We start from the raw sequence: 144,179 nt of genomic DNA on the forward strand, positions 1-144,179 counted from the left end.
TCTGAATACTTATGAAAATGTGATGTTTCCGTTTTTGTTTGTAATAAATTTGCAAAAATGTCTAAAAACCTGTTTTTGTCATTATGTGGTATTGAGTGTAGATTGATGAGGGAAAAAACGATTTAATCAATTTTAGCATAATGTAACAAAGTGTGGAAAAAGTCGAGGGGTCTGAATACTTTCCGAATGCACTGTACACACATAAATGTATGCATACATATTATCTTTCAATATTTTCTCTTCCTTTTAAAAACTGAGCCCCACAGGAAATGTAGTGTCATAAGGAATTGTATGAGAGACCAATATTAAAGATGGCCGCCCCACCACCGTTGTTATTGTTTTTGTTGCAGAGTTGAGGAGCTTCGCGCAGCATGCTAAGAAAATTGCAGTACATATTGTGCTCTTCTATCACACGTGCAATGATATCTGAGGGGGGGGGGAACTGTTTGTTGTTTACAGTAACTTCTTTGTTGTTGTAATATCGCAAAAGGACGTGGTTGTTTCACCATTAACGATTCCAGGTTTAAGTACATGATTATATTACATTTATTTCAACTTTTTTAATATTTTTTTTTACAGTATTGGTGTTCTTTGCTGAACTACAGTATTGCATTTTATGATACACTTTCGTTGTTTCCAGCTCTCTATGGTAAAACATGTTTCTGTCATTGTTTCAACTGTATGACTAAAGAACACATGGTTACTAATAAAAGTTTGTGAAAATCTCTATTTTATTTACATCTATACTACTGTAGTTGTTACAACGAAAGCAAATAACATTTTCTTACAATTTTTTATTTTATTTTATTTTTTAACCTTTTTTAACCTTTTATTTAACTAGGCAAGCCAGTTAATAAGAACGCATTTTTATTTCCAATGACGGCAATTTACTATGGACATGGCTAAGGACCTCCCCCTAAAGACCTCCCCAAATCTTATTTACTCAGAGTTATACAACATCACATATTCATCAGCCTCAATTATAACGTCCATTGAGTTATGAAATATGGAGTAAACAGTCACTGTAAGTGACATCAAATATAACAGACGTTGGATGGATATATAAATGCATATAAAACAAGTCACTTTCTAACATAGTTGAAGACCAGTGACGGGAAACATGGCCTCTGTAACGACCACAGCTATAAAGTCTCTTTCCAGTGCTACAGTCACACCTCCTTGAGATGATAGTGATGAAAATAGAATGTATTTTTTTCTGGAAATGACACTGACATGAGAATGAATCCGAGACGTGTTTTGCTGATAAAGCATTGAGTCGGGATAGTGTGGGGTGTTTCACACAGTAAAACGGATGATGCGATTTCAAAGGCAATTACTCATAGGATGAATCAATCCCGGTTCATGTAAGAATTAAATAGACCTGCCACAATGGACAGACAGGACACCAATTATGGCATTGTCTCCTTTTGGTATTTTTGTTACATAGAGGTAAAAAAAAGTACCTTATAATGCATCCACATTGTTCTGCTACGACCAATAATTTGCCATATTCAAATGACTGTAATCAGATTTTGTCACTGAGACTGCTATAAAGACATTATTCACTGTAACTTAAAGCTAGAATCTTTGGTTGTAGATGAACCCTCTACTGCACACATTTGTGACCGACCGCCTTGATTCAGGCTTCTGTAGCAACATTTGAAATTGTGTTTTTTACATTGGATAAAAGCAGACACAGAGTTATAAAATGGTATATCATTTGAGGAACAATGGGAAAGTAATTCTGCTTTGAAAGTTGATAAACTTGTAACGTCACTTTTGAGAAAATGGCCTTTGAATATTTTTGGTACCTGCTGGAGAGCTCTTCTTTGTCTACACCCATTCAGCATTGTTCACACCCTCTTAAACTTTAGCTGCCACCCAAACTCTGACCATTTTATTCGTCCTAGCAGAGCTGGTTAGGCTGTTTTCATGTTATCCAGAGTGCTGGTGACTGTAACTGTGCTGCTGGCAACAATTTAATTACTTTTTTTTGCCGACGTTTAATGACATTGGCCATATTCAACGGGTGTTGAGTGTTCGTAAATTCATCAGTTATTCTGAGCTCTGGCACACTCAGACGAGAGTGCTCTGAAATCGGAGTAGATGGCCAGACTGAATTTACGAACGCAGCCGAAATGATTACTTGCATAGTGGAGTCTTTTGTTAAGACATGTAGCTAGCTACCTAGCTAAACAATGAACCATAATCCCAACTCATGACGTTACTACCCTGCATGAATCTGGAGGTAACTAACCAACCAGGTTCAATGTTAAATAGCTAACATTAGGCTATAACTAGCCAAGAAAATGGCTTTGAGATACGTATAATAAGATCATACACATAACGTTAGCAAGCGAGCCAGCTACATTTTTGTTTTTTTCTTTGAAAACAATATTCCATCCTATTTTTTTTGTTGGAAGATAATGTTTCAATAATGTTAAAAAAAAAATACAACTTACATTTCCTCAGGAACTTAGTTCAACTGTCATACCCCATCACAACCCAAAATATAACCTTGTTTTATTTACTCTGATGTATGTAAACCATGTAAATGTAAACCACCATTGTATACAGTGCATTCGGAAAGCATTCAGACCCCTTCACTTTTGTTGTTCTGAAAAATATATTTTTTAAATCCTCATCAATCTTCACACAATACTCCATAATGACAGCAAAAACAGGTTTTTAGAAATATTTGCAAATGTATATATATATATATATATACAAAAACTGAAATATCACATTTACATAAGTATTCAGACCCTTTACTTAGTACTTTGTTGAAGCACCTTTGTCAGTGATTACAGCCTCGAGTCTTCTTGGGCATAACGCTACAAGCTTGGCACACCTGTATTTGGGGAGTTTCTCCCATTCTTTTCTGCAGATCCTCAAGCTCTGTCAGGTTGGACGGGGAGTGTAGCTATTTTCAGGTCTCTCCAGATATGTTTGATCGGGTTCAATTCCGGGCTCTGGCTGGGCCACTCAAGGACATTCAGAGACTCCGTTCATCTTTCCCTCAAGCCTGACTAGTCTCCCGGTCCCTGACGCTGAAAAGATCCCAACAGCATGATGTTGCCATCACCATGCTTCACCGTAGGGATGGTATTGACCAGGTGATTAGCTGTGCCAGGTTTCCTCCAGACGCTTGGCATTAATGCCATTCAGGTTCAATCGGACCAGAGAATCTTGTTTCTCATGATCTGTTTCTCATGGGTGGCTTTTGGCAAAATCCAAGCAGGCTGTCATGTGCCTTTTACTGAGGAGTGGCTTACGTCTGGCCACTCTAAATCAAATCAAATCAAATTTTATTGGTCACATACACATATTTAGCAGATGTTATTGCGGGTGTTGCGTACGTACATACCCCAACTACAAGCCATGGATTACAGGCAGCATCCGCACTGAGCTAAAGGCTAGAGCTGCCGCTTTGAAAGAGTGGGACTCTACACTGGAAGCTTAAAAGATATCCCGCTATGCCCTCCGACGAACCAGGCAAAGCGTCAATACAGGACTAAGATCGAGTCGTACCACACCGGTTCTGATGCTCGTCGGAGGTGGCAGGGCCTGCAAACCATTATAGACTACAAAGGGAAGCACAGCCGAGAGCTGCCCAGTGACATAAGCCTACCAGACAAGCTAAACTACTTCTATGCTCGCTTCGAGGCAAATAACACTGAAACATGCATGAGAGCACCAGCTGTACCGAAAGACTGTGTGATCACCCTCTCCGCAGTCGATGTGAGTAAGACCTTTAGACAGGTCAACATTCACAAGGCCGCAGGGCCAGACGGATTACCAGGACGTGTACTGCGAGCATGTGCTGACCAACTAGCAAGTGTCTTCACTGACATTTTCAACCTCTCCCTGTCCGAGTCTGTAATACCAACATGTTTTAAGCAGACCCCCATAGTGCCTGTGCCCAAGAACACTAAGGTAACCTGCCTAAATGACTACCGACCCGTAGCACTCACGTCTGTAGCCATGAAATGCTTTGAAAGGCTGGTCATGGCTCACATCAATACCATTATCCCCTAAAACCTAGACCCACTCTAATCTGCATACCGCCCCAACAGATCCACAGATGATGCAGTCTCTATTGCTCAACACTGCCTTTTCCCACCTGGACACAAGGAACACCTATGTGAGAATGCTATTCATTGACTACAGCTCAGCATTCAACACCATAGTGCCCTCAAAGCTCATCAATAAGCTAAGGCACCTGGGACTAAAAAGCTCCCTCTGCAACTGGATCCTGGACTTCCTGACGGGCTGCCCCCAGGTGGTAAGGGTAGGTAACAACACATCCACCACGCTGATCCACAACACGGGGGCCGCTCAGGGGTGCGTGCTCAGTCCCCTCCTGTACTCCCTGTTCACTCATGACTGCACGGTAGGGCACAACTCCAACACCGTCATTAAATTTGCTGATGACACAACAGTGGTTGTGCCGTGGGGGAGAACTTTGTGGGCTATACTTGGCCTTGTCTCAGGATGGTAAGTTGGTGGTTGGAGATATCCCTCTAGGGGTGTGGGGGCTGTGCTTTGGCAAAGTGGGTGGGGTTATATCTGTTTGGCCCTGTCCGGGGGTATCGTCGGACGGGGCCACAGTGTCTCCCGACCCCTCCTGTCTCAGTCTCCAGTATTTATGCTGCAGTAGTTTCTGTTGGGGGGCTAGGGTCAGTCTGTTATATCTGGAGTCTTTCTCCTGTCCTATCCAGTGTCCTGTGTGAATTTAAGTATGCTCTCTCTTTTTCGCTCTCTTTCTTTCTTTCTCTCTCTCGGAGGACCTGAGTCCTAGGACCATGCCTCAGGACTACCTGGCCTGATGACTTCTTGCTGTCCCCAGTCCACCTGGTCGTGCTGCTGCTCCAGTTTCAACTGTTCTGCCTGCGGCTATGGAACCCTGACCTGTTCACCGGACATGCTACCTGTCCCAGACCTGCTGTTTTCAACTCTCTAGAGACAGCAGGAGCGGTAGAGATACTCTCAATGATCGGCTATGAAAAGCCAACTGACATTTTCTCCTGAGGTGCTGACCAGTTGCACCCTCGACAACCACTGTGATTATTATTTGACCCTGCTGGTCATCTATGAACATTTGAACATCTTGGCCATGTTCTGTTATAATCTCCATCTGGCACAGCCAGAAGAGGGCTGGCCACTCCTCATAGCCTGGTTCCTCTCTAGGTTTCTTCCTAGGTTCTGGCCTTTCTAGGGAGTTTTTCTTAGCCACCGTGCTTCTACACCTGCATTGCTTGCTGTTTGGGGTTATATGTTGGATTTCTGTACAGCACTTTGTGACATCAGCTGTCAGACACCTGGCCATGTGATGCCAGGACAATAACCTCTCCCTCAATGTGATCAAGACAAAGGAGATGATTGTGGACTACAGGAAAAAGAGGACCGAGCATGCCCCCATTCTCATCGATGGGGCTGCAGTGGAGCCGGTTGAGAGCTTCAAGTTCCTTAGTGTCCACATCCTCAACAAACTAACATAGTCCAAGCGCACCAAGACAGTCGTGAAGCCTATTCCCTCTCAGGAGAATGAAAAGATTTGGCATGGGTCCTCAGATCTTCAAAAGGTTCTACAGCTGCACCATCGAGAGCATCCTGACTGGTTGCATCACTGCCTGGTATGGCAACTGCTCGGCCTCCGACCACAAGGCAGTACAGAGGGTAGTGCGAACGGCCCAGTACATCACTGGGGCCAAGCTTCCTGCCATCCAGGACCTCTATACCAGGCGGTGTCAGAGGAAGGCCCTAAAAATTGTCAAAGACTCCAGCCAACCTAGTCATAGACTGTTTTCTCTGCTACCACACGACAAGCGGTACCAGAGCGCCAAGTCTAGGTCCAAGAGGCTTCTAAACAGCTTCTACACCCAAGCCATACAACTCCTGAACATCTAGTCAAATGGCTACCCAGACTATTTGCATTGCCCCCCCCCCCCCCCCCTCTCCACACCACTGGCACTCTCTGTTGTCATCTATGCATAGTCACTTAAATTAATTAACTCTACCTACGTGTACATACTACCTCAACTAACCGGTGCCCCCGCTCATTGACTCTGTACCGGCACCCTGTATATATTGTTATTTTTTACTGCTGCTCTTTAATTACTTGTTACTTTTATCTCTTATTCTTATCCATATTTTTTGAAACTGCATTGTTGGTTAGGGGCTCGTAAGTAAGCGTGTGACTAATAAAATTTGATTTGATTTTAAGGGTACTATGGTGTTGAAGGCTGAGCCATAGTCAATGAACAGCATTCTTAAATAAGTATTCCTCTTGTCCAGATGGGATAGGGCAGTATGCAGTGCAATGGCAATTGCATCGTCTGTGGATCTATTGGGGCGGTAAGCAAATTGCGGTCTAGGGTGTCAGGTAAGGTAAAGGTGAAATGACCCTTAACTAGCCTCTCAAAGCACTTCATGATAACAGAAGTGAGTGCTACGGGGCGATAGTCATTTAGTTCAGTTACCTTTGCTTTCTTGGGTACAGGAACAATGGTGGACATCTTGAAGCAAGTGGAGACAGCAGACTGGGATAGGGAGAGATTGAATATGTCCGTTAACACTCCAGTTTGTCTGTGCATGCTCTGAGGATGCGGCTAGGGATGCCGTCTGGGCCGGCAGCCTAGCGAGTGTTAACACGCATAAATGACTTACTCACGTCGGCCAAGGAGAACAAGAGCCCACAGTCCTTGGGAGCCAGCCGCGTCGATGGCACTGTGTTATCCTCATAGCTTTTCCGGGAGCAAGACATTGGTGTCCGCGACGTGGCTGGTTTTCCCTTTGTAATCCATGATTGTCTGTAGACCCTGCCACATACGTCTCGTGTCTGAGCCATTGAATTGTGACACCACTTTGTCTCTGTACTGATGTTTTGCTTGTTTGATTGCCTTACGGAGGGAATAATTACACTGTTTGTATTCGGTCATATTCCCAGTGACCTTGCTATGGTTAAATGTGGTGGCTCGCGCTTTCAGTTTAGCGCGAATGCTGCTATCTATCCACAGTTTCTGGTTTGGGTAGGTTTTAATAGTCACAGTGGGAACAACAACCCCTATACACTTTCTGGTGAACTCAGTCACTGTGTCCGTTTATACATCAATGTTATTCTCCGAGGCTACCCGGAACATATCCCAGTCCGGCTGATTAAAACAATCTCGAAGCATGGATTCCGATTGGTCAGACCAGCGTTGAATAAACCTTAGCACGGGTACCTCATGTTTGAGTTTGCCTATAGGAAGGGAGGAGCAAAATAGAGTCATGATCTGATTTGCCGAAGGGAGGGCGGGGGAGGGCCTTGTAGGCATCCCGGAAGAGAGAATAGCAGTGGTCGAGGGTTTTCCCAGTGCGAGTACTACAGGCAATGTGTTGATAGAACTTCGGTAGTGTTTTCGTCAAATTTGCTTTGTTAAAATCCCCAGCTACTATAAATGCGGCCTCAGGATATATGGTTTCCAGTTTGCATAAAGTCCAGTGTAGATCTTTGAAGGCAGTCGTGGTATCTGCTTGAGGGGGAATATAGACGACTCTGACTATAACCAAAGAGAATTATGTTGGGAAGTAATAAGGTCCGCATTGGATTGTGAGGTATTCTAGGTCGGGTGAACAAAAGGACTTGAGTTTCTGTACGTTTTCACAATCACACCATGGGAGGTTAATCGTGACACATAAATCACCACGCTTCTTCTTCATTCCTGTCTGTGCGATGTACTGAGAACTGTGGTGGAAATTACAACATTATGTTATTCACATTATTTTTCTATGAGTACTTTCACACTCTGTCTGTTCTTCTGAGAGGAGTCTCTGAGGCTTAACGCTGACAGTTGATTTACGATGCCTTGGCGATAAAACCTGAAAACTGCATTCCATTATTAGTGTCTGTGTGAAATGTTGGCCAGGCAAATCCTCCCTCCAGTTTATTTCTCCCACATCGCAGATGAATACTGCACTTCATCATTTGTGGGAAGGACCTAGTGTCCTATGTTTTTTATTTAACCCTTATTTTACCAGGTAAGTTGACTGAGAACACATTCTCATTTACAGCAACAGCCTGGGGAATAGTTACAGGGGAGATGAGATGAATGAGCCAATTGTAAGCTGGGGATGATTAGGTGACCAGGACGGTATGATGGCCAGATTGCGAATTTTGCCAGGACGCGTGGGTTAACACCCCTACTCTTACAGTAAATGCCATGGGACCTTCGGTGACCACAGAGAGTCAGGACACCTGTTTAAGATCCCATCTGAAAGACAGCACCCTACACAGGACAATGTCCCCAATCACTGCCCTCGGGCATTGGGACATTTTCTTTTTTTGACCAGTGGTAAGGGTGCCTCTGACTGGCCCTCAAATACCACTTCCAGCAGCATCTGGTCTCCCATCCAGGGACAGACCAGGACCAGCCCTGCTTAGCCTCAGAAGCAAGCCAGCAGTGGGTATGCTGGCTTGCTACATTTGTTTTTATGTATAAACAAGTAGTAAATGACCTAGAGACAGACATTTGGCACCATGTAAATCTTGCTGTCTGTTGCGTGAGAGTACAATGTACCCTTGTAGAATTTTACATATCTGTTATTTGTCACGGAGACTCAGGAGGACTATAAAGAGTTGTAACCTAACCCTGCTTATTTGGGCTATTGACAATCACCCTTAGGTGACTGTTAATGCTCCATTATTGCAATAATTATTAATAAAGTTGGATGGTTTTGAGGAAATCTAAAAGTCTCTCCTTTGGTTAGAATAAATCAATGACAGAACCCAGCTGGCTGTATGGATGGTGACAGTATATTCCGGAGAGAGCCATAAAGGCCTGATTGGTGGAGTGCTGCAGAGATGGTTGTCCTTCTGGAAGGTTATCCCATCTCCACAGAGGAACTTTGGAGCTCTGTCAGAGTGACCATCGGGTTCACCAAGGCCCTTCTCCCCCGATTGCTCAGTTTGGCTGGGCAGCCAGCTCTAGGAAGAGTCTTGGTGGTTCCAAACTTTTTACATTGTGTTCAATGCTGCAGAAATGTTTTGGTACCTTTCCCCAGATCTGTGCCTCTACGGGCAATTCTTTCAACCTCATGACTTGGTTTTTGCTCTGACATGCACTGTCAAATGTGTGACCTTATATAGGTGTGTGCCTTTCCAAATCATGTCCAATCAATTGAATTTACCACAGGTGGACTCCAATCAAGTTGTAGAAACATCTCAAGGATAATTAATGGAAACAGCATGCATCTGAGCTCAATTTCAAGTCTCACAGCAAAGGGTCTGAATACTTATGTAAATAAGGTATTTCAGTTTTTTATTTGTAATAAATCTGCAAAAATGTCTCAACCTGTTTTCGTCTTTGTCATTATGGGGTATTGTGTGTAGATTGATGAGGAAAAATATATTTAATCAATTTTAGCTGTAACGTAACAAAATGTGGAAAAAGTGAAGGGGTCTGAATACTTTCAAATTTACTGTAACCTCAAAACATGGTTAAAACTATCATTTTTAAATCATGGATGGTCAGTCCTTGCATCCATAGCTCTGCCTATGAATTTGAGATTGGTTACATTTCTCCAGGCCCATCCCTCAGCTTTTTAGCGAAACAAAGGCAGGGTGACGCTTTGTTATTGTTTTAATTAAGGACTCAAGCTTTAATGCACACATAATACTGGGCAGTGGATGATTGTAGTATGATTATAGTATCAAGACCAAGGACCACTTTGTCAGAGCCGTCTCCACGGAAACTGAAGCCTCGGCAAACACAATTTTAAAGTATGGTCAGGGCAGAGACACATCTCTAACTTAAGGTTACACCACCACTAAATGATCACAAGCATTTTACATTCTCTAATGTAACCTTGAGAGAAGGGCTGAGAGAGATGGGAATCTGTAAATTAGTCCACGGTGACCGTGTGTGTGTGTGTTTGTGTGTGTATGTTTAGAGTAATTTACTTTAAAGGGTAGGAATCATGAGTTTTTACTCACCAAAGTAACTACACATTGTGGCAAAAGATTTAGTTGTAGTCATGATCTGATTACTTGTCATTTTTGTACAATTTCGGAATTATCTACAATGCACTATTGTCACCATCATTAAGAGAACCTACTCTACTACTGAGTTGCATGGTAGCTCACTAGCTAGCTCGAGCTGGCTAACGTTAGCCACTAGCCATGCTAGCATGTAATTACATCCCAGGCCTAGTTATGGCAGTGGTGAGTTACAATCCACCAATCACGAGGAAGTGAGATGTAAACAAGCTATCGTATTACCAATCAGCGAGCATTCTCCACACGTGGGGCATCCTGCACGTTCAGCTTCAACAGGCCTTCTTGCCTCGGGCTCACGAAAGGGGAAAATCATCCCTGTCTGCTCTAACTGTTTAGTACCTCATCTGATCTTAGTTCGATTTTCGTCCTATTTGTTTTGTTAACCTTTTGGGACTGTGCTGTTGTGTGGTTATTTCCACCTACCTGGAGCCTTCCTCCGATTGCCGGCTTGTTGACTGTTCCCCTTGTCTCCTGTGCCCTCTGCCGCCTCTGGAGTATTGCCCCTGGAATCTATCTACTTTGGATTACCCTCGATATATAGCTATTGGATTACCCGCCTCACTGACTCCTTGGGCCCGGTGAAATGGCCTCACCCTCTGGAGAGCCTCTCTCCCTGGCTCTCGCTTAGTAACTCGGATGGGCCCCCACCGTCAATCTGTTATTCTCTGCTCTCTTTTTGCTTTCGATCTGCTGGTGTTGTTTAAGTTGTGTTCTATGGGTTCCTGCCTGTGCTATTTGGTCTTTAGTTGTTAACAATGTTGGGCTCTATGCGGACTGTGGTGGTTGGTTAGCTAGGTTAGTTAGCTGGCTATGCTAGCTGGCAGGCAACATTAGCTGGCTGGCTAGCTTGCTGGCTAAGATAACTTCATATAACATTCGTTATGTATTTCCAAAACATGTGGTTCCATTTTTTGCTGCCTTAACTTTAAGGCTGCCCTGAAACACGAGTCACCAGATTTGATGAGGAACTTTTATTATGAAAAGGCCTCCGCTGCTGAAACATAAGTCACTTCCCCCCGCCCCCACTGACTGCTTCCTTCTCACTCTTGGTTGTTACAAGCAGTGTGGCAGTGAGTGTGAGAAAAAGCACTGTGCAGCACCACCATCATTACTCACCGAAGTAATTGATGCTCTGTATCATTCCATTTCTCCAAATGTCACATTTTTAAGGTAAGGGTTAAGGTTTGGGATAAGTTAAGGGTTAAGTTAAGGGTTAAGGTTTGGGATAAGTTAAGGGTTAAGTTAAGGGTTAAGTTAAGGGTTAAGGTTTGGGTTAAGGTTTGGGTTAAGGTTTGGGTTAAGGTAAGGGTTAAGGTTTGGGTTAAGTTAAGGGTTACGGTAAGGGTTAAGGTTTGGGATAAGTTAAGGGTTAAGGTAAGGGTTAAGGTTTGGGATAAGTTAAGGGTTAAGGTAAGGGTTAAGGTAAGGGTTAAGGTTTGGGATAGGCTTCAAATAAAAAACTAGAGTCCACGACTGTGATCAAACACACAACCTTCTGATCCAGAGTCATGAGATTACCCCTACCCACCACCCGTTTCCACAGCACCCTATGAAAATCCAAACTGAATTTATTTTAAGTGCTCACTATTGCCCCTAGTGGCTGGTATTGAAAGTATTTCCTGACGTCCTCAGGATATGGATAGACATCCAATTTCAACGTCAATCCTGAAGGACCTAGCTATTTATCTAACTAGCTAATGCTGTATGGTTCTGGCTGTGTGAAAAACTGATGGTGAATGTTTTGAAGCCAATAATACTTGCAAGCTACAGAATTGCTTCCACAATCACTGTCTTAGTTTTCATCATAGGGTCAGCAAGTTGGCTATGGATGTACCACCAGTCAAGAAGAGAAAAACAATATATTTTTTCAAAGGAAGGGCAAAGGACTGTAAGTAAGGTTCTCAACTGCCTGCACACCACCCCTGGCAAACTAGCTGGCAAATTTGAGAACTTTCAGCTTAGATGTCTTCAACTTAATCACAGTGATCATGGGTCATGAATGTGTTCCATGTTTTAAAAATGTGTGTTGGTGCTATCATGATCACAGCAGGAGAGTGACAGCCATGAACAGACAGACAAGCAGAGAGGGAGAGAGAGAGAGAGAGGCCACAAACCAACAGGTAAGTCAAAGTGCCTCTCCAAGCTCATAGAGTTCTTAGACTGGTGATCTGTCATATTGTGAATCAATCTGAATTATCATACATGATCTCTGATGAAATGATAGCATCTTAAGTCTAGAGGGTGTATTGCATGTGTTAACATCATTCAGGAGTGAGGCAGCCATGATGCTACCAACAAACAGACACAGGCAGAGAGAGACCGAGAGAGAGAGAGGCTACAAACCAACAGGTAAGATAGTGTACAAAATGGTGGTTTAATTGAATATATCCACATTAACAGTCACAGTGGTATTCAGTACAGTATGAATGGCCATGGCCCTGAGACTGATTGGACTGTACCAGAGTAAGTGCCCCTCTGCATTAGCCTTGTAAAATTGCCCATTTGTAAGTTAAGATTTGTCTATATCCTTTCCTCAAAAGTCACTAGAATTTAAACCGGCATGCCCCCGAACCCCCGTAGCGGAATGTGTCCCCCCCCCCCAATGTCAGAGTCGCTCCGACGTCTCTTTCTCTCCATCCCAGTGTCCCAGTGGAGAGCAGGGGGGGGGGGGGGGGGGTCGGGCTGCAATGTGATTTATAATCTTTGGCAGTAATACCAGTGAAGTGTTTTTTAGATGCAGTGCAGGGGGGGGGGGCATCATGAATTATAAACATGATGAAAGCCAACGCCTCCACTCCTCTATTCTTTCCTCCCCTCTCCTCTCTTCCATCCTCTGTGTCTCTCTCCTCTTAACCTTCTACCCACTCCTCCGTCTGTCCTCTATCTTGAACCCCCCTCCCCAAAGTAAAACATATTTTCACATGACCCCCCCCCCCTTGTACTCTAAAATAAATTAAACACCCTCATAGAATTAACTCAAAATAATGTTTCCAACCACAAATAATAACTGTAGCGACCCTGTGTTTATAAACGTGGATATCGACTTTTACACTTCAACATGCTTTTGTGGCACAGTGGATGCCACACAGGGCTGCTGGCCAGAAGGCTGAGGATTCACCGAAACCACAGACAAGCTCACTCTCCCTGCCTGTTTCATTACACTACGATCAGAGACGGCTGCAGACAATGATCAGCTGGGGGGAAATCAGATTTTCCACATTTTGATGCCAAATGTATAATTATATACAATATATGCAACAAATTTTCCACCAACAGGTTTCTGTGCCAATGCAACGCACACAAACAATAAACAAAGAATACCGACTTCGGGCACTTCAGTATCAAGGTTTCACTATGTCAATCTCGACAAACAGAAATACACTATATGCATTAAACGTATGTGGACACCCCTTCAAATTAGTGAATTTGGCTATTTCAGCCACACCCGTTGCTAACAGGTGTATAAAATCGAGAACACAGCCATGCGACCTCCATAGACAAACATTGTCAGTAGAATGGCCCATACTGAAGAGCTCAGTAACTTTCAAAGTGTCAGCATCATAGGATGCCACCTTTCCAACAAGTCAGTTCGTCAACTTTCTGCCCTGCTAGAGCTGCCGCGGTCAACTGCAAGTGCTGTTATTGTGAAGTGGTCAACGTCTGTCCTTGGTTGCAACACTCCTTACCAAGTTCCAAACTCCCTCTGGAAGCCACGTCAGCACAAAAACTGTTCTTCGGGAGCATCATGAAATTAATTTCTGTGGCTGAGCAGCCATGTGCAATGCTAAGCTCACCATGTGCAATGCCAAGCGTCGGCTGGAGTGGTGTAAAGCTCGCCGCCCTTGGACTCTGGAGCAGTGGAAACGCATTCTCTCGAGTGATGAATCACCCTTCACCATCTGGCAGTCCGACAGACGAATCTGGGTTTGGCGGATGCCAGGTGAACACTACCCCAATGCATAGTACCAACTGTAAAAATTGGTGAAGGAGGAATAATGGTCTGGGGCTGTTTTTCATGGTTCAGTCTAGTCCCCTTAGTTCCAGTGAAGATACATCTTAACGCTACAGCATACAATGATGTTCTAGACGATTCTGTGCTTCCAACTTTGTGGCAACAGTTTGGGGAAGGCCCTTTCCTGTTTCAGCATGACAATGCCCCCATGCACAAAGCGAGGTCCATACAGAAATGGTTTGTCGAGATCAGTGTGGAAGAACTTGACTGGCCTGCAGAGCCCTGACCTCAACCCCATCTAGCACCTTTGGGATGAATTGGAACGCTGACTGCACAGCCAGGCCTAATCGCCCAACATCAGTGCCCGACCTCACTAATACTGTTGTGGCTGAATGGAAGCAAGTCCCTGCAGCAATGTTCCAGCATCTAGTGGAAAGCCTTCCCAGAAGAGTGGAGGCTGTTTATAGCAGCAAAGGGGGGGACCAACTCCATATTAACGCCCATGATTTTGAAATGAGATGTTCAACGAGCAGGTGTCCACATACTATATATGTATAGCCTATATAAAGGAGGAGAAACTTAGGCCTAACCCCAGAGAGAGAGAGAGATATGCTGGTGGCATGCTGCGTCTGCTATTGTCACGTTCCTGACCTATTTCTGTTAGTTTGTTGTATGTGTTAGTTGGTCAGGACGTGAGTTTGGGTGGGCATTCTATGTTTTCTGTTTCTATGTTGGTTTAAGGGTTGCCTGGTATGGCTCTTAATTAGAGGCAGGTGTTTGGCGTTCCTCTAATTGAGAGTCATATTTAGGTAGGTTGTTTCACAGTGTTCGTTGTGGGTGGTTGTCTCCTGTGTCAGTGTTTGTCGCACCATACGGGACTGTTCGGTTTGTTTTTGTACATCGTCATTTTGTGTAGTCTATTTTCCCTGTTCGTGCGTTCTTCGTGTTTTATGTAAGTTCCATGTCCAGGTCTGTCTATTTCCGTTTTGTTATTTTGTTTATCATTCAAGTGTGTTTCGTGTTTTTCCCGTCTTGTTAATTAAAATTATGTATTCACAACCCGCTGCGCCTTGGTCGAATCACTACTCCTCCTTTTCGGTTGAAGAGGAGGAGGACTACCGTTGCAGCTATGCATATATAGACGTACAGAAGGAGGTTAATTCAACAACAAAAAATTATAAGAATATTTTGTATTAAGATAATCATTTGATTTTTTTAATTATAGAAGTAACTCTGGTAGGCCTGAAACAGTCTTCCCTCACCTCAAGTTCAACTTCCTTCATATCATAGGCCTGCAGTAGGTAAAGCTTAATAATCGTCACACCAAACCTTCACAAACGTTTCTAAACTTTATTAATATCAAAATTAAGTCAAGCCATTGTTTATAGGGAAGATAAGAGCAGAAGAGCAAATGTAAACTAGGGACAAAACACACTACCCTCCCCCGTGCCCCCCAAAAACCACACAACCCTCCCCAAAGCAAAAACAAAATGTTTGACAACCCTCCCCTATTTTGGACCACCTCTCCACCTCAGTACATTGCGATCTGACCCTTAGTTTCTAAGTTTGTGTGTGTGTGTATGCTAGTCAGTGTTTGGTCCATTAATCTTAGTTCTGGCTCTGGTATTTCAATAAAAATGGTAGATACTGTATATACAGTACCAGTCAAAAGTTAGGACACACCTACTCATTCCAGGGTTTTTCTTTATTTTGACCTTTTTCTACATTGTAGAATAATAGTGAAGACATCAAAACTATGAAATATTACATATGGAATCATGTAGTAACCAAAAAAGTGTTAAACATTACAGCTTTGCACACTCTTGGCATTCTCTCAAGCAGCTTAATGAGGTAGTCACCTGGAATGCATTTCAATTAAAAGGTGTGCCTTATTAAAAGCTCATTTGTGGAAGGTGAACGCATGATCTCCACATGTGTGGTTCCCACAGTGAAGCATGGAGGAGGAGGTGTAATGGTATGGGGATGGTGAAACTGTCAGTGATTTCTTTAGAATTCAAGGCACACTTAATCAGCTTGGCTACCACAGCATTCTGCAACGATACGCCATCCCATCTGGTTTGCGCTTAGTGGGGAAATTATTTGTTTTCAACAGGACAATGACCCAACACACCTCCAGGCTGTGTAAGGGCTATTTGACCAAGAAGGAGAGTGATGGAGTGCTGCATCAGATGACCTGGCCTCCGCAATCACCCGACCTCAACCCAACTGAGATGGTTTGGAATGAGTTGGACCGCAGAGTGAAGGAAAAGCAGCCAACATGTGCTCAGCATATGTGGGAACTCCTTCAAGACTGTTGGAAAAGCATTCTAGGTGAAGCTGGTTGAGAGAATGCCAAAAGTGTGCAAAACTGTCATCAAGGGAATGGGTGGCTACTTTGAAGAATCTAAAATCTCAAATCTATTTTGATTTGTTTAATACTTTTTTGGTCACTTCATGATTCCATGTGTGTTATTTCATAGTTTTTATGTCATCGCTATTATTCTACAATGTAGAAAATAGTAAAAAAATTAAGAAAAAACATTGAATGTGTAGGTGTGTCCAAACTTTTGACTGGTGCTGAATATATTTCTGTCAAAAATCCAACGTACCTGAAAGAATCCAAACTCCAATTCAACTGTAAGATACTTCTCCTATCACCGTTTTAAGCCCATCTGTTACAAAATGGATACCAGATGCCAGAAGCTTTAAAACACCCAAACAGAGTTGTGACGTGACCTTTCTTTACAAAGCCAACAAACTTCATCCTCCTGTTCTGTGGCCGAGCTGGGGGAGGTACGTGGGTTTATAAAGGCGTATTGATTGCTCAACTTCATTCTGTCTATTTCCACCTCAGGCTAAACAGGTATACAGAACCACTCAGAACATGTAGAGTGGTAGATACACCCAGTGGTAGCAGCATACGATAGCAGGGAAACCATGAAGGGATCTCATAGTGTATTTGTATTTGTATTTATTAAGGATTCCCATTTGCTCTTCCTGAGATCCAAACACATGAAGGCACTTACATCCCACATAAAACAAAAGATAAAACAGTACATCATATAACATTATCACACCACTACATATCTACAGTACCAAATGTATAATACCACCATACAACAATATTACAATGTACGTGTATGTACAGTGCTTGTGCTAGCATGTGTGTGCATATGTGTGTCTGTTCCTGTGTGTGTGTGTGTGTGTATCTCTTCACAGTACCCGCTGTTCCATAAGGTATATTTGTATCTGTTTTTAAGATCTGATTCTACTACTTGCTTCAGACACCTGATGTGGAATAGAGTTCCATGAAATCATGGCTCTATGTAGTGCTGTGCGCCTCCCATAGTCTGTTCTTGACTTGGGGATCTTGAAGAGACCTCTGGTGCCATGTCTTGTGGGGTATGTATGGGCATCTGAGCTGTGTGCTAGTATTTTAAACAGACAGCTTGGTGCATTCAGCATGTCAACACTTCTTACAAAAACAAGTAGTGATGAAGTCAATCTCTCCTCCACTTTGAGCCATAAGAGATGTACATGCAAATGATTAATGTTAGCTCTCTGTGTACATTTAAGGGCCAGACATGCTGCCCTGTTCTGAGATAATTGTAATTTTCCGAGGTTTCTCTTTGTGGCACCTGACCACACGGCTGAACAGCAGTCCAGGTGCGACAAAACTAGGGCCTGTAGGACCTGCTTGTTGATAACGTTGTTAAGAAGGCAGAGCAGCGCTTTATTATGGACAGACTTCTCCCCATCTTAGCTACTGTTGTATCAACATGTGTTGACTGTGACAGTTTACAATCCAGGGTTACTCCAAGCAGTTTAGTCACCTAAACTTGCTCAATTTCCACATTATTTATTACAAGATTTGGTTGAGGTTTAGGGTTTAATGAATTATTTGTCCCAAATACAATGTTTTTAGTTTTTGAAACTTATTCCTTGCCACCCATTCTGAAACTAACTGCAGCTCTTTGTTAAGTGTTGCAGTGATTTCACTCGCTGTAGTAGCTGACTTGTATAGTGTTGAGTCATCCGCACACTGTACATAGACACACTGGGCTTTCAGAAAGGGCTTTCTGGGCTTTCAGACACACCCCTTGACTTGTTTCCACACTTTGTTGTATTACATCCTGAATTTAAAATTGATTAAATAGATTTTTCCTCACTGGCATCCACACAATATCCGATAATGTCGAAGTGGAATTGTGTTTTTCAACATTTTTACAAATGAATTAAACATGAAAAGCTGAAATGTTTTGAGTCAATAAGTATTCAACCCCTTTGTTATGGCAAGCCTAAATAAGTTCAGGAGTAAACATTTGCTTAACAAGTCACATAATAAGTTGCATGGACTCACTCTGTTTAACATGATTTTTGAATGACTACCTCATCTCTGTTCCCCACACTTACAAGTATCTACAAAATAACGTCACTCAGACGAGCAGTGCATTTCTAACACAGATTCAACCACAAAGACCAGGGAGGTTTTCCAATGCCTCTCAAAAAAGAGCACCTATTGGTAGAGGGGTAAAAAAAAACAGACATTGAATACCCCTTTGAGCGTGGTAAAGTTATTAATTACACTTTGGATGGTGTATCAATACATCCAGTCTCTACAAAGATACAGGCATCCTTCCTAACTCAGTTGCTAGGGAGGGAGGAAACAGCTCAGGGATTTCACGATGAGGCCAATGGTGACTTTAAAACCGTTACAGAGTTTAATGGCTGTGATAGGAGAAAACGAAGGATGGATCAACAACAAGTGTGAAAGAAGGAAGCCTGTACAGAATAAAAAATATTCCAAAACATCCAACCTGTTTACAACAAGGCACTAAAGTAATACTGCAAAAAATGTGGCAAAGCAATTCACTTTTTGTCCTGAATACAAAGTGTTATGATTGGGGCAAATCCAATACAACACATTACTGAGTACCACTCTCCGTATATTTAGTAATACAGCCACCACAGTATAGTGATGGCTGTATTATGTTATGGGTATGCTTGTAATAGTTAAGGACTGGGGAGTTTTTCAGGTTAAAAAATAAACGGAATAGAGCTAAGCACAGGCAAAATCCTAGAGGAAAAACTGGTTCAGTCTGCTTTCCTCCAGACACTGGGAGATTAATTGACCTTTCAGCAGGACAATAACCAGAAACACAAGGCAAATTTACACTCGAGTTGCTTACCAAGAAGACAGCGAATGTTCCTGAGTGGCCGAGTTAGAGTTTTGACTTAAATCGGCTTGAAATACTGCACAATTCAGGTTATATGGTTATATAATCAGTGGGGTTTTTTATTTTACAAATGGTAGAATTTTTCGCCCACGTTGACATTACAGAGCACATGTTGTGTACATCGTTGACAAAAATGTTGAATGAAATCAATTTTATCCCACTTCGTAACACAACAAAATGTGAAACATTTCAAGGGGTGTGAATACTTTCTGAAGGCACTGAGTATACGAAACATTAGGAACACCTTTCTAAAATTGAGTAGCACCTACCAGTTTTGCCCTCAGAACAGCCTCAATTTGTCTGGCAAGGTGTCAAAAGTGTTCCACAGAGATGCTGACCCACGTTAACTCTAATGCTTCCCGCAGTTGTGTCAAGCTGGCTGGATGTCCTTGGGTGGTGGACCATTCTTAATACACACAGGAAACTGTTGAGCTTGAAAAACCCAGCAGCGTTGCAGCTCTTGACACAAACCGGTGAGCCTGGCACCTACTGCTCAAAGGTTCTTAAATGTTTTGTCTTGCCCGTTCACCCTCTGAATGGCACACATACACAATTCATGTCTCAATTGTTTCAAGGCCTAAACGTCCTTCTTTAACCTGTCGCCTCCCCTTCATCTACACTGATTGAAGTGGATTTATCCAGGCTGTATCACAACCGGCCGTGATTGGGAGTCCCACAGGGCGGTGCCCAATTGGCCCAGCGTCGCCCGGGCTTGGACGGTGTAGGCCGTCATTGTAAACAAGAATTTGTTCTTAACTGACTTGCCTAGTTAAATAAAGGTTAAATAAAAATAATAAAAAATTAAAAAGTGACATCAATAAGGGATCATAGCTTTCACCTGGTCAGTCCATGTCATGCAGTTCTTAAGGGTTTGTACACTCAGTGTACAGTACTGCTAGAATATTCCACAGCACCAGAGAGAGAGTAGCCAGTGAGAACACACACACACACACACACACACACACACACACATGTACTGCACGCACACGCATGGCAAGCTCACACACAAACTTGACATACGCACACACACACCTTCCGACACACACACATACCTGTTGCATAATTGTCACAGTTTCAGACCCTGAGAGGCCACCACAGGACCATTACCACATGTTTCTGATCCCTTGATTTCTAAAAGGAGAAAGAGGCTAATGTGCCTCTCTGAATTTTTCATTCTGCTCACTCCTCTTTCTGTAACTACTGATAACTAAAGCATAACTCCAGAGGGCTTGCAGAATGGGACGCTTTTTTAGTTCTTTATTTTTATGAAAAATGTCCTCTCGTTTTCTCCTCTGATATTTTCCTAGTGAACCGTGAGGTGAGAAGACAGCTTGTTCGTGACGCTTTATTTGGATCGTCCATCTGTAGATGCAATACGGACTATTAGTAACATTTACTAACCCTAACCCTAACCCTTACCCTAACCTTTAACCATTATTCTAAACATAACCCTAACCTTAGCAAGCAGTTGCTTATCAACAGATAGTTTGTTGATAGTATGACCATCAGTAGAGTATTTCCAGATGGACTATCTGGACTATCCAAATAAAGTGTGACCGCTCTTTCCTGAGATGGCTACAAGAGTACCAACTCTACGTTATGATCAAAATCAAATCAATTGTTATTTGTCTCCTGCTTCGCAAATAACTGGTGTAGACTAACAGTGAAACGCTTACTTATCGGCCCTTCCCAACAATGCAAAGAGAAAAAAAGACAACGAATAGAAAAACGTTAACACGAGGAATAAATACACAATGAGTAACGATAACTTGGCTATATACATGGGGTACCGGCACCGTGTCGATGTGCAAGGGTACGAGGCAATTGAGGTCGATATGTAATGTACATAGATAGGGATAAAGTAACTAGGCAACAGGATAGACAATAAACAGTAGCAGCAGTGTATGTGATGAGTCAAAATTGTCAAAGGCGCTGCATGGTCAATATGTTGTCTGATTTGCCTGTGCAGCATTTATGATGATACGGCCTCCGCAGAAATCAAGGCATTCGTACGTCTAGCACTTCGACCAACCAGCGCAAAGCTGTTGTGAAGGAAGTTGTCAAGGAAGTGAGTTTGTGTTGATACAGGACATCCCGCCCTCATCTACCGTCAACCAATGATGTCAATGTGGAGCTATACGTTGCCATCCACATCTTACCACATTTGAGAGCCACACATCGATGCCGTACAGAGCTCGATTTGGCCTCTGAGTGCATCCATAGGCTCCGTATTAACGTCACACCCTCCATACGAATCCTCCGACCACATTTTCAGATCAAGGATAAATTGGTTAGTGCAAAAGGATCAATGCAGATAGTCCGGGTAGATATTGAATAATGATACAGCTTCTACCCCCCCACGCCATAATACTGCTAAATGGTTAGTTAAATAGTTCATCAACAGCATTATATTCAACATAATCACCATGGGTGCCATGGAATTTGTGTTGTGAGGGAAAACACATGCTAGGCCTATATATACAGTGCAAAAATGAAAAAATATATATGTCAAAAATCTAATTCAATATCAATATGAATTTTTCATAATTCAACAAGGGTATTTTTTATTTTATTGTCCTTGAGACCTTCTGACTTGCTGTTGGGCTGTCTCCTGGTGAAATAGTTTGGTTAATGCTGCCGCCTAACGGTCAAATAGTATCATCACACATCGACCCATTTAATGCTGAGGACCAATGAAAATGCAGTGAGTGCGTATCCTGTACGTTTTCTTAGCGCGGGAAAGAATGATGTCGACAACTACATACGTAAACTACAGGGGAAAGGCGAGACACACACCCCACGAAAGCCAGTTTTGAGACGTCGTTTTCGCATAGTTTATCATTTTATGTGGCTAATATCCTTCGAAGTGGTATGGATATAGAACGGAGTACTGAAATATGTGGGAACGTCCCGGATGTAACATTGTCAACACCAAAGAGGAAGGACTTCTCTACAGCTAAGGGGGCTCATAAAAGGTACGAAAATAGTGTTCCACAAAGTCACAAGTCTTGCTAACTGGACAGAGTAATAGCTACCTCTATAGCGCGGGGTGACACTATTGTAATTGCTCCACATTCAAGGTACTTTTCTTTCATGGTGTCGTAGTTAGCGTCTATTCAGTTGTTAGCTGAAAGGTTGTTGTGATACTTCATCTTTGCCGCTAGGTGGCGGTAGTGTAACGTTACTGAATGTTGCGCTTGCCTCAGCAAAAATGTTACACGTTTGAAAACTACAACGTACCCCCCCCCCCCCCCCCGACAAGGCAGGCAGATTACTTTTAAGATGCTATGATCAAGGACACCTAGAGTAATAAACCAATATATTGAATGGTGCCAACTTTGCCATAAACTAACTGCACTTCCATCAAGGTACAAACTGGCAGAGAGTACTAGTTGCATTTTCATTAATCAATTAAGTTTGTGGCAAAGCAAATTCCATAGTGTGGCACCATTTCAATATCTAGGTTGAATAATCTAGGTTTATTTCACATGTATCATACCATTCCCTCTTGAACACAACTTGATATAACTTCGTGTCAGGATCTTGAACGTAATCTACCTACCTGGTCTTTAGGCCTAGATCCCTGATAACCTGGCCAGACTCTTATACACACTGAGATGTGGCATGTGATACTATTCCATCTAGGTTATAGATCAGTGATTTCATTGAATAGGATATCAGGAAATATTATACTTGTTTTCTTTTCCCCCCCTTAGGACCCCATACACGGGATACAAAGTCCATTCCAGCTTCAAATCACCTGTAAGTCTTCTGGTGTAGAATTGCTTTTGCATATCACACAGACACGCGCGCACACACACACACCACAACATGTTTTGGCATCATCCTAGTCCTTGTCTTTCCCCAGGTCCAGACCTCCAGTACTGGCCCCGCCAAGCCTGAAGACGAGATAGAGGAACTGAAGAAGACACGGGCGAAGTTAGACTCAGAGATTACCCTGTTGGAGAAAGAGTGCGTACAATGGGGAATAGAGTTGAATAGTAGAGGAGTTTAAATGTCATTCGTTAAGATGTCCTTCACTATGGTTTTTCTACTGAATGGAATGAATCTTTTACTTGTTGATTAGGTTGTGTGTGTTATCTGATCGTGTTGTCCAATATTTGTAATCGCATTAACACTTTCTTTCCATGCTGTTATTAATTCACAAACAATACATTGGCGGTATAGATGAAACCATGTGTGTTGAGAGACTAACCAATGTGTGTGGATTTCTACAGTGGGATCAGAGTTGATGAGTTGGAGCAGCACATTGACTTGCTACATGAGTACAACGACATCAAAGACGTCGGACAGTCACTCGTAGGCAGGATAGGTGAGGCCTACACACACACACGGGTGTACACACACACACACACACACAGGTGTACACAGTATACAAAAACACACAGAGATTTTCACATTCACTAAATACTCTGCCACAATCTAATCAGCTTTGGTGGTAGTAAAATATTTTTCTTCCATTCAGTAGAATAGCCATAGTGAAGGACATCTCACGGACTGACCGTAATATAATTTAAACTCTTCTACTTTAGTTATTCAAATAACTTCAACTCTATTCTACTTTTCTGAAAGTTCCATTGGTTACATTAAGTCAGGCAAGCACAGATGGTGTTGGAAATGATTTCAAATTGTTTTTTGAATCCAGGTGTGTGTGTGTGTTGCAGCTGCCCTGAGAGGAGTGACCACACAAGACCTATATGGCCAATTTGGCCTTGAGCTGGATGACTGAGGGAGAGAGAGTGGGTGCCCATCCTATGCTCTGCCCCCTCCAGAACAAGGGGGGCTAAGTTGCATTCTTCAACAGTCTTTTCTTTGGTGGGTGTTTGGCGCGGTATGGCCTAATCTACATAGGTATAACCATGTGTGTAGGCAGCACACCATACACAATTGCCCTCTGGGCCAACTACAAAAGTGGAAATATTCAGAACAGTACAGAGTCTGTAGACTTTGTTGTTGTACATCGTTCTCTTTTACTAAACACCCCCCCCCTCTCCTTCATTGCACTTTTATAAGAAGGTAATGCATTTATTTCCATTAAGTATAGTATTGGTGCATACTCTGCTTCAGAAGTGCAAGGGAAAACTGACTTTCAAACTAACGTCTGCTCTATTTCCAAATGTAGTGCTGGCAAGTTTATTAGTAAAACAAATGTTTTACCTCAAATGTATTATTTGCTAATTAAGTTCTGGCAAGGTCCACTAAAATACAACTATTTGTGCAGTATATTTTGTTTTTGACTGCAAATGATGTCTTGAATGCATGTTCAGAGATAAAGTGAATTGTCCCGGAGGGTTTGTTGGACTTGTTTGTTGGAGGAGAAAGTTCTGTTGAAGATCACTGAGGAGAATGATTGTCACTGATTGATAAAATAAGAGGTGCCTTGTCATAATCTGTGGAAGCCACTGATGATGTTTTGTCTTGAGCTGATAGTGGCTGTAAGAAATGCTGCCGCATTGCCCAGATGATCCAATGATTAGTGTGGTAGGCTTTGTGTGTGTTTTATCTCCTCTTTTGCATGAGTCAATGAGCATACCCAATGGGCGTAAGCTAGTTGTTTCAACTTAATTTTTCAGCGTATTGTGTCGTGGAGTCAACGTGGAAAGTACATTGGATTTGCAAAAAGTCATCAATGTAAACTTGTTTTAAGGGGGAAATTTCAGCCACAATTGTCATCACGGTAAACAATTTTCAACATAGACAAACCTTGTATAAAATATATTCAATTTGCACCTTTGAAACAACATCAGATCGTCAACGTTCGATCCACTATCGGAAAAGACGAAAGGCAAGGCAGCACCTACTGGAGAATTGATCTATCTACAACTATCCATTTGGTCTCTCCTTTGTCAAGACAATCCATCCACCTGGCAGGTGTGGCATATCAAGAAGCTGATTAACAGCATGATTGTTACACAGGTGCACCTTGTGCTGTGGACAATAAAAGGCCACTCTAAAATGTGCCGATTTGTCACACACAACAATGCCATACATTTGGAGAATTTGGCAGTAAGGATGAATGCCGGTTTCAATTGTACCGGGCAGATGACAGACCGCGTGTATGGCGTCATGTGGGTGAGTGGCTTGGTGAGGTTATGGTATGGGTAGGCATAAACTACGGGCAATGAACACATCTCCAAATAAACTAAAAATACAAGTTAAAGAATAGGATTAAGCCAGTGGGTCAGATTAAACTATCCAAGCCTTAGATACATGTCCTTTAAATGTTGATTGTTGGTTGAGTTGTCAACCTAACACAATTCTATATGACTTTTGTAAATAGCCTATCTTACAAACTGATGTCAAAGTTTTTATTCAACCTTACAATGAGTAACCCATCCATGGTCACGTTTTGAGGTTGCTGTGACTGTAAACGTCTTATGTAATCATAGAAAGTGTGTGTGTTCAAGATAGCGCGCAACGGTTCCTGGTCTGTGGAGATCTCCACGACATAACTATCTGTGCAGAACCTCGAACAGCATTGCCCACTTGCGCTATGTACTTTTAATGTAATCTCAACTACAATACTGATCTTTTGGTTGTGCTATTGAGTTGAAGCACAGTGATAACATATTAAGTTGTTGTATAAATACAACATATCTTACATTGTGTTCCCATTTTCAACTTTATTGGGCTTACTTGGGGTGGGTGAATAAAGGTTGCAATTCCATTAATCGACGTCTCAACCAAAACTGACTCGGATTTCCATGTTGAAATGATGTGGTGTGCCCCAGTGGTTAGTTTCCTCTGACTCTAAAGCCTACTGTCTTGGCCAACTTTTTATTCACACTTCCTGCTTTAGAAATAGCCTGCAAAATAGCAAGCAACCGCAAGGCACCCTCATTAAATAATAATGTTATCGTAATAGCTAAATATAGCTTCTTCTTTTTTTAAAGGGCTTTCTGTAAATCATCAAGTATTATCCTGTGATAATTTTCGCAGCCTAAAAACAAAACTGACTATACTGCCATAGAAGAATGTGGTTATGGTGTGAAACGAATGCCTTATTGAACCCTGCACCTACCTCGGTCCATACCCGAGCATCCGAACAGTACCAGTGCTGCGCTCTAGTGGAGGCCTGTGTTTATTATGGGCAGAATAGAACTACCGTTATGCGCAGGTCTGGTACAGTGAGAGGCTCCCACAGTATGACTGTATACGGTGATCTCCCCTACCCTACGATTTGAAGCTGTGAGGGTTTTACGTGCGTCTCATAGACCCGCATCAGGCCTATGTCACTACCGGGTGGAAACGGCCGTGCACCCACTCGTTTGCAGGGCCGCATTTCCTTGACAGAATTTCTGCGGCAAGCTCCACCTCTATCGGAGTCAATTATAAACGATGGGCGCGGTGATTGGTCGTAGGTCATGTCACTCATCGTTTACACATAACAGGGTATACGAAGGGGGCGGGCTCAACTAAGAAAATTATAGTCATTTGAATTACAGTAGCGAGAGAGCTCATGGCTACAATGAAGCTGAAAAAAATGATACTGGCGATATGAATTAGCTCATGATTTAGATGGGGGCAAAGTCGAACCAAGGAGGCAGGCGAATTTGATATAATTCTACAGGAGGAAGGGCAGTTCGCTGAAACCCTGGTGTGTGTGTTGTGTGTGCCAACGCACAAGTAAAAGCCAGAGAGCGGTGGAAGGCTTTGCTAAGCCGATCAAGGCGGAATTGTAGACTACAAAACGGGTTCCACGTCCGGTGTAATACGCACATTATTGTGATTGTGGGGGACGTGAAACAAGGTATGTCAAAGAACACTCACAACACTTGTCATTTCTATTTCCCGCAATGGTCTGGTTTCCGGCTCCATGATTATTTAGTAGCCTAGTGAGGTCCGAATAGCTTAGGCTTCACCAACTGTCCTTTAACAACCTTGCCAGTGTATTGAAGCCTGTGTTTGAATGGACCAGGTTCGAACCTGTTGGAGGATTCTATTCCGTTATGTAGAATACCCTAATATTATATCTTGTCGGTGCCAAGAGGGCGTGTGGCCGAAAATCGGGCAGCGTTGACACACTAAATTGAGAGGCTACAGAATAGCCACCACCACTCCATTCTAGTGTGTATTTCGTTGCGCACTACAGCGACGCATGCAACCTTGCTGATGTTGCTATCGTGTTATCATAAATCAATCGACACTATGGACGTTCGATCGAATGTACACGATTGAAACCTTTTAGAGATGTAACGGTTCTGATTATACGTGGTCGGGTCGCGCACATGGTATAGTTGCTGGTGTTGGTCGAGTCTTTTTTTATTTCCCATCAGCAGTGAGGCTGCCTCTCTCTCCCTACTACCGCAGTACTGCTGCTGTGATGCTATTGTACGCGCGTTAAATTTCCGGGATGTAGGCTATAGCTATAGACCATCTATAGATGCGCAGGTTGCCAAACATTCTCATTTTCCAAGCCCCTGCGTATGTTGTGATGTTGGATGACGATTTATAGCCTAAATAGTCATATTATTTAATCGCAGCAATGTTTAATCCTCTTCTGTGGGCCATAGCCTAGGCTACATTATAAATGTATGTAGCCCTATTGCCATGCTGGCCAGATGGTGTAATATCCGCTGATGATGAGCACTTTGACGCATGCGATAATTTGTTATCATGATCATGCTCCCGCCTCATAACAACATATTAGAAATAAGAATCACGTGTTCTTGTTGACACCGATGCATATAAAGCGTCAGATAAAGGTTCCTATCTCATTAACAAAAGGCACTGGCCATATCAGGTAGCATTGAGAGGGACCAACGTCAACAAATTATTGTTACCCCCGGTGTCCTCTGCCCTCTGGCTCTGTACTGGTTCTGATCTGTATGTACCAACAGTAAATAATACATTTTTATGTCATCTGTGAGCCCAAACATGTGCTGTAATTGGACAGATAAAATTGTAACAAACAACATTTCTCTCGTGTAGCCTACTGCATAGCCTACTGCATACTGATATGACAGCCAATTTTATAATTCTTTGATACCAACATATGTCATAGGCAGAGACACCTTTGGCTTTGTTTTTACATCAATATGGCGCTGGCCTGGTACCCGGCCTGGAGAGCCCTTGTGGTCAGGACATTCCCAAACTGGACCTTGCAAAAACAAATCAAAAATCACATTTTATTTGTCACATGCGCCGAATACAACAGGTGAAGTGCTTACTTACGAGCCCATTCCCAACAGTGCAGAGTTAAAAAGTAAGACAAATATTTAAATACAAAGGGAAATAGTAACACAATCAAAACAATAACAAGGCTGTATACAAGGAGTACCAGTACTGAGTCAATGTGCAGGGGTACGAGGTAATTGAGGTAATATTGAGGTACATGTAAGTACGGATAAAAGTGACTAGGCAACCAGGATATAGAGTTAACAGAGTAGCAGCAGCGTGTGTGAAAGTGTGTCTATGTGTGAGTGTGTGTGGTGTCAATATGCATGTGTGTGTGTGTGTGTGTGTGTGTGTGTGTGTGTGTGTGTGAGAGAGTATGTAGTGTGTGTGTGTTGGAGTGTAGTATGCGTGAGTGTGTGCGTAGAGTCTAGTGAGTGTGCAAAGAGCGAGTGCAAGAGAGTCCGTGCAAAACAATTTAAGATAATAAAAGAATAGAGGGGGTCAATGTAAATAGTCCGGTTAGCCATTTGTTCAGCAGTCTTATGGCTTGGGGGTAGAAGCTGTTCAGGTGCTTTTTAGTCACAGACTTGGTGTTCTGGTATCGCTTGCCGTGCGAGAGCAGAGAGAACAGTCTATGATTTGGGTGGCTGGAGTCTCAGACAATTTTTAGGGCCTTCCTCTGACACTGCCTGGTACAGAGGTCCTGAATGGCAGGGAGTTCTGCCCCAGTGAAGTACTGGGCTGTACGCACTAATCTCTGTAGCACCTTGCGGTCGGATGCTAAGCAGTTGCCATAATAAGCGGGGATGCAGACAGTCAAGTTGCTCTCAATGGTGCAGCTGTAGAACCTTTTGAGGATCTGAGGGCCCGTGTCAAATCTTTTCAGCCTCCTGAGGGTGAAGAGGCGTTGTCGTGCCCTCTTTTTTTCTTTTTTTTCTTTAAATGTAACCTTTATTTAACTAGGCAAGTCAGTTAAGAACAAATTCTTATTTACAATGACGCTGGGCCAATTCACGACTGTGTTGGTGTGTTTCGACCATGATAGGTCCTTAGTGGTGTGGACACAGAGGAACTTGAAGCTCTCGACCCGCTCTAATACATATCGCAAAGGACACCTTGCTTTTTGAAAGGCTGTGAGGAAAAACATGTTATGAAGCATTCTTAGAGATGTTACAAAGCATGAACTAGACCTTTACTTGCATTTGCTTGTAATTTAGCATAGAGCCTATCCATAAAGGCATGTAGTGTAGTTCTAAATCTGGAAGTTCTAAATAGATAGGAAGACATTTATAAAGGGGAAAAGGGATGTGGAATACAGAGAACATCTATAGAGATTTAGAACAGAGAACGTTTGAGGCCCCTCTATTCTGATCGAGAAAAGCCAACCAGACCCAGCTGTGAATGCTGCCCAGGAAAAGCTTGGAGGCAGCGAATGTCAACGGCCGTGTTTTTAGTCGCCTTCCTTATCTAGATCGTCCTACCTGACGACACTCACCTAATGCCAAAGGCAAGAGTGTAGGCAGGGTCTAGGCTTATGCTCGGTTATATTTGACACATCACTAATTCAGTAGACGCTCCTGTCCACAGAGACTTACAAAAAAAGGGCTTTCAGCTAAGGAAGGCGAGACTACCACAACCACACACCACAAGTTCATTGAAAGTGCAACCTCTGTGCTAGAATAAAATGAAGTATAAGTAAATGAAAGTAAAGGTCTAGTTTATGCTTTGTAACATTTATATTAATGATTTATAACGTATTGTTTGTCCCTCGCAGCCTTTCATAAAAATCAAGGTGTCCTTTGCAACATGATAGGCAAATGCCCTCTCGTCACATCGCCGACTGACTGTACAGTCACTTGTGTTCAGAACATGGGACCATTGATTTAAGCCCTTAGAAAATATTCTTGAAAATTGATAGAATGGGTTGACATTGTGACTTGTGTTTCCTACTCTCCAGGATGATGCGCCTGGCCTGCTGCACTGTCCTGCTCTTTGTGTTCCGTCTCCTGGTGGGCCTGCCCTGGTTCCAAGTCCTCCCCTCCATCCTCATCTTCTACCTGGGCTCTGGAGGTTGGAAGTTCATATACATTTTTGCCAAGACCATCGGCAGAGACGTACAGTGAGTGGGAGTATAGTGTGGGCTGTGGTGTGTGAGTGTACCTGTCTGCAAGTAAATGGGTTTGTTTTTCAAGTCACTCAGAAGCATGTTTTATGGAAACATTTGAGTCAGTCCTGCTCGGGTTTAAGACCTTTCAAACAACAGATCATTTGACCATGGCTAAATAGTTGTGTAATTGTCTCCAACAAAAAAAGCAGCATATTCCTGTAAGACAAGCTAACGTGTGCGACAGGGGGGGGGAGTGTCGAGGACTCCTGAGGTTTCTCTGTGTTGTGACTTCACAGCTAGCTCGACAAGACCATTGGCAGACACCTGGAGTGAGTAGGGGGTTAGGGGTGTGTGTTACGTTCCCCAGCAAGAAAAACCAAAATTGACGCTCAAAACGTAAGGCGAACTAACAAAGAGTCACTGACAACAAGCAAAACTAAACAGTTGGGGTTTATAAGAGGGGTTCTGAGAGACACTCATCTGGGTGTCCACGGAAAGCTGACTAGCAACAGCAACTGGGACCTAAAAGAAACACACCACGAGCGGCCCACTAAATTTGCCCAAGATCAAGCAAACAAAATTAAAACCAAACATAAAGACAGGAAGCAAAGCAAAAAGTGGAGCGAAACGAAAACAGGAAGTCATTGCTCCTTATTATAAACAAGTTTACAGCTTTGCAGAACAGCTTTTTTTTTTTAACAACAAATATGACTAGGACTCGGAGTGCAAAATGTCTCCTACAAGAAAATGATCATGTTCCTGTAAGACGAGCTAAAGTGTGTGACAGAGCGAAGAGTTGAGGAGTTAATCAGGTCAGGTATGGAGGAATATTTCAGAGAGAACAGAGACGTAGCGCAGACAAACGAGAGAGACAGGTGCTAAGGTTTCTCTGCGTTTTAAGCTGTTCCTTTTATTTATACAGGTTTTTCCTCATTGAGATAACATCTCTTTTCCAAGAGAGACCTGGTCCAATAGCAGCAGGGGGAACAACGTTTCAGACAAAACCATGGTGACAGGTACAGCCACTACCCCTCGCCCCCAAGTAACCTTTCAATGTTTGCAGATCTGAACGGTTTGGAATGGTGTAGTGGTGTTGACCTTACAGATCTGCAAACATTGAAGCGGAAGGGGAATCAGTTGTTACCCGTATTTGTCACACTGCTGAGCCAAACCGGGCCGAGCTGAGTTGTACTTCTCTAGCATGGTTGTGCGTCCACCATGGTTCAGACAGGAAACGTCACGTATTAGTTGAGCCATTCATTCGAAGATGACAATCCATGCAGTACTGTACGTTAGTCTTGGCGTTAGGCTTTGCTCCTTCGGGGTAGCTCACTGCCAGATCATGCGTCATGTAAGATATAATAATTCAGGCAGAAAACAAGCTATGCTATACCAATCCCCCTGACCGAAACAAAAGCAGAGCCCCAACAGGTGGAGGCTGGGGTGGATGGTGGGAAAGCAGAAAACAGACGTGCATAGCGAGTAACGCATGTTACAGCATTAGCACGTCACAGAGAACACCAGCGCATGGCTTGTGCACGGCAGCCATCAGAGAATGTGTGTGTAAACCTGGTTGACTAATAGACCACCATTTAGTTTTTATTAGGATCCCCATTAGCTGGTGCCAAGGCGCTGCTCTTCCTGGGGTCCAAACAGGAATGAAACAAGAAACAACACAACAATAATCTACATCATAAATACAACAAAACATCACACAATACATTGTGCACTATACAAATGTACAATGCTCCATCATTACCATTACAATATTGCAATGAGTGTGTGTTAAGAGTGTGTGGGTGTGGGTGTGTATTCACAGCTATATTAAGGTAGGGTGATGAATGAAATTGGTGCAATATCAGCTGGTGCAACACTCGTATTTCCTGTATGAACCTTTTGTGCTTAATTTCATACAGGAAACCATTTATTGGAAGATGACAATACGTGCAGCCACATTAGCAGTGGGCGCTCGGCTCTGCTCCTTCAGGGCAGCTCACTGCGAGGGCATGCATGTAAGATCATCATGTAAGATATAATAACAGGCAGATATCTTGGTATGTTATACCTATCCCCAAAACAGACGATGAACCGTGTGTACGGCAGACGCATGCCATTAAGAGCTTTAAGATCACCTACGTGATCTATGTAATATGATCGGTACTGCATATGTGTGACAGTGAGGATACTGAGATAGCTTCTCAGAAAACCACGAGTCGGCTTGTTGGCCATATACCACACCCCCTCGGGCCCTATTGCTTCATTGCAGTACCATTAATGCTGGTTGAGAGAATGCAAAGAGCGTGCAAAGCTGTCATCAAGGCAAAGGGTGGCTACTTTGAAGAATCTAGAATGTATTTTGATCTGTTTAACACTTTTTTGGTTACTACGTGATTCCGTATGTGTTATATCCTGGTTATGATTTCTTCACTATTATTCTACAATGTAGGAAATAGTAAAAATCAAGAAATACCCTGGAATGAGTAGGTGTGTCCAAACGTTTGACTGGTACTGTATATAGTAGTATTGCAATTCAGTAAAAGAGAAGCGATGTAGCTATTAGACCCCGGGGCTTAGAGTAATGACACGATTAGCAATTACTGCAGTAACTCATCTAGGCTTCCACAATCTCTGTTCGTAAGCAGCAGAGGCCAATGATCTTGAGGGTAAGCTGGGACCCATTGAGAAGCAGTAGCAGCGTCCATGCTGGAGTGGGCTGTCTGTAGCGCAGAGCTCGCCTGCAACGCTGGCGAAGGAACCGGTGCCATGATGAGTTGCAGTATCTTGTCATTTTTGCTAGCATCATTGTTCGACAGAGGTTCGCCAGGTGGAGCCCGTGGTCAGCATGCGGTTAGCATAACATGAAAGAGAGGACAAAGGCAGTGTTAGTTCTAGTGATGACAACTGATGTTCCATTGCTCGTCTTAAGTTCTTGGAGTGTATGCGAGTACAATTAACATGGGAGTGGTCATAAACGGTCAGAACTTGAGAGATCATACAAGATTTAAAGGAATGGAACATTTAGTGCACTTCGGAATGAAGAACCCCATAGAAGCCATCACACAGACCGCCCCTGGAAAAGCGTCAGTGTGAACCCAACGCCATCGCTTTAACGTCAAAGTCAAACTTGTGCTAATGAGAGAGGAGAGATGCTCTTTGATATGCACGTCGGTCGCTTCTTCGTAGGCCGTGAAGAGTAGGTGGTCAGATTAAATCCCGAGCAGACTACAGGGTCCCGACACCTAGAATCAACTGAAACCCTGCTATCGGACCATTGATAAAGAAGGCGGCATTCGCCTGAATGAGATTTCTAAAAGGAAAGCATACATGTATGACGTCAGGCAGGCGGGCTCAGAGTCAGGGCAGGCAAAGGTCAAGGCCAGGAGGACGAGAAAAAGGGGAAAAACAGGAGCTGAGAGAAAACCGCTGGTTGAAATGGCAAACAAGACGAACTGGAACAGACAGCCAGAAAACACAGGTATAAATGCACAGGGGATAATGGGGAAGATGGAGCGACACCTGGAGGGGGGCGGGGACAAGCACAAGGACAGGTGAAACAGATCAGGGTGTGACAACATGGTTATATGAACGGATAACACCGTACAGAGAGAAGAGCTGAGATTAGACTGCTGCAGATCAGCACAGCTCAGCCATGGCATACCAACATATACTGTGCATCTGGAGAGTATTCAGAACCCTTGACTTCTTCCACATTTATCTTACGTTACAGGCAATACCACATAATGACAAAGCAAAAAAAAAAGGCTAATTTATTAAAAAATAAAAAAACGTCAATATTACATTTATTACAAGTATTCTGACCCTTTACTCAGTACTTTGTTGATATGTGTGGAAATGATCCCACGCGTGGTTTACGCACAGATTTGTGCCTACGCGCGATTGATAAATGAGGCCCCTTGTCTTTGCCTAAATCTCTAAGTGTGAATTGTTAGCTTCTATCTGCAATATTCCAGTCAAGGAAAAGTAACATACCTTGGGATTACCATAGTTTAGGATCAACAGGAAAGATGCTCAATTAAACTTCAAGCCTATTATTGCAACAACAAAAAAACGAGAAGAAGTTGAACCAATGGTTGCAGAGGTTGAATATTGCTTTTTAAATCTGAGGGGCTCCAGGCTTAGTTACGCAGCTCAGTCCCTCCGTCTTGATAACAAAATGGGTAAATCTGTTGACCAGATGCTTTTCAACGTCATATGGAAAAATCGTACACATTATACTAGGAAATCTGTCGTTATGAACGCACAAATATGGTGGTGTACATTTTGTGGATTTCCCTACTTTGAATACCACTTTTAAGGTAAATTGGACATTCCTTAAATAATACAACTTCAACTTGGAATTTCATTCCTCATTACTTATCCCGTTTTGGTGACTTCAATTTTATTTTGCTTCGTAACTACAACATTGATGAGATTCCTACAAAATGATCTGCTTTTCGTAGACAAGTGTTCTTAGCGTGGTCGTTAATATATAACCATACTTTCCCCCCGCATAGGTATTTCATTCGGAACAATAAGGATATTTTGTATAGAAAATACTTGCTCCCTCAGAACAAGAGCAGATTTCTAACGTGCTTTATTTCAAAGGAATGTTGTATCTATTCTTGATGTCACAATGTACTGGAATACATTTGTCAACACTATCTGTTGGACAGAAGGTTTGGTTATTACCACACAAATACCTGCTTGTTAACAAGGTCAAAGAGGTCTTTTTCAGAATGATATATAAGTATTACCCTGCGAATCAATACCTGAAGGAACAAACAAAAGACATATTAACGTTAACTGTACTTGTTGCGATGAGCATCCAGAAACAGTTTTGCATTTATTTTGTCATGGTCTACATGTAAAGAGATTAAGGCAAGATGTTTGTAGATTTACAATTGATGATATTCTTGATGACTTTTGTTTGTTATGGGAGAATGTACTGCTCGGGATTTCCTTAACTATAATAAGGATACAGGAAAAAAATGTACCTCTTAAATTTGCTAATGCCAAAATGTCATATTCATGAATGTAAATTCACTAATAAAAAATACTCTTCCTTGTTTTCTATAAGGAGTTCGAGCTGTACATTAAAAGGGATAGTTCACCCAAATTACAAAATTACAAATTGTTTTCCTTAGCATGTAAGCAGTCTATCGACAAGGTATGACAGCAATCCATGCTTTTGTTTAGTTTGAATTTTTACTTTTTATTTAACTAGGCAAGTCAGTTAAGAACACATTTTTATTTTACAATGACGGATTACCTCGGCCAAACCCTCCCCTAACCCGGACGGCGCTGGGCCAATTGTGCGGCGCCCAATGGGACTCCCGATCACGGCCGGTTGTGATACAGCCCGGGATCGAACCAGGGTCTGTAGTAGCGCTGAGATGCAGTGCCATAGATGGCTGCGCCACTCGGGAGCAGTTAATTGAAAACAATCACAGTAACATACTCAATTGTTACCCATAAATTATTTGATATTGATATAAAAATGGCTGCATTGGACTTTTAAGAATACAGCATAGAATTCTAGAAATTTCTCAATTTGAACTTTGATACCAGATGCAAAACAGAGATAGGTGTTTTTGCTTTATCACTATGTACATCACGTCCACTGCTAAATAGTCAGGAAAAAACATGCAGAACAACATCAGGGTCGTGTTCATTAAGGCACTTAAGTTTAGGTAGTTATAAACTGTTTCTTTCTGTTTGGTGCCTAGTGAACACGGCCCAGTTTACTACAATGTCTCAACATTCAGATGAACATTGTTGTCCTCTTTAGACTCTTAGCACCTTTGAGCTGTCGTTGTCGTCGTCGTATTCTCACCCTATCCTTCACCTCCTTCTCCCCCACAGTGCAGCGGGCGTCCTCATCAAGGTGAAATGGAACGTCAAGCGCCACCTGCGGGAAAGAAATACCCTCCCGAAGATCTTCGCGGAGACTGTGCGTCGCCACGGGGACAAGACAGCGCTCATCTTTGAAGGCACCGGCGAGAAGTGGTCCTTCCGGCAGCTGGACGAGTACTCCAACCGCGTGGCCAACCTGCTGCTCCAGAGGGGCTTCGTGGAAGGGGATGTGGTGGCTCTCTTCATGGAGAGCCGGTCCCAGTACGTGGGCCTCTGGCTGGGCATGGCCAAGATTGGTGTGGAGGCGGCCCTGATCAACTTCAACCTGAGGCTGGAGGCCTTGGTGCACTGTGTCACCATTTCCAACGCCAAGGCTGTGGTGTTCGGCAGCGAGCTGACCGAGGGTGAGGAGAGAGGGGGGGGGGGATGAAGTGGGGGGGTGGAGGGAGTGGATGGATGGAGGACTGATTGGTTGAGTGACAGGTTGCTGGAAGCAGGGCCGCCAGAAAACGTGTGGCAAGGCGGCATTTGTCACTCCACTTTTTATTTAATTTAATATAATATATCGACGCAAAGCGTATAAAAGAGGGGCAAAGTACTGCTTTTTTAAACCGATTTGACTCCTGATTCTTCGACACTCGCACAATTTCTCTGTCCTTCACATCGGAGTGTTGCTACAGGCTCTTTGCATGCCATGACCAATCAGATTCACGGAAATTGCAGGTAGCGCGGGCCGGGCACAACGCACAAAGCTCAAGGGGCGCTCTCCACTTTCCGCCAGTATTTTTTAGCAAGCCTGATAACACATCACTCACGACCACAGGAGGCAGGCGAGGGGAGGACGGCTCATAATAATGGCTGGAATGGAATGGTATCAAACACTTGGAAATCATTCCATTTATGTCGTTGCAGACATTTCTATGAGCCCGTTCTCCCCAATTAAGGTGCCACTAGCCGCCTGTGCTCCCGACAGACACGAGCAAAAACTCTGAGTTCATATTTTATTAGACCTACAGTTGCATAGGGCAGGACTACACGATGCAAACCTGCATAAAGCAAGCTCAGCCCTGTAAGTTTTATTGTCCAATCATGTTGCTTCCCCTGTGTCTGTGTATAGGAACCCCCGCAAGTCCTTAAAATATAATTCATATGAAGGTTGCTGCAGTTTGACAGGGTTTTCATCCTCCCCGAGGCGACAAGTTTTTCCAGGAGTTTTTTAAACCGTGTGACCTGATTAGAAAAACTGTGGTCCCATCATAGCCCATATTAAACCTTTTGTACAACAGATTAATCACATTATACTGTATAAGGTCGCGAGTTTTAACTGGTTAGGTTACCAGATCAGGAAAAACTACGGGGCCCAGCAATTTGTTTTGCATCCTGTTTCCATTGATCATCCTTGAGATGCTTCTACAACTTGATTGGAGTCCACCTGAGGTAAATTCAATTGATTAGACATCATTTGGAAAGGCACACACCTGTCTATATAAGGCCCCACAGTTGACAGTGCATGTCAGAGCAAAAACCAAGCCATGAGGTTGGAGGAATTGTCTGTAGAGCTCCGAGACAGGATTGTGTCAAGGCACAGATCTGGGGAAGGGTACCAAAAAAAATCTGCAGCATTGAAGGTCCCCAAAAATAGAGTCCTCCATCATTCTTAAATGGAAGAAGTTTGGAACCACTCTTCCTAGAGCTCTTCCTAGAGCTCCCGGCCAAACTGAGCAATCGGGAGAGAAGGGCCTTGATCAGGGAGGTGACCAAGAACCTACTGTGGAGATGGGAGAACCTTCCAGAAGGACAACCATCTCTGCAGCACTCCACCAATCAGGCCTTTATGGTAGAGTGGACAGACGGAAGTCACTCCTTAGTAAAAGGCACATGACAGCCCGCTTGGAGTTTGCCAAAAGACACCTAAAGACTAAACACTAAGATTGAATTCTTTGGCCTGAATACCAACCGTCACATCTGGAGGAAACCTGTCACCATCCCTACTGTGAAGCATGGTGGTGGCAGCTTCATGCTGTGGGGGTGTTTTTCAGCGGCAGAGACTGAGAGACTAGTCAGGATCGAGGGAAAGATGAATGGAGCAAAGTACAGAGAGATCTTTGATGAAAACCTGCTCCAGAGCACTCAGGACCTTAGACTGGGGCCCTAAGCAAACAGCCAAGACAATGCAGGAGTGGCTTCGGGACAAATCTCGGAATGTCCTTGAGTGGTCCAGCCAGAGCCCAGACTTAAACCCGATCGAACATCTCTGAAGAGACCTGAAAATAGCTGTGCAGTGACACTCCCCATCCAACCTGACAGCTTGAGAGGATCTGCAGAGAAGAATGTGAGAATCTCCCCAAATACAGGTGTGCCAAGCTTGTAGCGTCATACCCAAGACGACTTGAGGATGTAATCACTGCCAACGGTGCTTCAAAAATGTTCTGAGTAAAGGGTCTGAACACTTATGTAAATGTGATATTTTAGTTTTAAATATTTAACTCTTAAGGATCGTACCTTTTTTTGTGGAAATGTGAAATTAATGTCGGAGAATATATTACATTAGATAAGATAATACAAACCAAAAAACATGCTTTATTTTTTTCCGTGTTTGAAATGCAAGATAAAGGATAGGTCTAGATGTAATTTAGATTTTGGCCACCAGATGGCAGCAGTGTGTGCGCAAAGTTTCAGACTGATCCAGTGAAGAATTACATTACTGCACAATATTGTGTATCAAGTCTGACAGGAGTTTGCCCAAATGTGCCAAATTGGCCAATTGATAAATTTTCAAGTACATAACTATAGAGAACATACAAAAATGCTATGGTAATAAAAAATAAAGTTTACACACTCCCAGGAATGTCATACATGATGGATCATTAGCTTATACACTAAATTTCACACATCTAGATGGCCGGGCGGGGTGGGTGTGGAGCCAGAGACAGCAGTGGGGTCAAACTGTAGACCCTAGCTCCTACATTTGAACATAAAAATTGATTTGATCAAACAGAATTATGCTACATTTTATCTCTGGGACCCTCAGGATGACAAATCAGAGCAAGATTTCTGAATGTATTTACCTTCAGAGGTGAATGTATCAAACCAGTTGCCGTGATAAATGTTTTTTGTTGTTGTGCACTCTCCTCAAACAATAGCATGGTATTTTTTCACTGTAATACCTACTGTACATTGGACACTGCAGTTAGATTAACAATAATTTAAGCTTTCTGCCCACATAAGACATGTCTATGTCCCGGAACGTCGGCTGTTGTTTACAACGTCATTCTAGTCACATTAGCGTACGTTAGCAACATTCTTCCCCGGTTTAGGGACACCCATCCCGTAGAGGTTAATAAATTAGCAAAACAATTCTAAAAACCAGTTTTTGCTTTGTCATTATGCGGTATTGTGTGTACATTGAGGACGAAAAACAACAATTTAATACATTTTAGAATAACGCTGTAATGTAACAACATTTTGAAAAAGTCAAGGGGTCTGAATACTTTCCGAATGCACTGTTGATTACACCTAGTCCCTAGACTAAAAAGCATGTTCAATAAATATTCTCCATTGAAAGTGCGTTTTAGTCTTAAGTGTAGGCTTGGTCTGGGAAACTGGCACAGAATGTTCTTGAATTATGCAGTGATAGTTTCCACCTTCACTATTTAGGACCCTAATCTGTATTTTATATGTAAATGAAATGTTATAATATAGAAGGTTCCGGACAGTTTTTTTGTTGTTGTTGCAATTTCACTTGTTTTGAGAAACTTACCCCACCAGCAATTGACTACCTTAGCCTCATTCTGGAGTACCAGGGCATCCAATCGGGATGGGCATCCAAGGGCTCTCAGTATCGTGATGCAGGTCTTTAGATGTTGTATGCATGAAATTGTGTCGTACATAACTTTATCCACAACGTTATAATCCATTTTGTTGAACTCAAGCGCTCATTTCTGGCACAAGCATATTGTACTTCCTCGTTCCTCTGGCTACTGCGCTACACACACACACACACACACACACACACACACAAACACATACTGTACACACTTTTATAGTCATTAGATGCTGCTGTTACTCTGTTCTTTATTTTACTCTTATTATTATCTATCCTGATACCTAGTCACTTTAGTTTATTGTCCTTCTGAAAGGTGAATTAATCTCCCAGTGTCTGGTGGAAAGCAGACACTATTTTTTATCCTGTGAAAACTCCTCAGTCCTTAACCATTACAAGCATACCCATAACATGATGCAGCCACCACTTATTATTATCTATCTATCCTGATGCCTAGTCACTTTCATGTACATATCTACCTCAAATATCTCGTATCCCTGCACATTGATCTGGTACTGATACTCCCTGTATATAACTCCATTCTTGTGTATTTTATTTTATTCCTCTTCTGTTAAAATTGTATTATTATTATTTTTTTTACTCTGCATCGGTCTGCATTCTCTTGGGAAGGGCTTGTAAGCAAGCATTTCACGGTAAAGTCTATACCCTTTTGTATTCGGCGCGTGTGACAAATGCAATTTGATTTCATTTGGTTCAGAAGCAGTCTAGCCAGTCCACAACAACGTGTCCACTAGCTTGCTAACACATTTTTTCTTTCAAACTACTACACTTCCAACATGTCTGACTACGAATACGAGGAGGAAGTGTTCTAATTTGCAGGCCAGCCTTATTTACTTGAACTGGAATACACAGACGAGGAGCCTCAACAGATGGAGGATGACAAAAATAAATGTTTAATCTATAGTAAGAAGAGGAAGGACACATGACTATTGACTATGTAGAGATTGTGGGGTCCTGTTCAGACTAATGATAAAGCATACAGTATATATCAAGTCTATCTTTATCCTTTGGTTTATATCTTTAAGTAATTGGAAACCCTGCATCCCTCTGCGTTTAAACATGCCAAATGCAGTCAGCACATTTTCCTGCTGAGAGAATGCAGACTGAGTAGGGTTTTTTATTTGTGTTTCTGTGAAATTAACTTTCAACTCACTCTCTCCTGTCATTTCTCTCTCTGTCTTTCTCTCTCCCACTCCCTCCCTCCGTCCCTCCGTCCCTCCCCATCCCTCCCTCCTCTCTCTCCGTCCTCCAGCCATGTGTGAGGTACACAGTTCCATGGGGAAGACAGTGCAGATGCTGTGTTCAGGGGACTGGGACCCCAAACGTGTTCCTGTGGGGACAGAGTGCCTGGAGCCTCTTCTAGACGCGGCCCCCACCCACCTGCCCAGCCGTCCAGACCGCTGCTTCACAGGTCAGTCAATCTGTCACTCAAAAAATCCATCCAATCACACTCAGACACTGTATAAGGAGCCAGACCTGGGCTCAAATAGTTTATTCTTACAAATGTTTTGATCATTTGATTGAACCTGTCTGAAGTGCAGTGTTTTCACTTTTGGGACTATTCCATTGCTTCCATTGCGCTAGCCAGGCAAGATCAGTCAAGCCCATAGTTGTACTGGTTTGTCCACTGTTTTCTATTGTATTTCTGTTATTTTGACTGTTTTTTCCCTTATTTGTTTTTGTATGTGTTTATTGATTTCTTGTCTCTGTCTTACAGATCGTCTGTTCTACATCTACACATCTGGGACCACTGGGATGCCCAAAGCTGCCATCGTGGTTCACAGCAGGTAGGCACTAAGTAGATCCTCTTCTCTCTCTCTCTCTCTCTCTCTCTCTATTCTCTCTCTCTTCTCTCTATTCTCTCTCTCTCTCTCTCTCTCTATTTTCTCTTTTCTCTCTATTCTCTCTCTCTCTATTCTCTCTCTCTCCCTCTCCATTCTCTCTTTTCTCTCTATTCTCTCTCTCTATTTTCTCTCTCTCTATTTTCTCTCTCTCTATTCTCTCTCTCTCTCTCTCTATTCTCTCTCACTCACTCCCTCTTTGTTTCTTGTCTTTCTCTACACTATCTCTCAGGAGGTCCTTTTCAAAGAGGAGTGTTTGTAGAAAGAGGAGTTCGGGTTCTCTCACTCCTATCTATCTATCTATCTATCTATCTATCGTGACTTCAGAAAGTATTCATACCCCTTGACTTATTGCACATTTTGTTGTGTTACAGCCTGAATAAAAAAAAAATATAGATTTTTTTTCTCGCCCGTCTACACACAATACGCCATAATGACAAAATGATAACATGTGTTTATAGATTTTAGCACATTTATTGAAAATGAAATACAGTAATATGTCATTTACATAAGTATTCACACCCCTGAGTCAATACTTTGTAGAAGCATCTTTGGCAGTGATTACAGCTGAGTCTTTCTGGGTAAGTCTTTAAGAGATTTCCACACCTAGATTGTGTAATATTTGCCTATTATTATTTTCAGAATTCTTCAAGCTCTGTCAAATTGGTTGTTTATCATTGCTAGACAGTCATTTTCAGGTCTTGCTTTAGATTTTCAAGTAGATTTAAGTCAAAACTGTAACTCGGAGGCCTCCCGGGTGGCGCAGTGGTCTAAGGCACTGCATCGCAGTGCTAGCTGTGCCACCAGAGACTCTGGGTTCGAGCCCAGGCTCTGTCGCAGCCGGCCGCGACCGGGAGGTCCATGGGGCGACGCACAATTGGCCTACCGTCGTCCGGGTTAGGGAGGGTTTGGCCGGTAGGGATATCCTTGTCTCATCGCGCACTAGCGACTCTTGTGGCGGGCCGGGCGCAGTGCACACTGACCAGGTCACTAGCGACTCTTGTGACGGGCCGGGCGCAGTGCACACTGACCAGGTCACTAGGTGTACAATGTTTCCTCCGACACATTGGTGCGGCTGGTTTCCGGGTTGGATGCGCGCTGTGTTAAGAAGCAGTGCGGCTTGGTTGGGTTGTGTTTCGGAGGACGCATGGCTCTCGACCTACGGGAGTTGTAGCGATGAGACAAGACAGTAACTACTAACAATTGGATACCACGAAATTGGGGAGAAAAAGGGGGGTAAAAAAATGTTTTAAACTAACTTGGCCACTCAGGAACATTCACTGTCTTCTTGGTAAGCAACTCCAGTGTAGATTTTTCCTTGTGTTTTAGGTTATTGTCCTGCTGAAAGGTGAATTGACAGTTTTTCACAATAAAACAGAAAAGGAATGGAGCTAAGCACGGGCAAAATCCTAGAGGAAAAACTGGTTCAGTCTGGTGGAAAGCAGACTGAACCAGTTTTTCCTTTAGGATTTTGCCTGTGCTTTTTTATCCTGAAAAACTCCCCAGTCCTTAATGATTACAAGCATACCCATAACATGATGCAGCCACCACTTTGCTTGAAAATGTGGAAAGTGGTACTCAACCAATTGTATTCAGGACAAAAAGTGAACTGCTTTGCCCATGCAGTATTACTTTAGTGCTTTATTTAGGATTTTTTTAACATTTTGTACAGGTTTCCTCCTCTCACTTTGTCAATTAGGTTGTTATTGTGGAGTAACTACAATGTTGTTGATCCATCCTCAGTTTCCTCTCATCACAGTCATTGAACTTTGTAACAGTTTTAAAGTCACCACTGGCCTCATGATGAAATCCCTGAGTGGTTTCCTTCCTCTCTGGCAACTGAGTTAGGAAGGACGCCTGTTTCTTTGTCGTGACTGTGTGTATTGATACTCCATCCAAAGTGTAATGAATAACTTCACCATGCTCAAAGGGATATTCAATGTATGCTTTTTAAATGTGTACCCATCTGCCAATAGGAGCTCTTCTTTGCGAGTCATTGGAAAACCTCCCTGGTCTTTGTGGTTGAATCTGTGTTTGAAATTCACTGCTCGACTGAGGGAACTTACAATTATCTGTGTGGGGTACAGAGATGAGGACGTCATTCTAAAATCGTGTTAAACACAATTATTGCACACAGAGTCCATGCAACTTATCATGTGAATTGTTAAGCACATTTTAACTTCTGAACTTATTTAGTTTTGCGATAACAAAGGGGTTGAATACTTATTGACCCAAGACATTTGAGCTTTTCATTTTTAATTCATTTGTAAAACTTTCGGAAAACACAAATCCACTTTAAGGCCAGTGACAACAAATCTCAATTTAATCCATTTTCAATTCAGACTGTAACAAAAACAAAATGTGGAAAAAGTCAAAAAGGCACTGGATCTCTCTCCTTCACTCCACCACTCCTGCCCCCTCTCTTCTAACTTTCTCTCTCTCTCTCTCTCCCACCTGTGCTTGACAGGTACTACCGCATGGCAGCGTTGGTATACTATGGCTTCGGGATGACGTCTGATGACGTGATGTACGATTGCCTTCCACTCTACCACTCTGCAGGTAACAGTGCTGCGTGTGTGTGTGTGGTGTGGTGTGTGTGTCTGCACGTGGTGTGTGTGTCTGCACATGCCTGTGTGTGTCTGCACATGCCTGTGTGTGTCTGTGTACGTGCCTGCGTAGGTGCGAGTGTGTGCTTGAGAGGGTGAAGCTAAATTTGTGTGTGTGGGTGTGTGCGTGCACGTGTGTGTGTGCGTGTCAGTCATCGCCGTGGAAAGTAGGGGTGCTGAGGTTGCTGCAGCACCGCCTTAAAAATCAGAATAAAAACAAATATTCCAAACTTTTTTTTTAATGAATAGCGCAGGCAAAATAAAAACCAATTCAGCATCGCCCACCCCGCAAACTACTTTCTGTGGCTATAGGTGTCAGTGTGTGTGTGTGTGTTACCTCTGAAACACTGAACATATACATATGTTGCCCAGGTAACATAGTCGGAGTGGGGCAGTGCCTGATCCATGGCATGACAGTGGTCATCAAGAAGAAGTTCTCTGCCTCCCGGTTCTGGGATGACTGTGCCAAGTACAACTGCACGGTGAGCCACACACACACTCCGCATGGTGAGCTATCTAACTCAGTAGCCGAATGAGTACAGAGTAGCTCAGAGACTGGAGGATAAATCTGTACAGAAAAGGAAAGTGGGGATCAGTCGAGACTGAGAGGAGATACCGTACATGTTTGGAGTTAGTTTGGGTTAGAAGGTAGTGGTGTTAACTTATTGTTCCACTGGGCTGATGTTTATCTACAGAAAAGCTCAACGATAGCTCAGGGAGGTTTGGTTTTAGGATTAGGGGTCTGGGAGAAATCTGTTCAGGATGTCTAAGTAGTGAAATCAGAAGTAATGTTTTGGGTAAGGGCTCTGCAAAAGGTTGTAGACAGCACTATAAAAGCGGGTTGTTGTCTATTTTTCTACAGAAGTACCCAAAGATACACTACCGTTCGGGGTCACACAGAAATGTCCTTGCTTTGGAAAGAGAAGCAACTTTTTTGTCCTTTAAAATAACATCAAATTGATCAGAAATACAGTGTAGACATTGTTAATGTTGTAAATGACTTTAGTAGCCGGAAACTGCATGATTTTTTATGGAATATCTACATAGGCGTACAGAGGCCCATTATCAGCAACCATCACTCCTGTGTTCCAATGGCACGTTGTGTTAGCTAATCCAGGTTTATAATTTGAAAAGGCTACTTGATCATTAGAAAACCCTTTTGCAATTATGTTAGCACAGCTGAAAACTGGTGTTCTGATTAAAGAAGCAATGTAACTGGCCTTCTTTATACTAGTTGAGTATCTGGAGCGTCAGCATTTGTGGGTTCGATTACAGGCTCAAAATTGCCAGAAACAAAGAACTTTCTTCTGAAACTCATCAGCCTATTCTTGTTCTGAGAAATGAAGGCTATTCCATGCTAGAGATTGCCAAGAAACTGAAGATCTCATACATCGCTGTGTACTACTCCCTTCACAGAACAGCGCAAACTAGCTCTAACCAGAATAGAGAGAGGAGTGGGAGGCCCCGGTGCACAACTGAGCAAGAGGACAAGTACATTAGTGTCTAGTTTGAGATACAGATGCCTCACAAGTCCTCAACTGGCAGCTTCATTAAATAGAACCCGCAAACATCAGTCACAACGTCAACAGTGAAGAGGCGACTCCGGGATGCTGGCCTTCTAGGAGAGTGTCAAAGAAAAAGCACTATCTCAGACTGGCCAATAAAAATACAAGATTAAGATGGGCAAAAGAACACAGACACTGGAGAGAGATATGGCTTTTTCTTTGCAACTCTGCCTGGAAGGCCAGCATACCGGAGTCACCTCTTCACTGCTGATGTTGAGACTGGTGTTTTGCGGGTACTATTTAATGAAGCTGCCAGTTGAGGGTTTGTGAGGCATCTGTTTCTCAAACTAAACACTAATGTACTTGTCCTCTTGCTCAGTTGTGCACCGGGGCCTCCCACTCCTTTCTCTATTCTGGTTAGAGCCAGTTTCCGCTGTTAGCTAACACAACGTGCCATTGGAACACAGGAGGGATGGTTGCTGATAATGGGCCTCTGTACGCCTACGTAGATATTCCATAAAAATTCTGCCGTTTCCAGCTACAATAGTCACTTCCAACATGAACAGTGTCTACACTGTATTTCTGATCAATTTGATGTTATTTTAAATGGACAAAAAACAACAAGGACGTTTCTTAAGTGGCCCCAAACTTTTGAACAGTAGCGTAGCTCAAGAAGATTTGTGGAATAATAAAGTGGTGTTAAGTGTGGTGTGTGGCCAGGTGTTGTAGTTCCTCACTCATACCCCCTCGTCTCGCTGTGCTGGTGATTGATGGATAGATTGACTGACTGATTGACTCTGTTCCCCAGATTGTCCAGTACATCGGGGAGATCTGCCGGTACCTGTTGAACCAGCCAGTAAAGGACATAGAGCGGCAACACCGGGTCCGCATGGCGCTGGGTAACGGCCTGCGCCAGTCCATCTGGGAGGAGTTCACCTCTCGCTTCAACGTGCCACAGATAGCAGAGTTCTACGGAGCCACAGAGTGCAACTGCAGCCTGGGCAACTTCGGCAACATGGTGAGGCGCGAGACGGACATTTTGGTTCGAGCAAAACCTATATCTGAAATGATACGGAGTAGCTAGACCTTTTGGCTCTCACAGGGCATGTTCTTGTTTTTTACTATAGTATCTAGTCCATGGGGATCAACATCCACTTTGTAACGCTGCCTGGTCTTAAAAATGGCGTTGCGGGGCTCAAAGAACTACAGTCGTCTTGTAGTTTATTATATGGTATTTAATCGTCAGGAGTTAAAGTAGTGTATTAGTTATCACTCTTTATTGATTTGGGACTGCATGCTGTGTATCTCCATTCTCCCGCTAATTTGCCTCGTCTGACCTTTGTAGCTATTAGCTGTGAGGTTAACAGAGTTTCAGTGCACTGTTTGTCTTTAACAGTAGTTGAATTGGGTTGACCAGTAGTTGTTTGTGGTAATGTTGTAGTAATGTTATCTATCCACCAGACGGGAGCGTGCGGGTTCAACAGCCAGATCCTCCCCTTCATCTACCCCATCAGACTGGTGAAGGTGGACGAAGAGACTATGGAGCTCATTAGAGGGCCCGATGGAGTCTGCATCCCATGCAAGCCTGGTATGTCACCGCCCGATACCCATTCTATACCTATTTATACCTGTTTTACAGTGCTTGAATATTTAGTTTTGCCCACCTAAAGTCACGTTTTAGTTCACCGATGTACATTAGGAGAAGCGAAACCCAAAGCAAACTGGTGGAATGGACAACCGCACACTGTGTTTACTTGGTTAAGTAAACATTTGTTAACAAAAGCAGCAAGGTTGCACAAAAGGTCGATGTGACAAAAATGTTGTATTTGTTATGTTTGCAGTAGTTTGAGTTGGCCGAGCCTGTTGCTTTATGTAATAGACTCTCTCTGTCTCTGTCTCTGTCTCTGTCTGTCTAGGTGAGCCCGGCCAGTTGGTGGGCAGGATAATTCAGAATGATCCCCTGAGAAGGTTTGATGGCTACGTGAACGAAGGAGCCACCACCAAGAAGATCGCTAACAACGTCTTCAAGAAGGGAGACAGTGCCTATCTGTCAGGTAAAAGGCTACTAAACTTAATCATAGATCCCCCTGTCTCTATCAATCAATCAGTTTCTTGCTCTCTATCTCCTTTTCTCCCTCTTTCTCACTTTCCCCTATTTTTATCTACGTCTCTCTCTCTCTCTCGCTCTCTCTTGCTCTCTCTCGCTCTCTCTCACACACACACACATTCTGGTGTTGAGGCATCATGGACCAGTATGGTTACTTGTACTTTAAAAACGCATGCATGCACACACACACACACACACACACACACACACACACACACACATTCTTATGCTTATTACCCCTGTCTCCCTCCAGGCGATGTCCTCATCATGGACCAGTATGGTTACATGTACTTTAAGGACCGTACTGGGGACACGTTCCGCTGGAAGGGAGAGAACGTGTCGACCACAGAAGTGGAGGGGACCTTGAGTCGTCTATTGGACATGAAGGACGTGGTGGTCTACGGAGTCGGGGTCCCAGGTACAGTAGCACAGATCTTATATATATATATATATATACACTGAACAAAAATATAAACCTAACATGCAACAATTTCTAAGGAAATCAGTCAATTGAAATAAATTCATTAAGCCCTAATCTATGGATTTCACATGACTGGGCAGTGGCACAGCCATGGGTGGGCCTGGGAGGGCATAGGACCACACACTTGGGAGTCAGACCCAGCCAATCAGAATGAGTTTTTCCCCACAAAAGGGCTTTATTACAGACACAAATACTCCTCAGCACCCACCCACCCCTCTCTGACGATCCCGCAGATGAAGAAGCCGGATGTTGAGGTTCTGGCCTAGTGTGGTTACACGTGCTCTACGGTTGTTAGGCTGGTTGGACCTACTGCCAAATTCTGTAAAACGACGTTGGGAGTCAGCTTATGGTAGAGAAATTAACATGACATTATCTGGAAACAGCTCTGGTGGACATTCCTGCAGTCAGCATGCCAATTGCACGATCCCTTAAAACTTGAGACGTCTGTGGCACTGTGTTGTGTGACAAAACGGAACATTTTAGTGGCCTTTTATTATACACAGGTGCACCTGTATAATGATCATGCTGTTTAACCAGCTTCTTGATATGCCACACCTGTCAGGTCGATGGATTATCTTGGCAAAGGATAAAATGCTCACTAACAGGGATGTAAACACATTTGTGCACAAAATTGGAGCGAAATAAGCTTTTTGTGCGTATGGAACATTCCTAGGATCTTTTATTTCAGCTCATGAAACATGGGACCAACACTTTACATGTTGCATTTATATTTTTGTTCAGTATTGTTAGGTTCTAAATGAACCTATTAAAACTCACGGATGCTTATTAATAAAGCTCAAACCAAGTTTATTCACACATTGGGTCGATACAGCTTCATAAGACAAAATACATAATCACACAAGTGCTGGTATTTAACCCTTTCTCCTAGGCTGAGTCTCCTACACATCTGAACAGCCAATGCATCTCTGTTGCTAGACAGAACCTTAGTGATATCTGTTCTTCCTCACTTCATTTGACCTGACCTCTGACCCAAAGTGCTCACTCCTCCCCAACTCACAGCTGTCATGTTGACTCGTACCAGACTGTGTCTCTCCTCCCATAGCATCCCTGATAGCTAACAATGACACATCCGGACAGAATGTAAACATTATACATTCCCCTCTCTCCCTCCGTGACATGAATAAGTATATTTCATATTCTCAGAACCAAACGGTATATATACTGTGGCAGGCGGCAGGGAGAGAGGGGAATGTATAGCCTTATATGGACTTCCTGCCCCAACGAGGCAAGCCCGTGGATCATTAAGCCGTGGAGTGCTTGGGGATAAAAGAGGAAGCGGGCTACACAAACAGGAAGAGGCGTGCGATCTATATTACCTTTGTGACCTGGACTGTCTGATTACCCCCCCCACTGTGAACCGAACCAGTTTGGCTGAGGACCCGGGATTTAGGATTACCCCTGGAGAACGGAACTGACAACTAGAATGGATTGTGGACTTTGAACTGGTCGCTGAATTCCCCCCCCCCCCCCTTTCCCACAGTATGCAAATCTCCCTAATAAATTCCCCATTTTGTATTCGGGTTGTGCGTCCTGTGCGTGTTTGGCTATTGAACTGGGTGACGTGATAACCCCACCCCCTTGAGCCTGCTCCTATATATATGACCTAAGGATGCTAGACCATCCTAGGTCAACACAGCTCTTTTTTTCAGCACTGGGGACATAAATCCATGTTATCAAAACCCGTCAAACAACTGCATAAAACCCATGCCCTCCCCCCATCTCTTGAGCATTATCGTTTCCCCACAGAAAGGTCCGTAGCTACCCTGGCACTTTTCTGCTTTCTGTGGACAACCCAACCACACAGCCAGTCGATGTTTCTTCTGTATGTGACCCAACAAAATGTGTCAAATGAAGCACTTTGCTGTTCTGCGAGTGGTGTCGGACTGAGTCGTCGCGTGAAACTCTCCCCGCTTCTGGGGATGGGCGGAGAGGAGGAACTACAGTGCTGTGACTGCCAATGGCGTGCCAAGGGCGTGTCAAGGGCGTGTGCTTTGCTTTGCGCTTTCAAGGATGTTGTTAGTCACGTCTGTCTGCTTGAGTGAGTTTTGCCGACCGACCACGTAGCCTACTGGCAGTAATGTGGTGAGCACTGAGCAGCAGCAGACAGGGTTTGGAATGTTTGACCCATGATGTCATCACTAAAGCATGTTTTCCTCCAAGGCAATTCCAGCCGTCTCTTGGTTGTTACAACAGATGTGAATGACTTGATCGTTCACTAATTGTATGTACAGGTCGCCCTTTCAAAAGTGTTGTATAACCTCAGTGGTCTTTCCTGGTTAAATCAAGGTTAATTAAATGGCCGTACCATAAAAAAATAAAAGCTTTTGGGTTTTATGTTGTCTCAGGAGCCGAGGGGAAGGCTGGGATGGCTGCCGTAGCAGATCCAGAGAGGTCTACAGACCTGGAAAAGTTTGGGAAGGATCTGGAGAAAGCCCTGCCACCATACGCACGGCCCGTCTTCCTACGCTTCCTCAACGAGGTCAACAAGACAGGTGGGTTCAGTCTGGAGCTGTGTCCCAAGGATCTCTCCTTCCTCCCAAAGTGTGCATTTGTTCACTTCCCTTTACTGCTTTGAAATTAATTTACTGGTATAAGAAATGTGGTGGAAACTCCCACTAGCCCATGCCTCCAGCAATCCAATGCTTTTAGATTTGTGGGAAGTAGTGAACGAGTGCACACTTCAGGAGATGAGCCGTCCTCCCCTCTGCAGCATCCACTGGTCTCTAATTCACCTCTCTACCACCTCTCCTCTTCTCCCTCACTCTCCTCCTCCAGGCACCTATAAGTTCCAGAAGACAGAGATGCGGCGGGAGGGCTTTGACCCAAGCATGACGTCAAACAAACTGTACTTCCTTGACCCCAGCAGGGGGCGCTATGTGGAGCTGCACCAGGAGCTCTACAGCAGCATCATCTCAGGGAAGCAGAAACTGTAAATGTGAGATCTGATCTGGTCACTCTTTGCCCCCCCCCCCCCCCCAGCCAATATCCCTAAACCACCCCTATCCACACCCCCCCCCCCCCCCCCCCCCCACACACACACACAGAAACACCCCTATACCTGAAGTCACTCTCCCTCCCCCCAGAAAAACTCTAACTCCCACAACCCCCCTCTCTGCTCTCTCTAAGCCCACGCCCCTCGTTACCTCAGCAACCAGAAAGGGGCAGCTGGGTTTCATCTGGAACACATGACAAGCCAATCTGACACCATATCCCATGATACACCTAGAGCGACCTTTGCCCTTTGACCCCTGAGGCACTTCCTCCAACCCTTCACCCCCCCTACCCCAGAGCTTCACCTGACCTGGACCAAGAGGAGCGCTCGCTGAAAGGACAGAACTTGTTCGCTGAGAGGGGCATGTGGCATGTCTCCAGAATGCAAAAACATAATAACTTACTCCAAATCTTTAAAAAATACCTAGTTAGAGGAACATGAACATGGCACAATGAAGGAACGTGAATTGAACAAAGGAAACACTCCTATTGGTCTGTCGGTTTGTCTGTCTAATGTTGATGAGGTCACTCCATCTGAGGCCCGGCCTGCACCATGCCCAGTCAGTGACCAGTGGCTTCTGTTGTGACACAAAATGACAGATTGGTTTTAGTGGTGTGGGGTCTGCCCATCCATGTTAGACATACAGCCTCTAGGCTTGCTGTACTGTATGTCAGTGGAGGGAGATTCACATGTGGTTGAAACTGGGATCCAGCATTGGCAGATCAATACTCAGCCAGCCATAAGGTGATCTGAGAAGAAGCTCTCTATAATATTGAAATATGTCTGCATTACACCAAATATATTTAATTTGTAGAGTAGTCTTTACGGATTTCAAAATAAACGATGATGTTTAACATCAAGTTCCTAATAAAATGCTACTCAAAATGCTAACCATGTTATGCTATGTCCACGATTGCGCTCGGCTTTCTCCTGCCCCCCCCCCACTACCTTACGGGGTTCTCCTCTCCTTCAACCAATCACCAGCTGCTTGAACACATAACTCTCACAGTTTCAAACATGATTCTGAAAGTTCTGAATCTGGGATAGAAGATTCTGTTTCTGAATGTTCTGATAAGATGGGGAGGGTTTCTGTCAGTATTGTGCAGGTTGGGCCTAAATGGTATGGCATAGTGGATATTTTAAAGCCGGACAAAGAGAGAGCTGAATTGAAAAGCACCGACTTCTGTCTGTCTCTGTAGAGGTGTTGTTGAGGATTTAATATGAGCAGTGTAATATTCTGGTGCTGCAGAAGGAATTCAACACTCTCTCAGACTCTGGTGCAGCAAACCAAACGATCGAAAAGAGTTGAGAGGAAAGGGTAAAGATCATTCTCTTCGTCATCGTTGTTTGTTCTTCTTCATTCTTGTTTCATCTTCTTCGCAGCATGGAATGATCCACACGAACAGAGCACTGTGCCTTCACTGTGAGTTTACCAACTCAGATTCACAGGCCCTGTCCCATAACACCCTACTCCTTCACCCCTTACTCCCTTCTGTCCCATAGTCTCTCCCCTCAGTCTCTCTCCCTACTCTCCCGTAGCACCCTATTCCCTCAATCTCTATCCTTACTTATTCATTCAACTCTCCGTCATGTTATTCCCACCCCCTCACTCCCGTTAGGCACGTCTCCCACCAAGTTCCTCACACTCTCATCCCACCCAGACACTTCTGTTTCGATCCTTGCTTCTCTTATGGCTAGACATTTTCTGTCACGCTGTTATTTTTCTCATAGCACAAAATGCACTAGTACTGTCTCCACTCCGACGAGTGTCAGTGTACGCTCTGTCTCCATGTCCTCTCGAAACAAGCAAACAAATCAGGAGCCTGTTTGGCAAGCCAAATATCCTGTCTGTGTGAAGTCGATGGTGGAGGCCAGGGGAGAATGACTCTCCTACCAAGCTGAGGATCATGGGTAGTGTAGTTTGCTATCTATCCCAGGTTCCTCCCCTTTGTCTCCTGTCTGGCGTGTCTCTGTCGTCTTACACGTGCACACCGGGATGATGAGGAAGAGGAAGTGATGACATTGCTCTCCTGCTCTATCCATCATTTTGTGTATTTATTATTAGTGATGATCGTTTTGTTGCTCACAATGTTTAGAGGAAAAATGTTCAAAGAAGGAAACAATTAGACCAATAATTATGTTGAAAAGATGAATATATACATTTTGGGGGGTTATATATGAGAATGCTGCTTTGATGTTTTTGATCCTGGGGTGTCATAGGATAGTATGACCACAAGGTGGCGCATGACTGGGCAGCCCTAGAGGAATCTGGAAGGGCATTGGGCAATAGTCTGGAGTGGTTTCCTCCCTTGTCTTCTTTCCTTCATCTGCACTGATATGAAAGGAGTGAAAAACAGCCATAGTCGTATTGCTTTCACCTAACCTGTTGTGTTGTTGTGTTAAAGGAGAGGAGACGAGGAGCGGGATCTATTTTAGACTATTGAGATGCACCTCCTGTCTGCAACCAGATGTGTTTCCCACTTTCTTTTTTTTGGGGAATTTAAATGATACATTTTTTAAGTATGAATTATTCCTTATTTGAATGTACATTGACTGTGTCAGAGCTATGCGTTGCGTTTGTTTGTTTGTTATTTTCTCTGTGTGAAATCAAAGCTTTAATGTATCACGATTCTGGAAGTGAGTGAAGGGGCTCCACGAGTTTGTCTGCCTGTTAGACCGTTGACCAGCACCCACACCTATGACAGCCCCTGACCACTGTAGGGCGCCAAACTCCAGCCCTTCTATACAGTCTGCTGTGCGGAGGCCCTCTCTGTTTTCAGACCTGTCCTGCATTGATCACAATGTGACACAGACACACACAGATGAAAGTCGAAGGAGAGTATGGCAATATCAGAGTGTATTGTTTGGTTATGATACAGGTTTAGTCCTACATTCCACCAGAACTACATTCCATTCCAATATGTCCCCAGTCAATCAATCAATCAAATGTATTTACAAAGCCCTTTTTACATCAGCAGATGTCACAAAGTGATGTAGAGAAACCCAGCCTAACACCCCAAACAGCAAGCAGAGTTCCCTGAGTCTTGAGCGAGACTACTCTGTCCCCAGCAGAATAAAATATGTGGAAACTTGAGATTAGTATGAATAATGCCCACGTGCTTACTTTACAAGCCATTACATCAATACTGTTGCTTTGCACTGTAACTTTGATGCCACTATTTCTAAAGCCTTGTGGGCACGCATGTACAAAGAATAGGCCTATCTAGTACCCACACATCCCAATTTCAGTGGTATCTTTAGTACTGCTATCTTATTCCTGTGACACTGAATAGAGAGACATCCTGATAACCCGATAACCTCAGAGTCTGTGACACTCACACAACAGTGTGAGTGTCACAGACTCTCTGAGGTGATCAGTTTACTCTGTTTGGTGATGTCCAGCAACAACTCCCTAGCTCCTAGGGCAGTTATGTAGAACTTACTTACTAAGCGGTAAGAGGATAGGAGTTCTTTCTGGACAGGGCAAATGTGTCACAAACCAATGGGAGGTATTGTAATGTGCGAGAGGGACAAGGTGTTGGTCAGGTCTTTAACCAGAGGGAGGCGCTGTTTCCCAGCAAAATCATCCTGGCTGCTGCCTACCATACCAGTGAACCCTCATTCCATAGGAGTAAACATTATTATTATGTCCTACTAACAAACTGTATCAAAGAATGTCTGATTTATTTATAAAATATATTGTTGAAATATCAATGTATTGCTCTTCTATAGTACTGGGGTACTGGGATGATGGATAATGAATAAAACAGATTGATGAATGGAAACTTACTTTGTTTACCTTGGTTGTATATTGTGTTGAAGTGACGAGTCTCAAATGGTAAATAAATAATGCTCTATACTTTGCTTTTTTATGATTGGTTCATATCAGTTGTATGGTATGCTTGAGCCAATCATGAGACCCGATGATACTGACAAACAGGATGTAGGATGTAGAACTAGAAGCCTGCATTGAATATGTTAGGTGATTTTTGGAGTCATGGGTAACTGCATAGACGGAGTGTGTCTGAAAATGGGCGTGTAAACAGACGTGGGAGGATCAACAGAAGTGGGTATATGGAAAGCGAATCAGCTAATTGGGCAGGTTTGTTGCCACTCAATACTGTTTTGCGGGGCTGATTTGGCCTCACCACGACTCGATTGTGGACAACTGTAGCATTTTAGCTAAGCCTAATCCGTTTCCTAACCTTAATCTCATTCTCCTAACCTGACACGTTAATTCCGCTAACATGTCACGTTAATTATCCTAACCTGCTACGCATTTTAGCTCACCCTAACCCTTTTCCTAACCTTAACCTAATTATCCTAACCTGCTACGTGAATTCTCCTATCCTGCTACGTTAGTTCTCTTAACCTGCAATGTAAGCTGACCGGCGGTACACCTGGCTATGGCCGGTCGAACCAATAATGGAGTGCTACTGTTACACCCGTCTCTGTTGATCCATCCACTGATGTTACACCCGTCTCTATTGATCCATCCACTGATGTTACACCCGTCTCTATTGATCCATCCACTGATGTTACACCCGTCTCTATTGATCCATCCACTGATGTTACACCCGTCGCTGTTGATCCATCCACTGATGTTACACCCATCGCTATTGATCCATCCACTGATGTTACACCCGTCTCTGTTGATCCATCCACTGATGTTACACCCGTCGCTATTGATCCATCCACTGATGTTACACCCGTCTCTATTGATCCATCCACTGATGTTACACCCGTCTCTATTGATCCATCCACTGATGTTACACCCGTCTCTATTGATCCATCCACTGATGTTACACCCGTCTCTATTGATCCATCCACTGATGTTACGCCCGTCGCTGTTGATCCATCCACTGATGTTACACCCGTCTCTATTGATCCATCCACTGATGTTACACCCGTCTCTATTGATCCATCCACTGATGTTACACCCGTCTCTATTGATCCATCCACTGATGTTACACCCGTCTCTATTGATCCATCCACTGATGTTACACCCGTCGCTGTTGATCCATCCACTTCAGACACACTCCAAGTATGCAGTTAACCATGTTTCTTGTTTTCTCAATGCACTAGCCCTTGATCTGTCAAAAAAACTGCATCAAACACCGAAACCTATCACGGGGTAGTGAGGATGCTGATGTCCTCTTGCCTATAAAAGACTAGCTGGCTATAAATCATGCATACAAACATATTGGCGATGGTGAATCCATATTAATAAATAGGATTTAAATTGTCTTTTTTATTTTTATTTAATATCGTAAAATGACATGTTGCTCTTCTGACAGTGTTGCCCAGTGTATGACTCAGTCAAAAACAAAGGCTTCTTGGTTGGTAAAAAGACAAACAGTGAATTGAATAATTGTTTAAAAAAGCACAAATGCCCCTTTATCTGTCTGAATCCTACGACTGCTGTATTTGAAGCTGGGTCTTCTTTGTTCTCCTCTCAGAATTGTAATAAAGAATTTTCAGCAATTCCATGTCCTTCAGGAATGTTCCACAAGGATTCAGGAACCAACTTGTCTATCGTTCCCTCTCTACCTGCTGCAGCTGAGCACGGTCCTCAGCGTATGCTCAATGAAGTGACGAGTCTCAAATAGCCAGGAAATAATGTTATATACCATGTTATATGGTATGCATGAGCCAATCATGAAACCCTGATGCTACTGGGAAGAAGAAGTAGAATGTAGAACTAGAAACCTGCAATGAATATGCTATGTGATGTCTGGGAGAATCTCAATTGCGTACTCCTCGCATCCTCTCTACTCACCTCATTCTCAAAACCCATTGGAGGAGAAGGTCAGAGGGGCGGGACCTCTGGCTTTCTCATCCAATGGGTTTTGAGAATGAGGCGAGGAGAGGGGACGCGAGGAGTACGCAATTGAGTTTCTCTCTATGTCTCAAGAGAACTGCAACAGACATCTAAACCTATTGTGGGGTAATGTGTGTTGTGTGTGGAGAGAGCACAACATCTCTCTCCTATCTGATGATTGATTGGGGCATAATTCTGTATCTCTCTGGTCTCAGAAAGGATCGCTCCAGTTTAGGAAGGGACAATCAACGAGGGGCTATGCGTTCTCTGGAAAATAAGGAACGACGTGGAAGGTGTGCTCCACGGCACACTTTCGGAGTGGAACTGATCTTCCACGGAGTTGCTTTATTTTCCAAGGCACACCTAGAGCCCCGAGCTGATTGTCCCTTTTATACCATGGCTATAATTTAACAAATGTACAGCTAGGAATGAGTTCATTTGCAGGTAGAAGTGTGTTCAACATCCACTGAAGTAGCTAGTGACAGTAACCAAACAAACAGACTTGCTAGTTTAGCTAACCAAACGATCAGTCCTAGCTTACTATTATGAAAATCAAATTCAACAATGCCAATAATGTTTTCAATTTGACTTTTGCGTTCAAATGCAGCTCAAACATAGAAAATGCAAGAACTATAGCCATTGAATTCTACTGGGCAAATATACTGTATAGGGAAATAATGCATGCTCTAGAACGCCCTTCAAGCCAATCAGAAACGAGTATTCAACAATGCCATGGTATAAGTAATAATAATAACCCCTTCTTCTTCTCACCGACCTAGCCACATGATGCACTTTTTATTTATCATTATCAAGTTAGCTGACGACACAACGGTGGTAGGACTGAATACCAACGATGATGAGGCAGCCTACAGGGAGGAGTTCAGAGACCTGGCAGTGTGTTGCCAGGACAACAACCTCTCCCTCAACGTCAGCAAGACAAAGGAGCTGGTCGTGGGCTACAGGAAATGGAGGGGCGAGCACGCCCCCCATCCACATCGATGGGGCTGTAGTGGAGCGGGTCGAGAGCTTCAAGTTCCTCTGTGTCCACATCACCAAGGAATTAACATGGTCCACCACACACCCACACAGTTGTGAAGATGGCACGGTAGCTCCTCTTCCCCCTCAGGGGGCTGAAAAGATTTGGCATGGGACCTCAGATCCTCAAAAACCTATACAGCTGCATTATTGAGACCATCAAGACTGTTTGCATCATCGCTTGGTACGAAAACGGAAACAACTCGATTGCAAGGCGCTACAGAAGGTGGTGAGTACGGCCCAGTACATCACTGGGGTCGAGCTCCCTGCCATTCAGGACCTCTCTCTATGCCAGGTGTCAGAGGAAAGCACAAAAGATTGTCAAAGACTGCAGCCACCCAAGCCATTAACTGTTCTCTCTGCTACCACATGGCAAGCGGTACCAGGGCACCAAGTCTGGAACCAACAGGACCCTGAACAAGCCACAAGACTGCTAAACAAGACCGTCAAATGGCTACCCAGAGTACCTGCATTGGCCCTTTTTTGCACTGACTCTATTTACACACACTGGACTCTACCCACACACCCACACATACAGCGCCAGTCAAAAGATTGGACAAACTTACTCATTCAAGGGTTTTTGTTTATTTTTTACTATTTTCTACATTGTAGAATGAGTAGGTGTGTCCAGTCTTTTGACTGGTCCTGTATATGGGAACTCTTTTAAGACTGTTGGAAAAGTATCCCAGGTGAAGCTGGTTGAGAGAATGCCAAGAATGTGCAAAACTGTCACCAAGGCAAAGGGTGGCTACTTTGAAGAATCTCAAATATAAAATATATTTTGATTTGTTTAACACTTTTTTGGTTACTACATGGTTCCACGTGGGTTATTTCATAGTTCTGCCATCTTCACTATTATTCTACAATGTAGAAAATAGTAAAAATAAAGAATAACCTTTGAATGAGTAGGTGTGTTCAAACTTTTGACTGGTACTAGACTTACACCAACACACACACACAGACACACTGCATACGCCCCACACATATAACATGCGCTCACATTCACACTGATGCCACACACACACACCTTCAAACTCACCACATCCGCTGCTGCTACTGCTCAGTCTATCTATCCTGTTGCCTAGTTACTTTACCTATATGTACATAGCTACCTCAAGTACCTAGTACCTCTGCACATCGACTCGGTACTGGTACTCCCTGTCTAGAGCTGTGTTTTTGAAAACTTGTTTTTGTTATTAGTTATTTTCTGTGCATTTATTCCTCGTGTCACTGTTTCTATTTTACTTTTTTAACTCTGCATTGTTGGAAAAGGACCTGTAAATAAACATTTCACTGTTAGTCTACGCCTGTTGTTTACAGTGCCTTGCACAAGTATTCATCCTCCTTGGCGTTTTTCCTATTTTGTTGCATTACAACCCGTAATTTAAATTGATTTTTATTTGGATTTCATGTCATGGACATACACAAAATAGTCCAAATTGGTGAAGTGTAATGAAAAGAACTTTTTAAAAATGGAAAAGTGGTGCGTGCATATGTATTTACCCCTTTGCTATGAAGCCCCTAAATAAGATCTGGTGCAACCTATTACCTTCAGAAGTCACATCATTTGTTAAATAGTCCACCTGTGTGCAATCTAAGTGTCACATCATCTGTCACATGATCTCAGTATACATACACCTGTTCTGAAAGGCCCCCGAGTCTGCAACACCACTAAGCAAGGGGCACCACCAAGCAAGCGGCACCATGAAGACCAAGGAGCTCTCCAAACAGGTCAGTGACAAATTTGTGGAGAAGTACAGATCAGCGTTGGGTAAAAAAATATATCAGGAACTTTGAACATCCCACGGAGCGCCATTAAATCCATTATTAAAAAATGGAAAGAATATGGCACCACAACAAACCTGCCAAGAGAGGGCCGCACACCAAAACTCACGGACCAGGTAAGGAGGGCATTAATCAGAGAGGCAACAAAGAGACCAAAGATAACCCTGAAGGAGCTGCAAAGCTCCACAGTGGAGATTGGGGTATCTGTCCATAGGACCACTTTAAGCCATACACTCCACAGAGCTGGGATTTACGGACGAGTGACCAGAAAAAAAGTCATAGCTTAAAGAAAAAAATAAGCCAACGCGTTTGGTGTTCGCCAAAAGGCATTTTTGGGAGACTGCCCAAACATATGGAAGAAGGTACTCTGGTCAGATGAGACTAAAATTGAGCTTTTTGGCCATCAAGGAAAACACTGTCTGGTGCAAACCCAACACCTCTCACCCCCCCGAGAACAGCATCCCCACAGTGAAGCATGGTGGTGGCAGCATCATGCTGTGGTGATGTTTTTCATCGGTAGGGTCTGGGAAACTGGTCAGAATTGAAGGAATGATGTATGGCGCTAAATACAGGGAAATTCTTGAGGGAAACCTGTTTCAGTCTTCCAGAGATTTGAGACTGGGATGGAGGTTCACCTTCCAGCAGGACAATGACCCTAAGCATACTGCTAAAGCAACACTCGAGTGGTATAGGGGGAAACATTTAAATGTCTTGGAATGGCCTAGTCAAAGCCCAGACCTCAATCCAATTGAGAATCTGTGGTATGACTTAAAGATTGCAGTAGACCAGCGGAATCCATCCAACTTGAAGGAGCTGGAGCAGTTTTGCCTTGAAGAATGGGCAAAAATCCCAGTGGCTAGATGTGCCAAGCTTATAGAGACATACTCCAAGAGATTTGCAGCTGTAATTGCTGCAAAAGTTGTCTCAACAAAGTATTGACTTTGGGGGATGGAATAGTTATACATGCTCAAGTTTTCTGTTTTTTTTTGTCTCATTTCTTGTTTGTTTTACAATAAAAAATGTTTTGCATCTTCAAAGTGGTAGGCATGTTGTGTAAATCAAATTATACAAACCCCAGAAAAATACATTTTAATTCCAGGTTGTAAGGCAGCAAAACAGGAAAAATGCCATGGGGGTGAATACTTTCACAAGTCACTCTTTGAAGCATGTAACAAATAACATTTGATTAGATTATTTGTCTTCTGTTTTTCATTCCTGTTGTGGCATTTAGGAACAACATTAAGCAATGGCAGAGAAGGTGGTGTGGCAGAGAAGGTGGTGCGGCAGAGAAGGTGGTGCGGCAGAGAAGGTGGTGCGGCAGAGAAGGTGGTGCGGCAGAGAAGGTGGTGCGGCAGAGAAGGTGGTGCGGCAGAGAAGGTGGTGCGGCAGAGAAGGTGGTGCGGCAGAGAAGGTGGTGCGGCAGAGCTGGTGGTGCGGCAGAGAAGGTGGTGCGGCAGAGAAGCAGTGGTGAAAAAACGACCCAATTGTCACACTTAAGTAAAAGTAAAGATACCTTAATAGAAAGTTACTCAAGTAAAAGTGAAAGTCACCCAGTAAAATGCTACTTGAGTAAAAGTCTAAAAGTATTTGGTTTTAAATATACTTAAGTATCAAAAGTAAAAGTAAAAGTATGAGTAATTTCAAATTCCTTATTTTAAGCAAAGCGGATGGCATCATGTTCTTCTTTTTAATGTGTACGGATAGCCAGGGGTACACTCCAACGCTGAGAAGATGCTTTTGTGTTTAGTGAGTCCCTCAGAGCATAGGCAGTAGGGATGTCCACGTGTTCTCTTGATAAGTGCCTGAATTTAACAATTTTCCTGTTCTGCTTCAAAATGTAAGGAGTACTTTGGGTTGTCAGGTATGGAGTAAAAAGTACAATATTTTCTTTAGGAATGTAGTGAAGTAAAAGTAAAAGTTGTCAAAAATATAAATATAAATAGTAAAGTAAAGTACAGATACTCCAAAAAACGACTTACAGTAGCAAGAAAAAGTGTGTGAACCCTTTGGAATTACCTGGATTTCTGCATAAATTGGTCATAAAATTTGATCTGATCTTCATCTTAGTCACAACAAGAGACAAACACAGTGTGCTTAAACTAATAACACACAAATTATTGTATTTTTCTTGTCTATATTGAATACATACTTTAAACATTCACAGTGTAGGTTGGAAAAAGTATGTGAACCCCTAGGCTAATGACTTCTCCAAAAGCTAATTGGAGTCAGGAGTCAGCTAACCTGGAGTCCAATCAGTTAAATGAGGTTGGAGATGTTATTTAGAGCTGCCTTGCCCTATAAAAAACAGTCACAAAATTTGAGTTTGCTATTCACAAGACGCATTGCCTGATGTGAACCATGCCTCGAACAAAAGAGATCTCAGAAGACCGAAGATTAAGAATTGTTGACTTGCATAACGCTGGAATGGGTTACAAAAGTATCTCTAAAAGCCTTAATGTTCATCAGTCCACGGTAAGACAAATTGTCTATAAATGGAGAAAGTTCAGCCCTGTTGCTGCTCTCCCCAGGAGTGGCCGTCCTGCAAAGATGACTGCAAGAGCACAGTGAAGAATGCTCAATGAGGTTAAGAAGAATCCTAGAGTGTCAGCTAAAGACTTACAGAAATCTCTGGAACATGCTAACATCTCTGTTGATGATTCTACGATACGTAAAACACCAAACAAGAATGGTGTTCATGGGAGGACACCACAGAAGAAGAAAAAAAACATTTAAAAAAACATTGCTAAACGTCTGAACTTCACAAAAGAGCACCTAGATGTTCCACAGCACTTCTGGCAAAATATTCTGTGGACAGATTAAAGTTGAGTTGTTTGGAAGGAACACACAACACTATGTGTGGAGAAAAAAAGGCACAGCACACCAACATCAAAACCTCATCCCCACTGTAAAGTATGGTGGAGGGAGCATCGTGGTTTGGGGCTGCTTTGCTGCCTCAGGGCCGGGACAGCTTGTTGTCATCGACAGAAAAATGAATTCCCAAGTTTATCAAGACATTTTGCAGGAGAATGTTAGGCTATCTGTCCGCCAATTAAAGCTCAACAGAAGTTGGGTGATGCAACAAGACAACGACCCAAAACACAGAAGTAAATTAACAACAGAATGACTTCAACAGTAGAAAATACGCCTTCTGGAGTGGCCCAGTCAGAGTCCTGAACTCAACCCGATTGAGATGCTGTGACATGACCTCAAGAGAGCAGTTCACACCAGACATCCTAAGAATATTGCTTAACTGAAACAGTTTTGTAAAGATGAATGGTTCAAAATTCCTACTGACCGTTGTGCAGGTCTGATCTGCAACTACAGAAAACGTTTGGTTGAGGTTATTGCTGCCAAAGGAGGGTCAACCAGTTATTAAATCCAAGGGTTCACATACTTTTTCCACCCTACACAGTAAATGTTTACACGGTGTGTTCAATAAAGACTTGTTTGTGTATTATAATTGTTTGTGTGTTATTGGTTTAAGCAGACTGTGTTTGTCTCTTGTTGTGACTTAGATGAAGATTAGATCAAATTTGATGACCAAATTAATGCAGAAATCCAGGTATTTACAAAGGGTTCAAATAGTTTTCTTGCCACTTTAAGTAGTACTGTCTGGCTGTAAAGCATGCATACAAAAACATTGGCAATGGTTAATCAATATTAATACAAATTATTTAAAGGCCCAATGCAGTCAAAAAAGTGATTGTCCTGTGTGTTATATACAGTATATATCTACATTATGAGGTTGGAATAATACAGTGAAATTGTGAAAATTCTCATAATGCCCTGATAGTGTAAGAGCTGTTTGAAAAGACCGCCTGAAATTTCTGCCTGTTTTGGTGGGATGGAGTTTTGGCCTGCCTGGTGACAGTACCAGGTGGTAAATTAGTTAATAGACCAATAAAAAGAGAGTTCCAAACCTCTCTGCCAATAGCAGCTAATTTTCAGTTTTTTCATTCCCACTCAGACCACCCCCAGACAGTCCTAGCTAAATTCTTGCTTGAGAAATTTCTCTTTGCTAAGAAGCTACTTTTGTTTCTTTGTGATACTTAATTGTTACCCAGAAATGATTTGATATTGAGATAAACATGGCTGCTTTGGACCTTTAAACTGTTGTCTTTTTTGTTTTTCTTTAATATTGTAAAATTACATGTTGCTCTTCTGACAGTGTTGCCCAGTGTATGACTCGGTCAAAAACAAAGGCTTCTTGGTTGGTAAAAAGACAAACAGTGAATTGAATAATTGTTTAAAAAAGCACAAATGCCCCTTTATCTGTCTGAATAGTTTAACTGATGTATTTGAAGGATGGTATTTGAAGCACTCCTCTGTCCTGTCAGGAATTCAGGAATTCAATGTCCTTCAGGAATGCTCAACAAGGTTTCAGGAGCCAACTTGTCTATCATTCCGCATTCACGTGCTTGTCGGGAACTAGGAAACTCACAAATGTCCAACTTGCTAACTGGTTGAACGCGACACGTTTATAAACTACAACCGGTTAGCGAGTCTGAAATGTCTGCGTTTTCTAGTTCCGACTAGCACGTGAACGTGGCATCATTCCCTCTCTGCCTGCTGCAGCAGAGCACTGTCTTCAGCTTCTGATCAATGATTGGCTGGGCAAATAATGGGCGGACTTGAGGAAAAAAATTGGCATTGCCACTGTAGTCCAGCTCCAGTCCAGCTTTTGACTCTTTTACAGTTCAGTTTGGTTCCAGAACAGGGTACTTGTCTTTCTCTCCTCCTCTCTCTCCTTCCTTCTCTTCCTCTGCAACCAACCATGTGGATCACCTTTGTGACAATGGCCACGGCGATGGTGTGTTTGATGGGTGTCCATGGAGACGTGCAGCCTCAGAGAGACTTCGACCTGCAGAGGGTGAGACCAGACTCAAATCAAATCAAAGTTTATTTATTGCAATGTTAAAGCAGGTGCAGTGAAACACTTGTGCTTCTATCTCCAGCAGTGCAGTAAATATCTAACAGTACAATACTAATACACAAATAATCAACGACAACAAAAAGAAACAAGAAATATCAGAAGGAGCAATGTCAGAGTCCATGCTGCTTCCTTCTTTCAACTGCTTGCTTTAATTACCCAGGGTGCATCAGTGAAGGGCCTGCTCTGCTTCCACAAGACATTTCACATCACACTAGCTGGGTAATCTAATCTTTGTGGGAAATAATTAAGCACATTTTTAGAGGGAATTAGTAAACCCTCTTGGCATATTGTTGTATTGGTTTTTCATTAGGTGACGCATAACTTTAAAGGGCAACTGCACTTCCTGTTTTAGATTTGGTTAATTAAGAAATGCTAGCGGTCATGACTGAATTCAAACATGAGTTGCTTTCAGGGTGTGGTTTGATGTGGTGTCTTGTATGTGTTCGCAGGTGGGAAGAGTTTTCCTTATTATTTAGCCGATTAGCTTCATGCGGCTGGTGTGCGAGCGTGGCAAAATTGGTTTGACTTTGGATAGCCTATATATGGGGCTTGTTAGGGGCCGTCAATAAATTACAAAATATAAATGTGTCAATGTTTTCATGATGCACAGCTTTGAGTTTTCTCATTAAATGCTTTCAAAATGTGTATATTGATTTCTACAATTTATAATTGGTTTGAGGTTTTAAGTCATTGAAATTTGGAGCTATTCGAGTATTAACATATTGTTCCGCATTACAATCGGGTTGTGCGCAGCTGCACTCCGAATTGATGATTACTTGTGTGCTGCCAGCTGTGGGCTTGTGGGCAGGATTGAAACAAACCCAAACTTAATTTATGTTGTGATTCAATCCCGACCACAAATCTCACAAAACTGTTTTTGACAACACTGAATTTATGACCAAAATTATCCTATTTACACGTTATACTCAATTTTGACAGTGGAATAAATGTTTGACTCATATCAATGCTACGTAGGCTGTTTTCTAAATGAGAAGTTGTTTTTTTAGGGGCAGTTTCTCTTTAACCTGGACCTCTAGTCCGTGAGTCTATTATTTAAATAAGTCATAGACATGTTCCCCGACCCCACATGTCCAGTACTCATTGGCTGTCTGATAGGGAACGGAACGTTGTATCCGTGTGGTCGGGACGGGACCGCATTAGGACAGAGGCTGAACCCAGAGCAAACAGTGCTAGGGTCAAAGGTCAGGCAGACAGCACGGTTGCAAAACAGATAGAATGACTAGCAATGCACGCCAAGTTCCCTCGGCCCATGGCCCATGGACAGACACAGATATAGAACTAACTTCCTTATGAGATAATTATCTACAGTACCAGTCAAAAGTTTGGACTCGACTACTCATTGAAGGGGTTTTCTTTATTTTTACTTTTTACTACATTGTAGAATAATAGTGAAGACATCAAAACTAAAATATTAACACATATGGAATAATGTAGTAACCAAAAAAGTGTTAAACAAATCAAAATATATGTTATATCTGAGATTCATCAAAGTAGACACCCTTTTCCTTGATGACAGCTTTGCACACTCTTGGCATTCCCTCAACCAGCTTCATGAGGTAGTCACCTGGAATGCATTTCAATTAACAGGTGTGCCTTGTTAAAAGTTAATTTGTGGAATTTCTTTCCTTCTTAATGCGTTTCAGCCAATCAGTTGTGTTGTGACATGGTAGGGGTGGTATACCCGAGATAGCCTTATTTGGGAAAAGACCAAGTCCATATTATGGCAAGAACAGCTCAAATAAACAAAGTGAAACAACAGTCCATCATTACTTTAAAACATGAAGGTCAGTCAATCCGGAAAATGTCAAGAACTTTGAAAGTTTCTTCAAGTGCAGTCGCAAAAATTATCAAGCACTATGATGAAACTGGCTCTCATGAGGACCGCCACAGGAATGGAAGACCCAGAGTTACCTCTGCTGCAGAGAATAAGTGCATTAGTTACCAGGCTCAGAAATTGCAGCCCAAATAAATGCTTCACAGAGTTCAAGTAACAGACACATTTCAAAATCAACTGTTCAGAGGAGACTGCGTGAATCAGGCCTTCATGGTCGGATTGCTGCAAAGAAATCAGTACTAAAGGACACCAATAATAAGAAGAGACTTGCTTGGGCCAAGAAACACGAGCAATGGACATTAGATCGGTGGAAATCTGTCTGCTGGTCTGATGAGTCCAAATTTGCCATTTTTGGTTCCAACCGCCGTGTCTTGTGAGACGCAGAGTAGGTAAACGGATGATCTCTGCATGTGTGATTCCCACCGTGAACCATGGAGGAGGAGGTGTGATGGTGTGGGGATGTTTGCTTGTGACACTGTCTGTGATTTCTTTAGAATTCAAGGCACACTTAACCAGCATGGCTACCACAGCATTCTGCAGCGATATACCATCACATCTGGTTTGCGCTTAGTGGGACTATCATTTGTTTTCCAACAGGACAATGACCCAACACCCCTCCAGGATGTGTAAGGGCTATTTGGCCTCCACAATCACCCGACCTCAACCCAATTGAGATGGTTTGGGATGAGCTGGACCGCAGAGTGAAGGAAAATCAGCTAACAAGCGCTCAGCATATGTGGGAACTCCTTCAAGACAGTTGGAAAAGCATTCCAGGTGAAGCTGGTTAAGAGAATGCCAAGAGTGTGCAAAGCTGTCATGAAGGCAAAGGGTGGCTACTTTGAAGATTCTAAAATATCAAATATATTCTGATTTGTTTAACACTTTTCTGGTTACCTTATGATTCCATATGTGTTATTTCATAGTTTTGATGTCTTCACTATTGTTCTACAATGTAGAAAATAGTAAAAATAAAGAAAAAACATGAATGAGTAGGTGTGTTCAAACTTTTGACTGGTACTGTAAATGACTTAGAAACTCTTCCTGTTGTTCACACTGTTAAAAGAGACAAATTGCTGCTGGCCTATATACATAGACATGGAACACTTTAATAAGGGTCACTTTAAGAATGTTTACATACTGTTTTACCCATTTCATATTTATATACTGTATTCTAGTCAAGTACATCCTGTTCAACTATTGCTGTACATATACTATTCTATCCACGTATTCTTCGGACAGGTTTGACTCCCCATGTGTAGCCTACTGTCTGTATGTTATGTTCAGTTTGCACTAAATGCCGTGTGACTGGGTAGGGTGACTCTTATAGAGTATCTCTGATAGAGCAACTCCAGTGGGTTTGACTCCATCTGTGTGTTTTTTTTAATCTATTGAACCTGTATTTAGGCTGGGAAGTCCCATTGAGACCCATGTCTCTTTTGTAAGGGAGCCCTTGATCACAAAATCAGCAAGCAATACAAACAGTACTGTCTGCGTGTTGGCCTGGTGTATGACTCCTCAGGCTTAGGTAGGGCTCTGGTACAGCCACTGGTCGGTTGACTTGTGGCTTTGACTCTGTCTATGTGTTCAGTTTGCAGGGAAGTGGTACCGTGTGGGCCTGGCGTATGACTCCCCAGGCTTCACTTCCTACTTCTATAGTACCCGTTCTACCTTCTCTGTCGGTCTGTTTTGTTCTCTATATCTAAGTTTCTCGATGGTTTCTACTCTCTCTCTCTCTGTGTATTCAGTTTGCAGGGAAGTGGTTCCGTGTGGGCCTGGCGTATGACTCCCCAGGGTTTACTGCCCCGTACAGAGACAAGCTGAGAGTGTCCATGGGCATCCTGAATCCCCACACCAACGGCAACGTCAACCTCACCATGTGGACCCAGAGGTGGGAACACATCATTAAACACAACACTAGAATGGACATTGGCATTCTGGCAAAATAACTATGGGATTGACATCCTGGTCAGGGCATTGAAAATGTACTTAAAAGTGGAATGCACATTCATATCAGATGTTCTTTTTTTGCTTGTGTGAAGATCATCAGGTTGCCGCAGTAAGCTTTACACGTATGAGAAGACAGCGATACCTGGCGCCTTCACCTATTTCAGCACCCGTGAGTCCTCTGCCTGCCAGCAGTAATGCTGTGCATCTCAATGGCAAACCAGTAATTATACCCCCCGACTATCCCATCCAGACAAACTCGGCCCATGGCTGAATGTAGTTGGGGACCCCTGCTGTACGGAGTCGGTGATCATTGCGTTGGTCTTGTAAAGTCTTCTTTTTTGTTGTTGTTGGAAATAATGAGAGAATATATTTGTGTTTTTTCAAGGCCATAACAAAGTAAAGGACATCACAGTAGTGGAGACCAACTATAATGAATATGCACTGGTCCTGAAGCACAAGAAGATGGACAGAGAGTACACACAGGTGGCCCTCTATGGTACGTCTGCTCTTCAGGTAGAGGTATGACTGACCAGGTTTAAACCAGGGTCTCTCATGCGCCAAAATACCATTTTTGTCCTACTTACCCAGTGTCAGATGAACTCTTTTGTATGTCTCTATGTGAAGTTTGAAGATCATTTAAGTTAGCTTATTGTTAGCTTATCGCAAAGACCGGTGGGCAAGGTTCACCTAACCTTCTCGGTTACATAGGCTTAGAATGGGGCAATATGCTCATAAATCAGGCACATTCGAAATTGGACGTCTAGCCATGTCCTGAGGGAAAACGCCTTCAAAACCGGCCACTTTTGGCAACAGTGAGTGCTATTACCATCAAGTAGGCTTGGGTTTTGCTTGGGCGTTGTGGACCAGGGTGGTGGACGAGCATAATCCCATAACTTTAGATAGATGTAATCTCATGACTCCAGATCAGAAGGTCAGGTGTTCAATCCCAGTAGTGGACACTCGTATTTATTTCAAAACGTTTCCTATTCCAAACCTTAACCCTTAACCTTAACACTTACCTTAACCATTCTGAATGAGTGCCTAAACATACTGTTTTAACCTTATCCAAAACCTTAACCCTATACCTCGAAATTTGGAGCAACTTCAAAATTTGACGCTTGGAGAAACATGGAATGTCTAATTCTGGGGTGAGACTGTACATTGTATTTGTTGAAATGCATGTTAGCTTGCATTAAACGTTGCCATTCGTCTGTCTGCCTGCAGGCCGTTCTCAGAAGGTAAAGCCTGAAGTGATTCAGAAATTTCGAGACTTTGCCACATCTCATGGATTTCCCAAGGACGCCATTCTGACCCCACCACCTGCAGGTAGTAGCCTAAGTATGGACACACGCACAGACACACAGACACCCAGAGTCCCTACATTTCTCGTCTCTAAGCTGTACGACTGAAAGCAGACAGTGTGTCACACAACATTGTCGTGCTCTTTGTTGTTTTGCAGAGAACTGCCCTCCTTCTGGACGCTAGGTGAGTCACTGGACATCCTTTCTACAGACAATCTATGTTGTTGACGACTGACTACATTTACCGGATATTTCAATAAACTGCAGGTTTTGTTCTTGTGCTCTCCGTCAGATCCGAGCAACATGGTGATTACTCATTGGTTTGCTTCGCCGCACCGGTTTCCCAGCACTTATTAGACATTCGTCTCTCCATCGGAGCACAGCATCAGGATTGGTTTCACCTTTTACACCACACCGTTTCACAGGGCAACAGCAGAACCTCAACACGCTTTACCTCACAAGGGTGAAATAGTATAACGACTAATGCCAGATTCGCTTTTAGACAGCCCGTCTTGTTTTACTACCAACGTCCTCTCTGATGTCTGTCCGTCTCTTGTCCCCTCGGTACAACGGACTGTTCAATTCGTTTTTCCTTTCTGAATCCGATAAACAGGGGACATCATTGTCTTGTATAACACTGCTATGGCTGAATAAATGCTAGTGTTCCTCTGCCTATGGTGCCACGTGGTGTCTGTGACCTCTTTGTCTTTTTCCCTGCCTGTTGGATCGCAGCCCTCAGCGCATAAGAGTGTTAGAGCGATTAAAGAGAGAGAGAGAGACAGACAAATGTAAAATTGGGGAGAGAGACTCTGACTGAAAAGGAGATACTGAGAGAGATAGATATAATTGGAGAGAAGGTGAGATAGATACAGAAGAAACTTCAGTCTCTTTCAAGTTTGGGCGACATATATTTAGAGCATTGGTCAACACAGAGTAGACCCTGATTTAAATTTCTGTCATGCTCTACTGCTGCTTGGGACATCGATCAATCAGAGCGGGCCAATCAGGATCCAGGACCCAATAATCAATATTGTTACCCATGGAGTGTGTGTGTGTGTGTGTGTGTGTGTGTGTGTGTGTGTGTGTGTGTGTGTGTGTGTGTGTGTGTGTGTGTGTGTGTGTGTGTGTGTGTGTGTGTGTGTGTGTGTGTGTGTGTGTGTGTGTGTGTGTGTGTGTGTGTGTGTGTGTGAGAGAGAGAGTGTGTGCGTACATGGCTGTATGTGTGAGTGTGTTGGTATGGTAGGTGTGTTTATGTGGGTTTAGTTCCTTATGTTTATCTGAGCAACTCATGTTCATACCACATACATAACAGGTTATGTTTTTGTGATGAAGAACTTCCAGAACACTAAGGTAACTACGGGGTCCCACAGGGTTCAGTCCTTGAGCAATAATTGATTTCGCTATACATGCCACAACTCTGTGGCGCTGAAATGTAATGATTTTCCCCCCCTGTTAAATTCCACTTTGATGTCCAATGTTTCAGAAAAAGGGGACAAACAGTCAGATAAGGAGAACTTTGCTCTATTTGCTGTTTGTTTTCTGCTGGAGTTTGAGGGGGTATAGAAAGGGGTAAATACACATGGGTCAATGCTCTCTGGTTTGCTAGAATAGTCCAGTGGAGGGATGGAGGGATCAGAGGTGGAGGGTTGGAGGGGCGGGTGTGCTCTCCCAGCAGATCCAGGAGCTCAGAAGAAACTCAGTCGGAGGTTCGTATCGGAGACACACAGACAGAATGCAGCAGGGTGTCATACTTGTGGTCCTTTTGGTCCTGGTGGACCCCCTCCACGGGGTGCCAGCGCTTGCCGAACCTCTCTTCCCCACACAGGAGAACTTTGACCTGAGCAAGGTAAGAGTTAGTCTCTTAGTCATCGAGGTTACTCTTTTCTCCCTTTCTCATAGCCTTCCCAATGAGTTTGCTCTGTCTCTCTTGCTTTCTCTCAAATATTCTTCAATAGCATAGCCATAACCAGTTGCGGGTTTAAAAATGGTGTGTACTGGATGATTCAGTTGAGAGGTCAAAGTGTGTTTGCTTTTGGTCAGCTTGTACGGTCTAAAGTGTTTCTATGGGTGCCTGTTAACATCTGTAAATACTGCATTGTTGGTCTGTAAAAAAAAACAGAACCAAATTACGTTTTGATTAATCATGCCACATGACCTGGATTTGAACCTTTATTTTAAGCCTTTTCCAGAAATGAGAATTAGACCAAAAAATAAAGCAACAATTTGTCTGAGGATAACAAGAAATGGGGACAGTTTGATGAAAAAGCTTTAAATATGGTTCAAATCCAGGTCATGTGAGACTAGTCATGAGAGACTAGTAGTGCGTATATATTCTGTCTGTCTTAATTCTCTCTCTCTCTCTCTCTCTCTCTCTCTCTCTCTCTTTCTTTCTTTCTTTCTTTCTTTTCATGGGTCAGTTCATGGGGAAGTGGCATGATATTGCGGTAGCGTCCACCTGTCCCTGGATGCAGCGCCACAGAGGAGACGCAGCTATCGGCATACTGGAGCTGCAGGCCGGGGACACTGAAGGCAAAGTCAGCATGAAACGCAGCATGAAAAAGTGAGGTTACACACACACACATATGCGTGTGTCTCTGAACTGCCTCTAATATTGCTACTGGATTCACCATAGCTTAACTAAATATATTATGTACGTACGTGTGTGCGTGTGTGTGTGTAGGCACGGGACATGTAAGCAGATCTCTGGTGATTATGAGCTAACAGACACACCTGGAAGATTCACTTACCACGTTGCCAGTGAGTCTTTAATGTCTGTTCATACCCTGAATCCCAAATCAAGTCATATCCCTTACCTCCTGGGCGCTTGTAGATCTGAAAAAACTTGTCCCCTCTGATATGCAAGATAGAATTGCAGCCAATGGCTTACACTGTTCTAATACTCTCAGACTGGGAGGTGAAAATGTATACCACTGTCTCACCAACCATATTTATGAAGTCAAAGATGGCAGGTCATTGACAGTATGTACTGTATGTTTGTGTTCTCCTCCATGCAGAGTGGGGGGCTGATGTTGACGCCTATGTCGTTCACACTAACTATGATGAGTATGCCATCGTCATGATGAGTAAACAGAAGACTGGTGGCGAGAAGACCAAGTCTGCCAAGTTATACAGTGAGTGTCACTACTAATATGGAGCAGATAGCCTAGCGGTTAATGTTGGGCTAGTAGCCCGTAAGGTTGCTGGTACAAATATCCGTACAAATCTGTCGAGGTTCCCTTGACCTAACCCTAACTTGCTCCAGGGGTGACGGGCTATTATAGTTGACCCATGAAACAACACTTTTAACTGCACCTATCCGGTGTTTCTGACAAAACCTTTATTTTAATTGATTTTACTAACGCACCTGTATCACACAACACCACTGAGACAATGGGCGGACTCGATTATGCTGAGCCGCAGGGCCCCGGGCCAAAAGCCTGTCACGTCATCCAGCAAAATCGGGGAGGGAGGTGCTCCCTTCTCAAATCGAACCGTAATCTGTGCTGCTCTGTCATTTTTTCAACAAGGCAGCATGGTGCATCGTCCAGAAACATATACAGCATCTCTTTTGTAAATATGTAAATTTATACGTTTATGTTTACATTTTTCATTGGGAAGGCAGATAGTGTTTTCATCAAAAGCAATCACAGAATCCTACTAATTACTACCCATGCTTAATTACATGACTTTTGTTTTGAGCCAACTTCGCCGTGGCCTTTGAACAGAGCACCTGGCTCACACCTGGGAGGTAGCCCGGTTCGAAATCTAATGCAATCAACTTTCAGCCGATGCAAAACACGCCTACACGTGCGCCCGGGTGAGATTAATCAAACCCCTTTATTAGCCTGGTTCCAGCTATGGTGGTCGTTTGTCATGTTTTGTGCAAGGGCGAAATTGTGTTGCAGATATTGGAAGGCTCTAACAGTAGACGGTGGGTCCAGGTTTTTTTCTGACATTTTAAAATGCATTTCCTGCAATTCTACACAGTTTGGCATGACTTATTATGCCGTATTACGAGGGGTATTTTGAAAACACAGTATAAGTATAAGTGGAAGGCCCAAAATCGTGCCCAATTTTTTTTGTGCCCAAAATCGACCGTTAAAGCAAATTTCCTGCAATTCTTCAGATTTTGCCATTGCTGATGATGTGTTCATATGCTATCTCGGGGGCCCCCGACCTCCCCCCCAACCCCCAGAAATAATATGTATTAGCTATTATTCTACCATTTAGAAAATAGTAAAAATACAGAAAAACCATTGAATGAGTAGGTGTGTCCAAACCTTTGACTGGTCCTGATATATAATTATTATTTATTTTTTAAGAAATTATTGGGGGGACCGAATCAACCTGTTCACCTGTGGTTTAGCATGAAGCAGCACACACAGAAATATGACAATGACTATAGGAGTTGGCAGGACCACAAACAGATCTGGGACCAGGCCATTCACAGCTATAATGTTATTATCGTCAAAATAGATTTTATTTTTATGGTTAGTACTATATATTCTGCGAGCAGAACTAAATTAAAATGCTGCCTCCTTCAGGCCGCACCATGGAACTGCGGACCACTATCTTGGACGACTTCAGGAGGCTGGTGAGGGAGCAGGGCATGGCTGATGACACAGTCATCATCAAACAGAACAAAGGTACAGGCACACAAACGTGCGCAAAACACACACGTACACACACACAGGCAGGCACACACACAGGCATGTGTACACACAAACACACCTGTGACATCCACTATGTGTCTGAACATTCTTTGACCTTTGAACCCCTGCTGTCTCTCTCCACAGGCGAGTGTATACCAGGAGCAGAGCCTGTAGCAGCAGAGTCTCAGTCTGAGATTACGGCACCGGTACTTCCTGTATTCAATGATTCAAGTTTCAATGTTGAGGTTGTACCCCGTATCAGAGCCGGAGATTTAATTAAAAAGTGGATTTGGTGAAAGGCATTGAAGAAAGTTAATCAAATTCCAATTCCAATTCCACATTTTCTTCATTGAAAAGCATGAAAGATCATTTGAATTGGATTTGGAATTTCAGGAAACTTCCTGAATTGACTGGAGTTGAAAGAGAATTGACCCCAACAATGCTAACTACTCACCTGTCTGTCTCCAGAGAGCTAAGAGGAACATAGTCCTCCCTGATCCTGCCCCTGTAGAGGGCTCCGGTATGGGTGATGACACCATGGTCTTCCGGAGTGCAGGTGAGAGTGCATGATGGGCCTGCTAGCTATGCCATTGACCTCTAAATGTAAGGTTTAGCCTACGTTTTGTGTGGGTCTAGTCAGGGAATCCCTGGAAGCTGATAGAACCAATTATGTATATTACATATGCCGTATATTGCATACAGTGACATACATAACGTATGTCTATGCAGGGATGGACTGGCCATAGGGAAATTCTGGCAAATTATAATTATTTGGCTAATAACAGGGTCCTCAGGGGGGGAAATCCGGTGTTTTAGAAATTCCAGATTTCTGGTCCCAGTCCATCCCTGTGTCTATGGTTAGCACCAACAATGCACTGCACTTACCAGACTGTCTGACTAACAGTGCTACACTGCTACTGTACACCTCTGCTCAGAGTCCTGTAAGGCGGAGCCGGACGCAGGTCCCTGTTTCGGGATGGTGGAGCGCTACTTCTACAACTCCACCAGTATGGGCTGTCAGCTGTTCACCTACGGAGGCTGTATGGGCAACCAGAACAACTTTGTGACTGAGAGGGAGTGTCTGCAGAGCTGCCGCACTGAGGGTGAGGGGATAGAGTGTAACAGAGGTGGTTATTCCGTAGGTGAACCACACTCGAGCGATGGGTAATCTTGTGTGAGACCTCACGACTTCCGTTAGCTCCCCAGAGCTAAAGCCTTGACTTTAGCTCTGCGGGCTAATACGGTCTTGCGGTGCGTAGGAGACGCAGGCTTGACTTCCACCAGACAATTTACAATTTACTACTCGCTGTTTGTTTGTTACCTATGCATAGTCTCTACGCGCCCACCTACATGTATAGATTACCTCAACTAGCCTGTACGCGCGAACACTGACTCGGTACCGGTTCCCCCCTGTATATAGCCTCGTTATTCTTATTCTTATTGTGTTACTTTTTATTATTACTTTTTATTTTAGCCTACTTGGTGAATATTTTCTTCTTCTTGAACTGCCCTGTTGGTTCAGGGCTTGTAAGTAAGCATTCCACGGGTAAAGTCTACACTTGTTGTATTTGCCGCATGTGGCAAATAAAGTTTGATTTGATAACCTAGTTGGTAATGTGGCAATGCTCTTTGCACTTTGAGATACATTATGATGCTCATGACCCTATCCCATAGGCTATGTGTAAGACTAGATGGTCTCTTATGTCTTATCCTCCTGTCTGGCGAGGTGTGTCTCTCTACAGCTGCCTGCAGAATGCCCATGGATGCTCAACCCTGCACTGGGCAGCCCAAGATATGGGCCTTCGATCCCAGCTCTGGACTCTGTCTGGAATATAAAAAGGACTACTGCCAGGGCAACAGTAACAAGTTCTACTCCAAGGGGGAGTGTGAGGAGTACTGTGGGGTGATGAAGGATGGTAAGAGAGATCTAATATGCTCACACACATACATACGTCAGCTAGTGACTGGAACGAGCTGCAACAAACACTCAAACTGGACAGTTTTATCTCAATCTCTTCATTCAAAGACTCATTCATGGACACGCTTACTGACAGTTGGGGCTGCTTTGCGTGATGTATTATTGTCTCTACCTTCTTCTCTACCTTTGTGCTGTTGTCTGTGCCCAATAATGTTTGTACCCTGTCTTGTGCTGCTACCATGTTGTGCTGCTACCATGTTGTTGTCCTGTTTCGTTGCTACCATGCTGTGTTGTCATGTGTTGCTGCCATGCTATGTTGTTGTCTTAGGTCTCTCTTTATGTAGTGTTGTGTTGTCTCTCTTGTCGTGATGTGTGATTTGTCCTACATTTTTATTTGATAAATGTTGTATTATTAATCCCAACCCCCATCCCCGCAGGAGGCCTTTGCCTTTTGGTATGCCGTCATTGTAAATAAGAATTTGTTCTTAACTGACTTGCCTAGTTAAATAAAGATTACATTTAAAAAAATATATATATATACAGTTAAACATTAAAATATGGCAATATATGTTATCCTATGACTGTGTATTTGTGTTACAGGCGAAACGGAGTTCCTGAAAGCAAACTGAAGGAGATTAGAGGTCATAGGGAAGAATACATCCTAACACAGCACAGAACACCGTCTGGGTTAGCCGTCTGAAAGACATTCAATACAGAACCCAACACAATAAAATGATGGATTAAAGCTGCTTGGCTTCATGTCTTATGTGAGCGTTGTCTTTTTTAAAACAATAGTTGTCATAAAGTGCTGTACATCAACAAAGTCTTCATGAATACATTTGATTGAGTTTATATGTGGTTAACCCACATTTTGCTTCTCTTGCTTGGAACACCAAGTGCTCAATTCAATCTGTAGCGCTGAAGAGCTGCGCTACAGTGCGATAGAACTGTAGGCCTGGATTCAATCAGATTAAGCTTAAACTGGCGATAACCAACACTAGCAGGGCTGATGTTTTGGTTGTGTCCGAGGTGGAATTGCATTGGCTCTGTCAAATCAGTGATCAGCTGGCTGCTCTTGTGATCATTGTCAGGAAGCCACACCCATCCCACTCGCATTAGACGTTCCGAGCGAGAAGGTGTATGCTACATAGAAATAATGATGCTCAAATATAAAATCATTCAACTAAATGAGGATTTCTAAAAGCCTAATTGAGGTGTATATTACATCCAGGGGTGAAAATAGATTTAATGTCTTACAGGTACAGGACACCTAATTGGGCGCACACATTTTTTTAATATAGTACAAAAATGACAGGGTAGCATACACTGCTGACACTGACAAACAGATCAATAAAAACAAAGTTTTCTTCTTACGAAAGGGGAAACACAAATACAATATGATGTCTATCTACCTTGGAGGAGGAAATCTTGTCCAAAAACAAACAAAAGTGGTACTGATCCAATGACAAAGACAGTGAATATGCAGACTCACCAGGGATATGGCCGACGTTCTACGCTGGTGCCAATAAGGCTACTGTTCGCTCAATTAAGTTCAGAATTTTGATAACTAAATGACAGATTAGAGTCTTTTTATTGTCATCTCTTTCCAAACATTTTTCCCGTGATTGTATTTTTAAATTATTGCGATATGCCTAGCTGGGTCTCTCAGCTTATCCCTGACAGTCGCAACTCAACAATCATCTATTTGGTATTTGCAGCACTCGCTACCCAAATGGTGGGCCCTTCCGACTGTAGGCTATGCGATGTAAAACATTCCACAGCTTTAAAAAAAAAAGAAGCTAATGATCCTCTGTGGCCAAATCATGCTTTCCGGTGTAGTAGCCTATTATGAATAATTGTATTTATTTCTGTATAGACATGAGTAAGCTAATTAGGCTATATAGTTTTGGAACGTTTGATTCAATTTACTTTAGGGAAAGCTTAGCTTATGGACGCCTATGCCTTGTAATGTGGCATAAACACAACCAAACAATCACTTAACAAAGGCGCTCCTGTCGCACATTCGTCCACTCGCAAAATCATTTCAGCATCCTAACCCCAACAGTGCACTGTGCACCAGCAATTTGATGAATGGAAAGAGACATGTGTTCCAAAACACCTACGTCTACTGTAACATATGTAGCCTAAGAAACAAGGTCCAGGAAGTCAATAACTTGCTTGTAACAGATGACAGTCATATTCTGACTATCTCTGAAACTCACTCAGATAATACCTTTGATGATACAGTGGTAGCAATACATGGTTATAACATCTACCGAAAAGACACAAATGCCAACGGAGGCAGTGTTGCGGTCTATATTCAGAACCACATTCCTGTAAAGCTTAGAGACGATCTAATGTTATATACTATTGAAGTAATATGGCTACAGGTTCATCTGCCTCACCTTAAGCCCATTCTTGTGGGAAGCTGCTATAGACCACCAAGTGCTAACAGTCAGTATCTGGATAATATGTGTGAAATGTTTGATAATATATGTGATAAACAGAAAAAAATATTTTCTGGGTGATTTAAATTTTGACTGGCTATCATCAAGCTGCCCACTCAGGAAAAAACTTCAAACTGTAACCAGTGTCTGCAACCTGGATCAGGTTGTTAGTCAACCTACCAGGGTAGTTACAAACAGCACAGGAATTAAATCATCAACATGTATCGATCACATCTTTACTAACGCTGCAGATATTTGCTTTAAAGCAGTATCCAAATCCATTGGATGTAGTGATCACAATATAATAGCCATCTAGGAAAAACAAAGTTCCAAAGGCTGGGCCTAATATAGTGTATAAGAGGTCTTACAATAAGTTCTGTAGTGATTCATATGTTGATGTAAAGAATATTCACCGGCCTACTAGCTGCCACCGATCCCTTTTTCCCTTTTCTGTTGGTTTGGTCTGATTTGTTTCACCTGTTTCTTGTTTAGACTTTTAGTTTGGCTATTTAAGTCGGTAGGCCCCTCTCCGTGCGGGCTTGTTTATTCCCACTTTGTATGTGTGGTAGTGCAATCTTGGTTTGGTTCCTGTTTTGGGCATTTGTTTTATGACGCTCAGTTTCGTTGCAGGTACTATTTTTCCCGGTGCTGATTAAAGCGCTATTCAGAACTTTCTGCCTCCTGCACCTGACTCCGCACCCACTACGCCTAAGGTTGTTACAGTCTGGCTGTAAAGGTGCGTGCTGGTGGCAGGGAAATCAGGCGCAGGAGATCGAACTTGGTATAAAACGGAGCAGTTTAATAAGTGCTCAAAAACCAAAATATACATAATAATACAAGTGGGTACAAAACCCATCGCACACCAGAACATATCTTGCACATAGCTTACAAACAAACAGACAAGGACAATGAGGGGGAACAGAGGGTTAAATACACATGTAATTGATGGGATTTGGAACCAGGTGTGATGGAAGACAAGACAAAACCAATGGAAAATGAAAAGAGGATCAGCGATGGCTAGAAGGTCGGCGACTTCGACCGCCGAACGCCGCCCGAACAAGGAGAGGGACCAACTTCGGCGGAAGTCGTGACACTGGCAGCCCAACTGATTGGCAAACGTACTGCAAATTTAGAAATGTGACTAAACTAAATACAAATAAATTACACTTTGAAAACAAATAAATTATTTAAAGAATGATAGTAAAAAGCTTTGGAGCACCTTAAATAAAATTTTGGGGAAAAAAGCCAACTCAGCTCCTTCATTCATTGAATCAGATGGCTCATTCATCACAAAGCCCACTGATAATGCAAACTACTTTAATGACTTTTTCATTGGCAAGATAAGCAAACTTAGGGATGACATGCCAGCAACAAATGCTGACACTACACATCCAAGTATATCGGACCAAATTATGAAAGACAAGAATTGTACTTTTGAATTACGTAAAGTCAGTGTGGAAGAGGTGAAAAAATTGTTGTCTATCAACAATGACAAGCCACCGGGGTCTGACAATGTAGATGGAAAATTACTGAGGATAATAGCAGACAATATTGCCACATCTTCAATTTAAGCCTACTAGAGAGTGTGTGCCCTCAGGCCTGGAGAGAAGCGAAAGTCATTCCGCTACCCAAGAACAGTAAATATCATGACACAAGGCGAAACCCAGATGCAGACACAGGAGGCAGATGGTTGGAGTCTTACAATATTCATTAATCCAATAGCGTAAGGCAAGAGAATAGTCATGGACAGGCAAAACCATCAAAACCAGTTCTGAGTCCAAACGGTACCGAAGGGCAGGCAGGATGATCAGGCAGGCGGGAAAGTAGTCCAGAGTCAGGCAGGGGTCAAAACTTGACTAACATATAAGACGAACTGGCACAGAGAGACAGGAAACAGGGATAAATACACTGGGGAAAATAAGCGACACCTGGAGGGGGTGGAGACAATAACAAGGACAGGTGAAACAGATCAGGGAGTGACAGTAAAGCCCCCTTTACTGGCTCAAATAGTCGACCAATCAGCCTGTTACCAACCCTCAGTAAATTTCTGGAAAGAATTGTGTCCAGATACAATGCTATTTTACAGTAAACAAATTGACGACAAACTTTCAGCATACTTATAGGGAAGGACACTCAACAATCACAGCCCTTACACAAATGACTGGTGATTGGCTGAGAGAAATTGATGATAAAATTATTGTGGGGGCTGTCTTGTTAAACTTCAGTGCAGCTTTTGACATTGTTGATCATAGTCTGCTGCTGGAAAAACGTATGTGTTATGGCTTTACACCCCCTGCTATAATGTGGATAAAGAGTTACTTGTTACTTTAATGGAAGCCTATCAAATATAATCCAGTTAGAATCAGGAATTCCCCAGGGTAGCTGTTTGGGCCCCTGGCTTTTTTCCATTTTTACTAACGATATGCCACTGACTTTGAGTAAAGCCAGAGTTTCTATGTATGCGGATGACTCAACACAATACACGTCAGCTACTACGACGACTGAAATGACTGCAACTCAACAAAGAGCTGCAGTTAGTTTCAGAGTGGGTGGCAAGGAATAACTTAGCACTAAATATTTCTAAATCTAAAAGCATTGTATTTGGAACAAAACACTCACTAAACTCTAAACCTCAACTAAATATTGTAATAAATAATGTGGAAATTGAGCAAATTGAGATGACTAAACTGCTTGGAGTAACACTAGATTGTAAACTGTCGTGGTCAAAACATATTGATGCAGTAGTAGCTAAGATGGGGAGAAGTCTGTCTATAATAAAGCGATGCCCTGCCTTCTTAACAACACTATCAACAAGGCAGGTCCTACAGGCCCTAGTTTTGTCACACCTTGACTACTGTTCAGTCATGTGGTCTGGTGCCACAAAAAAATGACTTAGGAAAATTGCAATTGGCTCAGAAGAGGGCAGCACTGCTGGCCCTTGGATGTGCACAGAAAGCTAATATTAATAATATGCATGTCAATCTCTCCTGGCTGAAAGTGGAGGAGAGATTGACTTCATCACTACTTTTATTTATGAGAGGTATTGACATGTTGAATGCACCGAGCTGTCTGTCTAAAATACTGGCACACAGCTCGGACACCCATGCATACCCCACAAGACATGCCAAAAGAGGTCTCTTCACAGTCCCCAAGTCCAGAACAGACTATGGGAGGCACACGGTACTACATAGAGCCATGACTACATGGAACTCCATTCCACATCAAGTAACTGATGCAAGCATTAAAATTAGATTTAAGAAACAGATACAAAAACACCTTATGGAACAATGGGGACTGTGAAGCAAAACAAACATTGGCACAGACACATGCACACACACACACACACACACACACACACACACACACACACACACACACACACACACACACACACACACACACACACACACACACACACACACACACACACACACACACACACACACACACACACACACACACACACACACACACACACACGCTAACATACGCACTATACATACACACACATGGATTTAGTACTGTAGATATGTGGTAGTGGTGGAGTAGGGGCCTGAGGGCACACAGTGTGTTGTGAAATCTGTGAATATATTCTAATGTTTTAAAATGGTATAAACTGCCTTAATTTTGCTGGACCCCAGGAAGAGTAGCTGCTGCTTTGGCAGAAGCTAATGAGGATTCATAATAAATACAAATACAAATGATATTCTGCGATTGTCATTAGGCCTACACTTGTAGCCTGAATTGATGCATCATCCACTGCTGTCCACGAGCCTTGGTCTCGGCCACTCATCTCCCCCTCCAAAAAATGTAAGTGTTCTCCACAAACCACAATGCAATTTGGAGAGTATGCCAACCAGTTTCCAATCAATTCACTAATTGCGGCTGACATGCAGTAATGTTAAATAATGGTATGAAAGCCTATCGTTTTTTGGACATGTTGTATTAATTGTGAAAGGCTCACGTTTTACCGGTATGGCATACTCACATAATTTATTTTACGGGAAGCCATACCGGACCATATCGCCTTACACACCCCTGATTACATCTCAGATTCAAGTGTTCGAACTTGTAAACAAGGCTGCATAGGATTTCCCTTATTGCAACTCCGTGCAGCCAATGTCAGTGGCGATCCGTTTTTTTGTTTGTTGGTGTGCTTGTTTTGCATGTTATTTGGACATTAATACATGTCACATATCAGTTTGCAAACAGTTAATAAAGCTGCATACAAACATGGTCACTTTTTTTGCTTTCTTGAGTAAGGCATCCACAAAATGCAAGTGTTTCAGCCTAGCTCAGTGCTTTCTGTGGTGGGGGTTGGTAATGTTCTCTAGTTGCGACTTGATTGGCTCAGTGTTCTGTCACTCATAGGGATACTCCCTCACCACAAAATCTATGGGGAAAGCTAAAACATTCAAGCACATTGGGTGCAGCCATAGAGTTACATTAAAAGTGCCCATCCAAGAAGGATCGAGGTCAGTGGCCACAGATGAAATAACGTAAAATCACATTATATCTACTGTAACTTTGATTGGACTGATCATGTCAACATAAAACTTTCAAAATCTTAGCTAGCAAGCTAGCAGTCATCATCATGAATCAAGTCGGCAATCTACTGGGAAATCCTTTTAAATCCTTGTCATATGAAGAGAAATAATGAAGAGAAATTATAGATAAATCGTATCGGTGCTCATCGGCCATTACACATAAACATTACACAACAAGTTGGAAATCGCAAATTCAACAATGAGTGGTTTGGAAGGCATCTGTGGCTAACTGCAAGCATTGCAAAGCAATCACTAGACTGCTATTCAGTGGAGAGGGGGTGTGGTCCAAGTCTGGGTTTAAGGGTCTCTTTTCCAAGCTTAAAAGGATAAACAGTCAACATTGGCCATACTGTCAATCCAACATGACTTCTGCTGCGTTCAAAACAACTGGAAACACGGAACTGGGAAATCTCAGATATCAGTGAATTCAAGACAACTGGGGACTCGGAAAAAGGTCGAGAACTCGGGCCTCTTTCTAGAGCTCCGACCTGAAGATCACTGACGTCATGATTCGTACCTTGTTTTTTTCTGAGTTCCCAGTTGTCTTGGAAGCACCATCAACCCAGAGAATTCCAGACTTTGATGTCAAAGTTTGATGACAAAATGTGCCCAGGAAGAACCGCCGTGCAACCTTCCTGTTCAAATGAGCACAGCAGAACAAGGTGAGTCCAAAGATACTCAATTCACGTCACAAATAGTATGGTTAGTGCAGTTAGTATGAATATTCAAACACAGCTATTGTCTTACTTTTGATGACATCATCACTGTGGTCGGGTACCTTGCTGGGGAGGGAGGCGGAGGGTGAAGGAAGCGAGACGGTGGATGGTGGTTGGAAGAGCGCTATAGATAACGACGAACATCAAGACGAAGCAGCTGCTTTATAAGTGGGATGCACTGTTGAGCGTTACATCCCGAGGAGTTCGTGCTGATTGTACGGAGATTATGACAGCCGGTTAAATGGCGTCCCTTGAGAAGACAAGAACAAGATGTATGTCAGGAGAAGTGCAGTATTATCATAAGGAGACATCTACTTGGAATACGGATGAGGAATTGTCGGGAAAAGAGAGGCAGAGGAGGTCTAAGAGAGAGAGGGAGGAAGACGGTAAGCTTGAGTCGGTTAAAAATGGCGGAAAAAAGGGAGATGGTTTGTAAAAGAAGATTGGTAGAAAGTATAAGCAGGGGGAGCTGAAGACAAGAGGAGAAATGGAAGTGAATGAGGGCGAAGTATCGGTGGTAGGTGTGGTGAAGTTCTCGGAGCCCGAGGCTTGCACCGAGGGTCAGGATAAAGATGAGTTTGTGACAGTAGGAGTGACGTTTTTAGGAAAGGTGGACCCTTGCCTTTTGGCAGATCCATTTGTGGTTTCAGGGTGGGTGAAAACAGAGTGCTGGAATTGGTGAGGCTAACCAGAAGTTGTCTTGTGATAATTGTTTGTGTTTCTGCTGGTCTGGGTTAAACGAATGGGGGAAAGAGATGTGAATTGTTTTGCGCTCAAGAAAAGGGCGCCATTGAAAGGAGTGATAACTGGGGTAGCGGTAAATGTAAAAGTTGACCAACTGAAGGGGAAGATTCCCGGTGATGCTCGTTGTTTGGTGCGACGCAGACAGGGTGGCGTGAGTGGGGAAACCGAAGAGTCATAGTCTGTTCTTGTTGTTGAGTCTTTTACTTTGAGTTTTGATGTTGAGTCTTTACCCAACAAAGTGATGTTAGGATATACATTACGTTGTTACAGGTGTCAAGCTTTTGGGCATGTGGCAGGAGTGTGTAGGAGGGAGGTTCCTAGGTGTGAGAAGTGTGCAGAAGGGCATAAGACAAAGGAATGTGTAGCAGTGGGGAAAATAGTGGTATGTGTTAATTGTAGGGGTACCCATGGAGCTGGGGATCAGAAATTTCCTTTTGGAGAGAGGCAGGTTGATGTTTCCAGGGTTAGAGTAGTGCAGAAATTGTCATATGTTGAGACAGTGAAAGTAAAGGAAGATGGGTCAAGGGGGAGGGATCCTGAGAGGAGTGGTATGAGTAGTAGATCTATACCAGTACAGTGGGATAGGCCAACAAGTGGTATATGTTTCAGTAAGATTAGGATTTTTAGCATTTATAGTAATGGTTATCAACTGTACTGCATAAATTGCAGAAAATTGAGGTTGTGGTGGCAGCTGCAGGGGTATTTGAGTGTGCGAGACTTGTCATCAGAACAGTTACAGGGTGTGTTAAGTGGTGGAGACTGCACTTGTGAATCTGGTAAATTACCTTTTAATGGCGTCAGACCAAGGCTCTGCATCTGTCCTCGTGCTCCTAGACCTTAGTGCTGCTTTTGATACCATCGATTACCACATTCTTTTGGAGAGATTGGAAACCCAAATTGGTCTACACGGACAAGTTCTGGCCTGGTTTAGATCTTATCTGTCAGACAGATATCAGTTTGTCTCTGTGAATGGTTTGTCCTCTGACAAATCAACTGTAAATTTTGGTGTTCCTCAAGGTTCCGTTTTCGGACCACTATTGTTTTCACTATATATTTTATATAGTATTATATAGTATAAATATATTTTACCTCTTGGGGATGTCATTCGAAAACATAATATTAACTTTCACAGCTGTACATTTCAATGAAACATGGTGAAGCCCCAAAATTACCCTCGCTGGAAGCCTGTGTTTCAAACATAAGGAAGTGGATGGCTGCAAACGTTCTACTTTTAAACTCGGACAAAACAGAGATGCTTGTTCTAGGTCCCAAGAAACAAAGAGATCTTCTGTTGAATCTGACAATTAATCTTGATGGTTGTACAGTCGTCTCAAAAAAACTGTGAAGGACTTCGGCGTTACTCTGGACCCTGATCTCTCTTTTGACGAACATATCAAGACTGTTTCAAGGACAGCTTTTTTTCCATCTGTGTAACATTGCAAAGATCAGAAATGTTCTGTCCAAAAATGATGCAGAAAAATTAATCCATGCTTTTGTTACTTCTAGGTTAGACTACTGCAATGCTCTACTTTCCGGCTACCCGGATAAAGCACTAAATAAACTTCAGTTAGTGCTAAATATGGCTGCTAGAATCCTGACTAGAACCCCAAAATTTGATCATATTACTCCAGTGCTAGCCTCCCTACACTGGCTTCCTATTAAGGCAAGGGCTGATTTCAAGGTTTTACTGCTAACCTACAAAGCATTACATGGGCTTGCTCCTACCTATCTTTCCGATTTGGTCCTGCCGTACATCCTACACGTACGCTACGGTCACAAGACGCGGCCTCCTAATTGTCCCTAGAATTTCTAAGCAAACAGCTGGAGGTAGGGCTTTCTTCTATAGAGCTCAATTTTTATGGAATGGTCTGCCTACCCATGTGGGAGACGTAGACTCGGTCTCAACCTTTAAGTCTTTATTGAAGACTCATCTCTTCAGTAGGTCCTATGATTGAGTGTAGACTGGCCCAGGAGTGTGAAGGTGAACGGAAAGGTACTGGGGCAACGAACCACCCTTGCTGCCTCTGCCTAGCCGTTCCCCTCTCTACACTGGGATTCTCTGCCTCTAACCCTATTACAGGGGCCGAGTCACTGGCTTACTGGTGCTCTTCCATGCCGTCCCTAGGAGAGGTGATTTACTTGAGTGGGTTGAGTCACTGACGTGGTCTCCCTGTCTGGGTTGGCCACCGTGCTTCTAAACCTGCATTGCTTGCTGTTTGGGGTTTTAGGCTGGGTTTCTGTACAGCACTTTGAGCTATCAGCTGATGTAAGAAGGGCTATATAAATACATTTGATTTGATTTGATTGAAATAGATTTAATTAGTGGAGTAGGGTGGTGTTATTTATTTATTTTTTGTATTTTTATTTTGTGAGTGTAGTGTTAGATGGTAGGGTATTTGTATATTTATTTATTTTTTCAAGCAAAGTGTAAGGGAGTTGTACTCCAGTTTAGTAGGTGGCTGTAATCCAAAATGTATTGGATGCAAAACGTTGTTAAACCTCATCAAAGAAGAAGAAGTCCCAAAATGTATTGTATGCTGCTGTATAAATTATGTATTATACTAGCAAGATATGTATACTGTAGCTAAGAAAGTCATAAAAGTGTATGTTGTGTAGTAAGCTGTTAGTAGGCCATGTGCCTCACGCTAATCATTTGGTCCCTTTTCCCCTCATACCTTAGCCTACTGTTCTAACTTGGTGGTGCACATGTAGCCTATAGCCTGTTTTAGAGAAATGTCATCATTGAATAATGTAAGAGCTTTCATTGTCTGCTTATATACTCCCTTATTTATCCTACGGTTCTGACTTGGTGTCCAGGGAGAATACTGTAAGAACGGCCCATGTTCTGAATTCTGTCGCTGTACATTTCAAAAGTGTTGAACAAATAGTTATATTGACTACGCCCATCCTAGCTCGCTCATTCATGGCTTAATCGAAATTACGGGTTGCCTAATATACGCCAGTCGTCCCCTTCTGCCATAGTTAATACATTTCTATTGTCAGTAGAACCCACATTTGTTCAAGCAAGTCAGCCATATAAGCTGTTTTTTAAAAGGCAGTAAATGAGGCTGAATGAACCGTTTCGCTGATAGCCAGGTGTAGCAGTGGTAAGGTTTTGGGACTGCTGTTTGGGACTCTGCTGTAGGGACAGCTTTATGTAGGCCCTAACAGATTGTGGGCAATGAATGTATTGTTTAGTTCTGTGTTGTGCTTTGCTGGCATCCCATTTTTTTGTTTTTGTTTGCCCCACCAAGATGACCATGCTTAAATCCCCACTGGGTATAATGCTGGGAGCCTCTTGTAGATTTGACAGCTCTAACACAGTTCCACCACCGACACATCAAAACATCAGCTATGAGGATGTCGGCTAAAGCCGATCTGATTGAAGCGGCCCTTAAGCTGGGATTCATTCAATCGCCATAGCAATGTTTATGCAGTCTTTATTTACAATATTCATAACGTGCCCACAAATGTCTAATTTTGAAAAGTGAAAGCATACCTGTGAGTGGGGTCGCCCTGGTTGTAGTTGTATGCTTTTATACAGTACTCTAGACCAGTCTGTGAGTTCATTTGAACATTGGGGGAAAAAAGCTACTGCGTAAATACTGCAATACGGGTTTGATTGAATTGAGCCCTGAAAGGCGAGGAGAAATGCTGCATGTGTCCACGCCGCATCTCGGGAAGTTCAGCTTTACAGCATGATTGAAATGTAAAGGCAATGTTCAACACTGCGTGAATCAGGAATGACCTTTCAACTTCAATAGCGGAATCTGTAGCAATATGGATTAAGTTGAGCCCTTGCAAATCTTTTACATGCACTGAGCAGATTGTAAAGAGGTGTCAAATCTTAGACTTCGGTATTGGTCATAAGGCTATTGCAGATGATTCATTGATAGCAAACAACTAACATCTAATATAAAAAGTCGATTCAAGATTTTATTGTCCCCGGTAGAGGAATTCATTGTTAACAAACTATAAAGAAACTACAAAAAAAATCATGTGGGTCATTGTGTGTTAGGTCTGAGGTGTGTGAATCAATAATCAGCAGAGGGAGATGTGGCTCCAGTAAAAATTACAGCCCTCTAGTACTCCCACCTAGCCCCAGCATCAAGCCCTCTCCGCCACCTCTCCTCCCCGGCTCTGCTTTGCTCTGTTTGGCCCAACCAAGGAACAACTGGAGCGGTGCTAGCTTCCTGCTCCTGGTTCCCAGAGTTCCTGACTGCTCTCTGCACTGCGTTCCGCTGGCCCGTAGAATGCTGGGAATATCCGGAGAGGAAAAGGGAACTGACAGCATCGAGTGACCTTCCGTACAAGGGCACATCACCTGGTCGGACTGAGAGAGGTGCCAAATAAATACACCACTGGCCCAGCTAGGGGCTTTTTCACAGACAAGTCTCACACAACTGCTAGCACGTACACATGGCTCAGGAGACCGTTGCAGTTTAACTTTCACATCGAAATAGAATAGAAAACACATTCAATCTCAGGCTAGAGACGATGATGCATTCACACAGACATGCTCAGTCAGTGCTTTAGCATAATCTCTCACTTTGCATGCAAACATGCTCTCAGTGTACGTGTGTGTACATACAGTGCTTTCAGAAAGTATTCACACACCTTGACCTTTTCCATATTTTTTTTGTTACAGCCTGAATTTAAAATGGATTAAATGTAGGTTTTGTGTCACTTGCCTACACACAATACCCTATAATGTCAAAGTGGAATTATGTTTGCATCGACTGAATGTGCAATAATAGTGTTTAACATGATTGTTTAATGGCAACCTCATCTATGTACCCCACCCCCACACATACAATTATCTGTAAGGTCCCTCAGTCGAGCAAACACAGATTCAACCACAAAGATCAATGCCTCGCAAAGAAGGGCAACTATTGGTAGATAAAAAAGGCTTCCCGAGTGGCGCAGCAGTCTAAAGCACTGCAGTGCTTGAGGCGTCACTACAGATCCGGGTTCGATCCCGGGCTGTGTCACAGCTGGCTGCGACCGGGAGACCTATGAGGCGACGCACAATTGACCCGGGTTAGGGGAGGGTTTGGCCGGCTGGGATGTCCTTGTTCCATCACGTTCTAGCAACTCCTGTGGCGGGCCGGGCGCATGCACGCTGACACAGTTGTACAGTGTTTCCTCTGACACATTGGTGCGGCTGGCAGTGTCAACAAGCAGTGCAGCTTGGCAGGGTCGTGTTTTGGAGGACGCATGGCTCTCGATCTGCGATGGGAGAAGACTGTAACTACCAATTGGATATCACGAAATTGGGGAGAAAAAGGGGTAAAAAAATCTAAATATTGAATATTATTTTGAGCATGGTGAAGATATTAATTACACTTTGAATGGTGTATGAATACACCCAGTCACTACAAAGATACAGACATCCTTCCTAACTCAGTTGCTGAGAGGAAGGAAACCGCTCAGGGATTTCACCATGAGGGCCAATGGTGATTTTAAAACAAAACAGTTTAATGGCTGTGATAGGAGAAAACTGAAGATGGATCAACAACATTGTAGTTATTCCACAATAACAACCTAATTGACAGAGTGAAAAGAAGGAAGCCTGTACAGAATACAAAATATTCCAAAACATGTATCATGTTTGCAATTAGGCACTAAAGTAAAACTGCTAAAAATGTGGAAAAGAAATGTACTTTATGTCCTGAATACAAAGCACTCTGTTTGGGGCAACACATCACTGAGTACCACTCTTCACATTTTCAAGCATGGTGGAGGCTGCATCATGTTATGGTTATACTCGTCATTGGCAGCTAGAACGTTTATAAGGATAAAAATAAACGGAATAGATCTTAGCACAGGCAAATTCCTAGAGGAAAACCTGCTTCAGTCTGCTTTCTAACAGACACTGGGAGACAAATTCACCTTTCAGCAGGATAATAACCTAAAATACAAGGCCAAATATACACTTGAGTTGCTTACCAAGACATTGTTTAATGTTCCTGAGTGGCCTAGTTACAGTTTTTACTTAAATCGGCTTGAAAATCTATGGCAAGACTTCTAGCGATGATCAACAACAAACTTTACAGAGCTTGAAGAATTGTAAAAATAACCATGTGCAAATATTGTACAATCCAGGTGGGCAAAGTGCTTGGAGACTTACCCAGAAAGACTCACTGCTGTAATCACTGCCAAAGGTGATTCTAACATGTGTTGATTCAGGGGTGTGACTACAGTACTATTGTAAATGAGATACAGTAATTCTGTATTTCATTTTCAATACATTTCAATAAACATTTCTAAAAACACGTTTTCACTTTGTCATTATGGGATATTGTGTGTAGATTGGTGAGAGAGAAAAAAAAGTATTCCATTTTGAATTCAGGATGTAGCACAACAATATGTGGAATAAGTCAAGGGGTATGAATACTTTCTGAAGACACTGTACACGTACACACACACACACACACACACACACACACACACACACACACACACACACACACACACACACACACACACACACACACACACACACACACACACACACACACACACACACACACACAGAACAGAACACTTTCAGACTGACCAAATATGCCAAGATACACACTCACAGAACGTACTAGACATACATGGTGAGCAAACATACTAGACATGCAGTTTCTGGACTGCCTTTTTCAAGATGAAGTACCTACCGATTTTATGTGTGAATATAAGTGTATCAGGGATGGGCAACTGGCAGCTTGCGGGCCAAAGGAATGCGGCGCCCTTTTGAAGGCCCTTGGACCAATGTTTTGGGGGAACTCGGTCGGGCTCTCAACTTACTGTTGCATGTTAGAATAGTAGAATACACAAGATGCAATTGGTTGTGCATCAGCGTTCTTTATCTTGTTATGTCACTCACTGATAGTCACTCAATTAGCCCATGTCATCAAAACGTTTTGGTACGTTAGTCTAGCAGCCAGCAGTGCAAGTATTCATGGATGCCAAGGGAATCCAGGCTTCCCCCGAAAAAGTACTAATAAAAAAACATAAAATCATTGATCTTTCGTCTCTCTGTGTTTCATACATTTCCTTCATTTCGCAAGAGTGTATCTCACAGGAGAATAAATTAGAGAGAGCGAAACAGCGCCCCTCTGTCTCTCTATGTGTAGGCCATCTATCTGATGCTGTCTGGTCCAAACGAGTATGACGTTGTTGCTGTCTGTAGCATTGAAGGCAAGGGAAGCCAGTGAGTTAAAAAATGATAAGTACATGAATGGAAATTAGGCTAGCGAGCAAGCATTTTAGCCAGGTAGCCTAGGACAACAAAAAATATAAGTGTGTACTGTATGACAGGGTAATAGACATTTTGTCAACATAAAAGAGAGGGGGATGGCATTGGTGTTTCTCTACAAGTAGGGTGAGTCAAGATGTTTTTCTACTTGCACAAACGTGCACACACACGTGCACACACAGAAATCAGAACCATGGACAGCCACTTCATATAGCTTATGTTGACTGGACTGAATTGTTTTCGGTATCTATTAGTTGTCACTGTATTAGACTTAGCAGAGGTGATTTGATGATGTTGAAATGTTGAAGTTGAAACGGTGCTGGAATAGTGGAGGCAGCTCCTGTTTTCTTTGCGACTTGCGGTAACTCTGTGTGGTTCTAAATCAATAGTTGTTTAGGGGTCCAAAAAGGTAGGAAACATTAACTTGCTTGACCATGCAGTCGGTCATGAAACTGTCTGTTACTGTCCATGCAATATGCTTTGTGGACTTCACTGGACAGAGGTTGCAATCAGGTTTTGTGATAAAACAAAGGTGTGGTTGAATTTATTCTGCCACTGTGTCTTTATATTGTCTCGGCCTTTAGGACTACATATCACGGTCGCAAGGCATATGAATTAGCAGGTTCTAGAGCAAACAACGCCATTATCACAGCACATAGGTTGTGATAATCAAATCAAATGTATTTATAAAGCCCTTCTTACATCCGCTGATATCTCAAAGTGCTGTACAGAAACCCATCCTAAAACCCCAAACAGCAAGCAATGCAGGTGTAGAAGCACAGTGGCTAGGAAAAACCCCTAGAACCTAGGAAGAATAGGTAATATGGCTTCTTTTTTTTCTTTTTTTTTGGATGGGGGGCGAGGACATCCCCAGTGATTTTACCCAAGCACTGCAACTGGAAGTCAGCTATTTCAACTTAGTGATCATGGTCGAATTACTGGCCGTGGGGCCCCCATTGATTTAGTTAGTAAGTCTCAATCAGATATATTAAAACCTGCAAACATTTCTTTCCGCCCTATAGAAAAACACACATGTGGGTACGCAGACCTGCGAGCAACTGTGGCCCCTCGCGATGAGTTCAGATGTTGTTGTGGTCCCCAACCCCGTCAAAGTTGCCCATCCCTGAGGTACAGTATATGAAAACAATCACTCAATGCTGATATATGCCTCTTTTACAACAATATTTCAGTATTAGCTATTGTAGTTGAAGGTTTCAGTAATTGGCGTTAAAGTTGGCTATTTCGTTGTAGTTGGCCCCCTTTCTTAACACTATTTCAGTGTAAAGTTTCAAATGAAAAGAGACTGTGAAGGAAGTAATGAAAGTGCAGTATCCCTGTCTGCTATAGTAGCCTGTTTCTCATGAGAGACTGGCACACAAAGTGGCACAGGCAGACATTAACTGACGGATATACCCACAGTATTTGCTCTCTGGCAGAAAAAAAGAGTTCCCATGGAAATTCTCAAGATGTTTTCGAACAGCTTGAGCAAGTGGGACCCGACAGAAAGCAAATACACACGAAACTGTGAGACTGCGACATTTTGGGCAGAAAGTGCCCCTCTTATCACCCTTGTGGTTGCTTTCTCACGGTAGCTTGATAAAGAGTCTGTGTCTGTCTGAGCTGAGGAATGGTACGGCAGTGTAATGGTGGGCAAATATCTGTGGAAGGAGAGAGGAGAGGATCCAGACCAGTAGACTGGATCAAAAGACTGGGCTATCTGCTGCTTGCCAGCTTGGTCTTCCTGCCTACACACACAAGGGATCCCTTGAGTTCTCCTCCAAGGCACTGAGGGACACACACTCGTGCACGAGAACAGTAGCACAGTTAGCGGGAGTGATGAGCTCTACAGCAGACTCGCACAACTCAATCGCTGGTTCAAAAGATAATAACTTTCCGGGACAAACCACAAACATGACCAAGCCTGACCTGCTGAAGAGTGACAGACTCCATCCTGGCTGGAGGGGTGCTCTCATTTTATATATCAACGTAGACAGGGCTCCAATGAATCTAGTTCCACAATGAGATAGGGTGCAGGCCAGGCAGCAGGCTGTTAGCCAGTCTGCCAGCTTAGTGGAGTCTGTCCCTAGCACAGTCAGTTTAGTCAGCTCAGTTTTCCCCATTGAGATGTGCCTGTGCCTTAATGTAGGTCAGGCAAAACTAAACATGGCGGTGTTCGCCTTAGCAATCTCACTGGGATAAAGACCTCCTCATTACTGTAATTAATTAAAGAGATTGTGATAATACCTTACATCTCAAAATGGCACAACTTAATATTAGATAAAACACTTCCAAGGCAGTCATAGTCAATGAACTAATCACTGATCATAAACTTGATGTGATTGGCCTGACTGGAACCTGGTTTAAGCCTGATGAATTTACTGCGTTAAATAAGGCCTCTCCTCCTGGTTACACTAGTGTCCATATCCCCCGCATATCGCGCAAAGGCGGAGGTGTTGCTAACATTACTTTTTATAGCTACTGTTTACAGACCTCCTGGACCTCGTAGTCATGGCAGATTATATTCACATGTTTGGTGTGAATACCCACTCCAAAAGGCTTTCAGTACCATCATTGGCACTCCACCAAATTGGAAGTCTTCTGACTAGCTTGGAAAGACAGTACTGTGCAATATGGGAAGTCCCTTACTTCTGCTCGATCAGCCTACTTTTCCAAGCTGATTGAGGAGAATCAAAACTATCCAACATTTCTGTCGCAAAGCTAACTTAAAAGTAGCATTCCCCAAGTGAAGATTGCCTTCACTTCAGCGGTGAGGAATTCATGAACTTCTTCGACGAAAAGACCATGATCATTAGAAAACAAATTACGGACTCCTCTTTGAATATGCATATTTTTCCAAAACTCAGTTGTCTGCACAGAACTGCAGGACCTCGGATCAATGGAGACACTCAAGTTTTTTAATCCTGTATCTCTCGACACATTCACTAAAATGGTCATGGCCTCTAAACCTTCCAGCTGTCTACTGGACCCTATTCCAACTAAACTAATGAAAAAGCTAATTCCTGTGCTTGGCACTCTGATTTTGAACATAATAAACGGATCCCTATCCTCTGGATGTGTACCAAACTCACTAAAAGTGGCAGTAATAAAGTCTCGCCTGAAAAATCCAAACCTTGATCCGGAAAACTCAAAGCACTATCGGCCCATATTGAATCTCCCATTCCTCTCAAAATGTTTTGGAAAAGCCGTTGCTCACCAACTCACTGCCTTCTTGAAGAGAAATAATGCATATGAAACACTTCAGTCTGGGTTTAGACACTATCATAGCACTGACACCGCATTTGTGAAGGTGGTAAATTACCTTTTAATGGCTTCAGACCAAGGCTCTGTGCTCGTAGACCTTAGTGCCACTTTCAACACCATCAATCACCATATTCTTTAGATTGGAAACCCTAATTGGTCTTCGAGGACAAATTCTTGCTTTGTTTAGCTTTTATCTGTCAGAAAGATATCAGTTCATCTTTGTGGATGGTTGGTCCTCTAACAAATCAATGGTAAGTTTCAGTGTTCCTCAAGATTCCGTTCTAGGACCACTATTGTTTTGACTATATTGTACAGTCGTCTCTGGATCCTGATCTCTCTTTTGACAAACATATTTCAAGAGCAGCTTCTTCGTAGCATTGCACAAATCTGAAACATTTGTCCAAAAATTATGCAGAAAAGCTCATCCATGCTTTTGTCACTTCGAGATTACAATACTTATCTCCGGCTACCCGAATAAGGCACTAAATAAACTTCAGTTAGTTCAAAATGCGGCAGCTAGAATCTTGACTAGAACCAAAACATTTGAACATTGTATTCCAGCGCTAGTCTGGCTTCCTGTTAATGCTCGGGCTGATTTCAACGTTTTACTGTTAACCTAAAAGCATTACATGGACTTGTTCCTACTTATTTCTCCAATTTGGTTCTGCCATACCTACACGTACATACCTGCTGTACATACCTATGCTTCATTTCTACTCTTATTTGAATTTTTGATTTTGAATTTAATATAATATCTTTAGTTTTTCTTGTCTATAACTGTTCTGTACTTTGTCATGTATTTGTATGTTTTACAGTGCATTTGGAAAGTATTCAGGCCCCTTGCTTTTCCACATTTTGTTATGTTACAGCCTTGTTCTAAAAAATGGTTAAATATTTTTTCCCCTCATCAATCTACACACAATACCCCATAATGACAAAGCGAAAACTGTTTTTTAGAAAATGTTGCACATTTATTAAAAATAAATAAATGAAATACCTTATTTACATAAGTATTCAGACCATTTGCAATGAGACTTGAAATTGAGCTCAGGTGCATCCTGTTTCCATTGATCATCCTTGAGATGTTTCTACAACTTGATTGGAGTCCACCTGTGGTAAATTCCATTGATTGGACATGATTTGGAAAGGCACACACCTGTCTATATAAGGTCCCACAGTTGATAGTGCATGTCAGAGCAAACACCAAGCCATGAGGTCGAAGAAATTGTCCGTAGAGCTCCGAGACAGGATTGTGTCGAGGCACAGATCTGGGGAAGGGTACCAAAACATTTCTGCAGCATTGAAGGTCCCCAAGAACCCAGTGGCCTCCATCATTCTTAAATGGAAGAAGTTTGGAACCACCAAGACTCTTCCTAGAGCTGGCCGCTTGGCCAAACTGAGCAATCGGGAGAGAAGGGCCTTGGTCAGTGAGGTGACCAAAAACCCAGAGCTCTAGAGTTCCTTTGTTGAGATGGGAGAACCTTCCAGAAGGACAACCATCTCTGCAGCACTCCACCAATCAAGCCTTTATGGTAGAGTGGCCAGGTGGAAGTCACTCCTCAATAAAAGGCACATGATAGCCCAATTGGAGTTTGTCAAAAGGCACCTAAAGACTCTCAGACCATAAGAAACAAGATTCTCTGGCCTGATGAAGCCAAGATTGAACTCTTTGGCCTGTATGCCAAGCGTCACGTCTGGAGTAAACCTGGCACCATCACTACGGTGAAGCATGATGGTGGCAGCATCATGCTGTGGGGATGTTTTTCAGCGGCAGGGACTGGGAGACTAGTCAAGATCAAGGGAAAGATGAACGGAGCAAAATACAGAGAGATACTTGATGAAAACCTGCTCCAGAGTGCTCAGGACCTCGGACTGGAGCGAAGGTTCACCTTCCAACAGGACAACGACTCTAAACACACAGCCAAGATAATGCAGGAGTGGCTTCGGGACAAGTCTCTGAATGTCCTTGAGTGGCCCAGCCAGAGCCCGGACTTGAACCCGATCTAAAATTTCTGGAGAGACCTGAAAATAGCTGTGCAGTGACACTTCCCATCCAATCTTACAGAGCTTGAGGGGATCTGCAGAGAAGAATGGGAGAAACTCCCAAAATACAGGTGTGCCAAGCCTGTAGCGTCGTACCCAAAAAGAAGCAAGGCTGTAATCGCTGCCAAAGGTGCTTCAACAAAGTACTGAGTAAAGGGTCTGAATATTAATGTAAATGTGATTTTTCAGTTTTTTATTTGTAATTACATTTGCAAAAAATTTAAAAAATCCCTGGGCCAGGAATCTGTTTTTTTGCTTTGTCTTATGGGGTATTGTGTGTAGATTGAAGAGGGAAAAAACTATTTAATACATTTTACAATAAGGCTTTAACATAAAATGTGGAAAAAGTCAAGGGGTCTGAATTTTTTCCGAATGCACTGTATGTGGACCCCAGGAAGAGTAGCTGCTACATGTGCAGTAGCTAATGGGGATCCTAATAAACTAAACTAAACAAACAGCTGGAGGCAGGGCTTTCTCGTATAGAGCTCCATTTTTATGAAATGGTCTGCCTATCCATGTGAGACACGCAGAATCGTTCTCAACCTCTTCAGTAGATCCTATGATTGAGTGTAGTCTGGCCCAGGGTTGTGAAGGTGAACGGCAAGGCACTGGAGAGACAAACTCCCCTTGCTGTCTCTGTCTGGCCGGGCTCTTCTCTCTCCACTGGGATTCTATTACGGAGGCTGAGTCACTGGCCTGCTCACACTGGGAGTGTGCATCACGTCATGCCAGGGTTTTCCCTCTATACTCAACTTGAGTGGGTTGAGTCACTGAAGTGATCTTCCTGTCCAGTTTTGCGCCGCCTCGGGCTTGTGCGGTGGGAGACACCTTCGTGGGCTATACTCAGCCTTGTCTCAGGGTAGTAAGTTGGTGGTCTGTTGATATCCGTTTGGTGGTGTGGGGGCTGTGCTTTGGCAAAGGGGGTGGGGTTATATCCTGCCTGGTTGGCCCTGTCCGGGGGTAACTTTTGACAGGGCCACATTGGCCCCTGACTCCCCTTGTCTCAGTCCCCAGTACCTATGATGCAATAGTCTATGTGCCGAGGGGCTGGGGTCAGTCTGTCCTATCTAGTGTAATTCTCCTGTCTTACCTGGTGTCCTGTGTGATCTTAGGTATGCTTCATCTAATTCTCTCCTCTCTCTCGCTCTTTCTCTCTCTCGCTCTCTCTCTGTCTCTCCTCCCACCTGGTCGTCCAGTTTCTGGTTTTCTGCCTGCGGCTATGGAACCTCGATCCAGTTCACCGGACGTGCTACCTTGTCCCAGACCTGCTGTTTCGACCCCTGCCCCCCCCCCCCCCCCTCTCTTTCTCTCTCTCACCTGCTGACTCGACCTCTGAATGCTCGACTATGAAAAGCCAACTGACATTTACTCCTGAGCAGCTGACCTGTTGCACCCTCTACAACTACTGTGACTATTATTTGACCCTGCTGGTCATCTATCAACGTTTGAACATCTTGAAGACTGATCTGGCCTAAACGGCCATGTACTCTTATCATCTCCACCCGGCACATCCAGAAGAGGACTGGCCACCCCTTGGAACCTGGTTCCACTATAGGTTTCTTCCTAGGTTCCTGCCTTTCTAGGGAGTTTCCTAGCCACTGTGCTTCTACATCTGCATTGCTTGCTCTTTGGGGTTTTAGGCAGGGTAGCTGTATCGTTTGTTTCCTGCATTTGTTTTTTTACGAAACAGTATCCTACACTCTAAATAGTATTTTGAATGATAAGTAGGCTGCGCGGTTTAGTAAGGGAGTGAACGGGTTACATGGAGAAAATCAGATCACTGAAATGTAAATGGATGGCCCTTACTTCAGCAAAATATGTTTGACCAAAACCCTCCCTTGACTCTTAAAAAAATGAACACGTAACCCTCTCCTATACACAAAATAATAATTAAAACATAAAGTGGATAACAGAGAACATGTCTACCGCTTACCCTCTCTTTTTGGACAGACCAGAGACTTAGATATGCAGTTTTATAAACTGTACTTCGTCCTTTAGGCATTATATGGCAATGCAGGAGTTTTGATAGAGCACATGGCTGCAGGCCAGAAGGTTGTGGGTTCACAGCCCACCGTGGACAAAAGTAGGGGTGGAAAGATCCCCTTTACAGTCAAAGCATTGCATGAATCTATCATCGTATTTCATGCAATTCTATGTCATTTTACATATTAGATTCATCTTTTGTAATACCACACAAATGACCCGGAGTTGCAGGGTAAGAACGGACAGAGGTAGATCTATGTGTCATATTTCTCCAATGCCAAACCAGTGTATTGTTTGAAACAAAACTGTCCCTGTTTGCAAATAATTACACCTGAGACGTAATCAGGAATCTGAGCATGGTACTTTCAAAAGTTAGGCCTACCTTTCCACCCCATCCTCCTGGTTACTCTTCTTCTGTGGTTTAACCCAAGGAGAGAAGGTCACACGTGTTTCCCTAAAAGCTGTCTGGGTTTCGACATCTATTGTTCAGAAAGTGAATAACTTCATCAGTTGACAGTGACAGAATTAGATTACATCCCAAGCAGTCCATTTTTTGTTTCCTCGGCCATAGAAAGTTGTAGTTCAGCCTCTGACTGTCAAATAAACAAAAAAAAATCATACCCCCACCGGAGTAAAGTCTTACCCGGGTATTTAACAGTTTGTTTCTAGCATAAAGCATCTCGGACTAAAGCGCTGTTGTAGATCACTTTATATAATCGGATCGGTTTTATTTTCTTCAAAATCTTAAGTTAACAGGGGATAGGCCTGTGCATTTTGCCATTTCCTTTAATAAAAGGGAGGCCTATGGCAGTGGTTACCAACCGGGTCGATCACGCTCGATTGGTCGATCTTCAAGGAATTCCTGGTCGATCACCAAACATTTCTATAGAAAAGCCAACGATAAAGGTTGTGATAAAAGGCTTACGCTCCTTTGTTTAAATGCATGTTGCGCTGTTGGCGGTAGGTGCACTTGATTCAGATGCCCGGCGCACTTGATTCAGATGCCTGGTGCACTTGATTCAGATGCCCGGCGCACTTGATTCAGATGCCTGGTGCACTTGATTCAGATGCCCGGCGCACTTGATTCAGATGCCTGGTGCACTTGATTCAGATGCCCGGCGCACTTGATTCAGATGCCTGGTGCACTTGATTCAGATGCCCGGTGCACTTGATTCAGATGCCCGGCGCACGCCGGTTAAGCAAAGTGTTCCCATTTTGAACCATTTCATTTTGAACCATTTAAACTCTGCCTACCCGGCAGACCTGTGGCTAAATCGAGTGTGGCTACTGCACTGGCCAACTGGATAGCTCAAATCACTTTGCCTACAGAGCTTCCGTGACCCCAGCCACAGTAAAGTTTGACACTAGCCTACATACAATTTAATAACTTTTAAAACCATGACCACAGAGAGATTGTCGAAGAAAACGGCAAAGAGTGAGTTCGTGTTAAATTAATTTCTTTATCACTGTCTGACACTGTTTTTATTCAACACTGTTACGAAACAGAAAACGAGCTTCTTCCTACTTGCACTCTCGCTGCAGCTGCAATGGATGCGTAGCAAGGCCAGTGGGTCGATAGCCCTGTGTTTTCATTCATATTATTAGCTCGTCGTGTCAATTTTAATATTGAGGAAAATGTTACTTCCTCTGGTCATAGGAACCACATTAATTTATGCATGAGGCAGATGCAGTACGACTCGAGTTTTGCCATCAGCTGGAAGACAGTGACCCCTCTCTCTGGTGGTCTCACCGGAGGAAAGGAAAGAGAGAGCAGGGACCGTGAGAGGTGGACCCTCTGCTGGTCTCTCCCTCTGCTGAGATGAATGCCGTGGTTAAAACAACTGGGAACGCGGAAATCTCAGACTTCTCAATTCAGTGCGTTCAAGACAACTGGGGGAAAAAAACGTCTGGGAAAAATTGTTTTAAATAGTCATCCAACTCGGATTTCCAAGCTGGTCTCAGGTGTCTTGGAAGCAGCATGACCGTCAGATGCAAGTACCATCAGTTCAGTCAAATAAAATGTATGCTCAGCTGTGCCTCGAAAGTGCTATGCCAACTGCCGACTTTGCTCTGCGCTTTTCCCGAGCATACACTTCGTAGACTATAGTCTATAGGCTATGGATCATTTGATTGAGACCACACGGATAAGCCTATAGGAGCACTTGATATTGCAGGCCCAGCAGAGAATCAGAGATATGGGGTGGCATCGGGCACACATCGATACATAGCCTAATAAGCAACTAATTCTAAAACACTGAGAAATATTAACATTTCATCAATTACAAATTACATGACCCTTCCCTGGACTATATTTAAATAATACTAAACCCTTCCCTGGACTAGATTTAAATAATACTAAACCCTCCCCTGGACTAGATTTAAATAAGACTAAACCCTTCCCTGGACTAGATTTAAATAATACTAAACCCTTCCCTGGACTAGATTTAAATAAGACTAAACCCTCCCCTGGACTAGATTTAAATAAGACTAAACCCTCCCCTGGACTAGATTTAAATAAGACTAAACCCTTCCCTGGACTAGATTTAAATAAGACTAAACCCTTCCCTGGACTAGATTTAAATAAGACTAAACCCTTCCCTGGACTAGATTTAAATAATACTAAACCCTCCCCTGGACTAGATTTAAATAAGACTAAACCCTCCCCTGGACTAGATTTAAATAATACTAAACCCTCCCCTGGACTAGATTTAAATAATACTAAACCCTCCCCTGGACTAGATTTAAATAATACTAAACCCTTCCCTGGACTAGATTTAAATAATACTAAACCCTCCCCATGACTAGATTTAAATAAGACTAAACCCTTCCCTGGACTAGATTTAAATAAGACTAAACCCTCCCCTGGACTAGATTTAAATAAGACTAAACCCTTCCCTGGACTAGATTTAAATAATACTAAACCCTTCCCTGGACTAGATTTAAATAAGACTAAACCCTCCCCTGGACTAGATTTAAATAAGACTAAACCCTCCCCTGGACTAGATTTAAATAAGACTAAACCCTTCCCTGGACTAGATTTAAATAAGACTAAACCCTTCCCTGGACTAGATTTAAATAAGACTAAACCCTCCCCTGGACTAGATTTAAATAAGACTAAACCCTTCCCTGGACTAGATTTAAATAAGACTAAACCCTTCCCTGGACTAGATTTAAATAAGACTAAACCCTTCCCTGGACTAGATTTAAATAATACTAAACCCTCCCCTGGACTAGATTTAAATAAGACTAAACCCTCCCCTGGACTAGATTTAAATAATACTAAACCCTCCCCTGGACTAGATTTAAATAATACTAAACCCTCCCCTGGACTAGATTTAAATAATACTAAACCCTTCCCTGGACTAGATTTAAATAATACTAAACCCTCCCCATGACTAGATTTAAATAAGACTAAACCCTTCCCTGGACTAGATTTAAATAAGACTAAACCCTTCCCTGGACTAGATTTAAATAATACTAAACCCTTCCCTGGACTAGATTTAAATAATACTAAACCCTTCCCTGGACTAGATTTAAATAATACTAAACCCTTCCCTGGACTAGATTTAAATAAGACTAAACCCTTCCCTGGACTATATTTCAATAAGACTAAACCCTACCCTGGACTAGATTTAAATAAGACTAAACCCTCCCCTGGACTAGATTTAAATAATACCAAACCCTCCGCTTGACGGAAATTGAAAAAGCATGACCCTCCCTTATTTTCCTCCAGGTACCCATTCTGTACATTTCGATCCATCCAAGACAGATTTCAGACACGGTAAGTGACCACTGGGAGTGCGTGTGCACATGTGTTGCAGAGAAAGAGGGACTGGGGATCGGTGCATGGGGCATAAGGAGGAAGAGCAGGAGGAGCAGGAGAAGAAGGAGGTGTGTGTGTGTGTGTGAACACTATGACACTGGTAGGTTTGTTGTGTAAGGACAACACAATGGTCTGCCCAGTCCCAGCAGAAACCCCCATCCCTCACGTTTCGTCGAAAATATCCCTGGTGTGGAGGCTCAACTAAATGGCAAATAATTTAGCTTGTGCTGGTTTTGTGTCCTATTGTAGTCTATATAGACCGATTGCCCCATTGCGGGTGTTTTGTGTTTCTTGTTGACTTTGATATAGTGGTGTTGAGGAAATCTGATGGGTCTGATGATTTAACTGTCTGTAACATTCACACACATGCACACATACACAACAACAAGTACGTACACACACACACACACACACACACACACACACACACACACACACACACACACACACACACACGATAACAGAAGAAAGAGGCGCAAGGCTGCCTGGGAGGCACTGAATATTGTTTGAGAAAAAAACAGCGAGTGCCACTACTGCACTTCAATGTGAAATGCAATTTTGCCAAGGTTTTTCAGAGGAAAACAGAGACGGAGTTTAGAGACGAGAGTTTAGACTCAAGAGGCGTTTATTGCTCTCAGTGGTTTCTGTAAAACGTTCTGAAATAACAAGGCACCCGATTTGCGAATGTTGTGTCTTTTACTGTACGTCTATGTGTTAGAGGATCACAAATAAAACAGTCACAGAAAACGACTGCGGAATATATCGGTTGATATTATCAGATTCATGTTCGAGGAAAAGATAGTTTAACCAGATATGCAGAATTATTAAGGCAACAGAGGGATGGAGGGAGATGAGTCGAGATGGGGGGACCGTATCTCTGTTTCTAACCCCCTAGCACTCCTCCCCCTTTACCCCCTCTATCCCCTCTTGGCTCTTCATTCTTCTCCCCTTCTCCACACCTCCCCACTTCTCTCATTCAGCGTCTCTGTCCCCCCTCTCCCGCTCTCTCCCACTCCATTTTCCTTCAGGCCTCCCCTCCCGGCCTCACCCTGAGTCCCAGCAGTGTTGGAGAGAGGGGGGCCCGGGGATGGGCCAGGGGTACTGAGGGGGGATGACAATGGGGAGAATGGGAGATTGCGGTAAGGGGGCATGGTGAATAGGGCCATTCAGTGTGCCCAGCCAAACAGAAAAGCATCTCCCCTCTCACTTCAAACCCTGAGTTTCACTCTGTACAACTAGCTCTTTATTCTCCGTAATTACTCTCCAACACACATACAGCCATGCACGCGCAAACTCTCTCTCTCTCTCTCTCTCTCTCTCTCTCTCTCTCTCTCTCACACACACACACACACACACACACACACACACACACACACACACACACACACACACACACACACACACACACACACACACACACACACACACACACACACACACACACACACACACACACACACACACACAAACATAAAGAAGTGCAAGCACGGCGAGACACAAATACAAACACAATGTAGCCTGGTAGTATATGCTACATATGTATCATGCAATATACAGTATACTGAAGTAAAAACATAACGAATCTTCCTACGTGTCGTTTAATACTCAGTGTTTATGACATAGTCATAGACTACACAATATCATCCACATCATGAGTGTTGGAGCCATCCATTTAAACTCTCCTTGTTAGCTATATATGTACACGAAATATATACTGAGGTACAAATATGAATGTATCTATCCACACCCATCCAGTGTTTATTGCATAGTGCTACACTACACAGTGCACAGTGAGCATCATCCACATTATTCATGAGTGTTGTTGCGGTCCAGTTAAACGCTACTGAGCTCGTTAACCTACATTAAGGCCGTGCGTATAGGCTGTCATGTCTAGGGCTGTTGTGTTGGGATGGGGGCTAGCTGATCATTGTGTATTAAGTACACAGAAAGAATCATTGTTTCACATGCTTAATATTTGGTGTGGTTGGCAGCATGTGTCACGCAGCGCGGGAGAGAGGAGCATAGATTTCGGCGTATATATCAACAAACAGTAAATGCAAGGGTGCAGAACAATGGCATACTTTTATGATCTTTCAGAAACTTTGACACAACAAATAAATATTTCCAGCAATATCATTACAGGATCCTTGCATCTATTTAAATGCTGCCATTCAGTCTTCATTTTGTGGAGTTTTTAATACATGACAGGCTACCTAATCCTGGAACCCAGCACCAAGTGTTGGAACACAGTTTGACACGTGAGACGAGCTCTTGAAGAAACTCCAAACTATGTCAATGTTGTGTTGTTACCGAGCTGAGTGTGCTTGGGATCAGCAGACCTCCCCATCACACATACACACATCCAGAGTGTCCAGCTGGGCCCGGTCAGGAGACAGAGATCCCCACAGACCCCAGAACATGTGGGGGAGAGGGGGGGGTTTGACCCTGCACTGCGAGGGAGCTCCATACCATCAGGCTCTCTCCAACCCCCTCCAGCCCATCCAGGGGTGGACTGGGACAAGAATTGGGCCCTGGCAGTTTATCCACATTGCGCGAACCCCTACCTCCCAGGTGGGCCAACAGCCATACACACACACACACACCCCATCCCCACACATACACCCTTCACCCTGACCCTACACACCCTACTTAGACACAGGAGTGGTGCTGACACATAACATTGGCAGTACAGCACGTTGTTTCTCAACCATTTCTTTACCAGCGACTGGCGAGACATGGTCATCCTCTTTTTCTAACTAGCTCATTTTTAAATGCAAATGCAATATGTACAAATACCACTGGAGTACAACTCACCACCATAACTGTGCCTCTGCTCTAGCCATTTGGTCTGTCTGTCTGCTTAAGCCTTATACATACAGTATAAACGCCAAGCTCTTAGGCTAGATTGCAAATATACTTATTTTACACATATAATTATTTATTCCAAATAGGACAATCAAAAATGTACATAAATACAATTATGATTACTTTTTTTATGGAATATACTTTAGGGAATATACCGGCGTACAATTTCAATGCTTCTGCAATATCACCGGGTTTGCAGATCCCAAATATCATAAAACTCTGGGGCTTTCTTTTTCCCCATATCAGTTCATTTTTAAAGGGCCAGGCTTGACGTTTAATTATTTGAACCAATGACCAAGTGAGAGAGAACTGACATACTTCCAGTGGAGAACATTTGAACGTCTAGCTTGTGATAGACAGAGGTCAACCATTTTCTTCTCTCTCCGATGTAAAGAGATATTCCCCGGGTAAAGGTTTAGGATGCAAAGTTTAGGGATTAATGGTAGAGGTCATCTCAGAGTTATAGTGCAGTACTGAGCTACAAAACGTTTGTATCTCAGCACATTCCCACAGGCAATGATACAAGGTGCCTAAATGCATGTTACATTTAACACACAGGTCTGGGGTATTGGGGTCAAATGTGTGAAGCATAAACAGGGGTGATATATGTTCTCATTATCCAGTTGTATTGCAACAATCTCAGGCGTGTGTTTATTGTCTGTATTTGAGCTCTAGAGCATATCATACCCCAGTCCTTTACTGAAATATCTCGTATCCACTGAAGTCTCTTACTATCAAGAGTTGTCTTGATGAGTAGCTACCGTTTCCCCATATAATAACCCATATTAACAGAGAGCGTTTCTAAGTTGGTCAAATGACGGTGTAGGCCATTTTGTTTTTGACTGGAAAACATAAAGCTTCTCAATTGTGGGTTGGAGCCCCCCCTTGGTTTGTGCTGTGGTGGAGATCTTTGTTGGCTATACTCGGCCTAGTCTCAGGATTGTAAGTTGGTGGTTGAAGATATCCCTAGTGGTGCGGGGGCTGTGCTTTGGCAAAGTGGGTGGGGTTATATCCTTCCTATTTGGCCCTGTCCGGGGATATCTTCGGATGGGGCCACAGTGTCTCCTGACTGCTCCTGTCTCAGCCTCCAGTATTTATGCTCCAGTAGTTTATGTGTCGGGGGGCCAGGGTCAGTTGGTTATACCTGGAGTACTTCTCCTGTCTTATCCAGTGTCCTGTAGGAATTTAAGTATGCTCTCTCTAATTCTCTCGTTCTCTCTTTCTTTCTCTCTCTCTGAGAACCTGAGCCCTAGGACCATACGTCAGGACTACCGGGCATGATGACTCCTTGCTGTCCCAGGTCCGCCTGGCCTTGCTGCTATTCCAGTTTCAACTGTTCTGCCTGCGTTTACGGAACCCCTACCTGTCCCAGACCTGCTGTTTTCAACTCTTAATGATCGGCTATGAAAAGCCAACTGAGATTTATTCCTGATTATTATTTGACCATGCTTGTCATTTATGAACATTTTGAAAATCTTGGCTCTCTCTAATTTTATCCTTCTCTCTTTCTTTCTCTCGGAGGACCTGAGCCCTAGGACCATACGTCGGGACTACCGGGCGTGGTGACTCCTTTCTGTCCCCAGTCCGCCTGGCCTTGCTGCTATTCCAGTTTCAACTGCTCTGCCTGCAGTTATGGAACCGCCACCTGTCCCAGACCTGTTGTTTTTCAACTCTTAATGATCGGCTATGAAAAGCCAACTGAAAATTATTCATGATTATTATTTGACCATGCTTGTCACTTATGAACATTTTTGAACATCTTGGCATAGTTCTGTTATAATCTCCACCGGGCACAGCCAGAAGAGGACTGGCCACCCCTCATAGCCTGGTTCCTCTCTAGGTTTCTTCCTAGGTTTTGGCCTTTCTAGGGAGTTTTTCCTAGCCACCGTGCTTATACACCTGCATTACTAGCTGTTTGGGGTTTTAGGCTGGGTTTCTGTACAGCACTTCGAGATATTAGCTGATGTACGAAGGGCTATATAAAATAAACTTGAATTGTAAGTATTTGCTTTTGTGGTAAGTTAAATCTTCCATTTAGTTCTTCAAATGACATGAGCCCCTTTTCATTGTATAAATGCATTACTTTAACAATACCTTTTCTTGCCCAATCTTTAAAGCCCAAGTCATTATTACCAGGTGTGAAATTTTCATTGCCCCAAATTGGTGTAAAACTGGATAATAAAGGGGATTCGCCCAAATATTGCTGTACTTCGTGCCATATAGTTAGAGTGCTTTTAACAAAGCGATTAGTAGTGTTCTTCTTTAGCTTCTTCAAGGGAGTGAAGTACAAATATCGATCCAAAGTTTGTGGACAGCGTTTCAGTCTGCACTCAGGGTAAGTGTGGTTTCTTGGAGAACCAAAACATTGCAGCCCTAAGTTGTGCAGACCAGTAGTACCACAGTAGGTTTGGAAGTTGCAACCCCCCCCCCCCCCCCAGTCATAGTCTAAATAAAAAAGAGAAAGTCTAAGCCTTGGTTTTCTGTTGCTCCAGGTAAAATTTGATAGAATCTTTCTGATCTTTGGCGGAAATAAAGGTGGTGGAGCAAGAGGAATTGATTGAAATGCTGAAAGAAATTTGGGCAGAATATTGATCTTAATGATATTTATTCTACCAATAATAGATCTAGGCAATGATGTCCAACTGTTGATGTGTCACGCCCTGGCCATAGAGAGGCTTTTATTTTCTATTTTGTTTAGGCCAGGGTGTGACTAGGGTGGGCATTCTAGTTTCTTTATTTCTATGTTTTCTGTTTCTATGTTTTGGCTGGGTATGGTTCTCAATCAGAGGCAGCTGTCTATCGTTGTCTCTGATTGAGAACCATACTTAGGTATCTCTTTTTTCCACTTGTCTTTGTGGGAAGTTGACTTTGTTAAGTGCACATAGCCTTTAGCTTCACGGTTTGTTTTTGTAGTGTTTATTGTTTTGTTCGGCGTCATTTTTAGTAATAAAATAAAATGTACGCTGACCACGCTGCACCTTGGTCCAGTTCTTTTCACGGCCGTGACATGATGGATTCTGTTACACTCGTTACCATGGGTTCATTATTTGTTGAACTCATGGAGCAAATGTCTGGTGTGATTTTAATACCAAGATATGTGAAACCTTGTTCTGTATTCACAAATGGATGCTGTACAACTGGATTCAGTCTCTCTTGCTTGTCGAGGGAAAGGATAGAAGAGCAGGTTTTATTAACTTTAAACCCAGAAAACTGACCAAATTTGTTAATTAAACTGGAGAGGGAAGCTAGATTGCAAATTAGCGCCTGTCATATGTGTTCCCATATGTGTTCCCCTGAATCAACACAGACCCTAAGTGCTCACGACAACAGTAGGCCCCAGTGAGAGCACAGGCACAGAGGCAGGGCAGACACTTTCATTACAGGACTCATGAGGATAATGCACTTTACTGTTTGACCAAATCATGATTTTAGCGCCCCCCCCAAAAAGTATGTTTTGAGTGAGATGACAATGCAGAATGTGCTCGTTCCAACGTTTACAGGCACCCTTTCATTTTTGGGCTGTCTAGCTGATGACAGAGCCTCCCCCAGCCTGCTGCGGTATCCCCTTCATGGGCTCCTTAGGGAAGGAGGCCCGGAGGGGGTTGGGTTGGGGGATAGGGGTATGAAGGGAGGGATAGCGGGAGGAAGGAGGGGAGTGGTGTCTGATCAAATGGCCCTGCTGCAGCCTGTTGCATGGATGTGACCCAGACCAGACGCTCTGTTCTGTGCGCGAAGGAGACCCACAAACTCATAAGCGTGCGCGGGCACGCACACACTCGCACACATGCAAACACACACACACACACTAATGAGCACACACGGGCACGCACACACACTACACACACCCCTTCCCCAACCCCAAAAGGGGCTGTGTAGGAATGAGCCAAACAAAGGGCGGGACAAAAGATGCAGAAGGCAGCAGGAGAGTACCGCGATGTGACGTGGGGGGAGATGGGGGAGAGGGCCAGTGGGTCAGGGGGAAAAGGGAGGGAGGTTTGATGCTCCATATGGGCGCTCCCCTCGCCTTCCTCGCCCTCTCTGTGCAAACAGGCAGATGTCACATGGGTCGGCCCCGCCCCTGTGGGCCAGCGGGTCACGACACACACAGAGGCACGGTGGGGTAAATAACAGAGCAGGAGGAAACAGGAGAGAGAGGCTGGGGCCCAGCCCAGCTGCCTGCCTGCCAGAACAGCAACACCACAATACACACACACACACACACACACACACACACATGGTTATAGTCATACACACACAAATGCTAATTTAAATACACACACACATACTCATACACACAGGCTGGCACGCATACACACATAATCACACATATATGATCATACGAACAGACATACTGATAGACACTCACACACACAACCGTATACATGCACACAAACAAATGCACGTATCCATGCATGAAATACACACACACACAGAATAAGCACAACCACTTTCATCGTCAAATGCACCCACTAACGTTCCCTGATGTCACTAGAGCATGACCCCGCTTCCAACTTTTTCTGTCAAACGCTGATCATTATTTGACTTCCTTCTCGCTATATCTCTCCCTCAACTTGTCAACTATGTACCTAAAATAATGCTTGGCACAATAACAGAATGTAGAGCTCCCTCAGCCATATGGCGTGTTGAAGAAGGGGGCAGTGTGTGTGTGTGTGTGTGTGTGTGTGTGTGTGTGTGTGTGTGTGTGTGTGTGTGTGTGTGTGTGTGTGTGTGTGTGTGTGTGTGCGTGCGTGCGTGCGTGCGTGCGTGCGTGCGTGCTTGCTTGCCGCGCGCGCACACACAAAGGCTTGAGACAGGTGTCACTTAGTAGGCTTGAGTAGGGTTACTTTACACACTGCAGTGACAGCTCTCCCCTTAACACCAGAGTATAAAACGGATTTGAATGAGAAAGGGGAGGACAGGGGGAGAGGCACGGGGAGGGATGTGGGGCGGAGGGGGGAGGTATGGGGGAGGGGGACTCCCCTTGTGTAACAGGTCTGCTGCTGGGAGCCTCCAGCATGTTATGGAGATGGAGGAGAAGAAGGGTCACCCCTCTGTTCTGTTTCACTCTCTCTCTCTCTATCCCTTTGCTGCAGCTCTGCTCTCCTTCTCTCCCATCCCTCGCCTGGGCCGTCCCTCTGCTCATTAGCATAGCAGCTGCAGAGTGCAGGGTGGGGACAGGGCAGGTTTGGGAATGGGGGGGGGGGGTCGCTGAGGGAGGGGGCAGGGAGTTTAGACGGAGCTCCAGTCAATGGCACGGCGTCTGGGTCTTGAATAGAGCTGCACCAAGACCCAGCAGCCCAGACAAAAGAGGAGGGGAGAGAAGAATGAATGAGTGAATGGGGGCGGCTTGTCACTGCGCTATGGAAAAGCACAGAATGGAGTGATAGAATGAAAGTAAAAGTTCAAAAAAGGAGCAGAGGGCAAGGAAAGAACCGGCTTGGCCACCCCTCTCTCTCTCCCTCCATATTTCTTTTTCTCTCTTTTTCTTAGAAAGTGAGGAGAGCAGCCTTCGTGGTAGTAGAGTGTTTAGCGACAGACGTGTTTTTGCCGAGGCCAGCGCCTTTTTAGAGCACGCCGGTAAACCCTCCTGTCGATCCATGTGCAGACGTGGTGATTTTGTTCTCAGACAACTTCACAGCACGTATCCAATAACATATGAAACGCAATAGGAAACCCTTCGCAGCTAGTAAAGCAGAATTAGTTTAACTCAATCCACAGGTTTGTATTCGGATTTTACTCTTTAGCTGTCCCTGCACAATCCTCAAGACATTGGTGGAATTTGCCTGCATAAACTGCACATATGATTCTATTGACAATAGCAAAGAATGATCAACAGTTGGTGGTTTGTTGACCATATAATCATGTGTGTCTTGTATGGCTATGGTAATTTGCAACAGTAGTTGTAATAGATGGATCATTTAATATAGTTTCTCTCTATAGGTCACATAGCCCTCATCAGCCTTTAATACTTGGAAACACCACATACTCAATGTGATAAAGGGTTTCTCATGTTGCCTACCAACCTACCTTCTTAAACTAATTTAACATCTCTGCCTGCCCACTTCCAGTTGTGTCATAAAAACAGTCCTTCAGTTGATGAGGAAGTGATTTGGATTTAAAATCCAGAAATGGAATAACCTTTGACAGAAATAGCTTCTCCTTTCCATCTTATAGAAGTTATAATTTATTACAACTATTGAATTTGAATTTGAATCTACTCCATCAATGCCCAATCTGGCCCTCATACCATCATGGCCACCTAATCAGCCCCAGCTTTCAATTGGCTCATTCAGCCCCCCCCCCCCCCCCACCCCCCCCCCGTGTTCTCAGTCAACTTACCTGGTAAAATACGGGTTAAATAAAGAATATAAAACTGACTGTCTTCAATTTTAATTGACCCCAACCCTGCATAAGAACAATTAGGCTTATTTGCTGTGTGTTCGGAAGTAGACGCCTGAGGAACAGTTCTTAGAGACAGCAAGATCACAACAAAAGTGGACATTCGGGATTTGCATGCATGGCTTTGGCTGTAGATAATGCATTCCTCTGGAGGTGCTGGCTGTATGAACAATTTAGTTCAGTTCCCCATGTTCGTTCACCTCTGCTGAAGTATGGGAGAACCTGACAACAGTACTGCTAACACATTCACCACCCACCCAAAGCAAACACAAAACATGGATTGAGCAAATTAAACCACTGGCTGCATGAGATCTAGGTTTGAGTGTGTGTACTTTCACACCCAGCTTCTTTCAGGCAAGACGAACACACACCCCACTGAAACACACACACTGACACACAAAGTCCTTTTCTCTCTCTTCCTAGCTTCAGTCTCAGCTCTCCCACTCGCTATCTCTCTCTCTCTCACTCTCTCTCGTTCTCTTTTTATTGGGTGGACTCGGCTAAAATCATTTCCAAATTCCTGCTCTGATGTGCGACAGGCAGGGCAGGCACATGAAGAATCTATTACCGGGCCTCTGCTCTGCTGTATAGCTGCTCTGCTCTGGGACAGTGGCCAACTCAGCCGGCGGACAATAGAAATTCAACTCAACAAAAACATCCTGCAGAAGTGAGAGCGAGCGAAGGAGACGAATAGAAGGGGGGGGGAGAGAGCAACACAGATAGAGAGTGCAAGAGAGAGAGGGAGAAGGGGGTGCAAGCAGGAGAGAAAGAGCGAGAGGGAGGGAGAGAGAGACTGAGGGGAAGGCAGAGTAGAAGGACAAGCAGCCACTATGTGGTCTCAAGCCAACAGCAGGGGTGAGTTTGGTCCTTTAACACAAAGCATTAGTAATCCGGGTTTATTTTACATGTATCAAGAGCTACACACCGTGCATGTAGACAGAGTACCAGATAATTTAAAAGCAATGGGCAGATATGAGTCTATAGGCATCAGACCAAGTCTAAGAGCAACCGTTGCTAATTGCACCTCTTTAATTATGCACTGTACTAGTATAAAACTCAAGGAAACGTGTAAGTATTTGCTTACAGAGGACATGCATGGCTATGTTGTCACCCTCCAGTGTTGTATGAGCATAGCAGACAGCATCTTCTGAGACTTCAGAAATTGTATGCATTTCAACTTTGTATAAACAAGCACCTTAGTAAGCCCATAAACAGGTTTATGTATGTATATGCAAAGTATGGGTAATGGAGTAAAGCTACCGAGGAAAGGAGACACACAGAAAGGGAGAGAGAGCGAGGGAGAGAGATAAACAGACTGAGTGCACAGGGGTTTAACAGAAAGCAGAAGATGGATGGTGTTGCAGAGCCACTGAGCTGAGCTCGGGACCTGCCCCAGTCTACGCACACACAGAGAGGGTAACATGAAACGTGCACAAACACACACACCGGGGAGGGAATCCTGCCTTCTCTTAAACCAGAACTACCCACAATCCTGTGCATAGCTCTTTTATCCAGAATGTGAAAAGAAGGAGGCCGACTGAATGACAAAAGGAGAGAATGGGGATCCGGGCGAGGCTGGGTCTGAGAGGGAGAGGGGGGAGAGAGAGGTGGTCTGTGCCCCTCGCCATTCTTCTCTACGGGAAACAGGGTGGGATGGCCCGCCTGGGCTAGGGGTGGAGTAGGGGAAAAATAAACATATGCATAGACACAACAGAGAGTTTAATGATTTCTTTACTGGCTTGTACACAAACGTACAAAAATATTACAGCACTCATTTCCTCACCACACATCATCACGATCACAGTGTTACAAATGTTCAAAAAGGAAATACAAACAAATACAAAAGAAATGAAATCACACCCAAAATCAAACACGGTGGAGCAACTGCATCACTCAAGAAACTCACGACATTTGTTTTTGTGTCGCTCGAAAAAAAAGCTAAACAAAAACAGAACTTGCCCCCCCCCCCCCCCCAACCCAGAAAAAAATGTCAGCGCTTTATCTCATTCATTTACACCTATCCAGGCGTCCACTCTTGGGCCATAAATGTTATGACACTGTTGAGTAGAACAACTACACACCGTGCAATTTTTTTATGTAACAATGATCTTACCATCAAATGTTTTTTTACCACTTTCATAACAACAGGAGGAGGACAGCACTTCAAAAAAGAAAGTGCACCAAGATATTTTTTCAGTGTATATATATATATATATATATGTATATATACATGTATATATATATATACATATATATACATATATATACACATATATATATATATATATATATATATATATATATATATATATATATATATATATATATATATATATATATATATATATATATATATATATATATATATATATATATACACCCGATCACAGAGATACAAACAACCTTTGCAAAAACAATGTTTCACAAAGTTAACAAACAAGAGACATTACAACCCGGAGCCTTTTTTTATACAATAGTATTTTGTTGTGTTCCTTTTTTTCTATTCAGAAAAAAAATTAAATGTCGACTTGATAAAAAGCCAAATCAACAACAGTCATCAGTGCAACATTAAACAAATATATATATATAAAAAAAAAAACGATCAAGTTTAAGACCAGCGATGCATATTTCTTCCGTTCTGCTAATACCAATCTATTCCTTGATGTTTCTTTCTATTGCTTTAGTTTGTTTTTCCAGGTATACGGAAGGACAGTCCTTATTCCCTGATGTCCCTCTACTCATGGTAGGCAGAGCAGACCAAGGTCGCAACGCAATGCCACACACAGGAGGAGAGGAGCAGGCCTCACACACACAGGAGGAGAGGAGCAGGCCTCACACACACAGGAGGAGAGGAGCTGGCCTCACACACACAGGAGGAGAGGAGCTGGCCTCACACACACAGGAGGAGAGGAGCTGGCCTCACACACACAGGAGGAGAGGAGCTGGCCTCACACACACAGGAGGAGAGGAGCTGGCCTCACACGCACAGGAGGAGAGGAGCAGGCCTCACACACATAGGAGGAGAGGAGCAGGCCTCACACACACAGGAGGAGAGGAGCTGGCCTCACACGCACAGGAGGAGAGGAGCTGGCCTCACACACACAGGAGGAGAGGAGCTGGCCTCACACACACAGGAGGAGAGGAGCAGGGGGGACAGTTCGGCTCGCTCAGGACACGACGGTCAGATGTATGTATGCGACACACACACACATGAACACGTGCACATGCATACATACATGCGCACATGTACACTCTCACACACGCACACGGCTTCTCATTAAATGACTGTGATGCTATCGGGCTTTTTATATCTTTCACTCACTGTTGGCCGTTGAGTAAAATAAAAAATAAACACAAATGAAAAAGTAACATACAAGCAGCATAGAAACAAGTATTAAGGTGACATGACTTTCAAAATGCAGTAGGCAGTTTTTTTTAAACCAATTGTTTTTGATATCCTGCAATAGTCATGTTGATTAATAATAGGTTTATACTCCTGCTCAGTAGTAACTATTTATAAGCCTCAGCTCCTGCAGTTACCCGACAAGCACCAGGGGGGGGGATTAAAAGGCTCCGCATTTTGTGCAATAAAACTCCCTGTATTTATAAGTTATGCAATCAAATTCAATTTTTGTGACTAAATAGAAACTTCAAACAGAATGACGATATAATCGATTCACTGTTTTTTTTTTTTAAATAACAAAAAAAATTGCAATGTGTGTTTGCAACCATACCTTTACAGAAAGGCAAACCCCTTTGCTTGTCACATTACAATTTGGTAGTAGTGTGGGAAATACATTGTCCCCGTTGACAATGAGAAAGAAACTGTAAATAGTCATTATTGCTTTGCAGAACAAATACCATAGTTGTCCCCTAGCCGAAATCTGTGGTTTGAATAACATTGCCCTGGGGCCTACTGCCAAAGTATCTGCTACTTGAATGTCTGTGTGAGTATGCTCCTTATGTTGGCCTAGACCAGGTTGCGGATAGGCTACAGGAATCTTTGTGTGACTTCCTGTATTGGAGTGTTGTGGAGTGAGCAAGAGTCCAATGATTTTGAATACTTTACAGTCGAGGTAGCTGGTAACGAAAACAAAACATGAAGTTCATAAGAGACAAAGAATAGTCTCTCCAGCGCAGACAAATTTAGGCTAATTGGGACGTGACGGGATCCCCACACGGGACAGTTTATACTACGATACGAGAGTCCGAAGCAGCTTTATAAGTCACCCTAAATATTGAAAAACGTCATAGATTTGATTTGAGAGAGAGAGAGAGAAAAAAGAACCACAACATATTCAAAATGCATCTTCTCAATGTACCTTCATAAATAGAACCCAGCCTGTATTCACAGTGATGACCAGGGTGTTGTTCGTTAAAATACTGAAAGGAGATAAAGTGAATTCCAAATGCGACTTTCCTGACGTTTTGATACAAAGCGAAAGCAGCGGTTTAATAGTACATTAACCATTGACACTGGTCGCACTGGCCTGAAAATACGTTGATGCCAGCCAAGCAGCCTGTTTGATGAAGGCAGAGCGCATTTAGCTATTTTTTTTATATATATATAAAGAAACAAAGTAAAGCTATTGTGTACAGTACTTAACAACATTAGGTACATTGCTGTTACAATGAATACACATCTGGAAAAGCAAATTGGATATATCATAATGCCGCACTTTGAAATAGATCAAATCCTTTAATTTAAAAATGAAATATTAAAGCCAAATAGATGATGGCATTCACTCCCCGTGCCCACCTCGTCTTCCCTTTCGTATAGGCTATTCCAGCATGCAGCCACAGCATCAAGTGCCATCTTTTAGTATATCAAATAATTTAAAAGGGTCCTACAAGTGAACAGCGTAGCTACAGGTCGACACATCAAAACAAAGCCCAATAAAGAAGCGTTTCAATGAAACAGCGGCAAGAAAGATTGAACGTCTATCGCCGCGTAAAACTAGGCTGCTATCTGGCCTCGGGACCCAAACACCGGCTTAGTTATTTTTATATGTCCCAATCTATTATACACATTCAAGAAAAAAAAGCTTTAGTACCAACCCACCAAAATGGCGTTTATTTTTTTCAAGATTCATGCTGAAGCAGATACAAGAACCATGTGGTGTTTGACTCACGAGTCAGAGAGACCCTGTTTGGTTTTGATGAAAGGTAATTAACTGTGTGTTTTTAGGCTATAATTTGGGACAACTATGTACAGATCGAAACGCAAGTTTACAAAAGCCTGGCTTTCCGTGTGTTTACCTGACAGCAGTGTAGCAGATCACCGTGCGCCAGAAGAGTACTTTGCCTTAGTGATGAGGTATAGGACTATGTCTTGATGTCCTCCAAAAGCGGCAATGTGTAAGGCACTCCACCCTTCCCTGTTCGCCAATCGAATATCGGCTCCGAATTTCACCAGCAGTTTTACAAGTTCGAGATTCCCGTCGATGACTGACTGATGCAACGCCGTCTGTCCTTCGGGCCCGAAGGAGTTGACATTGAATTCGCAGTTTGTCATGTTCTGGAGCAACGAGTGAAGTTCCTTTGTGTTGCCTTGCTTCACCGCCTCTTGGAATACTCTCTGAGGCGCTGAGCAAGTTGATACATCCCCCTGACTCATTGTGAAACCGGGATAGGTATATCTCCTGTGTCGTTCTATGTGATAATCACTGTATGGGTCTCTGGTGTGGGAATAGTGCCCAAATTCTGGATTACTACCAGTTATAAGGCTCTTTTTTTTAATCGTATGCTATAGATAAGATAATACGAACACAATATATCCCAAACAGGACATAGACAAAATAACACACTTGGTGTGCAAAAAGTTGTCAATGGTTGCGAAATCCAAAAATCACGTCGCAATGTGTAGCCTAGTCTCCTCTTGTCTTCGTTTGCGTCCGTTGTAATAGCAGCACCAGGTAGTATAGGCTATATTGCAGAGATGGGAGGCGAGCGACCAGTGGAAACCTTTCTTCTGTTGGGATACTGGAAGAACAGCCACGGTATCAGTATCTCCAAACGCGGTGGATTTACCCTGCAGGATCCTGGAGTCACGGCAGTTCGTATGGCAAGGATAGCTGTGTGAGACAGGTACGAGCCATATAAGTACACTGAACAAGGCTATACTCCCCAACGTTTCCATTCCAACATCGACACGTTCAAAAACACGTTTTATGCACACTTTACACATAAGGTTCAGATACCAAATCCAATAATTTATGTTGTAGATTAAATATAATATATTTTGGTACTTGCCTGTGAGAATTGGACGGATCCTGGCGGCGACGTAGTATGAAATTCCCCCGCGTGCCCCGTGTTGCGTGTACTTCGTGCGGTCCCAGTGAGTCTCTGCTCTACAGTGCGCACCGATGGGGATATTTTACGCGTCGTTTATTTGCATAACAATGGTACACAATAGAATCAACTCTTGTGAAATGGGCGGAAACCGAGGGAGGTAATAGGCTACTGGGTCCGTTTGGGGAGGGTCTAGAAGCGTGAAACCGTAGAGCAAGGCGTGGTCTCTTCGAACCAAATGTCCCGTAGAAATAAAATCAAGCGGAATCTATAAAATTGTCTTTTCTTTTTTTTTTACTCACTCAAGAGAGAAACTCACTCACAAGAGAGACGTGACTCAAATGGGGAGTATAGTGTTGACATCGTGAAAAACTGCAGAGAAAAACATGCAGAGTAAAGCAATATAATGCTGAAGTTGTTGAGCAGCAGATCCAAAGTATTACCCGGAGTAGGCTCTTGCGCATGGAGTCATAATGCATGTTTCAAAAACGTATTATGTCGATGGACGAATAGTTCAACCACAGACGAGCAGATTAAAAAAGTCAAAAACAAAAGGAGCACTACTACTGAACTGTAAAGGACCTGTTATGCGTCCTCTTTGATGTTTTTATCTTCATTCAGGCTCAGGTTTGAAAAGTTACGATCTAGCGACGCCGAGGTGTAGTTTGCTACTGTGTCAAAACTATGCCTTACTTTCTCTGAAACACTTTTTTTATGTAGTAAGGGATTGTCACGAATGGTTTATACAATAAAATATTGTGCCAATAGATCTGTTCATGGAATATTGTACACATAAAATAGATATGATATGCTTCCGATAGTCACTACTATAAAATACTAAAAACTAAAACTTTGTTCGTTTTATCTCAAACAATCAGATAATGTATACTAGGCATACCGTATCTGACATGAAAGAGGGTGACAAAAAAAACTTACTTTAGGACATACACGCATGGCCATATTTATAGGCAATAACACACTTCAAATTGGACAGAGAAAAACAAATGTCCACTTTAACTTCTAAAAAACAAATGCAAATGAGACCGGATCCCAAGTCTAGTCTCTAACCCCCCTCCATAAAATCAAGCCATGGGATACCTCCGTGGCTGTTACGAGCCGTCGAAAAGAGCAACGCGGATATTCCAGTTGTTTTAAAGTGACACGAAGCAATGGAACTTAACAAATAACAAAAGCCTGTGCGACTTCCTTTTTGCAAGTGAAGGTGACATTGTGCATAGAATGACATGCAGTTCCACAGCAGCAGCATAGCTACCGTGGGAACCGGAAGGCTGCAATTCTGTGCGTTGTTCTCGCGCCTTGCTCTTCTCACACGACTCTGGCGTGGAAACCACACCGTTATAGCTTCACTAGCCTGGGAGTCCTACACATATAGACCGATCTGTGATACTCGAACCACCCTGTCTTTTCAAAGTGAAGCCGTTTCAGTTTGTCCACAGGTTCCCACGAACTCAACTGTACATTTGGTGCACGCACCCACAGTGATGACTCATTATGTTGTGTTCAGTTAAAGGGGCCTATATCTGATACACAGGCATAATTTCTCACTACCAGACTCGCTCAAGGAACATGTAAATAGTCTACAAACAATAAAAAACTCATAACTTTATTGGCTATGCTAGTAATTTCAGGGCAGGTGGGGCAGAGCGTTATATCTACCGTAGCTTTGATTGGACTGATCATGTCAACATCATACTTTCAACATTTTAGCTAGACAAGCAGTCATCATCATGAATCACGTTAACAATCTACCGGCAAATCCTTTTCAATACATGTCATATGAAGATAAATTATTGATAAAAGGTATCGGTGCTCATCGGCCATTGGACATAAACATTACACAACAAATTGGAAATCGCTAAAGCAACAATAAGTGGTTTGGGGGGAATCAGTGACTGACTGCAAGTGTGGCAAAGCAAGCACTATTTTGCTTCCCCTGCCTGTTATTCGGTGCGGAGGGTGTGTGGTCCAAGTCTGGGTTTAAGGTTCTCTTTTCCAAGCTTAAAAGCATAAACATTCACACGCAAAACCATGGGCCAGAAAAGGTTGAATACATTGGCCATGCTGTCAATCCAGCTTGACTTCTGCGGCATTCAAAACAACTGGAAACTCTGAACCGTGAAATCTCAGACTTCAGTGAGTTCAAGACAACTGGGAACTCAGGAAAAAAAAGATCTCCGACTGAGAAAATACGTTTTGAACGGTCATCCAACTTGGAATTCCAAGTCGGGAACTCAGGACTCTTTCTATAGCTCTGACCTGTAGATCAGGTCATTATTCAACCTTGTTTTTTTCAGAGTTCCCAGTTGTCTTGAAAGCACCACAAATCCAGAGAATACCAGACTTTGATGACAAAGATTCATGACAAAATTTTCCCACAAGAAGGACCGCCGAGCCGCTTTCCTGTTCAAGTGAGCACAGCACAACAGTGAGTCCAAAAATGTATTGTATTCTGCTGCATAAATTATGTAAAATGCCAGGAAGATATGTATACTGTAGCTAAGAAAGTAACACTAAGTGTATGTTCTGTAGTAAGCTGTTAGTAGCCCATGTGCCTCACCTAAATAATTCGGTCCCTTTCCCCTCATAATTTAGCCTACTGTTTTGACTTGGTGGTGCACATGTAGCCTATAACTTGTTTTAGAGAAATGTAATCATTGAATATTGTAAGAGCATTCATTGTCTGCTTATATGCCCCCTTTATATATGCTATCGTTCTGACTTGGTGTACAGTGAGAATACTGTAAGAACGGCCCATGTTCTGAATTTTGTCGCTGTACATTTCAAAAGTGCTGAACAAATAGTTATATTGACTTCGTCCGTCGTCGCTCGCTCATTAATGTCTTAATCAAAATTACGGACTGCCTCTTATTCGCTCATCGTCCCCTTATGCCAGAGTTTGTACATATGAATTGTCAGTAGAAACCACATTTGTTTAAGCAAGGCAGCTATATCAGCTTTGTTTTTTTAATGGCAGTAAATGAGGCTGAATGAACGGTTTAGCTGCCAGACAAGGTTCCGCTGATAGCCGGGTGTAGCGGGGGTAACAATTCACTCCATGCTGCTGATAAGAAAGCTCTGCTGTTGGGACAGCTTTATGTAGGCCCTGGCCCTAACAATGGGCACCGTTTGTCACCATTAGCGTGCAATGAATGTATTGTTTAGTGTTGTGTTGTGTAGTGGCTTTGCTTGCATGCATCTGAAACATTTTTGTGGAGTTTGCCCTACCAAGATTTACATGCTAAAATCGCCACAGAATGTTCTCATAATAACGATTAAGCTGACAATAAATTCACATAACAGAAAAACCCTAGTTGAACTGTTTAACCATGCAACATATGTGGTGTTTACAAGTGTGTGTTACTCGTCACACTGCACACATTTCCATTTACTTGTACCATAGCTGAGAGAAGCAGAGTGCATTTTGGTAGCACACATCACTAAGGTGCAGCCCTTAAAGGCCTTCCCACACTGTATGTCAGATTCAGTCTTTTACGATTATTACATGTCACACTACGCGATGTTACCAAAATAAAATCTTGATATAAACCTGTCCAGATTCTACAACTTTCTTCAGTTCTGTCGCCACAATCTGCGATTGGCTTGCGAGGCTACGTCAGCCGACATAAGCTACGTCAACTGCAGCTATGTGTTTGATCTGCGGATAGCAGCGCAACCCTGAAAAGTGAGTTCGGAAAGACTGAAAGTATGCAACAATTTGGATAGATGGATATTGGCGGGAACTGGAACAAGCTGTTGTACACGTCGATCCAGAGCATCCCAAACATGCTCAATGGATGACATGTCTGGTGAGTATGCAGGCCATGGAAGAACTGGGACATTTTCAGCTTCCAGGAATTGTGTACAGATCCTTGCGAAATGGGCCGTGCATTATCATGCTGAAACATGAGAGGATGGCGGCGTGTTCCAATGGACCTCAGGATCTCGTCACAGTATCTCTGTGCATTCAAATTGCCATCAATAAATGCAATTGTGTTCGTTGTCCGTAGCTTATGTCTGCCCATACCATAACCCCACCGCCCCATGGGGCACTCTGTTCACAATGTTGGCATCAGCAAACCGATCGTCCACCCAACGCCATACATGTGGTGTGCAGTAGTGAGGCATGTTGGACGTACTGCCAAATTCTATAAAACAATGTTGGAGGCGGCTTATGGTAGAGAAATGAACATTACATTCTCTGGCAACAGCTCTGGTGGACATTCCTGCTGTCACATGCCAAGTGCACTCTCTCTCAAAACTTCAGACATCTGTAGCATTGTGTTGTGTGACAAAACTGCACATTTTAGAGTGGACTTTTATTGTCCCCAGCACAAGGTGCACCTGTGTAATGACCACACTGTTTAATCACCTTCTTGATACGCCAAACCTGTCAGGTGTATGGATTTTCTTGGCAAAGGAGAAATGCTCACTAACAGGGATGTAAACAAATTTGTGTACAACATTTGAGAGGAATACATTCTTTGTGTGTATGGAACATTTCTGGGATCTTTTATTTCAGCTCATGAAACATGGGACCAACACTTCACATGTTGCGTTTATTTTTTTGTGTATATTGGAAATAGTTTTCATATACAAGATTTATATGTCTGAACAGAATCTAATAGGCTTCCCAAAAATAACATGATCACTGTGATAGAATGTTTATTTAGATTGGAAATGTGTGCATTTATCAAAATCCAGTCAGATGTGTCATGTTAACAAGATTATTAGGGAATTAGTTTTTCTTGCAAAGCATGTAAATGTTTAAATCAAACGATTACATTAGTCTGACTATTCATGAAAATCATCTTATTGTGTGCGATTTCAGTGCCGTCGGTGTTCCTATTGGTCTGTCACCGCGATCGGCTCGTAACACCAGCCACACTACTCAATAAATGCTCATCATTTCGGACACTGACAGAACTTAGTCGGAGCCTACGACCATACGTAGTGGTACTTAATCGGCAGACCTTGTCAAACATGAACGGGGCCAAGATGTCCGACAATCGTTTATGACTTAAGAACTTTCCCACAAAGTGAACATTTTGTCTGGGACAGCAAAATCATGGCATAAGATGACTACACCGGTACAGTCTGTGCGGGCCTTTAGTTCTTGTTGAGACAGAACCAGGGGCAGAAGTTTGGTTTTAAAAGTAGGGGGGGACATATGAAAAAAAAATATATATTATATATATTATATATTTTTTTAGGGAGTAGATCAGCTTTAATATTGCAGATAGATTGTGGCTTCCATCAATGTAATTGTCTGCCTTATTTCCAACCCCCCATATATTTTATGGTAAATATATATACGCCTAAGACAGCGCTACAGGGAGACAGGACGGACAGCTGATCGTCCTCGCCGTGGTAGACCACGTGTAACAACACCTGCACAGGATCGGTACAGCTGAACATCACACCTGCGGGACAGGTACAGGATGGCAACAACAACTGCCCGAGTTACATCAGGAACACACAATCCCTCCATCAGTGCTCACACTGTCAGCAATAGGCTGAGAGAGGCTGGACTGGGGGCTTGTAGGCCTGTTGTAAGGCAGGTCCTAACCAGACATCACCGACACAAACCCACCGTCGCTGGACCAGACTGGCAAAAAGTGGTCTTCACTCACGAGTCGCGGTTTTGTCTCACCAGGGGTGATTGTCGGATTCGCGTTTATCGTCGAAGGAATGAGCGTTACACTGAGGCCTGTACTCTAGAGCGGGATCGATTTGGAAGTGGAGGGTCCGTCACGGTCTGGGGCGGTGTGTCACAGCATCATCGGACTGAGCTTGTTGTCAATGCAGGCAATCTCAACGCTGTGCATTACAGGGAAGACATCCTCCTCCCTCATGTGGTACCCTTCCTGCAGGCTCATCCTGACATGACCCTCCAGCATGACAATGCCACCAGACATACTGCTCGTTCTGTGCGTAATTTCCTGCAAGACAGGAATGTTAGTGTTCTGCCATGGCCAGCGAAGAGCCCGGATCTCAATCCCATTGAGCATGTCTGGGACCTGTTGGATCGGAGGATGAAGGCTAGGGCCATTCCCCCCAGAAATGTCCGGAAACTTGCAGGTACCTTGGTGGAAGAGTGCGATAACATCTCAGAACTGGCAAATCTGGTGCAGTCCATGAGGAGGAGATGCCCTATAGTACTTGATGCAGCTGGTGGCCACACCAGATACTGACTGTTACTTTTGATTTATTTTGACCCCCCCTTTGTTCAGGGACACATTATTCCATTTCTGTTAGTCACAAGTCTTTGGAACTTGTTCAGTTTATGTCTTAGTTGTTGAATCTTGTTATGTTCATACAAATATTTACGCATGTTAAGTTTGATGAAAATAAAAGTAGTTGACAGTGAGAGGACGTTTCTTTTTTTGCTGAGTTTATATAGGTCCTGGATGTCAGGAAGCTTGGCCCCAGTGGTGTACTGGGTTGTACGCACTACCCTCTGTAGCGCCTTACAGTCAGATGCTGAGCAGTTGCCATACCAGGTGGTGATGCAACCTGTTAGGATGCTCTCGATGGTGCAGCTGTAGAAGTTTTTGAGGATCTGGGGACCCTTGCCCTCTTCACAACTGTCTTGGTCTGTTTGGACCATAATATTTCATTGGTGATGTGGACACCAAGGAACTTGAAACTCTCAACTTTAGCCCCGTCGATGTTAATGGGGGCCTGCTCGGGCTTCCTTTTCCTATAAGCCATGATCAGCTCCTTTGTCTTGCCCACATTGAGGGAGAGGTTATTGTCCTGACACCACACTGCCAGGTCTCTGACCTCCACCCTATAGGCTGTCTCATCATTGTCGGTGATCAGGCCTACCACTGTTGTGTCTTCAGTAACCTTATTATGGTGTTGGAGTCATGCTTGGCCAAGCTGTCGTGGGTGAACAGGGAGTACAGGAGGGGACTAAGAACGCACTCCTGGGGGGGCCCCAGTGTTGAGGATCAGCGTGGCAGATGTGTTGTTGCCTACCCTTACCACCTTGGGGCGGCCCGTCAGGAAATCCAGGATCTAGTTGCAGAGGGAGGTGTTGAGTCCCAGGGTCCTTAGCTTAGTAATGAGCTTTGTGAGCACTATGGTGTTGAACGTTGAGCTGTAGTTAATGAACAGCATTCTCACATAGGTGTTCCTCTTGTCCAGGTGGGAAAGGGTGGTGTGGAGTGTGATTTAGATTGCTTCATCTGTGGATCTGTTGGGGCGGTATGCGAATTGGAGCGGGTCTAGGGTTTCCGGCATGATGGGGTTGATGTGACCCATGGCCAGCCTTTCGAAGCACTTCATGGCTACAGACGTGAGTGCTACAGGGTGGAAATCACTTAGGCTGAATCAAATGATGAAGCCATCGGCCATTGATATTGATATTCTGACATTTCTTCAGTGCAGTGTGAGATGTATTAGGCAGTATGGCAATGTAACTTTATTGATCTGTCAGTCTCCCTAGCTAATTCCCTACTTTTCACACTGACACGGTCAGTAATAAACAGCTTTAATGTTACAGGCTTCACGGTCATGGTGCACAGTAGAGGTCTGCGCGAGCCCAATTTCTTCAGCCCGCTCCCACCCACATCCGTGTAAAGGCAGTCATTGTTGTTCTCCCCCTTAGACGAGGAGGAGCATGGATAGGACCAAGATGCGGATTGAGGGAAATAAGCCATCTTTTAATGAAAACAGCAAACAAGACACTACAAAACTACAAAACAACAAACGTGACTAACCTTCAACTGTCCATGTGTGGACACAGGAACAAACACCCACCAAAACCCCAGTGAAACCCTGGCTGCCTTAGTATGACTCTCAATTAGAGACAAACGATACACACCTGTCTCTAATTGAGAATCATACCAGGCCGAACACAAAAACCAACCTAGAAATACAAAACATAGACTGCCCACCCAAAACACACGCCCTGACCAATAAACACATACCAAAACAACATAAAACAGGTCAGGACCGTTACAGAACCCCCCCCCTCAAGGTGCGAACGCCGGGCGCACCAGCACAAAGTCCAGGGGAGGGTCTGGGTGGGCAGTTGACCACGGTGGTGGCTCAGGCTCTGGACGCTGTCCCCACACCACCATAGTCACTCCCCGCTTCTGTCTTCCCCTCCCAATGACCACCCTAAAACTAACATCCCCTAAATGAGCGGCCAGCACCGGGACAAGGGGCAGCACCGGGACAAGGGGCAGCACCGGGACAAGGGGCAGCACCGGGACAAGGGGCAGCACCGGGACAAGGGGCAGCACCGGGACAAGGGGCAGCACCGGGATAAGGACCAGCACCGGGACAAGGGGCAGCACCGGGACAAGGGGCGGCAGGTCCTGGCTGAGGGACTCCGGCAGGTCCTGGCTGAGGGACTCCGGCAGGTCCTGGCTGAGGGACTCCGGCAGGTCCTGGCTGAGGGACTCCGGCAGGTCCTGGCTGAGGGACTCCGGCAGGTCCTGGCTGAGGGACTCCGGCAGGTCCTGGCTGAGGGACTCCGGCAGGTCCTGGCTGAGGGACTCCGGCAGGTCCTGGTTTAGGGACTCAGGCAGGTCCTGGTTTAGGGACTCCGGCAGGTCCTGGTTTAGGGGCTCTGGCAGGTCCTGGCTGGACGGCTCTGGCAGGTCCTGGCTGGACGGCTCTGGCAGGTCCTGGCTGGACGGCTCTGGCAGGTCCTGGCTGGACGGCTCTGGCAGGTCCTGGCTGGACGGCTCTGGCAGGTCCTGGCTGGACGGCTCTGGCAGGTCCTGGCTGGACGGCTCTGGCAGGTCATGGCAGGACGGCTCTGGCAGGTCATGGCAGGACGGCTCTGGCAGGTCATGGCAGGACGGCTCTGGCAGGTCATGGCAAGACGGCTCTGGCAGGTCATGGCAGGACGGCTCTGGCTGGTCATGGCAGGACGGCTCTGGCGCTAGGCAGACGGCAGACTCTGGCCGGCTGAGACGCACTACAGGCCCAGTGCGTGGTACCGGAACTGGAGGCACCGGGCTGAGGGCACGCACCTCAGGGCGAGTGCGGGGAACAGGAACTGGGCACACTGGACTCTCGTGGCGCACTCTAGGCCTGGTGCGTGGTACCGGAACTGGAGGTACCGGGCTGGAGACACGCACCATAGGGAGAGTGCGTGGAAGAGGAACAGGGCTCTGGAGATGCACTGGAAGCCTGGTGCGTGGTGTAGGCACTGGTGGTACTGAGCTGGGGTGGGAAGGTGGCGCCGGATATACCGGACCGTGAAGGAGGACACGTGCTCTTGAGCACCGAGCCTCCCCAACCTTACCAGGTTGAATGGTCCCCGTAGCCCTGCCAGTGCGGCGAGGTGGAATAGCCCGCACTGGGCTATGCAGGCGAACCGGGGACACCACCTGTAAGGCTGGTGCCATGTACGCCGGCCCGAGGAGACGTACTGGAGACCAGATACGTTGGGCCGGCTTCATGGCACTCGGCTCGATGCCCAACCTAGCCCTCCCAGTGCGGCAAGGTGGAATAGCCCGCACTGGGCTAAGCACGCGTACTGGGTACACGGTGCGCTTTACCGCATAACACGGTGTCTGACCAGTACGACGCCCTCTTACTCCACGGCAACCCCGGGGAGTTGGCTCAGGTATCCAACCCGGCTTCGCCACACTCCCCTTTAGCCCCCCCCCCCCCCCAAGAAATTTTTGGGTGAGCCTCTCGGGCTTCCAGCCTCTCCTATGTGCTGCCTCCTCATACCAGCGCTCCTGGGCTGTGGCTGCCTTCCTCCCCTCCCGAGAGCGGCGATTCTCTCCAACCCTTCCCCAGGGTCCCTTTCCGTCCATGATCTCCCAAGACCATTCCTCCTGTGTCCAGTGCCTTAGTTCCTTTTCTCTCTCCTCAATCCGCTTGGTCCTGTTATGGTGGGTGTTTCTGTAAAGGCAGTCATTGTTGTTCTCCCCCTTAGACGAGGAGGAGCATGGATAGGAACAAGATGCGGATTGAGGGAAATAAGCCATCTTTTAATGAAAACAGCAAACAAGACACTACAAAACTACAAAACAACAAACGTGACTAACCTTCAACTGTCCATGTGTGGACACAGGAACAAACACCCACCAAAACCCCAGTGAAACCCTGGCTGCCTTAGTATGACTCTCAATTAGAGACAAACGATACACACCTGTCTCTAATTGAGAATCATACCAGGCCGAACACAAAAACCAACCTAGAAATACAAAACATAGACTGCCCACCCAAAACACACGCCCTGACCAATAAACACATACCAAAACAACATAAAACAGGTCAGGACCGTTACAATCCGCTGGCTTTCTCTTCGACTCTCACCTGCTACCGCAAGAACTGGTAACAAACCCAACTGCAGTCCTGCAATGTTATTTTAGCTCATTTTAGCTCATTTGCCAGCCATGGTCTCAGCAAATTTTTGCCCTATAGGCAAGATAAAATGCTCAAAAATACCTTAAGAAATAGGTTAAACTACCAGAGATTCTCACATGGCCCTTACATTGTATTACTGGGCTATATTAGCCAATATGCTAGATGTAGTTTGAAGAGAGCATAGTTGGAGAGACTTGCAATTACTCTTGAGGTATTTTTATAGCCGACCTTTTAGGAGTGGGAAAATTCCCATCATGGTCAGACAGCCAGGGAAGACCAGTCTACGGAGCACAGGAGAATTTGGCAGTATATTCAGTGAATGATACAAATTTCCATCTTATAGATATAGGACATCAGCTTAAGCGTAAAGCTACAGTCTGGGATCTGGGAATCATGGTCATTTCAATTGTTGAACCATTTATTCTATTCTTGGATAGTATAATGTATAAATGTACACCAAGGTAATTCTTTGCCATGCCTCATTTTAGGAGGAACAGATGGTGACAGGGGTCTCAGCAGGGTCAGGCGGCCAGGGAAGACCAGTCTGTGACGGAGGTGAGGTGAATTTCTGCAGATGCAACACTTTATTCTCTCTGTGCAGCGAACACTGGACAAGACAGATGCTATTTTAAGGCAGTCTGACAAACCTCCAAAGTTGATTTCCAAACTGTATCAAGGGTTGGTAGAGGCTTTTCCCGATGACATGTAAAATAAAAATGTGAGGAAGACCTGGGAGACGCTATTGATGATGATGAATGGATATTACATTTACATTTAAGTCATTTAGCAGACGCTCTTATCCAGAGCGACTTACAAATTGGATATAACAGATATGTTAGAATGCCCAGTTATGTTCACATAATCTCAGACATAAATGACTGCAGTTTAAGACCATCCATAGAACATACTATATGCCATTGAAACTAAATATCATGCACTCAGAAATTGTATTATTCTGCTGGAGGTGTAAAGCACAGAAAGGGACATATTTGCATGTGTTGTGGTCTTGTTATTTTATTTTATCTCAGCATGTCTACAGATGTTTTTGATTGTTTGGAAATGTTGATACTGGAGACTATTATCAGAAGAAACTGTGTAACTTAGCATTTATAGTGGCTAATAAATGCATTCAGAGACTTGTCCCACAGTTGAGCTCCAAGACAGGATTGTGTCGAGGCACAGATCTGGGGAAGGGTACCAAAAAATGTCTGCAGCATTGAAGGTCCCCAAGAACACAGTGGCCTCCATCATTCTTAGATGGAAGAAGTTTGGAACCACCAAGACTCTTCCTAGAGCTGGCCGCCCAGTCAAAATTAGCAATTGAGGGAGAAGGGTCTTGGTCAGGGAGGTGACCAAGAACCTGATGGTCACTCTGTAGAGATAGGAGAGCCTTCCAAAAGGACAACCATCTCTGCAGCACTCCACCAATCAGGCTTTTATGGTAGAGTGGCCAGACGGAAGCCACTCCTCAGTAAAAGGCACATGACAGCCCGCTTGGAGTCTGCCAAAAGGCCCCTAAAGACTCTCAGACCATGGAAAACAACATTCTCTGGTCTGATGAAACCAAGATTGAACTCTTTGGCCTGAATGCCAAGTGTCACGTCTAGAGGAAACCTGGCACCATCCTTACGGTGAAGCATGGTGGTGGCAGCATCATGCTGTGGGGATGTTTTTCAGAGGCAGGAACTGGGAGACTAGTCAAGATTGAGGGAAAGATGAATGGAGCAAAGTACATAGAGATCCTTGATGAAAACCTGCTCCAGAGTGCTCAGGACCTCAGACTGGGGCGAAGGTTCACCTTCCAACAGGACAACAACCTTAAGCACACAGCCAAGACAACGCTGGAGTGGCTTCGGGACAAGTCTCTGAATGTCCTTGAGTGGCCGAGCCAGAGCCCGGACTTGAACCTGATCGAACATCTCTGGAGAGACCTGAACATTTCTGTTGTTGCCATCCTGTACCTGTCCCGCAGGTGTGATGTTCGGATGTACCAATCCTGTGGAGGTGTTGTTACACGTGGTCTGCCACTGCGAGGACGATCAGCTGTCCATCCTGTCTCCTTGTAGCGCTGTCTTAGGCATCTCACAGTACGGACATTGCAATTTATTTGCCCTGGCCACATTTACAGTCCTCATGCCTCCTTGCAGAATTCCTAAGGCACGTTCACGCAGATGAGCAGGGACCCTGGGCATCTTTCTTTTGGTGTTTTTCAGGGTCAGTAGAAAGACCTCATTAGTGTCCTAAGTTTTCATAACTGTGACCTTAATTGCTTACCGTCTGTAAGCTGTTAATGTCTTAATGACCGTTCCACAGGTGCATGTTCATTAATTGTTTATGGTTCATTGAACACGCATGGGAAACAGTGTTTAAACCCTTTACAATGAAGATCTGTGAAATTTTCGACATCCGGTTTGGAGCGAGCGGTCGCATTTGCATTCGCTCTGCAGGTAGTATAACTTTTCATTACATTTCATTATAGTACAACGGTTTAATTTGTCCAACCTTAGCAATTTCTTCTTAACTAGCTACATAGCCGTCTGTGTATCAAAGATAATTGCGTAATTATCGTATTTCGTCGTCTATCGTAGTCCACACTGCTATCTGCCCAGCAGCTAGCAAACGTCCACCGTCTACCGAATAGTAGTATAACTTTTCATTACATTTCATTATAGTACAACGGTCTGATTTTCATTTTCATTACAGTACAACAGTTTGATTTGTTTGATCTTAGCTAGCTACATAGCCGTCTTTGTATCAAACATAATTGCGTAGTTATTGAGGTTCGCTAGCCAGCTATTTTCGTCCTAACGTAACGCAACGTAGCCAACACTGCTAGCTAGCCAGCTTGCCACCGAATAGCAGCATTGTAGAAACGAGTGCATTACAACGGAACGACTTGATTAGTGTAGTGTTAGCTGGCTACACAGTTGTCTTTCCTATCTTTGATTTGTTTGATCTTAGCTAGCTACTTAGCTGGCTACATAGCCGTCTTTGTATCAAAGATAATTGTGTAGTTATCGAGGTTCGCTGAGGTTCGCTAGCCAGGTATTCTCGTCCTAACGTAACGTAAGGTAGTCAACCCTGCTAGCTAGCCAGCTAGCCACCGATTAGCAGCACTGTAGAAACGATTACATTACAACGGAACGACTTGATTTGTGTAGTGTTAGCTAGCTACATAGTTTTCTTTGCTAGCTTTGTATCTAAGATAATTGTGTAGCTTTGAGTAATTATCGGTTAGCTAGCCAGCTATTTTCGCCTGCCGCGCTGCCGTCCTCCTACCTAGCCAACACTGCTAGCTAACACTGCTAGCTAGCCAACTTCTACCGATTAGCAGCACTGTAGAAACTTACATTACAACGGAACGACTTGATTAGCGTAGTGTTAGCTAGTTGTCTTTGCTGTCCTTGTATCCATGATAATTGTGTAGTTTAGAGAAATTTAGAGAAATTGTCGAGGTCACCTAGCCAGCTTCACTTTCAACAACGCAGCTACTGCTAGCCAGGCTACTTCACCAGCCAGCAGTACTATATCATTTTAGTCAATAAGATCTTTTATTTTATTTATTTTTTGCAACGTAAGCTTAACTTTCTGAACATTCGAGACGTGTAGCCCACTTGTCATTCTAATCTCCTTTGCTTTAGCGTAGCCTCTTCTGTAGCCTGTCAACTATGTGTCTGTCTATCCCTGTTCTCTCCTCTCTGCACAGACCATACAAACGCTTCACACCGCGTGGCCGCGCCCACCCTAACCTGGTGGTCCCAGCCCGCACGACCCACGTGGAGTTCCAGGTCTCCGGTAGCCTCTGGAACTGCCGATCCGCGGCCAACAAGGCAGAGCTCATCTCAGCCTATGCGTCCCTCCAGTCCCTCGACTTCTTGGCACTGACGGAAACATGGCTCACCACAGATAACACTGCTACTCCTACTGCTCTCTCTTCGTCTGCCCACGTGTTCTCGCACACCCCGAGAGCTTCTGGTCAGCGGGGTGGTGGCACCGGGATCCTCATCTCTCCCAAGTGGTCATTCTCTCTTTCTCCCCTTACCCATCTGTCTATCGCCTCCTTTGAATTCCATGCAGTCACAGTTACCAGCCCTTTCAAGCTTAACATCCTTATCATTTATTGCCCTCCAGGTTCCCTTGGAGAGTTCATCAATGAGCTTGATGCCTTGATAAGCTCCTTTCCTGAGGACGGCTCACCTCTCACAGTTCTGGGTGACTTTAACCTCCCCATGTCTACCTTTGACTCATTCCTCTCTGCCTCCTTCTTTCCACTCCTCTCCTCTTTTGACCTCACCCTCTCACCTTCCCCCCCTACTCACAAGGCAGGCAATACGCTTGACCTCATCTTTACTAGATGCTGTTCTTCCACTAACCTCATTGCAACTCCCCTCCAAGTCTCAGACCACTACCTTGTATCCTTTTCCCTCTCGCTCTCATCCAACACTTCCCACACTGCCCCTACTCGGATGGTATCGCGCCGTCCCAACCTTCGCTCTCTCTCCCCCGCTACTCTCTCCTCTTCCATCCTATCATCTCTTCCCTCTGCCCAAACCTTCTCCAACCTATCTCCTGATTCTGCCTCCTCAACCCTCCTCTCCTCCCTTTCTGCATCCTTTGACTCTCTATGTCCCCTATCCTCCAGGCCGGCTCGGTCCTCCCCTCCCGCTCCGTGGCTCGACGACTCATTGCGAGCTCACAGAACAGGGCTCCGGGCAGCCGAGCGGAAATGGAGGAAAACTCGCCTCCCTGCGGACCTGGCATCCTTTCACTCCCTCCTCTCTACATTTTCCTCTTCTGTCTCTGCTGCTAAAGCCACTTTCTACCACTCTAAATTCCAAGCATCTGCCTCTAACCCTAGGAAGCTCTTTGCCACCTTCTCCTCCCTCCTGAATCCTCCTCCCCCTCCCCCCCCTCCTCCCTCTCTGCAGACGACTTCGTCAACCATTTTGAAAAGAAGGTCGACGACATCCGATCCTCGTTTGCTAAGTCAAACGACACCGCTGGTTCTGCTCACACTGCCCTACCCTGTGCTTTGACCTCTTTCTCCCCTCTCTCTCCAGATGAAATCTCGCGTCTTGTGACGGCCGGCCGCCCAACAACCTGCCCGCTTGACCCTATCCCCTCCTCTCTTCTCCAGACCATTTCCGGAGACCTTCTCCCTTACCTCACCTCGCTCATCAACTCATCCCTGACCGCTGGCTACGTCCCTTCCGTCTTCAAGAGAGCGAGAGTTGCACCCCTTCTGAAAAAACCTACACTCGATCCCTCCGATGTCAACAACTACAGACCAGTATCCCTTCTTTCTTTTCTCTCCAAAACTCTTGAACGTGCCATCCTTGGCCAGCTCTCCTGCTATCTCTCTCAGAATGACCTTCTTGATCCAAATCAGTCAGGTTTCAAGACTAGTCACTCAACTGAGACTGCTCTTCTCTGTATCACGGAGGCGCTCCGCACTGCTAAAGCTAACTCTCTCTCCTCTGCTCTCATCCTTCTAGACCTATCGGCTGCCTTCGATACTGTGAACCATCAGATCCTCCTCTCCACCCTCTCCGAGTTGGGCATCTCCGGCGCGGCCCACGCTTGGATTGCGTCCTACCTGACAGGTCGCTCCTACCAGGTGGCGTGGCGAGAATCTGTCTCCTCACCACGCGCTCTCACCACTGGTGTCCCCCAGGGCTCTGTTCTAGGCCCTCTCCTATTCTCGCTATACACCAAGTCACTTGGCTCTGTCATAACCTCACATGGTCTCTCCTATCATTGCTATGCAGACGACACACAATTAATCTTCTCCTTTCCCCCTTCTGATGACCAGGTGGCGAATCGCATCTCTGCATGTCTGGCAGACATATCAGTGTGGATGACGGATCACCACCTCAAGCTGAACCTCGGCAAGACGGAGCTGCTCTTCCTCCCGGGGAAGGACTGCCCGTTCCATGATCTCGCCATCACGGTTGACAACTCCATTGTGTCCTCCTCCCAGAGCGCTAAGAACCTTGGCGTGATCCTGGACAACACCCTGTCGTTCTCAACTAACATCAAGGCGGTGGCCCGTTCCTGTAGGTTCATGCTCTACAACATCCGCAGAGTACGACCCTGCCTCACACAGGAAGCGGCGCAGGTCCTAATCCAGGCACTTGTCATCTCCCGTCTGGATTACTGCAACTCGCTGTTGGCTGGGCTCCCTGCCTGTGCCATCAAACCCCTACAACTCATCCAGAACGCCGCAGCCCGTCTGGTGTTCAACCTTCCCAAGTTCTCTCACGTCACCCCGCTCCTCCGCTCTCTCCACTGGCTTCCAGTTGAAGCTCGCATCCGTTACAAGACCATGGTGCTTGCCTACGGAGCTGTGAGGGGAACGGCACCTCAGTACCTTCAGGCTCTGATCAGGCCCTACACCCAAACAAGGGCACTGCGTTCATCCACCTCTGGCCTGCTCGCCTCCCTACCACTGAGGAAGTACAGTTCCCGCTCAGCCCAGTCAAAACTGTTCGCTGCTCTGGCACCCCAATGGTGGAACAAACTCCCTCACGACGCCAGGACAGCGGAGTCAATCTCCACCTTCCGGAGACACCTGAAACCCCACCTCTTCAAGGAATACCTAGGATAGGATAAAGCAATCCTTCTGCCCCCCCCCCCCCCCTTAAAAGATTTAGATGCACTATTGTAAAGTGGCTGTTCCACTGGATGTCATTAGGTGAATGCACCAATTTGTAAGTCGCTCTGGATAAGAGCGTCTGCTAAATGACTTAAATGTAAAATGTAAATGTAAATTATTTGGATTTTTATTAATTATCTTTGAAAGACAGGGTTGTTTCTTTTTTTGCTGAGTTCAGTATGTATAAAATAGAAGTAGAAGCCTAAGTGTTGTTGTCCATTCGTTTACTCCAATTAGGGGAGAGATGGTAGGGTTAGGGGAAAATAATAAAGGAAAATATATTTGAAAAAAACATTTACCATAAAATATATGGGGGGTTGGAAATAATGCAGACAATTACATTGATGGAAGCCACAATCTTTCTGCAATATTAAAGCTGATCTACTCCCTAAAAATATATATAATAATATATAATAATATCTATGTAGAAATATGTCCCCCCACTTCTAAAACTAAACTTGTGCCGCTGGTTCTGTCTCAACAAGAACTAAGCACAGACTGTACCAGTGTAGTCAACTTATGCCACGATTTTGCTGTCCCAGACAAAATGTTCACTTTCCGGGAAAATTCTTAAGTCATAAACGATTGACGGACGTCTTGGCTCGTTCATGTTTGACAGGGTCTAGGTCTGCCGATTAAGTACCACTAAGTACAGCAGGTAGCCTAGTGACTTGTAACCGAAAGGTTGCAAGATCAAATCCCAGGGGTGACAAGGTAAAAATCTGTACTTCTGCACCTGACCAAGGCGGTTAACCCACTGTTCCTAGGCCGTCATTGAAAATAAGAATTTGTTCTTAACTGACTTGCCTAGTTAAATAAAGGTAAACATAAATACAATTAAATAAAAAGTATGGTCGTAGGCTCCGACTAAGTTCTGGCAGTGTCTGAAATTATGAGCATTTATTGAGTAGTGTGGCTGGTGTTACGAGCCGATCGCGGTGACAGACCAATAGGAACACCGACGGCACTGAGATCGCACACACTAAAAATCATTTTCATGAATAGTCAGATGAATATAATAGTTTGACTTAAACATTTACATGCTTTGCAAGAAAAACTAGTTCCCTAAAAATCTTGTTAACATGACACATCTGACGGGATTTTGATAAATGCACAACATTTCCAATTTAAATAAACATTCTATCACAGTGAATTCTTTTTGAAAGACGGGGTTCTGAAAAAGCCAACTTTTGGCCAGCTCTCTCGCTCTAACGGTACATCAACTGGTGAAAGATTGCCAAGTTCATTTACTTCTGAAACGGGACAAAACAAAGGCTATATAACATTTCCATACAAACAACTGCTGTCAGATAATAATAATAGCCACCTCATATCGCTATCTGACAGATAACTAGAGGCTAGAGCTGACCTGGCTGTGGTAGCTACTCACTAGCGTAGCTTATTCACCTCAGTCGAGAGGGGATCAAACATTAGCTACCGTTACATGCCAGTTACAATACTAGCTCAGCACTGCGAATAAACACTAGTTTCATTTTTTTTCTGTTAAGTTAAACAGCAGTTACCTTGCCAGCTACATCAGTCAACTAAAGAGTAGCCAGTTTCTGTTCTGCTACCCTTTACAACTCGGTGAAAGAGCACAACTCTACACACTGAACCATGCTCAACTCTCCCATGCTGGTCCAGCCAGCATTCCTGAAGCTTTGCCTTCACACAGCCTGTCAGCCTGCTCTGTGTAGTGTCCGCATGGTCCTAAATCCAGTCACATAAACACTCCAAACAGCCTACCCAACCGCTCGGAGGCGTCCACATAGTCCCAAAGCACACTGTGCTGCGTTTTGTATCACATTCCGATGCTAAAACTGGGGGGGAATTAAATGCAATTTTAGAATGTGGGGGGGACATGTCCCCCCCTTCCCTGGTGAAAGTTGTGCCCCTGCACAGAACGAATATCAAAATCAAATGTAGGCAATAATGATAACCTTGACCTTAGTACTCCTAGTTTTGGAAAAAGTATTACATACATTACTTTGCAGTGTCTGTGGCATGTAGGCCTATTTTAGCAATATTTAATGTCATGGTACCAAATAGGCAGGCACCTTTAGACAATACTAAACCATTGCCCATGGTCATAGAGCTCCCCAAACTAGCCAGGGGAGATCCTAAACACCTCGGGAACATCTGTCTGCTAATCAGAAAGTGGTGTCTGGCCAGGTGGAAAACGTTTGCAAAGAACCCTGCAGAGCCTTTCCCTGGCCAAGCTCTCTCAAAATGTGGCATTTGCTCTCCTCTTACTTGGCATGTCTAGGGCGCAGTTGAAGTCTGGAAAATGTTAAAACGTTATTTTCTGTCGATGAAGCCAACTAAAGCACTCAAACAGTAACATTGGATACATGTTTGGATTTTAAAAAGTAAGGTCATGTTTTTATCACGCCTTAAAAACGAGTAGTCTCATTGTTTGCCCACCATATTCTCTAAAACGCTTTGACAAATAACTATTCGTTTTATTCAGAGTCAAATGTTATCTACTGGAATGAAATCTATTCAATCGTCATTTTAACGCACACCACCATTCCAAAGTTATTAGTAGCATTTCCCCCAACACAAACCCGTGACCGATCCGTGCATAAAGTAGAATCAGGGGTCTCCAGAGGATGATCAATAAACAAAAAAAGTGAGGAGAATGTGTCAATGTGTCGGTGATTGTAGCGCACCTCTAATCTCCCATATTGGAGGCCCTCCGTCATTTCAAGGGGGTGTCGAGCCAGAGCAGCCAAAACAACAAAAGCAGCCCAGTGACCATTCCTACTTCTCAGACTTCTAAACGGGCAGCGTCTGAACGGTCTATAATAAGATGAGGAGGAAATAAATAAATAGGTTTTTCTATTGCTGATAAACATTTTTTTTCTTTCTTTCTCTACGACAGATAAGAAAACACAAAAGCGTGAGCTGCTATGTGTACAAACTGAAGCCAGGCAGCCAGGCCGGCAGGCCGTCGTGTAGGGTTTTGGCGCCGAGGCCAGAGAGAATAGACAGGACGGGAGGAGCCCCTAGCCTCCACTGACTCACATCACAGGGATTCTGTCGAACGGGCTGTGACGTTTCAACAGAGGGAGGGGCTTCGGGAATCCAATTCATTACAGCACCACGTGTTCAAGGAGCGTGGGAAAGAGGCGAGCTTTTCTTCCCAGCAAAGAAAGAGCGAGGATCAAATAACAGTGCAGCAAAAGCTCTGCGAGCAGGCAGCTACTATACGCAGCGCGGCCAGGGCTTGATAGAATCATGCAACCATACAAATAGCCTACTGCCAGGAGAGGCAGATTATTCCAAGAGGGCTGGAGAGCGCACGCCAACATAACAATATAATACTGTTGGAGGGCTAAATGCTTCAGTACTGTATATATGCTTTTATATTGTGTTATTGACTGTACGTTTGTTTGTCCCATGTGTAACTACGTGTTGTTTGTGTCGCACTGCTTTGCTTTATCTTGGCCAGGTCTCAGTTGTAAATGAGAACTTGTTCTCAACTGGCCTACCTGGATAAATAAAGGTGAAAATAAAATTTAAAAAAAATACGAACCTACTGTTCAAGGTTCATTGAAACATTCTTTAAGACATGTCAAAGTTAAAAATAGACTGACTAAATGGGACAGAGACCTCTGTCACAGTCAGTTCGGTAAAGCCACGAGAACGCGCCATGCATGCGTGCACTGTTTTAGATTATATTCCGATCCAAACACCAGCTTCCTCTACAAAAGAACAAATCCCGATTTGACCTAAATTCTCTCTTCAACGAGTCTATTTTCTCTCTACTGAATGAGGTTTAGCCAGACATACTGATCACATTTTTTGGGGCCAAATTGCCAATGAACAATTATTGCTACTGTGAAGTACAGGAAATCGCCTTCTAAAATGTAACGAACAAACTATTGGTCAAACTGTTGCCCGCTTGAAGTGCATCGCATTAACTCCTCTTTCCCCCGTGCAAATTGAGTCTAATTCATTATGAGGCAACATATTGGATGCACTATTATTGCATTGCATCTTCAAATTATGGATTTTAGAATCACCTACATTGGTCATAGCCAGACAGATACAATAAAGTAAAGACGTTTAATTTGGCTCTATACTCCAGCATTTTGGATTTGAGAAAACATGGGTTATATAATGCAACAGTACAGAATGTCACCTTTTATTTTAGGGTATTTTCATACATATCTGTTCTACCGTGGAAATTAAAACACTTAATGTAGCCTACATAGTCCGCAAATTCGATGGTGCCATCAGTAGTATCAGTTTTGTAACCTTATATTTATCTAGGCTAGTCAGTTGGAAAAACTATTTAATTACCTTGTCAGCTCGGGGATTCAATCTAGCAACCTTTCAGTTACTGTCCCAACGCGCTAACCATTGCCCGTGCCGCCCGTTCAGTTCTAGTAAAGTAGTCAAAAGTTTTGTATTTTGGTCACATATTCCGACTACAACAAGCCCGTGACAAACTTGTTGGATGCATTTGCAGTTTGTTTTGGTTGTGTTTGGATTATGTTCTGTCCAATGTAAATACATTGTAACTAATGAATTGTGTCATTTTGGAGTCACTTTTACAATTTAATATGTTTCGGAAACACTTCTACGTGAATGTGGATGCTACCATGCTTATGTAAAGCATGAAGGACCTTGATTAGTGATCAGTAACAGAGGTACAAAATCATGCCCCCAAAAACATGCTTACCTCTCACCATTACCAATAACAGCTGAGGTTAAAAAAAATTGGGGGGTGGGAGGTATTCTAACAGGAGTATTGTTGTGTGCGTGCAACTAATGTGTGCAACCCTCGTTCCTACCATGCAACTACAGTGCCCAGCATCTGTACTGATGGCGAGATGTTGACCTCCAACAAACAATAGTTAAGCAACTGAAATGCTTCCACTGTTCAATCGGTATAGTCGAAGATAAGAGACAGAACATATGAAACAGGCGTGCTATTTAGACCTCTAACTTTCTCACTCATCGTTATTCCTGATAAATTCATGATGATCTGTCATCGTGGTCGTATCCACATGAATGTATAATTATTCAGAAACATATTTGATTCTTACTTGCAATAAAAGTGACTCCAAAATGACAATTCGTTATTTACCGTTCGTTTCTATTCAACACGACATCATTTGAAACAGAAGCAAATCAAACGGCAAAATGCATCCAACAAGTTTGTAGAGTCACCAGCTTGATGGAGTCATTGTGTGCTAGGAATATGGGACCAAAATACTAAACTTTTGACTACTTTAATACACTATAACACCTTCAAATGGTGGGATGCATAAAGTGCTTTCGTTTATGAATGGTTAAACATTCTGTACTGTTGCCTCAAATAAAACATTTGATCTCAAATCCAAAATGCTGCAGTGTAGAGTCAAATTAAATGTTTTTGCTTCACTGTCCAAATAAATATGTCGGGGAGTGTAGATCTCTATAATGGCACTGTCATTGCTTAACAGTTGGTTTACAGAAAAGCACATTTTTTACTTTAAAGAAGTCAAAACAAGACTATGATATACTATAGCATGAGTCAACAGAAGCAACAAAAGCCTATATTATCTTGACGCTTGGTTCTATAAATTGTGTGAGTTGAGTTCTGTGTTCATTTGTTTAGCATGGAGGGATAAAGCAGCTCACACCACTGTTCACCAGGGACTGTAAGAGAAAAAGGGGCCAGGGGAGGGTTTGGGTTACCAGGTGACCTTGCCCCGGGGCTTGTGGGAAGAAGGAAAAACCCCTGAGCAGTCAGTCACATTACACCACCAGTCACAGAGGTGGCACCATCACTATCCAAGTAGGAGAAATGCCTCCAGTCATCTTAGTTGAGTGATTTTGTATCATAGGTGAGCTATTAGTCAAACTCCTCCTGTTGAAATGAACAATAAGATAAGAACAGAAATGGCCAAAACGTTACGCAAAATAAAGAAAAGTAAAACTACCTAAAACGTTCTTGTGATTTTTTTGCCGCACTTCCTCTTATCGGTTGTAGCGCTGTCCAATAAAACAGAAGTGAAAGAAATCATTACAATATAATCAACTGTGCAAAATAATAGGGGGTGGGAATTGCCTCACGATACGATATTATCACGATACTTAGGTGCCAATACGATATGTATCGCCATTCTCACGATTCTATATGTATTGCGATTCAATACCGCGATTTAAAGCGATTTCATGTTCCAAACATATTGCTCCCTATATATCTGCTGCAGAGAGACAAGAGAGAGCAGGAGAAAACACGTTTTGATCAGTCAGGGAAATACAAGTGATGAAAATATGTTGGCTGACTATTTAAAAAGAAGATGGAGAACAAGATATTGGATGAAAAATACCACAGTTTTGGCGCAAGTACAGCCAACTAGTGCTTGCTAACACTACCTACAGTAGCAAATCGATACTTGGAATCAAAGATCAGCAGCCTGAGTGGCGCAGCAGTCTAAGGAACTGCATCTCAATGCAAGATGCATCACGATAGTACCTGGTTCAAATCCAGGCTGAATCACATCCAGATGTGATTGCGAGTCCCATAGGGTGGTGCACAATTGGCCTGGGGTAGGCCGTCACTGTAAATAAGAATTTGTTCTTAACTGACTTGCCTAGTTAAATAAAATAAAACATTTATCAATATAATATCTTCCAAAAATAATATTGTGGTATGTAGCTGTAGGGATTCCCCCCCATCACTACAAAATAATATGGAACACCATCATCAGTGATGATGAAGGTTCTATTCTTATAAAACAACTTATTTGATATAGTCAACAATAAAATGCAACATTTTATGCATGAAGGCCACAGAATGCAGAACAGTATGCCCCCCCCCCCCCCCCCCCCCCCCTTGTCACTTAATGGAAAAGTAGCTCAAATCAAATGGGGTTTAAGATGACGTGAAGAACATAATGATATTTCTGTAAACATATGCCAGTTAAAAAACTTCCCAGACAGTAGACCACACTCTTAACCTGACCCATCCCTACGTAAAAAGTAGTTCCACTCATAATAACGTATGGCTTAAAAACTTTCATTATTTCCATTGTAATAACATAATAAAAGACTCTGTAGAACATTGGGACGTACGAAACAGTCCAACGGAATATTTTTTTGGGGGGAGGGGTGAAATGGAAAAGCAGCAAATTAGGTGTGAAGACAGAAATCAGCAGAGTACGCCTATTTCAGTCAGTGGCCATTTTGACTCCTACAAGATGGACTGAGAGAGTTCAGGGGTCAGAGGTTAGGGGTCAAGCCTTGTTCGATGATGGAGTAGTATCCTCAGTATCCTCAGTGATATACAGCACTTCTTGGAACTGTGACACGACCCTGCTGAAGTGGGACCATTCCCAGAAGACCTTGCCACAGCCAGTGCAGATAAAGAAGAAGGGTACCAGCCCAGGGGGCACGGTGTGGAGCTGTAATGCTCCTGTGTGGCGCAGCGGTCTAAGGCACTGCATCTCAGTGCAAGAGGTGTCATTACAGTCCCTGGTTTTTATCCAGGCTGTATCACATCTGGTCGTGATTGGGAGTCCCATAGGGCAGTGCACAATTGGCCCAGCATTGGCTGGGGTAGGGTGTCATTGTAAATAAGAATTTGTTCTTAACTGACTTGCCTGGTTAAATAAAATTAATTTAAAAAAACACCGCTCCCCAAGTGAAGGTGAGTGTGGAAGGTGGAGGGGTCCATGTCTGAATGTGAGGGCCCCTGTGGCCAGGAAGGGGACTGGGGTGGTAGACAGGGTGGGAGGGTTGTCCCAGGTCTCACCTTCTGGTGGAACAGGAGCCTGCTGCTACTGTTGTAGAAACCCTGCAGAGAGGAATAGAAAACTCAGGAACTCC

At 43.7% G+C, this 144,179-nt stretch overlaps 5 protein-coding genes across 9 annotated transcripts; 4 read left to right on the forward strand and 1 right to left on the reverse strand.

The window, feature by feature from the left end:
* The first annotated feature begins 21,904 nt into the window (after positions 1 to 21,904).
* On the forward strand, positions 21,905 to 24,538 carry swi5 (SWI5 homologous recombination repair protein). Its single transcript, XM_055875122.1, has 5 exons — positions 21,905 to 22,203; positions 22,945 to 22,990; positions 23,097 to 23,200; positions 23,467 to 23,561; positions 23,914 to 24,538. Exons 1-5 carry the CDS (start codon positions 22,100 to 22,102, stop codon positions 23,976 to 23,978), a joined length of 414 nt encoding a protein of 137 aa, XP_055731097.1. The 5' UTR covers positions 21,905 to 22,099; the 3' UTR covers positions 23,979 to 24,538.
* Positions 24,539 to 26,645: 2,107 nt separating this feature from the next.
* On the forward strand, positions 26,646 to 51,697 carry slc27a4 (solute carrier family 27 member 4). Its single transcript, XM_055875123.1, has 13 exons — positions 26,646 to 26,999; positions 30,324 to 30,485; positions 36,336 to 36,730; positions 41,423 to 41,581; positions 41,888 to 41,957; positions 44,479 to 44,570; positions 44,990 to 45,099; positions 46,931 to 47,140; positions 47,584 to 47,710; positions 48,039 to 48,176; positions 48,483 to 48,647; positions 51,077 to 51,223; positions 51,507 to 51,697. The coding sequence occupies exons 2-13, from the start codon at positions 30,325 to 30,327 to the stop codon at positions 51,662 to 51,664; spliced, it is 1,932 nt and encodes a 643-aa protein (XP_055731098.1). The 5' UTR covers positions 26,646 to 26,999; position 30,324; the 3' UTR covers positions 51,665 to 51,697.
* Positions 51,698 to 65,028: 13,331 nt separating this feature from the next.
* On the forward strand, positions 65,029 to 71,071 carry ptgdsa (prostaglandin D2 synthase a). Of its 4 annotated transcripts, none has more exons than XM_055875127.1 (7): positions 65,029 to 65,234; positions 68,898 to 69,040; positions 69,192 to 69,268; positions 69,485 to 69,595; positions 70,324 to 70,437; positions 70,559 to 70,584; positions 70,668 to 71,071. In XM_055875127.1, exons 1-6 carry the CDS (start codon positions 65,139 to 65,141, stop codon positions 70,582 to 70,584), a joined length of 567 nt encoding a protein of 188 aa, XP_055731102.1. In that variant the 5' UTR covers positions 65,029 to 65,138; the 3' UTR covers positions 70,668 to 71,071. The 4 variants fall into 4 exon arrangements, with proteins under 4 accessions (XP_055731102.1, XP_055731101.1, XP_055731105.1 ...); XM_055875126.1 differs by having other exon boundaries at positions 65,030 to 65,234; positions 70,693 to 71,071; XM_055875130.1 differs by having other exon boundaries at positions 65,030 to 65,234; positions 70,324 to 70,425.
* A 969-nt stretch (positions 71,072 to 72,040) lies between these two features.
* Positions 72,041 to 77,719, forward strand: LOC129818851 (protein AMBP-like). 2 transcript variants are annotated; one of them, XM_055875124.1, is made up of 10 exons: positions 72,041 to 72,246; positions 72,818 to 72,960; positions 73,081 to 73,157; positions 73,415 to 73,531; positions 74,945 to 75,046; positions 75,197 to 75,297; positions 75,521 to 75,608; positions 75,988 to 76,155; positions 76,795 to 76,968; positions 77,571 to 77,719. In XM_055875124.1, exons 1-10 carry the CDS (start codon positions 72,133 to 72,135, stop codon positions 77,597 to 77,599), a joined length of 1,113 nt encoding a protein of 370 aa, XP_055731099.1. In that variant the 5' UTR covers positions 72,041 to 72,132; the 3' UTR covers positions 77,600 to 77,719. The 2 variants fall into 2 exon arrangements, with proteins under 2 accessions (XP_055731099.1, XP_055731100.1); XM_055875125.1 differs by having other exon boundaries at positions 72,043 to 72,246; positions 75,197 to 75,258.
* Positions 77,720 to 116,742: 39,023 nt separating this feature from the next.
* nrarpa (NOTCH regulated ankyrin repeat protein a) lies at positions 116,743 to 119,117 on the reverse strand. Its single transcript, XM_055875131.1, has one exon. It carries the CDS (start codon positions 118,659 to 118,661, stop codon positions 118,323 to 118,325), a length of 339 nt encoding a protein of 112 aa, XP_055731106.1. The 5' UTR covers positions 118,662 to 119,117; the 3' UTR covers positions 116,743 to 118,322.
* Positions 119,118 to 144,179: the final 25,062 nt, after the last annotated feature.

Source organism: Salvelinus fontinalis, chromosome 21 (assembly GCF_029448725.1).
Source record: "Salvelinus fontinalis isolate EN_2023a chromosome 21, ASM2944872v1, whole genome shotgun sequence".
NCBI classification, from domain to species: Eukaryota; Metazoa; Chordata; class Actinopteri; order Salmoniformes; family Salmonidae; genus Salvelinus; species Salvelinus fontinalis.

Bases quoted from the DNA above. Each gene is read 5' to 3' on its own strand.
- swi5 (XM_055875122.1), top strand. From the start codon at position 22,100: ATGGATATAGAACGGAGTACTGAAATATGTGGGAACGTCCCGGATGTA. The intron at 22,991-23,096 runs GTAAGTCTTCTG...GTCTTTCCCCAG, and splicing joins ATTCCAGCTTCAAATCACCT to GTCCAGACCTCCAGTACTGG. The intron at 23,562-23,913 runs GTGAGGCCTACA...TGTGTGTTGCAG, and splicing joins GTCACTCGTAGGCAGGATAG to CTGCCCTGAGAGGAGTGACC.
- ptgdsa (XM_055875127.1), top strand. From the start codon at position 65,139: ATGTGGATCACCTTTGTGACAATGGCCACGGCGATGGTGTGTTTGATG. The intron at 65,235-68,897 runs GTGAGACCAGAC...CTGTGTATTCAG, and splicing joins GAGACTTCGACCTGCAGAGG to TTTGCAGGGAAGTGGTTCCG. The intron at 69,041-69,191 runs GTGGGAACACAT...GCTTGTGTGAAG, and splicing joins CTCACCATGTGGACCCAGAG to ATCATCAGGTTGCCGCAGTA.
- LOC129818851 (XM_055875124.1), top strand. From the start codon at position 72,133: ATGCAGCAGGGTGTCATACTTGTGGTCCTTTTGGTCCTGGTGGACCCC. The intron at 75,047-75,196 runs GTACAGGCACAC...CTCTCTCCACAG, and splicing joins CATCATCAAACAGAACAAAG to GCGAGTGTATACCAGGAGCA. The intron at 75,298-75,520 runs GTTGTACCCCGT...GTCTGTCTCCAG, and splicing joins ATTCAAGTTTCAATGTTGAG to AGAGCTAAGAGGAACATAGT.
- nrarpa (XM_055875131.1), bottom strand. From the start codon at position 118,661: ATGAGTCAGGGGGATGTATCAACTTGCTCAGCGCCTCAGAGAGTATTC.
- slc27a4 (XM_055875123.1), top strand. From the start codon at position 30,325: ATGATGCGCCTGGCCTGCTGCACTGTCCTGCTCTTTGTGTTCCGTCTC. The intron at 41,958-44,478 runs GTAGGCACTAAG...TGTGCTTGACAG, and splicing joins GCCATCGTGGTTCACAGCAG to GTACTACCGCATGGCAGCGT. The intron at 51,224-51,506 runs GTGGGTTCAGTC...CTCCTCCTCCAG, and splicing joins CAACGAGGTCAACAAGACAG to GCACCTATAAGTTCCAGAAG.